The sequence below is a fragment of the Camellia sinensis genome, chromosome 13 (genome assembly GCF_055761805.1).
Source record: "Camellia sinensis isolate YWXY chromosome 13, ASM5576180v1, whole genome shotgun sequence".
In the NCBI taxonomy this organism is placed as follows: domain Eukaryota; kingdom Viridiplantae; phylum Streptophyta; class Magnoliopsida; order Ericales; family Theaceae; genus Camellia; species Camellia sinensis.
In genome coordinates, this window is record NC_138973.1 from 64703517 (window position 1) to 64847695 (window position 144179).

The following is a 144179-nucleotide window of genomic DNA, read 5'->3' on the forward strand; positions in this document are numbered from 1 at the left end:
GGAGGAGGAGGAGGCGACGGTGGCCTGGAGGAGGAGGAGGAGGCGGCGGTGGCCTGGAGGAGAAGGAGGAGGCGGCAGTGGAGGAGGCGACGAGAGGCAGAGCAACCGACTGCGTATGGAGAGAAGAAAGAGAGAGAGAGAGAGACAGATCAGAGAGTGAGGTGAGGGTGAGAGTGATGAGATTATCTGGGTGAGAGTGATGAGATTTGCTCTACTTTATATATATATAATGGACAAATTATCTGTCACAGATTGTACACGGGGGTTTTATATATATAAATGGATAGGGGTATTATGGCAATTTTACTTCGGAAAAAAACGGGGCCGGGGACGGGCCTGTGAAAGTGATCACCGACCCGAAACTGGTCGGGGATTTAATTTTAAATACCATCCCCGGCCCGTCGGGGGTATTTTTCAGGAAAAAACCGCTCTTATCGGAGACGGGGGGGCCGGGTTCAAATTGCCATCCTTAGTAGTCAAATTAAGCCTTAATTGAGAATTAATTAAATTCAATTGAAATTGAGTTAGGCTCGAGATTATGGAAATAAATGTGAAGATTAATTATTTGAGCCTTGATTTGCTTGAAAATGGAGTTGAAATTGCAAAATGTGCATATTTATGAGTTTCTGATTTAGTAATTTAAACATGACTGAATAATTGTAATTTAAAGTGTATGAGCCTAATTTAAGTTTAATTGTGTAATTAGTAAACCTAATAAGAGTTGATATGTGATTAGATTATTGATATTTAATTAGTTTGGTTAATACAAGACTAAACATGTTTTAATTAGAATTTAAAGGAAATTAATAATCTAATTAATTCTTAATTCTAGTCATCCATATTTAAAAACTTAAGTGAACTAAATATGTTTAAGATGATTGTGTATTGTGTTACGCATATTTGTGATTGTAGGTCACGAGTCAGGGACTACTTGACCAACCGCTCTGGAAGCCTACTGTGAGTAACATTTCTGTAAAGATATGTTAATATGAATTATGTTTTAACTGTTACCGTTAAGTGATAAGTTCTTAACTGCTATTTTGATCATGTGAACGAATGTCCTATTTGCAAATATATTATGGCATCCATAGATAGTCCCAAGTCATGGGGGACGACAGGTAAATGCGGGTCCATGACACATGATTGTTTTCGAGATCTCATTAGCCACTTCATCGTGGTGATATGTGTTTAATCGGTATCCGGAACCGATTACTCTATTCGGAAGACGATATGTGATATGTTCTGTGAGATGTACCATTACATTATGTTCTGATATGAGATTGATATGATTGATTGTGATATGATTTGTTTTACGGATATTGTTTTTGGAATTCGTTTACCAACCCCTTTACGTTAATGTTATTTACTGGGCTTTAGCTTACTGTTTTTATATATATGTATAGGTGAGCGTTCTGGAGGACAAGCCTAGAAGAGGTCTTTAGCTGAGCCACCGTTTTGAAACCTACCGAGTTGTCTTCTGTGCCTCTGAGTTGGGGCTAGGCCTGGAAGACCGTTGTCAGGCTTTTGATCGTGAAGTACACTTTTGTTATGTGCATATGTTATGTATAAGATGTTAAGTTATAAGTTATGTACTGAATGTGGGTAAATTAACGTTTTTGCATGTAAATACTTGTTCATATACATGCACAGCTCATTGGACTATTGGTGTTTTTGTATATTGCTTCCGCTAGCCCCGATTATTTTTGATTATACAGGTAGGCCTTTGGTAATCTTGAATTACTGGCCGGTTACGATGCCAAACTTATAGGGGCGGGTTTAGGTCGTGACAAGCTCAAATTGAGAATCATGGAGTAGTTGAAGAAGAAAAGCAAAGCAGTTGTTGTTGGGTTTGTTTTTCCAAAGTGAATGAACGGTCCCGAGCTCTTCTTATGCTTTCTAACAATCCCAAAAGGCAGTTTCTACTATAGGGAAACAAAGAAAATAGAAATATAAAACTATCCAAGGACAAATAGAAACACAGAGTATGTATGTGTATATAGTTAGTTAGAGAGAGAGAGAGAGAGAGAGAGAAGGTGGGTTTGCGTTCGTAAGAAAGATCACATAGTACACCCTAGAGCTTGAAGACTGTTTACAGAGTTTACAAAGATCTTCGCTATAAGACCAAGACCAGAAATAGAGAGAAATAGATTTTTTGGATTACCCTTGCTAGTCGACCGACAGAATTTCCGGCTAGTTGTCCTACTAGTCGATCGACATTTTGCTAATAGCTAAAAATACATCATTGGAGAGTTGGATATCAAATAGAGGAATTTTTCAAATTTTTACTCAGATTTGATAAAATATTTGATACACCGTTGGAAATGCCCTTTGGATGAAAAAATTAACTGTAGTACTTTAGTTTAAAATCACATGAGAACTTTCTAACTATATTTGAATAATAGAGGACTAAATAAGTGCTCTAACCCTAACCATAAGGGGGTGAAATAAATTTTACCCAATAAATAAATATGTACAAGTAGTAAAACCGTAAGCCTATGGCCCATCTTTCTCAAAATAATGGGTTTAATTAATTTATATAGCATTATCTATCTTATTTAATTTCTGGTATGTTATTGGTTAATAACATTATGTTGGATTTTTGTTTTCTGATTTTGGATTGCATGTTTAAAACATCCTATTTAAAATAGGCTTTTGCTTATTTGTAATTGATATTTTTTCATGTTTTCCTTCTTTATCTTGTAATTTTTATTTTTTAATAAAATATTATCCTTTTACTTATCCAAAAAAAATTTAAAATTATGTAAGATCGTGTCACTATTGTAATTAATATTTGTCTAAGAGTTTGTTTGGCATGTACTAAAATATCACATCATCTTATTTGGGTCAAAACAATTTTTTTTTTTTTTTTTATATCAACAAAAGAGAAACTTTGTTGATGACAAACACATATATTATATATGAGATTATATCAATAAAAGAAAGGAAGAGCACCATGTATCATAGCAAACTAACCCAATCCCAACTAGGTTGGCACCGGACAGAAAGCATAATCATCTACAAGTTCAACCACAAAGGGTTGCCGAGAAACCAATCTACCAAATACCCCCCCCCCCAAAGAATCAAACCCCAATCTGCCATCCTTTAGGATTAAACAATGACAAAACACACAACTGTCAACAATGAAACTCCACCCAGTAAAACCCTAGCAGGATAAAGCAAAATCATCATAAATCAGAAAAAACAGCAGCAATGTAGCAAAATTAGCAGCACCTCCACCAGACCACACGCAACTCATGAAGCCTTAAGACAACTCTTGACTTATTTAAAAAAACAACCAGTACACCCGCAGCCGCAGAACAATAGAACAGGGCAAAAACCCAGCTGAACAAGAGCAAATCAGAAAAAATCAGCATCAGAAGCTGCAAAAATCAACAGCAACCAACACAAGTAACAGCACCAAAAATCAGCAGCACCTTCACCATACCACATACAATTCATAAAGACCCAAGACAACTCCTGACTTGTGGAAAGTTGAAAAATGTTGGACAATCTTCACTGTATTTAATGAAATAAATTATGTTTGTGTACTAAACAACAAACGGAATACAAAAGAAATATAGGAAAGAAGAGAGTTTGTTTGATTACCAAAATCAAACCAGAAAATGAAATAAAACAAATAAAACAGATTTTTATTTTGTTACAAAAACAACATCGAAATCTGAAACAGAAAAATAATAAAATAGAAAAGTAAATTAATTACTCACCAAATTAATTTGTTGAACAAATTTTCTAATCAAGTCCAGTGTTTAACACTGTGTCCTTAAAACAAATTCGTCCTCTCCACGGTACTTTCAGAATGTGGACGTCTATCTCGCAGGATAAAATGACCAACAACAAACAATAGCAGCCCTACAAATTGTTTGCACAACGAACACACTTTGTGTTTACACTCTTTCTCGTAAAAGAACAATGCAGCAAAATGTAGAGAGAGCAGGCAAAGTTAGGGACGAAATTGGAGTGAAAGAATCAAATGAGAGACTTGTCTATTTATAAGTGTAAATACGACTTTTCAGTTTGAATTAAATAGGTAATAAACCTGTTTGAATAGCTAGCAGATTTGTTCGGTTTGAATGAACATATATGGCACTGTTTGGGTTTGAATTTGAACAAATAACTAAATCTGTTCGGTTTCTTTAAATGGATTAAGTGTAGGGAAAAACCGGACAGATTTTTTCTCAGAATTAATTTGAATTATGGACAGAAATTTTATTTTACCAAAAAATAAAATAAAGTTCAAATGTTTTTAGCCCAAAAATATAGGTATTGGGTCGAACAAGCCTAACCCAACCACGCACCATACACCCGTGCCCAAGCCAGGCCCAGCTTGCCCGACCGGACGGGCGACGGAGCGCGTGTATTTATTTTTGGGTCTATCCCACTTTACCCATAACCTCCCTCTCTACAAAACTTGGGTACCCTTTGAGGCCTACCCCAAGTTACAGACCCATGCCTTATAAATCCAAAACATTCTCCCCACCAAACCAATGTGGGACAAGCCTTTATTCAAACCTTTATGGATTTTTTACAAAAAACTCTATTTTCATAAAGCTCACTTTGGCTTCAATTTCCTATTCACCCGATAATGGTTTCGAGCAACCAAATATACCACGTGAATCACAACGTAACATAGAACGCGTTACCATTTAGACCCGCCAACTTTAGCGCATAGGTCCTACCTAAAAATTAGACCAAAGTTGAGGAAAAATTCTGTTTTTCCAAAACTTTCAAAACCCATTTCTAACAATCCCTCACATGAATGGAATTTGATGACAACAGAAATGCAACAATATGCAGAATTTGTCGAAAGAGTATAAATCGAAAATATCTTATATTAGGATAAGTAACTTTCGGCCCTGATCATTCCCTAATGATAACCTATTGCACTTACTAGTTAACCAATGAACGCGATGTCTTGAATTGTTCAGCCGTTTCTGTAAGTCAAGACAATAGATTTCACACAAAATATCTTCTGACACATCGTAGTTCTTACAGTTGTGTTCATTTTGGCCTTGAACGCTCTTGATTTTCGTAAGTGCTTTCTAGAGAATTTAGCCTCTTCATTCTCATAGAACTGGCCCTAATTCAACACTCATATGGGTGATTCTTATTGTGAGTATCTCTTATACTCGTCTTGATTTTATACCTAAATCAAGATATAAGAAATCATTAAAAGCAAAGCTTATTCTTAAACTCCTGCATACAACATATGTTGTAGATATCACTCTCACCATAAGAATGGGTGGGAAATTTTATTTCCTTGGTGATTTCTGGTAAGCCATACATAACTTAGTTGTCCATTTGAACTTAGTTCTTGGGATCTCCAATCATATAAGTAGGGTTACCATTATGATGACTCTTATGTAATAGGCTTTAATCTCATCTCCTTTGATGAACTATACACTTATTCTTTTGTCAAACCTTTTGTTAATGGATCTGCAATATTTTCTTTAAATTTTATATAATCTATTGAGATTATTCCATTTGAGAGCAATTTCCTTACGGTATTATGTCGACGACGAATATGTCGTGACTGACCATTATATATATGATTTTGTGCCCTACCTATTGCAGATTGATAACAAATAGCTGGCACAGGTTTTGGTCACATTGGAATGTCTTCTAAGAAGTGGCGAAGCCATTCTACTTCTTCACTTGCTTTGTCTAAAGTAATAAACTCAGATTCCATTGTGGATCGTGTGATGCATGTTTGTTTCATGGATTTCCAAGAAACGGTAGCGTCTCCCAGAGTAAAGATATATCCATTAGTGAATTTTGAATCTTTAGTATCCGATATCCAATTGGCATCACAATAACCTTCTAGTACTGCAGGATATCGAGTAAAGTTCAAACCAATAGTCTTTTCGGGATTACTAGTTTACCTACTCAATTTACTAACAGCATAAGCGATATTAGGACGAGTGCAATTCATTAGGTACATTAGGCTTCTAATGATTTTGGAGTATTTTAACTAAGACACCGCATCACTTTTATTTTTAGATAAATAAAGACTGATTGTCTATAGGTGTTCTAGCTACATTCATATCATCCTTGACAAATTTACCAAGAATTTTCTCAATATAATGTGATTGAAATAATGCATATCCGTAAGATGTTTTAGTAATTTTTATTTCTAATATTACATCTGCGACCCCTATATCTTTTATATCAAATCTTTTGTTCAACATTTGCTTAGTTGATTTGATCATGTTTTGACTGCTTTCAATGATAAGCATGTCATCTACATAAAGACAAACGATAACATAACCTTTGTTAGTGTTTTTAACATAGACGCACTTGTCATATTCGTTTCTCTTAAACCCATTAGTAAGCATAGCATGATCAAATTTTTCATGCCAATGCTTAGGTGCTTGTTTTAATCCATAAAGACATTTTACAAGCCGACAAACTTTCTTTTCTTGCCCTGGCACTACAACCCCTTCAGGTTGCTCCGTATAGATCTATTCATTTAAATCACCGTTTCAGAAATCTGTCTTAACATTCATTTGATGTATCTCTAAATTATACAACGCTGCTATGGCAATAAGCATGCGGATAGATGTTATTCTTGTTACAGGAGCATATGTGTCAAAATAGTCCAGACCTTCCTTTTGTCTGTAACATTTTACTACAAGTGTTGTTTTATACTTATCTATTGAACCATTTGTTTTCATTTTTCTCTTGAATATCCATTTATATCCAAGAGGTTTAGAGCCAGATGGAAGATCCACCAATTCCCAAGTATGATTTTACATAATGGATTCAATTTTCATTATTAATAACCTCTTTCCACAAAGGTGCTTCAGGACCTGTCATTACTTCCTTAAAGCTTTGAGGTTCATTTTCTAACAAGTATGTCAGAAAATCTGGACCAAAAGATTTTGATGTTCTTGCTCTCTTACTTCGTCTTGGTTCATCATTAGTTAAATCCTGTTAGTCGAGACCATCACTAATCTCTTGTGTTTGATTGTCATTAGTCTCTTGACTTTGTGTACAAATTTTCTGTGAACTTAATTCCTGTCATTTCTTGTAAGGAAAGATATGTTCAAAAAACACAGCATTCCTTGACTCTATAATAGCGTTCACATTTATATCAGGTATTTCTGATTTATAAGTCAGAAACCGATATGCACTACTGTTCTGAGCATAACCAATAAACACACAATCCACTATTTTTGGTCCAATCTTAGTCTTTTTAAGAACAGGAACTTCAACTTTTACCAAACACCTCCATGCTTTTAAATATTTGTAGGAAGGTGGTCAACATTTCCATAATTCATAAGGAGTGCTGTTGGTTTTCTTGTGGGGTATTCTGTTAAGAATATAATTAGCAGACAATATTGTTTCCCCCCACAAGTTCTACGATAAGCCTGAACTTAGTAACATGACATTCATCATTTCTTTAAGGGTTCTGTTCTTTCTTTCAGCAATTCCATTTTGTTGTGGAGAATATGGTGCTGTAGTTTGGTGAATAATGTCATGTTGTACACAAAATTCATTTAATGGTGCATCATATTCACCATTCCTATCACTTCTAACCATTTTAATGGTTTTACCAAGTTGATTCTTAACTTCAATTTTGTAGAGTTTAAACATTTCTAAGACTTCATCTTTACTTCTAAGTAAGTATACATAATAACATCTTGTGTAATCATCGATAAATGTTATGAAATGCTTTTTGTCTCCTCTAGTTTAAACAAATTTAAGATCACATACATCAGTATGAATTAATTCTAGAGGTTCGATTTTTCTTTCAAAGCCTTAGTTAGTTTCGTTTTTACACAAATCTCACATTTGTGATTAGGATTAATTTTAAACTTTGGTATATAATCCAAACCAATTAATCTACGCAAAGTATCAAAATTTACATGTCCTAATCTACCATGCCATAAATTCGACTCAAGAATATAAGCAAATAATGTGTTATTTTTATTAATAGCAAGTTTTGATACAACCGTCATTATATTCAACTTGAAAAGACCATCACTCATATATCCCTTACCAACATACATACCATTCTTTGTTAATACAAATTTATCAGTCTCAAATACAAGCCTAAAATCATTTTTACTTAACAAAGAAACAGAAACTAAATTTTTCTGGATGCTTGGTACATGCAGCACGTTGTTGAGGGTAAGTTCTTTCCCTGATGTCATCTTCAAGATCACTTTTTCTTAACCAACCACAGTAGAAGTAGAAGAATTTCCTATGAAAAGTTGTTCACCATTTACAGCCTCATTGTAGGTAGTGAACATCTTCTTGTCCACACAAATATGATGAGTTGCCCCAGTGTCAACCCACCTCTTTGGGATTTCTAACCAAATTAGCCTCAGACACCACAACAGAGAGGTTGATGTCATTTACCCCGTTAGAGATGTAATCTAATTCTGTCACATTGGCTTGATTAGTGGTCTTCTTGCTTGTACTTCCACGATCCTTCTTAGGGCGGCGACAGTCGGAAGCTCGATGTCCAGTCTTGCCACAGTTATAGCATTTTCCTTTGAACTTCTTGTTACCAATGTTGTCGCCTTGTTTAGGACTATCTCCAATAAACTTCCTCTTTTTGTTATGTGGTTTGTGCACTTGTTCAACCACATTAACCTTGAACTCAATGAGATTTTTATCATTCATCTTTTCATCCTTTCGGTTATTTTCCTCAATTCTTATTCTTACAATCAATTCATCTATGGTCATTTCCTTACGTTTATGTTTTAAATAATTTTTGAAATCTTTCCATGTCACGATCCCATTCCGCCCCTAGTAGAATGATGCCGTGATGGCCAGTAATCTGAGATTACCAAAGGCCAACTTACAAAGATTCACACACAATCAAAGTATACATATGGGGCCTACATGTGCAGAAGCAATAAAATTCAATCTAATTAGTCCATAAGAGTTGTGCATAGATTAAATGAAATGGCATACATCTTATCAGGGTCTTACAACTTAAATACAAATAAAATAAATACATAATACATTTTGATCAAAAGGCTTCTCAAGCCGACATAAACAAAAGAAGTAAACTACAAGCCAAGAAGCATGATCTTCAAGATGCTACAAAAATACGAATCCAAAACAAGTTGCAAATAATAATCTAGGTCGCCGTTTTCTAGCTCATCACCTACATATATATAAGGAGAGGATGAGCTTGGATACTCAATGAATGTTATAAGTAATAAAGGTTTGAATGAATGATATCTGAGATCTTTTCCAAAACAATACATATCGTAACTTTACAAATCAAAGGAATGAACCAAGTTCATCTATCAAATCTTTCAAACTTTCTTGGATGTTAATAACATCTACATAATACCAAAGGATGACATTCCGGACAAACAAACCCACGCGAAAAACCGTCAGTGGCAAAATAAGGGTGCAGTTACATTATAGTCCCTTGGCACTAAGGACTTTTCCAGGATGTCATCAAAACAAATATAATACTTGATACAAAAACTAAGGATAATCATTCATGCTTGATCAATTACCTTTTTCTAAAACAAAACAAAGCAAAGCTTTATCAAAACTTTATAACATAGCTTTATTAAAAATACCACTCACATAGCTCTTCGGACGTTGGGGTTAAAGCAAGGGTCCAAGTCCTACAAACACATGGCAATGTCTACTGAATGCACTTCAAAGAGACAAGAATGAATGCTCAAAGATGGATATGAAATGCACTCTTAAGACAAGCCTCACATGAATACAAATGATCCCGGCATTTCCTTCAAGACTAGGTCAAGTCAAAGCAAAACATGCTGAAAGTTAAAACACTATTTTTCATCTCGGAAAAAACTTGCTAGGTACCAACCAGGTCTTTGCCGAGGTCCCACACCTCTTGGCCGAGGTGTGGTTACCAAGGCTTCGGCGAACGGCTGTCTACCGAGGTGTTCATGCAAGATAGACTAATGGTGCAAGTGATCATGCAAGGTAGGCCAAGGTGAGATACGATGCTTGGCCTAAGTATGAGATCTAGGAAAGAGTGGTCTCGGTGACCACACCTAGGGAAAGGTGAAGTTTGGAAATCTGGGTTTCCTTCCTTGAAGAACATGAAGAACATAAAGAACATGAATGCTAAAATCATAACTTGTTACAAAATTTGAGATTTCATGCTATGAGTTCAAAAACATGGACCTTGGTACCCATACTTGAAGATCTTAAGCAAACAAACACAAAAACATGGATCTTCATATAAACTTTCGGATCAAAACATGATTTTTCTTCAAGAACACAAGAACACCATTTTCTCTTTCTAAAACAACTTTAAATCAATGCATGGCTCATAAATCATGCTAGATCATGCGATGCAATCGGATCAACATGAAGAATAACAAGAGTAAATCAAGATTCTAACCTCAAAACACGGATTAAACGGCTCAAACTCTAAAGATCAAGCTTGGGATCTAGCTCTCTCACTCCAATTTCATCTCCTCTTCCTAGAGCCTCTCTCTCTACAATGCGAAAGGTATGACACAAAATGACATATTTCTAACTCTGTCGGCTGACTTAACCCTCTGCTGGGACACGTGGCAACGGCTGATTGGATCTCCTTAAAAAGGTGATAGATTGATAAGACAAGAGCATGACAAAGTGTAAGCAACAAGTAAGGTAACATGGGCACTTCGGCGGGTAATGATCTCGACTAGGATCATTTGTCATCTCTTAAACTCTGTGCCATTAAATTTTTTCCGTTTTTCTCCATGATTTATCGGAACTTGAACATGGTTCTAGATAGGGACTGAAGTCGTTGTAACGATCGGATTTGGAGTATTACCTTCAGCAGCCGTAATATCTGATTACAAAAATCAGAAAAAAAACCAAAACACAAATTAATCTTCTAGTTACTAAAACTAGAAAATAACTTATAATACAAAATAATTTTATTTTCCTTGTTATTAAAACTAGAAAAATGAAATACCATAATAATTTTCTGTAACCCAAATTAATGTTCTGTAGTTGTTAATGACACCAGTATATTACTACTAGTTGTCAAAGAAAATAAACAGCATATTACTACTATTTGTCAAACAGTATATTACTACTATTTGTATTTTCCAACTAGAATATCACTTTGTGAAAGCACTAGAAAAAATAAATACAATGAAGACACTAAAAATAGTTTGTTTTAAGATTGTTGGATAATCTTAACTATATTTAATGAAATAAATTCTATTTGTGTACTAAACAACAAACGGAATACAAAAGAAATATAGGAAATAAGAGAGTTTGTTTGATTACAAAAATCAAATCAGAAAATGAAATAAGATAAATAAAACAGATTTTTATTTTGTTACAAAACAAAATCAAAATTTGAAACATAAAAATAATAAAACAGAAAAGTAAATTAATTACTTACCAAATTAATTTGTTGAACAAATTTTCTGATCAAGTCCACTGTTTAACACTGTGTCCTTAAGACAAATTCGTCCTATCCACGATGCTTTCAGAATGTGGACATCTATCTCCCAGTATAAAATGATCAACAGCAAACAATAGCAGCACTACAAATTGTTTACACAATGAACACACTTTGTGTTTATACTTTTTTCTCACAAAAAAACAATACAGCAAAATACAGAGAGAGCAAGTAGAGTTATGAACGAAATTGGAGTGAAAAAATCAAATGAGAAACTTGTCTTTTTATAGGTGTAAAGGTAACTTTTTAGTTTGAATTAAACATGTAATAAACCTGTTTGAATTAAATAGGAGCAGATCTGTTCGGTTTGAATGAACAGATATGGCACTGTTTGGGTTTGAATTTGAGCAGATAACCGAATCTGATCGGTTTATGGGTGTAGGGAAAAACCGAACAGATTTTTCCCTGAATTAATTTGAATTCTGGACAGAAATTTTATTTTACCAAAAAATAAAATTAAATTCAAATGTTTTTAGCCCAAAAAGATAAGCATTGGGCCGGACAAGCCCAACCCAACCTCACACCACGCACCCGTGTCCAAGCTCAGCCTAGCCCGAACGGACGGTTACGGCGCGTGCATGTTTTTATTTTTGGGTCCAATGGGTCTAGCCCAGTTTGCCCATAACCTCCCTCTCTACAAAGCTTGGGGGTGCCCCTTGGGGCCTACTCCAAGTTACAAACCCATGCCTTATAAACCCAAAAAATTATTCCCACCAAACCAATGTGGGACAAGCTTTTATTCAAACCTTTAAGGATTTTTTACAAAAACTCCATTTCCATGAAGCTCACTTTGACTTCAATTTTTCATTCACCTGATGAAGGTTTTAAGCAACCAAATATACCACATGAATCACAACGCGGCATAGAACACATTATCACTTATACCCGCCAACTTTGGCACATGAGTCCCACCTAAAAATTAGACCAAAGTTAAGGAAAAATTCTGTTTTTCCAAAACTTTCAAAACCCATTTCTAACAAAAACAACATTATTAATTGAGAATGAGGCGCCACTGCTATGAGATCTCAACCATGTTGCCACTCTCACCTTGATACACTCACATAGATCATGAAAATTGGGCTGCACAGCCTGAAAAGCACATTCACTCTACACAGACCACAATATTGCTGCAGGTAAAGCCCTCCAAACCTGATTAACTTCTTAAACTTCCAACCCAACCACCAACAAAGTAGACTTTTAATGGGCATGGGCATAGCCCACTGAAAGCCCCACCATAAAGCAATAGCAGACCATATTTGCCAAAAGGGCAATGAAGCAAAATATGGTCAACTGATTTAGATGCCTCTTGACAAAAAATACAACTCAGACCATCACCACCCACCAAAATTCCATACTTGTGTAGCAGTTCTTTTGTTTTCAGTCTTCCTTTCCAACCTAACCAAGAGAAAATTTTAGCTTTATTTAGGTCATATTACATTTCTACTATATCACTTTAACCCCAACCCACATTTTATATTTTTTCATAAAAAATTAAAAAATATACTAATCTAATACTTCCCAAACAATCTTTAAATGTTTTGTTTTTTTTAAGCAAAGGGAAATAGTTTTTTTTATTGATGAACCAATGTAGTACAAGATGAACAACAACGATAAAAATCAATATTTTATTAGTTAATAACATTATATAGAATAATGTCACTGTTATATTTAATATTTGTCTAAAGTTTTCTTTTTTAATAGCAAAGGGAAAATTTTATTGAGGAATCGATGTGGTACAAAAATAAAATAACCCTCATATTTGTATTTCGATCATAAATTTGATTAAATATTTAAAACAAAAAAAAATTAAAATTTAATTTATATTTCATTTATATTTCTCACACTTTTTTTTTTTTTTTTAAATCCATACACAAATTCATAATCGGACCTGTTTTTGATGTTATCATAAAGATAAGAGTTTGCTTACGCTAGTGCTGCATGTGGGTCTTCGAAAATTGATGCTGACCTCTCAATCTCTCTCGACAGTCCAATTTAATTTTGCCAGCTATATCTTCTTTTATTACACAAATTCTACCAATCTTCCCACAAAATACCTGTGCTGTAAACCTCGTCATCCTTAGGGTTGGTTTGGTATGTTTGAAAAAAATTAAAAAATTATTATCCTATTTAAGTCGCATTATCTTATTTAAGTCACATTATCTTTTTAATACATCACTTCAAACCCAACTCAAACCCAACTCATATTTCATAAAAAATAAAAAAATATATTTATATATATCATCTCAAACAACCCGTTAGTATAAAATACAACACACACAATAGAGATTAATGGTTTTCAAGCAGTTTGTTTTTCAGTTAGCTAAAAGTGTTCAGTTCATATAATCAATGCCTCCAACAGTTTATAAGTATCAAAATCCCACTATTGGATAGGCAGTCTAAGTTTTGCGGTTGACCAATCATAATATCAATTATTTTTTAAATCAATATTTTCTCTCATATTTTTTTTAATTATCAATCAATCATATCATTTATACATTATTTGTGTCTAAATTTTTTTTATATATTTTCTAATATTTTTTATAATATTTTTTTCATAACTTTTAATATTTCTTTTTTCAGTGTCAAATCCCTCCATCTAAGATTTTAATTCATATATGTATATTATATCCGTTGATATGTATTCAGATTTTTCCCATTGGATATAGTATTAATCACTCTCTTTCCTTTCTTTTCATTTTCACTCTTTGGGAAAATGATTTGAGTTGGATTGGAGATTGAGAAACACCAACATGAGGATGGCAACAACCAATCAAATGTTAGCAACCTTAGGATAAGAAACCTATAGCATATAATAATGAGAGGAAAGTTAAGTTGGAGAGGAAAATGAACAAAGAGAGGTTGAATTTGGAGAAAGGGACTCACAAACTAAATGGGTATTAAAAATTCTAGTAAAAATAAAATAAAATAATATACACAGCAACAGAGAGAGAAAGAGAGAGAACCCATCCACCGCCCACAACTACAGTCTCTTACCAAAACCAAACCCAATCCCAAACCCAAACCCAAACCCATCACCGATCTAGTTTCTCAATCTAACCCTAACCCAACTCTAACCCTTTAGAGGGGAAGAGAACCTACTCCTGTTATCCCTCACATCTTCATCACTCCCAAACCCTCAACAACAACATCAACGTCAACACAAACTCAATCAAAACCCTAGAAAAAGCTCTTCTTAAAGTCGATGACAATTACAGACAGACAAACGGTTCATTCATGCTGCCGATTTAGTGGATGACACCAAAAATCCACTCCTTTTCTTCTTTCTAGTTACGGCTAAAGCAAGAAAAAAGAGTCACATAGAGCGACGCACCAAAATCCAACAAAGTCTTCCTACTATACTTGGCTTTTGTTTTGTTTCCAATTCCACTATCTTTAGCTTCTTCTTTAATTATTACGTCCTTTACTTCCTTGTATTTCCGTTTCTTGGTTTCACTGTACACTGTGTTTTGTGTGTATATGTGATAAGTGAAGTGAGGGTTTTGAGAAAGAAAATCAAAGGAAAGTACACAACACAAAACAAGGACAAAGATTATGGATCCAGTGACAGCGACGGCTCAAGGACATTCTCTTCCACCTCCTTTCCACACAAGAGACTTCAATCTGCAACATCAATTTCACCACCATCACCAACAACAAAATTCAGAAGACGAACAGAGCGGCACGAATGGCCTAAACGTTGGTCAAAAAAGAGATCGAGAGGAAAACAACAGCGACAACATCGATGGTGGTGGCGGCGAAGGCAAGGAAGGCGATGGAGGAAGTGGAAGTGGAGGTGACATGACAAGAAGGCCCCGAGGTAGACCCGCTGGATCCAAAAATAAGCCCAAACCACCGATCATCATTACCCGAGACAGCGCCAACGCCCTCCGGTCCCACGTGATGGAGATCGCAGACGGCTGCGATATCTCCGACAGCATCACCACCTTTGCGCGGCGGCGCCAGAGAGGGGTTTGCATTTTGAGTGGGACCGGCACGGTGACCAATGTCACTCTCCGCCAACCGGCCTCGCCTGGTGCGGTGGTGACATTACATGGGAGGTTCGAGATCTTATCGCTAGCTGGGTCTTTTCTGCCGCCACCAGCCCCACCAACGGCTACGGGGCTCACCATATATCTAGCCGGTGGACAAGGCCAAGTGGTGGGCGGTAGCGTGGTGGGGCCGCTTCTGGCGTCTGGACCGGTTGTGATTATGGCGGCCTCATTTAGCAACGCAGCCTATGAGAGGCTTCCACTCGAGGAGGAAGAGACTCCTCTTCCGATGCAAAGTGGTGGTGGTGGCGGCGGTGTTGGATCTCCAGGGGCAGTTGGGCAGCCACAGCAACCAGCACAACTACTAGCTGATCCATCGGTTTTCCATGGTATGCCGCCGCATCTTCTCAACTCTATTCAAATGCCACCGGAGGCGTACTGGGCCACCGGTCGTCCTCCATTCTAACACAACAAGTCATTGGAGGGCATGAGAGACCTATAAATTCACTTTCCCTCACCATCAATCAACTTTAACTCACCAAGAAATGTTAGAAGAGTATTTAGGTAGAGCCTAGAGGAGAATTTGGGTTGTTGAGCATTTCAGTTCAGGTTTTTTTCCCTTCTTAAATTTCAGTCATTTTTTGTTTGGATTTTGATGACTAGATGATATGGATTTGAAGAACTTTGTAAATTCTTGGTTTCATGTTTAGTTCAATTTTTATGAGAATAATAGTATCAATTTATTCCACATGACAAATCAAGAAGAAAGATGATCATGAACAACAACAGCTGAGCAAGTGCTATGAAAAAGCACCAGACCTTTAGAGGTCAGCTAAGCTGAACTCAAGACTCAAGTTCGAGTCTCGAAATCCCTTTCCTCCGTCTCCTCCTAGCCACTCTTACCTCGATCCCAAAAAAAAAGAAAAAGAAATACTAATAATAATAAAACAGCTCCAAGATTGGACTTCCCCTCAATTGCAGAAATTATCCAATTTTTCTGAAACACCACGTAATTACGTGCTCAACCAAAGGGGTGTCGACATTTTCCCAAATTAGTTTTTTATTTTTTCAAGTTATATAAGTACACAGCCCCGTGTTATTAGACAGATACATCAAACCTAGTGTTCCGAAAAAACCGAACAATTACTAGTCATATCATATCATATCCACACAAGCGATGGAATGGTCAAAATTTGAACTCATTTGTTTCATCACATCTCACACTCATAAAACATCCTACTTTCATCAGTTTCAGTGGGAAAAAAAAAAAAAAAAAAAAAAGTCACGCTTTTAGAGCTGCAGATTGGTGAGGTGACAGAAAGAGGAAGACATTATTATGTGAAAATCATTTTGTTTTAGAGGTATAATTATTGCTGTTGCTGATATTGTTGCAAAGCTAAAGAGATCAAAGAGAAGTAAATTAAAGCCCATTTGACGGTTTCAAATTTCAATGGGTGGGTTAGCAAACTATTTGCGAGAAGAAAAAAGAGGTATGGGCTTTACAGTTTTCCATAATCTTTTTTCACTAAAGCTAGTTAATCAGAAAATTTGTCATGAAATTTGTCCCCAGAAAACTAATGTATGCCTAAGATTGAATCACTATATTGTAGAGTCCATGGCTTAGATAAATCAGAGCCACACAATTATATTTATGGATAATATTTCGGAATTGAAAACGCCTATGAACCTCACTTAAACTATCCCAAATTTATTCGAATGGAAATGTGTGGTTAAGATTGAATTTGTGTAATGTAAATCTATGTATAGAATAAATCTTAATTACAAAAGGATAATTATAGATAATTTCTACATAGTTAAGTCTGAATTTATTATATCACTATTCTGTTTTTTGTTTTCCTCTAAAATTTGCGATGAATTTTGGGGTTTTATACTATGCAGAGAAGACATGAATGAGTAGTATTTAGGTACTGGTTTACACGTGCACTGCTCTGAACAAGCTCCTTTTCGAGGCAAAGCAACAAACACTTCAATAAACACGACAACAACTAGGATAAAACGTTATAACTTAGAGTCTCTCTCTCTCTCTCTCTTCCGGATTCTAGGAAATGGGGGATTGGGGGAAGAGTTCAATGTTGAAAACCAAAAACCCAGCCCAGATACTTCGTACTTTGTAGTGGACTCACATACCCATTGCTGCTTTTTGGCAACATGTAAAGCCTAGTGATCTTTATCCCTTTCTTGGTGGGAGAAGAAAGATACCTTGACAGTCAACCTTTTCCTTTATCTCTTTCTCTTTGCACTGTCAACTCTTCTTCTTCTTCTTCTCCTTTCGTTGGTTGATTGACTGATTTTATAATGAGACATGTTTCTTAAAGCCTACTTTTTTTTTTTTGAAAGCATGGTTCTTTCTCTCACTCACAACACCACTTTTTGTTTGTTGGGTTCATCTTCATATTCTTGTTAGTCGAGAAGAGTTTGTTGTAATTCTTGTTGACATAGTTGTTTTGTATATAGAAGCTTGCTACTCCCATTTCCGTTGACCATGCCGGGTTTTGATGCGTAAATTGGGTTAGAGTTAATTACATTTTTTATCTTTAAAATATGCCTATTATTTTGATATCCAATATTTGAATTGTATTAAGGACAAATTTCACTTTATCTTCATAATTTGGCTTATGTACAAATAATTTCTTATCATTTGAAAATAATCACATAATCTCCTTATGAGCGCACTATTAACTTCCGTAATAGTTAATTAACCTAAATACCCATGTCTTCTTCCTCTAAACCTATATATACACATGTATATGAGCATATCTATATACACTGTAAATCCCTCAATCTTCTTCCCCTCTCTCTATGTTATACACCTCTACATTTACACACACAACTGTCTTGCTCACCAAAACACTTTCACAACTTCCATTGGAAGTCGATTGCTGCATTACTTTCTAATCTGAGTTGAATTTGGAACTCCGCTTTTCCAATGCTTTTGTTTCTTTTTGATGGATTCTTATGTTGTGCTGGCTTCATGCTAAAAAAAAAAAAAAAAGAAAAAAATTCAATTGGAACCAGCCAAGCTTCCACCAAAGGAAACAAACCTTGAATAACTAAGCGCCCCCAAAAACTTAGGTGTGATTGGTTTGAAATTGATGACTGGGACAATCCTCACATATAAGATTTTTTTTTTGTTCAAATCTGATTTGCACACAAGCCGAAGTTAAATATATACCATATATAACAAATCAATTTTTTTTTTATTTTTTATTTTTTACACAAACTCAAATTTTAATCATTTAGTAAATTTAAGAAAACCTTATAGCTTCCATTGACCCAACAAAACTTCATTGATATAATGGGTAGCTGTTAGTAAAATTTTTGTTAGGTTTAAATTGATAGAGTCTTAATCAAAATTTAACTAAACAACACAATAATCAAGCAATTGTATTAAGGTTCTATGTCTTGAAAGTTCAAGGACTTTCTTAGAGTAAAAATAATGGCAACACAAATAAAAAAAGAGAAAAAGAGAGGAAGATGATGATATAAATGATTAAATGAACAATCAAATACAAGTAAAATGCATTAAGACTATTCCAATCTAAGTTTAAACTACTCTTATATAGATTAGATCTATTCTTAATATAGAAAAGAAATAGAAATCAAGTTATGTATTGATTTGTTAGTCCTTTATAATAAAGCCATTAATTACAATTTATAAAAAAAATAAAAGAAAAAACTTCCATTACCCACAAATAACTACTTTTAACTTCCTAAATCTTACATTTTTTTTTTTTCTTACAATGCCATGTGTCTTCCATTCCTTGAATCTTCAAACCTTGTCTTAACTTCTCTTTAACCTCCAAGATTTTCTTGCATAATTTTTTTTTTTTTGATCAACAAAAAAAGAAGCTTTATTGATGTATAATTAGTACAAGGTACAAAAACAATACACCAATAAAGAAAAGAGGATTGCCAGAGTATCACAATGAGCTGAATGATCCCAACTAGGTTGGCACCAAAAAGTCCATCCTATCATTTGTTAGCACCTCCAAGTTGGTGAGGAACCAACGAGGAAGAAAGAAACCAAAAAACAAAGAGAAAAAGGAAAAACCAAAAAACCAGCAGCTAGACAACCTCTGGTATGCACCAGCTCCAACCATTCACAAAACAAGAACAAAAGCAAACCAGCAGAGCAGCCCACTAACAAGATGAAGTCTTCTTCCTTGCTTTCAACAGCAGTCCAGATGAGGATGTAGGCCAACCATCTCCACCATCAAAGATTTTCTTGCATAATAAGAATAATAATAAGATGAAGAAGAAGAAGAAGAGGTAATAGAAAATTTAAACCTAATCATAATCGACGGAAAATTTATTTATGGTGCAAACAATGCCTCAACTCTTTAAGAATAGGATTACTCGAATTCTTGAGGAGTTGTATGAACATAAATACATAATAGAAACTATGAAAAATATAATCGATTGACCGTATATATATCATTTTTTTTTTTTTTGAATAACCACATCAAAATACTCCTTTATTACTGTTATATTAAAGAGTCATTACTGTTATCAATGACTTCCTATTCAACTTTAAACACATCAGAACTTGTCTTTGTAGTAGGTTAGCTGTAGGCCCTGGTTAGGTGCTGGTTTTTTGCTCTTTAATTTCTTAGGCTTCTGCTTTTTTGGATGGCTCCTCACTATCGTTGTGGTGCGCTAGTAATTTGGTTAATCTCGTGGTACCAATTTAGTTCGGATCTCTGAATTAATTGTGATGCTTTTTATACCCTCTTTTTTTAATGATGCATATATCTTGTTCCATTTATGATTATCATCAATAAATTTTTTGCTGATTCAAAATATATATATATATATATAAATAGAAATAAAATTTGGAATTTATTTTTGTAAATCACTTCATCAAAATTAATTTTTGATGTGATCCACAAAGCCACTGTGGTTGCTAGATGATATAACGTCAATTGATTTTAGAAAATTAAATATGAATTTATATTCATACAAAATTAACAATATCAAAAAATTCAAATTCATTAAATATGAATTGTTCATAATTTTCATTCATATTTGGCTTAAAATATACCCCCTAATTGGATTTTCACTATCATTTTGTGATGGTTATTCATCAAATTTAACAATGTTTGGCTTAAAACCATGCTTTCTAATTAGATTTTCACTATCATTTTTTTATGATTGTTCATCAAATTTAGCCATGTTTGGCTTAAAATCATGCCTTCCAATTGAATTTTCACTATCATTTTGTGATGGTTGTTCAACATTCTTTGTCATATTTGACTTAAAACCATAAATTCCAATTGGATTGTTAACATTAAAATGCTCAATATCCTTTGGCAAAAGAAGTTGATCGTTTTTTTCAATTAACAGATTGGAAAATTACCTCCCAAGCGTGCCATTTTCAGAACTTAATTTTTCCTTGGCCATGGCTTTTGTGGATAGAAAGGTTTCATTGGAAATACCTCTTAGCAACTCATAAAATTTGTGTTTTTTAAAATTCTCTAATTTTTTACTCTAATGTTAAATTTCTCCATCAACTTGATAGACTTAACAACTAAGTTGATGAATTTTTCCATCAAAGTAATTTATATCTTTTTGCATCAAATAATATGGTGGTGATGAAATTATTTGAAATTTTTGCCAATAAAAAGAATTAATTTTTTTTGTAGGGCCAAAATTTCACTCTTGTACCAATAAATTTCAACCTCACAATACTGAATCATTCTTTCCATTTCATTTGTCATACCATTATGTTGGCAACAGACAGTAGAATCATTATACATGAAAGATGAGTATTCCAATAATGATTCATACCCATTGGAACATTGCCACTCTATTGGTGGTTTATGTCCATGGGTGCACAAGATGTAAACATGCCACTTGATGGAATAATTTCCTGATATTTTGTTTGTATCATTTTTTTTCCCTCCAAGTTAGGACGATGTTCCACTGGGCGTGTCAAAAATTTGTTAGTAAAATTTTTGTTAGGCTTAGATTGACAGAGCTTTAACCAAAATCTCATCAAACAACACAATGATCAAGCAATTGTGTTGAGGTTCTATGCCTTGAAAGTTCAAGGACTTCCTCTGCCATGCCCTGAATAATTAACGCAATATAGATTCATTAACTTCCAATTACACAATCTTGTTTCCATAACAATAACTTCCATTACTTAATGTATACGAAAATAAAGTCATAACATTTACATTGTCATCAAATCTCCAACATGTGTATTCATTAAGCTCTAGAGATTTACAAAAAATATTTCACATGCGATTATACATTCAACGTTTCTAGAATATGAATCTATAGTATGTAACACAATATATCAAGAACAATTCAATGCCCTCAAGGATGAAAATTTTCCAAGGTTTAAACTCAATTACACAAAAGTGGTTTTTGAACCCAAATAAATAAAGCCCTTGGCTTGCTGTAGCTGGTTTTTCACACTCCTTGGAGGGGTTTAATCTCCTCGAGTACGATAGCCCCACAGTTCGGACTCCCGTAGTTCTGAATCTGATTTCACAAGTGCAATGTGAAATAAAAAAATGAATGAGAGTCCATATTCGGCATGAAAAATCTAGAAATCCCCTAGATGTTGATTTGTGATTATGTATCAATTTTAAGCAGAATATAACAATCCCAATCAAACAATCAAGACAAAGAGACGCAATGATTTAACGTGGAAAAAACCACAATTGGACACCTCCAACTGTGATAAAAAAACCACGGGCAACAGCCACAAGAACAATCCACTAAGAAGATTTAAAGGAATTACACAGGTATACTCTCAATTACCTAGCGAATCTACAACGCCTAATTGAACCAACCTCTATGTGCCTCTTCCAACCCCATCTTCACCACGGAATTGTCTTTCTGATGAGCCACTCCGGATTCCACCAAAGCTTCAGGCTCGAATTCTTCAGAATCCACAACTGAAGAATAACTCTCTCTTTTGTGTATAACAAACAAACCTTTGATGTACTCTCTTTAAATCATGAGTTGAAGACTCAATAAAAACATCAAAGAAAACAAACAAAATATCCCCAGATATAAACTTTAAGAACCAAAAAGAAGATCTGGAGGACTTCAATCAATCCCCTAGTTTTGGGAGAAAACCAAGTATTTATAGAGAACTAAAAGTAATCCTAGATTTGGAAGAAAACAAACTTCTTGAGAAATCCGGATTCTGAGGTTCGCTCGAGCGAAGCTTTTCTGGCTCGAGCGAGCAGTGTATTTTTCATGATTTCTACTAGTGCCTTGGCTCGAGCGACGGATCCTTGGCTCGAGCGAGGAATACACTCTTTCAGATTTTTGTATGGACGCAATCCTTGGCTCGAGCGCGCATTCCTTGGCTCGAGCGAGCAAGCCCTGGCTCGAGCGAGAACTCCTTGGCTCGAGCGAGCAACGACGGACATGCAATTTTGAATGCAATTTTGCAATTTGCTTCGGCCGCGAGCTGACCGGGCAGCTCGACCCCCATAATAATCAACGAAGTGGCAATCTTGAAAGCATTAACATCACAAACTTCTCTGCATGGTTCGATTCGGGTTTGGATTCGTATCTAATAAACTCATAGCCTCACTGAAATAAAAGTGCGAAAAAAAATACATCTGAAAGGAGTTTTGTCAAACGGGGTTGCCAAGAATAAAAACCTAACACGGCAAATCATAGAAAATCCATCAATCATCAAAAATGTCAAAAATAGACTGCATTGCCAGATTTCAGAGTCGCCACCTAAATGTTTTTAAAATATAGGAAACCCGTGATTTGTGCCAAAGGCCACTTGTCCATTGTAACCAAAGTTATCTCGGTTCAAGAACTTAGGTATGAGAAGGGAAGGTCATGAATTGAGCACCTCCCTTACCTGATCAAAGGTCGACCTCTACTAATCATGATGTGAATTTTATCAATATTATATGCTCTTGTTCTTATTTTATTATGCTAACTTACTATGTGAGGTACACAAGTATAAATCACGTCATTTATTTTGAAATGCTTTGATTTCATGTATTTTTTTAAAGAGTTGTAAATATGTGTAACTCAAAGGAAAAGTGAGCTCATATATACAATAATTAAAGTCATTCCAACTTAAGCAAAATAGCCTTTATCCATAGGCATTCAAAGAGGTATTTCAAATAAGCATGTAGCCTCATGGTAGCATGTTTGACATGGTGACACAAACACACATGTAATATACTAAAAGAAAAATGCTCACCTAATACTCAATTGAGGCAAGCTAAAAAAAAGAATATAATTAGAAAAATGTATAATCCTATATGCAAAATGACTAATGCAACACATACAAGAAAGCAACTACTAGGTTCGGCTTATTAACATGACATATGGATTAACTCAAAGCATGAGGTAACGTACGTATTCAAGTAGGAAATGACAATGGTATTCAATAATGATGAACTGAACCTTAATACATGCAAAGCATGGTAATAATATGAAACAAAAAACATGATATTATATACAACCACAGTAAGCATATAATAAAAGGGAGAAAGAAATGGAAGTTGAAAGATATATAAATATTACAAATTTACCCTCACATAAGAGGGTTCGAATGTCCTAATTAACTAATTATTAAAAACACAAATGAACTAATTAATTATTATAAGTCCGAATGAACGCAACTAATTAATTACAAATGTGAATTAAGGCGGCTAATCTAAAGGAATTAAACAAAAAGTGGGGAATCGTATGCGCACAACAAAGAATATCATCCGGAAACCTCTCTGTTTGCTGTCAAAACCTGCCCTGTTTACAGCCAGAAAATAATTTTGTTTTGGTCTCAAGATCTGCTTTGTTCTGTTGTAAAATCACCACTGATGTACAACATGCGTGGCCGGCCTGATAAGATAGTCGGCCGTACAGAATAATGGCCAGCCAGCCATTGTTTTTAAGGAATACACTGTTGCAGCAGAACTGGAACAGAGCAAGATAGAGGGTTTCCAAAAGCTGTTCATCTTTTCTGCTCCCTGATATCATGGAGATTTTCAAGGAGGGAGTAAGTTTGCTTCCTAAATCATCAACCATAGCAAGGTTGTTGCATGATGATCATAAGAGCAATAGGAGAAGACTTAGCTAAACACCAAAAAAAAAAAAAATGTTACCTCCTTTCTATCATGAATTTATTCAAGGAAGAGGTTGACATGCTTCATAAACCATCAAGCATCACAAGCTAATATGTGATAATTATGGAGCAACTAAAAATGAAAAAAAAGTAACAACTCTAAAAATGTTGTCAACTCATCTCCCTACTCATGGAATAAGGATGAAACATCTATTTCCATGCTTCAAAGTGGAATTAGGAGAGAGTTTTCAACACCTTTTGATAAAGAGCTATCTAGGAGTAAGAAAGCAAGTAAGGGAACAAAACAAAAAACATGCTATCTATCAAAGCTTAAACACATAACTTGCCAAAGTTGTTGTCTTTTTCATGGAACAAAGATGAGACATCCATTTCCATGTTTCGAAAATGATCGATAAGAGAGTTTTTCAACACTTTGAACACGAAAGATGCTACCTAGCTTCAAGGTGGACAACAACTATATGAAAGCAAGAAATTTACACTAGTGAAGCAAACTTGTGGCAAGGTGGCTAAGCCTAAGCTCTAATCCTCCCATAACCACAAGGTTCCAAGTTACATAAGGAAAGCTAAAAACAACCAACTCAACGGATTGGTCGCTATATCCTAAACACGCCAAATCTGAGAGAACTTACAACAACACAAACATGATATTCAAAGCATGGGAAATGAGAGCACATGTAATGGGGTGAACTAGGATCCTTTTATAAGCCCATATTCAATTCAAATCAGATAAAAAAAAATAAAAAATAAATAAAAAATAAAAAAAAACCTAAAATAGTGTTAAAAGGAATTGAAATTGAACCAAAAGAAATGAAAAGAAGGTGAAAAAAAATGAAAGAAAGCAAAGAATATACAATCAGTGAGCTGGCCAATGGAAAGATGGTTAGCCCACTTTTAATAAGGTTTTAATCACATTTTAAGCTTAAAAATAACTCTAAAATCACTATGTAAATACAAGAAAAATAGAGAGAAAAGATGATGGCAGAGTTCAAAGTACACTTCTTGAAAGAGAGGATGATTTTCTTAGTTTATAAACCACAAGCTAAACACTCTCAAGGAGCTGAAATTGTGTTCAAGAACCTCAGTAAAGCCTTCAAGTTTAAGCTTGTATCGTGTATCTATTGTGTATCTATATTGCAAGAGAGTAGAGAAGTGTGTTCGATAAGCTATAAGCTCTTGGAAATTTTTTCTAACCCCAAACCATGAAGGGGATGTTGTACTTATAGATTTTCAGCTTCTCACGTCGGAAATATCTCTAAAAGTGACAGTTGGTCCAAAGCATGTGCATATGAGCAGGTGGCTACTACAAAATATCTGCTTTCATTAAACATGACCAGCCAGCTATGAGGATGTACGGCCGGCCCAATGAAAATGATGTGCTGGCCATTGGAGTGGTCAAGCTAGAAAAAATAAGGTTTCGGTCCAAAGGGGGTGCAAGGTTTAGGTTTTAAAGCTTGAAACCGAATCCTTTTGTTGAATATTCGAACGATTGCACAACGTAATATTTCATCATCGAGTGTTCGGATTGAGGCGCCTAAGCCTTAAGGGCGGTCAAAAATAGGGTGTCTACACTTTCCAAAATAATTACAACAAAATAAAAAAGCCTTGTGCTCTCAAAATATGTTCCACGCCTTTAACTCAGCAGGATCACCGCATTCTTTTCTGCACAAAATCCCATAAGGTGAACATAAAACCTAGTAGAAAAATTTTAACAAAGTATGTATATTTTATATAATCTTCTCAAATGAAATGCATATGTCATTCTATGTTCAAAAACATACATCTCTATCTTTTGAAACTTTTGTGCACAATGCAATTTGAGAATTTAGCAATTCAATATAGTTCATTGGGGCGGTAAATACGACTCAGGTAATCCTTCGGTTGGTGTCTGTAAGTAGGCATAACAAGCACTACCAATCCCCACTTTACCAGTTGTTAACTAGAAGGCACGTGGTACCTCATTCGTGTATGTTTTCGGTCTTTCACCATAGACACTCATACCAACTTAACCAATACCAAGCACACCCCCTATCCGAACCTACCAACTTATTTACCCCAAAACAAATCCAAAATGATCTTGTTTCACATACAATTTCATTTCTCAAAACAATACTTTTCCAATGCAAGATTCAAAATCAATTGCAATTATGATAAAATGGAATGGCAATGCAATAATGAAACAATGCATTTATAAGTCCCATTTTCAATTCCACCAGACAATCCTCCATTGTGATCAAAGTTCCACATCTCTTATTAATATAACATCATAACATTTCCAAGAGATAATATACCAATGTCAACATACATGTATTATCCACATGTTAAATATCATTTTCTAAACTTGGTTTGCAAGACAAATCAACAATAAGCTTCAAAGTCAAAATTCTCATTTTCTTCGTGAATTTCCTCATTTAATACAACTATAGAAATTTCTCCATCATTTCTTCACATAACAATTTATCAAGCATAAATTTTACAATATCTCAACATTTTTCCCAAATTCCCAAATTCTAGGGTTTCCACCAAAAGAGAGTTTTTTTTGTTAAGAAACTCGACAAAAAATTGGAAAATTGATTTTTTTTTTTTATAAAAGTTTTAAAAGAAAGAACAAAATTTCTAAATATCTCCACAAAAAAAAGGATTATCAAGGGCATTCAGTTTTAAAATAAATAAATAAAAAAAGAACTCTCATTGGAGTAAAAATAATACAACCGTGATTGGTAGCTCGAAACCCAGCCCCCCAAATCCCCCGAATTCAAAAAACGACGTCGTTTTTGAATTTTTTTTTTTTTCAGAAGAAGAAAATCAGAGGAAGGAGGAAGAAGGAGGAGACGAAGAAAAAGAAGAAGAACTGGAGGGGAGGGGGTCAACAAAATCGGGCTGGAGGCGGGGGTGGAGGCGGGGCCGGAGGCGACGGCGGTCGAAGGCGGGGCAGCGACGAGCTGCTGCTGTGACGATCGGAGCTGGGCTGTGACGATCGGAGCTGGGCTGCGACGACGACCGGGCTGGGCGACGATCGGCGATCCGCGATTGGCAAACCTCTCTTCTCTTTCTCTCTTCCCCTCTTCTTCTCTCTTTCTCTCACTCTTCCTCTCTGCGTTTTAGACTGGAAAATGGAAGGGGAAAAAAAAAGAGAAAAAAAAAATGCCCAAAACGACGTCGTTTTGGGCATTCGGGGGATTCGAGAAGAAAAGTTTCGAGCTACAAAACATTATTCAAAATAATAACAATACAAACAAGAAAAAGAGAAAGATAGAAGAAGAAGAAAATGATATAAATGATTGAATGAACAATCAAATTACCAGTGAAGTACATTAAGACTACTCCTATCTAAGTTTAAACTACTCCTATGTAGATTAGATCTACTCCTAAGATAGAAAAGAAATAGAAATCAAGTCATGTATTGATTTGTTGGTCCTTTATAATATAGACATTAATTGCAATTTATAGAAAAAATGAAGGAAAAAACTTCCATTAACCACCACCTAAATAACCACTTTTAACTTCCTAAATCTTCCATCTTCTTTCTTACAATGCCACGTGGTTTCCATTCCTTGAATTTTCAAAACTTGTCTTGATTTCTCTTTAACCTTCAAGATTTTCCTGTATTATAACAACAACAACAACAACAACAACAACAACAACAATAATAATAATAATAATAATAATAATAAGTAATAGAAAATTTAAGCCTAATCATAATCGATGGAAAAATTATTTAGAGTGCAAACAGTAGCCATTAGAGAAAAAATTTATAAAAAAAAAAAAAAAAAAAAAACATACATATCTTTGTATGGGAAGAGAAAATCATGGTAATAGCTAGGTGTGAGCCTATGGGGTTGTCATTATGGTTATGGATAGCTGGGTGTGAGATGAGAGATAGCCATGGTTTCGGGGGTGATAATCGAGAACTAGAAATAGAAACAGTATAGAGAGAAATAACAAAGAGAGAGAGGAGGAAGAATAAATGGCATTGTTTTGTAAATTTGAAAGGGTACGAGAGGTATATTTGTCTTAAAAAATATGATACTCTACATCTGGGTGCGTGGCTATCACAATTCCTTTATTTGGATGGAAAAACTAATTGTGCACTTTGATCCACAAACCATAAGGGGGTTTATGTGGTTATTTTCAAATGACAATGAGGTTATCTGCACATTGGGTAAACCATAAGGGGTAAAGTGAAGTTTGCTCTTTTATTAATTTAGTTTTTAATGTATAAAGTGCTTCAATTTAGTTTTCAATATTTAAATTATGTACATTAGGGACCAGATTGACGCAATTTAAACATTGAGAACTAAATGATACAAAACTCATATTTTGAAAACTAAAAATGTAATTAACCCATTGTGTTAACTGTATCTAATTTAGCGAAGATAACCACTCTTATGTTATTAATCTTGAGGGTGACTCAAATAATTGTACCCTTTTCGGATTTTCAGAATGAAAGATTTGAAATTCAAGTTTATAAACCACAATTTTAATTTATTAATCCACTAACATTTGTATCCCCCCCCCCCTCCCTCCCCTTAATAAAAATAAATAAATAAATAAATAAAAGCTCTTACACTCAAGTTAGATAACTAGTAACTTTTTTTTTTTTAACAGTGACGTGAAAATTTCATTAAAAACATGAAATTAAAGGTATAGAAAGACACAAGGCATCGACAGAGATTTGAAAAGTACAAATTACCCCTACCACTACTACTACTACTCGCATCCATACAACCAACCCCTTGACCTCACTTTTTTTTTTTTTAAGAAAATAAAACAAGAAATTAGGTCTTAACTTGTTTTTTTTTAAGAACAAAACAATCTAAAAAAGAATAAAAAGTTAAAAATGACTTAATTATCGAAACAAAAAATACTTGAATCGCCAAAAATCAACCCGTAACCCAAAGCTAGTAACTTGAGGTCTCTTTTTCATGATTAGGATAGATTAGGGTGTTCAATACTTGAAGCCTCAGTCAAGAAACTAACAATGGTTCTATTGCATACATGAAGACTTCTCAGGGGGTCAACCATCCTGGTATTACTCTCACCCAACAAGTATCTAAGATTTTAGGCCAATTAGTCTCATAAATTCCATATAAAAGATTCTATCAAAAGTCTTAGCTAGTAGATTAAAACAAGTGTTACCAAGTATCATTAGCTCAACACAATCTGCATTCCTGAGTGGGAGAAGTATATTGGATGGGATATTAGTAGCAAATGAAATGGTAGAATGGTGGAAAAGATGCAAAAAAAGTGGGCTAATTCTAAAACTTGATTTTGAAAAAGCTTATAATACAGTAAATTGGAGTTTTCTGTTTGATATGTTAGGCAAATTTGGGTTTGAGACAAAATGGATCGAATGGATGAGGTATTGTTTAGGTTCAGCTAGAGTATCATTCCTAGTTAATGGCTCTCCATCTGAGGAAGTGTGTCCCCAAAAAGGGTTGAGGCAAGAGGATCCAATCTCACCATTTTTGTTCATTATTATAGCTGAAGGGCTGAATATGTTGTTATCAAGAACTAGAGAACTATGACTGATAAAATGGGTCATTATTGGTGATGAAGGATTGAAGTTATCTCATCTACAATTTGTTGATGACATAGTCTTATTTTGTGAAGCAGATTGGGTGGAGGTTTCAAATGTGAAGAGAATTTTAAGATGTTTTGAAGTAGTTTATGGACTAAAGATTAATTATCATAAGAGTACTGTCAGTGGAGTGGGAATTGATGAGACTATAGCTGTTGATTTTGCTTCAAGATTAAATTGCACGAGTCAAAAACTTCTTTTTAAGTACTTGGGTATGCCTTTAGGGACTAATCCTAGAAAAAAGCAAATTTGAAAACCAGTGGTGGACAAGTTCAAGGCAAAATTAGCTGGATGGAAGAGAAGAGTGCTCTCATTTGCTGGTAGAGTGACTCTAATTAAGTCTGTGCTCTCCAACTTGCCAGTTTATTACATGTCCTTATTTAAGATGCCTTAAGGAATAGCAAAGGAGATTGTTAAGATGCAATCAGCATTCCTATGGGGTGGCACTGATCTGAAAAGGAAATTACACTTGGTGAAATGGAAGGAAGCCACAGTGAGTAAAAATCTTGGAGGACTAGGTATTAGGGACATTAAAGTAGTAAATGATAGTCTATTGGTCCAGTGATAGTGGAGGTTTGGGGCTACAAATGATACACTATGGAAGATTCTGATTTGCACAAGGTATGGAGCTGAAGGTGAGAGATAGTTTCCTTTTCATATGGTTGACTGTAATAGCTCAAGGATCTGGAGTGATATACTATCAGTAGCACATTCCAATCCTAGGCTCTTTAATTTTTTTTTTTTTTATATAGAAAATGTTGAAATCAGAGTTGGGAGTGGGAGTAGGATTAAGTTCCGGGACAATGCTTGGCTAGACAGGTTCTGTTTGAAGGATAAATATTGATGTGGGCCGAAAGGTACCACATTGAGGTCGCTTAAGTTACATTTATAGTCTTTCAATTTTTTTTATTTGGTGGAGATGATGTGTTTTGTGCACTTGTACAAATTTGGTAGGAAATACACAAATTCAATCAAAAAGGGCGCGAAAGTAGATTCTCCGAGCGAGAAGCAAAAAATTCGAGCCAGCCACCTCACTACACGTGCGGCCAAGCTTCACCGCACGTGCAGCCCTCTACCGCTCGAGCTGCCCACCTAGGGTTGCGTGTGTGAAGTTTTAAGGCTCTTCTGTTGGTAATAAAAGGAAAAAGAGGAGATTGAAAGAGGGTTCGAAAATTATTCTAAGGAAATGGAGGCTAGGGCTTTGAAGAGGTGATTTTTCCTCAAGTTTCAAAGAGAGCTTTCATGGGAGCTTCCACCTCTTCCATCTCTTCCATCTAAAATGGGCATGCACCAACAGACCCACCATACGTGCGGCCATCTCCGACGCACGTGCAACCCAAACACAAAAAAAAAAAAAAAAAAAAAAATCCATAATAATAATAATAATTTACCTTATTGTAGCCTATTTTTATCTAATGTAGTTGTTTAGTTTAATGGTTTAGTTTGTGGTCTTTGTTAGTTGAATTGGTTAATAGATTGTTTTTATTTTTGTTTTAATTGATTTTGTTTTATTTTTTTTTTGATTTAATTATTAGTTTAATTGTTTAGTGGTTTAGTTTTTATTTTATTTTTTTGAATTTTTATTTTATTTTATTTTATTCTCTTCTACTAACTTAAATTATTTTCTTATTTATTTATTCATTGTATTGCATGTGTGTTTGTAAATTTGTCTCATGCTAACTTAGTGTAAGTTAATTTTTGTAATATATAAAAAAAACTAAAAAAAATGGAAATTAAAGATATCCGGTAGTCTGATAGCAATGAGGATTTGCATGATTTGTGCATGTATACGATGTTTGATGCGCTCTAATATAATGGTTCCACGTTTTTGGTTGTGCTTGTTGTATTATTTTGTGTAGGAATGGCTACATCGTCCCACTGAGCACCTAAACGGCCTCACAATGCCAACATTGTTGCTAGGGATGTACCAACTGACACCCAGGCCAACAAACCAATTGCCTATGATACATCCTTTGATGTGGACTTCTTCCGGCATCATCAACCAACCGCGTGGAGTGTCCGACAACTTGAAGACTGGGGCCTCCTAGGCATCTGCACCATTATTGAACCGGCGTATCCTCGCATTGTGCGAGTCTTTTATCAAAATATGTACATCAATGATGATGGCCCCAAAGCGCTTCTGTCCATCGTCGACGGGGTAGAGTGTAGACACCCCATTTTTGACCGATCTTAAGACTCAGACCTCATCGATTGAGCGCTCGGTGATGGTGCATGTTATGCCCGTTTCGAGGTTTCGGAGTTTCGGCTGAGAGCCTTGCCTCCAGGCCTCAGAACTTTTTTGTGTTTTGCCTCGGTTTGCGAACCAGGTCTTGTTTTCCCTTCCCAAAGGGAGGGAGAGGTCTCGTAGACCATCTCTCAGTGGCCGTAGGCTACTTTTCGTGGTCGTAGGCCACTTTTCCCGTTTGGAGACCAGTTTTCGATTTTCGGAGCCGTCGGTCATGCGCCTCGGTTCGGGACCGCTTAATTTTCTCCGTTTGGCACAGTTTTTGGCACACACCTTGTTTCCTCTCTCTAGAGGGACACTGTGACCCGGGAGACCACCTTCGTGGTCGCATGCCACTTTTGATGCTTAACGGCCTGTTTTTGGGGCACCCGGCTGCGCGTTTTGACCCCCGAACCCTCGTTTTGCATCCGTCTGGGTTCATTTTTGGCATGGACCTTGTTTTCATTGTTTGGAAGGTGGTACAAGGGTGGGAGATCACCTTTTCTCCTTGGAGACCACTTTTCCCCCGCCAGTCGATTTTCTTGTTAGGTAACTGGTCTCCCTCATTTTTGGGCCACAATTGCTGGTCTCCCACCACACCACTAGCTTACATTCAATTGGGAGACCACCAAATGGGGTTGCCGACCACTTTTTCTTGAGTTGACCTTTTTGAACTGGCTGGCCGACCACCTGAACCTTTTGAACTGGTCGGCCGACCTGGAGAGTGGTCGGCCGACTACCTGAACTGGTCGGCCAACTTCCCCATTTTCTGTCTCACTGAGTTGATTCCAGTTGTGCCAGCTGGAGGGCACAGACTGGATCCTCCATACACGTGTATGGAGGATCTTCACTCTTGGCTTTAAGTTTCTAGAAGAAGCTTTGGACCCTTGGCTCTATAAAGGAAGGGCTCCTCTTCCTTTGCAAGGGTTCAAGAGTTGGCTAAGGCTCATACATACATATCCCTCTATATCTCTCTCTTTAGGCCTTGAAAGGTTGAAGTTCTTGACCCCTTTGCATACCATCTCCTAGCACAACACCTCCACTATCAACCTAAGCACCTTGGAGCTTGTTTTCATAGGCTAAAGAGTTGCTATTTTGGTCCAGAAGCTGCTGGAGTGCTTGAGCTTCAAGGGTAACACCCTATTCCCTCTTTTAGTCTTTATTTTGCTCCATCTTTTAGCCATACTTGAAAACATTTTTGAGCTTCGGTGTAAACTGAAAAAATTCTTATTTTGAGGTCCTTAACATGTTTGTTTAAGACCATTTTTCTGTTGGGGGTCATCTACCCCCTTTGCATGCTTCATTTCATCTTATTTTGAGCCATGCCTTAGGGCCTTTGCATTGACCTTTGTTTGGTCTTTTAGCCACTGGAATCCAATGGATTTTCAGTGGCTATCATGCTGTTTTGAGCACCAAAATCAGAGAGGAGTAACCCTCTCACCCCTTGTCTTGTTTACTAGCATATTTGGCCTAACAAAGGAGCCCTTATTTGCATGATTCCAAGCCATGTTTCAGGCCATCTTTGGTGGGTTTTAGGACCTGCATAGGCTCTGTCCAGAGCCCTTTTTTCCCATTTTGGGTGTCCATCTTGCATGTGTAGAACAACCCTCTTTATAGCCTATCAAAGGAGCATGTCATTCTTGCATGTGTTGATCATTTTTCAGTGGGTTTTTGGGCATTATTTGGCATGTCATACCTTTGAGTTTTGCTGGTTTAGTGATCTCTTGAATGTCTCATATGCTTGTAGTGCAAATCCTCTTTACTAGCTTACATTGCATGCTATTTTGGCCTTTGATTCTAGCACTTTTTGGCCATGCTTTAAAATAATTTTGTGTATGTTTTGGACTGCCTTAGCTCTGTTTTTATGCCTCATGGTCGAATGATGCTTGTTATGCATGGTTGTAGTTCAATACCCTTGCCTAGCTTTGAGTTTTGGAGCCTATTGCATGCTTATGTTGAGGTGTTTCTATGTTTTGGGACCATTGTGCATCATATTTCAGAGCTTACATGTATGCCATATTCCCATGTTTTCCACTCTTTAAATGCGTTTGAGAGTCGTGCTTGTATGCCTCGTTTTTGGACCATTGCATGAGCTTCATTTCCATGCCTTTCAAGCCACCATTTTAGTCCATTTTCCCACTGTCTTGGACCTGCCTAGGGTCTGTTTGGGGCTGGTTTGACCATTTGTGCATTGCTTTGTGTACCTCTAGTGTAATGCGCTTCACTAGTTTCAGTATTTGGGCCATCGAGCATGCATTGTGTGAGGTGTTTTCATGATTCAGGACCATCTTGCATGTCATTTCAGAGCTGGAAAATGTATGATTGTATGCCATATTTCATCCCTTGCCATGCTTTGGTAGTGTGGCATTTGATGCCTTAAGTTCAGTCCCTTGCATTGGGCATGTTTGCATGAGTGTTCCTGCCTTTAATTTCATCATGTTTGGCCACTGATATGGGTGTGGCTGAGGCCCATTCATTTTAGTTTAAGTCCATCTTGCATTGCATATGCCATTTAGTCCATGTTGTTGCATGTTTGACTATTGCATTGTGTATGCCTTGATCATTTCATTGTTAGTCTCCATGGGTGCATTGCGTATGCCATATAGTTTCCATGTGCATTGAGTATGCCATTGATTATTTCATAGCATTGTGTATGCTAGTAGCATGTTTGCATACCATCATTTGCATGTTTGCATACCATCATTTGCATGTTTGCATCATTTAGTGGCATTATGTTTAGGTTGTATGTTAGAGTTGCATTCATGCATGCCATGTGTATTGCATTGTGTTTGGAGTAGGGTTTAGTCCAAATACGGGAAACGAGGGACGTTTCGTACTCCAAGTGACGAAACGTGCCTCGATTCTCAGTCGCCGACACTCCGAATTATCCATGATGGAATTTAGGCCTTATTGTATTTATATGTGCATTTATTTTACATTGAGTCATGCAATCCGACTCCTCAGCCATCATGCATTGAGATGCGTGATTGGTGGCACGAGGATCGAGGACTACACTCCCTAGAGCTTATGCAATGACGAGGAAAGTGGTCGTGCACACATATGTTGAAATACTTTGCCATGCCCCTTTCTTGCTCTCTGTTGCAGCAAAGCGGAAGTCAGTAGCAAAAACTGGTCGGTAGTATCCCCACAGCACGATGGAGTTTCAGCCTTCTGGAGTTTTGTACAGTGTTCTGGGACCAGTTGCAAACAGAGGCAAATCGGGGCATCGCGATGGATTTTCCGGCAAGGCGACTCGAGCATGCATGCATTCCTTGTCATTCAAGACCGAGCTAAGGCAGTCCATTTCATATGTTTTTCATGCTAGCTTATTTATTTTAATTAGTTTGTTAAGTAATTAGGGTTGTGTAATAATTAGTTGTAATTCGTTATTCATTCGGTTGTGTATTATTTATTCGGACCCTCCGAGGAGGGCAATGTTGTAATAAGTGTACGTGTGCGTGATGTATGTCTTCCAACCCCACGTCTTTCTCCCTTTTATTTACCAGCTTATGATGGTTAGTTTTAAGGCACATTTAAATTAGCATCCTTATGCTCATATGTTTGTATCCATTCATCTGTTTTGCATGCACCAGGCTCGGCGCATCATGCTAACTGTATTGTATTTCAATTCCAAGTTGAATACATGTATCGATTGTTGCATCTCATATGCCATCTTAGAATAGCCGAGCCTATTGTAGTTACATTTTTGCATGTGTTGCATTAGACATCTCAGCATAGTTAGGATTCATGCATGATTTCTATTTAGTTTCTTTCTTTGGCTCGGAGTACTTGGTAAGTGTTTATGCTTTAGCATCCTTGCATGTGTGTAAGTGACTGTCATGATAGCATGCTTACCATGAAGCTATGTGTTTATGTGATATAACTACCTGAATGCCTGTGGGTGAGGTGAAGATTGGGTTGCTTAAGTTGGAATAATTTGTCGAAACCCGTATTTTAGCCTACTTGCGAGTACCAAACTTCAATCCATTTTCAAGACAAACGGATATGCGATACTTTGTTCCAACTTAGGCAATCTAGTCTATATTTGTATGTTGTGCGCATCACATAGTAATTCTAGGCTAATAAACTGGAATAAGAGCACATAATGTTTTCAAAACTCAATATCATGGTTAGTAGAGGCCGATCTTTGATCGGGCGAGCGGGGGTGCTTACGAAGTGACCTTCCCCAATCGTACCCAAGTTCTCGAGCCGAGGCAACTTTGGTGATGACGGACACGTGGCCTTAAGCACGAGTCAAGGTTTCCTAAATTCCCCCAAAATAAAATATTTAGGTGGCGACTCTGTATTTGGCAAAGCAGTCCATATTTGGCACTTCTTTCTAAAAAATCAGTTTTTCAAAACGATTTGCCGGATTTGAACTCTTTGATGATTCATCAGTCTTGTATTGCACTCTGCGAGATTAGATACAGGATCGTGACATTAATTCTGAACTGTAGTGAGCCCAATGGACAAAACAGGATTCCCTCCCGGGACGTTCGGAGATGTCTACATGGAGTTAGTAGTCACACCAACATCTATTGCCGAGGTTCTCCATTGTTCCATGGACACTATCGATGAAGAGCAGTTCTCGATGTTCACTCGGGAACTCACAATACCAGCATTGGTGACCGAATTTTATGAGGGGTGGCAGGATGATGACAACCGTACTAGCATCCATCGGGCTAACTTACCACACTGCCTCATCTTCCTTGATGTGGTTCTTAAAAAAATGTCATCTCGCTAAGCCACAAGGAAGAGCGGCAATGAGACTTTCTCCGTGCCTTGCACCGATTTGACTTCGGATTTTGGGTTAACATCCCCATTTTGATCTTTAACCAGATGAACTATATTTTTAATGAAGTCAAGTTGCGCAACACCCGAGGCAGTTCTACATGAGCCCTCCCTTTCGCCACCTCATCACTGCACTCATAAAAGGCTAAGGGACATACCCACTCGAAGCCAATGAAGTTCAACTTTTGCCGTCCACACTTTATGGTCAAACCCACTGGCGCTAAACTGTTGCTCGCCTGCCGCCTCTACTACTCCCCCTCCGATGCCCCGACCAACCCTAATGATGTTCCAGTAGAGCCCGCCGTCGCACCACTACCACCGCCATCGTTAGCGCCATTCCGTATGACGCGGGCATAATATCAGGCTCTTTTGGATAATCAAGCCCCTATTTAGCAATTTGTGGTTGATCTCCGAGCCGACTATCAGGTATATCGGGATCACTCGCAGATGGCCTTTGATGGGTATTAGCAGTCAGTTGTATCTCTGCAAACTGACTTCTATGCATACCAGGACTCGAGCGAGCAGCGGTTTGATCAGCTTGGCGCTAGGGTTCATGATGAGATGTTCGAGACTCGGACACTGATGCATGCCCTATTCGAGCAGCATTTCCCACCACCGTCGGATCCAAATTAGTGATATATGTATGTATGTATATATATATTTCTTTGTTTTATTTCTTTATTTATTTTCATTTTGTTTTATTTTATTTTTCTTTTCCTTTTATACTGTACAGTTCCAAAAAAATAATAATAAAAAAATAAAATAAATAAAGTGTGTGTGTGTTTGTGTGTTTGGGTGTCCTTGCCTCGCTGGATGTGCGCCTACGCCGTCTGGTAAGATCCTCTCTCTCTCTCTCTCATTTTACTATCTACTGTACAATTGTTTACATTGAGGACAATGTTGTATTTCAATTGGGAGGTGAGGGTATTTATACAAAAAAAAAATCATGTTTGTACTTGTTGCACTTGATTACAATATTTCACTTGATGTTCACTTTGTGCTAGTAAAGTAGTGATATAAGCATATGTTAATTGGGAAACATAGTGGACTTGTATAAAAAGGGTTTATTGGGTAAATATTCACATGTGATGTTTGCACTAGGATAGTTGTTTGTGGTTGTCGTATTAGTACACTTATCATAAATATGCCTTGATTCACACAAACACATTATCATAGCAGTGACCTATCTATTATAATCCCTGGTGTACATCATTGACAATGGCTAGGGTTGTAGAAAAAAATAAATAAGTAACCAAGATTCTTAAAAAAAAAAAAAAAAAAAAAAAAAAAAAAAAAAAAAAAAAAAACCGCTTGACTTATTTGGGTTCGTAGCCTTTTTAACTCGAGTTATTAAGCTCGTAGGGGTGTCTTTACACCTAGTGTCCTAAAACCGTCTGGTTTGGGAGTCATTAGCCCAATACTTGCTACATGAGTTAATTAGAAAGCTTAAGGGACCTAGACATTGCACAGTTAAGGAAAAATAAGGAGAATGACTTGTTCAGATTCATAGCCATTTTAACTTGAGTTATTAAACCCGTAAGGGTGTCTTCACACCTAGTGCCCTAAAATCGTCTGGTTTGGGAGTCATTGGCCCAATGCTTGTTACATGGGTTGATTAGAAAGCTTAATGAATCAAGGCATTGCACAGTCTTTCAAAAAAAGAAAAAAAAATTGAGAATCTTGGTTGCAATAGTTTAGTTTTTTTTATATATGTTGGGTGTTATTATGAGTTACACTGGGTTATTATAGTGGACAATTAACTAATATGGAGATTGCACTTTACACCAAGGGTACTGATGATGTATCTACTAATATTCACAAGTACGAGGGACTTTACTTTTGAATTAATTGAATTATGGTTTTGGCTCAATAGATTTTTTCATGCTTGTCCACTATGCTTTTAATTACTCATCATGTCTTAATATCACACTGTAGTGGCACATAAGTTGATTGTTAGGTGGAGTGGTATGATTAATTATTGTTGAGCAAATATGAATATGTTGATGTTTGTGGGTACCATTTCTAGAAACCCTCATGAGACTATACTCGTCCACTTGGGGTACCCTTGTGGTTTAAAGACTTGTTGCATATGCTAAATGCAATTGTGATTCCTCTGAAAGTGGCTTAAAGTTATTTTACTTTTCTTATTTCTTTTGTTTTGCTCGAGGACTAGCAAAATGTAAGTTGGGGGATGTGATGTGGGCCGAAAGGTACCACATTGAGGTCGCTTAAGCTACATTTATAGTATTTCAATTTTGTTTATTTGGCGGAGATGATGTGTTTTGTGCGCTTGTACAGATTTGGCAAGAAATACGCAAATTCAATCAAAAAGGGCGCGAAAGCAAATTCTCTGGGCGAGAAGCAAAAAATCCAAGCCAGCCATCTCATCGCACGTGCGGCCAAGCTTCACTGTACATGTGGCCCACCATCGCTTGAGCGGCCCACATAGGCACTCAAGCGGCCCACCTAGGGTTGCGTGCGTGAAATTTTAAGGCTTTTCTACTGGGAATAAAAGGAAAAAAAAGAAACTAAAAGAGAGTTCGAAAATTATTCTAAGGAAAGGGAGGCTAGGGTTTTGAAACGGTGTTTTTTCCTTAAGCTTCAAAAAGAACTTTCATGGGGGCTTCCACCTCTTCCATCTCTTCCACCTTTTTCCACTCCTCCATGAATGGCTAGGTTCTTCTTTCTAGGGTTTTGATGAAACCCTAGCTATGTAATAGGATTTTTCATTAGTTTTGATTGTGAATCGGTTTGAATCAATGTATGGATGATTTAGAAGTTTTTAATAACATTTCCTTTCATATCTTCAAGTATTTTACTATCTGTGATTGCCTAGTGCTTTCCATACATTAGTTTTCTTTGTGTTTGTGTTCAAAATATGAGACGAGTCATGCTACGAGAGACGGGTCGTGTTGCTACCATAGTTTAGAGAAAACGCCTCGTGCTACTCGAGATGATTCGTACCTGTATATTAAATGCAACAACCCTCTTGATCAATATTTCAAACTTGTAGTTGTGAAATATTTGGTATTTCAAACCGGATCGCAATTATTAGCTGATATTAAATCTCATTTATATGGTTAGTGGTGAATTCTTTGCCTTAGGATTTTTTTCAAAAATTTATATCTCAAACCCTAATTTTAATTGTCAATTTAATTATTTAATTTCATTTAATTCTTGTTTAGTCATAATATCCATCAATCTTTTTAATCAAAATTAATTTAGGAATCTAGTAATTAAATTAGTTTAATTTCTTATTCGTCCATGTGGATCGATACCTGAACTTGCCATTATTCTAAAAGAATTTAGTATAATTTAGTGTTTATATTTGGTGTGTGTAACGACCCATCAAATATCCAAGACTTTTTAGCATTTCTAATGATAAAGGGGTATCACTAAAAGAAATGGTGGACAGAAAAGGTAATTATGATGAATGGATTTTCAGTTTTAGAAGATTTTTTTTGCTATGGGAGGATGAGAATTTAAGAAATTTGAAAGAGGAATTAGGCTCAGGACCAAGACTGTGCCTGGAAAACTTGGATAACATTAGATGGAATGCTGATAGTACCAGTTGTTTCAGTGTAAAGTCAGTTTTCAACTGGTGTGAGCTGATTCATGGATCTAAGAAAAGGTTGTCTGGTTTAATCTGGAACAATGCAGCAGCTCCAAAAATACAATTCTTTGCTTGGTTGGTATGGAAAGGGAGAATAAAGACAGTGGATTTCCTATATAAGATTGGGGTTGTTGACACAATAGTGGGATTATTCTGTGCTCCTTGTAGAACAGAGGAGGAGTCATTAAATCATATAATGTTACATTGTCATTTTGTGTGGAATATATGGTTTAGCATAATCAAATGGTGGGGAATGCAATGTGCAACACTTGGTACAGTAGAAGGTCTACTTCAGTGGTAGAGTGGCTGGAAGTTTAAAAAAAGGGAATTATAGATATGGGAAACAATACTAGTAACAAATTTTTGGTCTGTTTGAAAGCACAGAAATGATGTTATTTTTAATGAGGTGCAGCCCAATAGTGAAGAGCTGTGTGAGCTCATAAGGTGGCCATGTGGTTGAAGTCAAATATGGTGGGAAGAGATTATTCAATTAATTAGTTTGTTTCAAACTTGCAACAAATCAGGAGACGTATCAAGTGAGGTGTGTTTGTAACGCCCCAACCCTTCACATGTCATCGATATTGTCTGCTTTGGGCTATGCCTGCACGGATTTGTTCTTCCCATCAAGTAATTATCCCAGAATTACTCCATCCTAAGCATGTTTAACTAGGAAATTCTACTAGGAATTTCACCATCAGGGAAAAGGCCTTGATGCTATATAAGGGTCCAGGTTTTTACTTTTATAACCTAGGAACTCCCCTTTTATTCCTGATGTGGGACACCGCGACCTTACAATCCATCCCCCTTAGGGCTGCACGCCCCTGTGCAGTAGCCTACCAGCTCGCAAGCCCGCTCACATGCACCGAGAAATAGTAGGGGCCCATACTCGGTACTCCGGAAAGTCAGCTCTGATACCATTTGTAACGCCTCAACCCTTCACATGTCATCAATATTGTCCACTTCGGGCCATGCCCGCGCGGATTTATTCTTTCCAGTGGGTCACCCATTCAAGAATTACTCTAGCCTGAGCACGCTTAACTGGGGAGTTCTGCTAGGGATTTCACCATCTGGAAAAAGGCCTCGATGCTATATAAGGATCCAGATTTTTACTTTTATAGCCCAGGAACTCCTCTTCCATTCCCGATGTGGAACACTGGGACCTTACAGTGATGGGGCTATTGATGGGTGTGTATAAAGCAGAGGAGATGTGCTGTTGCTGAGTAAAATTCTGGGGTGAAGCAAAGGAGGTGTTAATCGGAGAATGGCTACTAGTCAGACATTGCTTGGGGTGAAGGGTGAACTTTTGGTTTTTTACTGGTATTTCTACTCTGTTGCTGGTTTGTCTATTATGTAGCATTGTTGCTGCTGTGTGCTGGTAATGTTTTTTGACTCATTGGGTAGTTCCTGTGTGTTGTTGTTGCTATGTGATGGTTATTTTGCTTAGTTTTGTTGGAGTGTTCCTATATGGTATCTAGTTGGTGCCTTATCAACCTTGGTTTTGTGCTAGCATATGATAGAGCTCGTGTGTGAGTACTAACTTAGGTGGGATTGACACATAGAATATGATGCTTGAGCACTAACCTCTCTTTATTGATGTATCACTTTATATCAACCTGTTTTTACTTCGTGGTTATCAATAAAGTTTTTTTTGCTGGTAAAAAAAATAAAAAAATAAAAAAATTTGGTTCCATTGCATAAATTTAGGGATAACAACGGCTCCATTGCATAAATTTACACCCGAAGAAGGATTAAATTAAGTGATATTTTAAGCCAAAACATCATTTACCAATTAAAGAAATTTGATACAGTGGATAGTATCATACTAAATTTGACAAAATTATGCTAGAGACCTCAAATGAATTACTAAATATTTTACCAAATCTCTGACATGAGTGTGGAAACCACACACATGTGATTTGTGTGGGTCTCACACCCATGTGAGAGGTTTGGTAAAATATTTGATAATTTATTTAGAATTTATATAGCATTTTTAAATTTGACGCGATATTGAGTGTATGTTGTGTGCCCATCATATTAAATTTTAGCAATAACACAATTAAATAGCAACCGCTAGAGTCGCTCATTGGATGGAAAGAGAATTTAGAAAAGAGGATATGAGAACAGTGCAAACCTTAACTGAAGGGGGTGTCTATGGAGTTTCTTCCATATGTTACTCTTTCACTCAGTTCGTTTAGCAAATTAGTATACGGTGAAACTCATGCTATGCTAACACAAATTTTGGGATGTAATAACCGTTGTGAAGTCGTCGTTGCAGTGTATGAGTTTGAAGACATATATTGAGGTAAATTACACTTTCTTTTTTTGAAATTTAAAAAAAATACAAATAACCTTACAATTTAACATAATTACACTAATTTCTCTCTTAATAAAGCTAAGAAAAACTAAAACCAATGTCAATTATTGATTGAAAAGAACTATATGCAACTAAAAAATCACAATAGAAAGTTACTTCAGTATGAAATGGGTGTAGTACGAGTTTGCATCCGGATGTTTCCTCTCTAACATAGCAATGAATGCAAAAGAATCAATAAAAGAAACTTTAAGATCTTTAAGACAAAATTATGGGTTAGAAATGTTTTGCAAAATTTAGTAGGCGAATCACCACACCAAAATGCAGGAAGAATAAAAGCAGTTGAACTGTTATTCAAAGTGAACACCTGAACCAGAGTGTCAGCCAATCAGCGATAATGATCATGAACCATACTTAGGTTTCTCAAAGGTTTCTTCTACTCACTTAAATTTTTAAAATCTTCGGTAATTTTGCAAAGCATCGCAACACCTAAATATTTCATAAACTGATGAAAACAACTGTTCTGCAGTGTCAGTGCCTGTGACATGATTAAGGATCCGAGCTTATTTTACAAGATTGAATTTTTATTTCCCTTTCCCAATGTTATTTCATGTACAAATCAATTTATGCATTTAACAGAAACTAGACATGGAACAACCACTCAGAAATAAGATTACATTCATTCATGCTAAAGCAAAGACAAGAAACCAAGCCCACCCCACTATTGACAAAACTCCAACAAGCGGACCGATCGATCATTCTAGTGTGACTAACTTCTATTGCTAATGGCAACACAACATTACTTCAATTGTTCCACGTCTTCATCCACAATCTATCCTCAGCCGCTTTAATTCAGCCTGGAAAGTTGGGCTTGAAGTTAGAGTGCGATGAGCAAGAGTCCTTATGTCCTCTCGTGAACAGTCTTGTGAAATACGAACAAGCTCCCACAAGGCACCTCCACTAATCATGTCCTTTGCATTTACTTCTGAAATGTAGTAATTTAATACCAGTTCAGACACCATCCATGGGGAGATTCAGGTTTCAAGGTGAAAACAGGTAAAGCAAACTCACCGTGTTGTCCTAAATGGCAAAGTGCAAGCTCAATGTGCCGCCTGATTGGTGAGGCTTCATTGTTTGCATTTTGTACAATCCATTGGAGTGCACCATCCTCAATCAGAAGAGATATCCCAGTCTTAGTCCCTGCAGTAATGAGATCAACAGTAACACAATGCATTAGCATATTGCAAACTAAAAGGATAACACTCATCCAGGTGCATGCATTAATTCTAGTTCCATTCATTTTTTTAATATTTATTTATTAATTAAGTAATCTTATCCCTACTTCTCTACCTTGCTTATTCTTACTTTTCTCTCACGAATCCACTTTTCATGCTATTCTTTGTTAGTGGAGAAGTTATCTCGTGTTCTCAGAACACCAGTCCATGTGGCCACCCAACAATAGAGCGGCATGTCGGTATTTTTCAGAAAAAATATAAACAAATTAAACACTTAAATACATGTAACAAGATGACCTACTCCAGTGCATGTAAAAGTGGACTAATATATATATATATATATATATATTTAAAGTTCATTGAATTATGTGGTTTTGTTTTATGTATATTTAATTATTTACTTTTAATCCTATTCCATCTTTTCCCTCTATCCTACTTAATTCACACTTCTTATCCCACCAACCCACTTTCCATGCATTTTTGTGGTTTTGTTTTATATTTTATTCTTTAATTAGTAGTAATTACACATATTTATCCTATTAGTTATATTTAATTTTACATCTTTACCATCTTAGTTAATAGAAAGATGGGTGTAACACAGTATCACTAATTTTAGTATTGCCCCTGGTCTTTCCTCATTACAAGTATAGATTATAAAGACTTTTTATGCTTTTAGTACACCCCTGTTTCAAGTTTGATCAGATTCAAGTTGACAGACCTAAATATTGAATTATAATTCTACGCTTATTGTTAAAATTGGCAGAAATTGATCTAAACATTCAAATTTAGGAAGTTAAAGAACAGAACACTCAGTAAAAATCAAAACAGCTATGGGTTCCAGAAGGGCCTATTTCTCAGATTACCTTGAGTAGATGCCCGGGACTCGCATTTTGCAAAGTTTGCAATTCCACGGGCAACTTGAGCAAGAACATCTGGATGCCTGCATCTCACCATTCCTAGTAAAGCCTTAATCCCACCTTCACCTCTCAGCTTCGTCTGTAACTTATCTAAAAGTTGCAACATAATAGTTGTCAGTTCACAGCAGGGTTGCCAGTCAAAGACAAGTTGCAATCAACATTCTCATCAGTAACCAAGCTAACATGTTAAAACTACCAGTTCATATTCATATAGGACCAACATGCTTGTCTGAACACCAATAAACTACAATACTATAATCAATTGCCAATCAATGGTTTTCAGATTAAATGTAGCAGTAATACTAAAAAAAAGTTGCTTTATGGAGAATATTTACATAATTTCCAATAAAATGACGAGATGAAGCAGAAGATTCTGGTAAAGTTGGGAGATTGACAATTCTGCCAATGCAAGTCATTTCAAGTTGGTAAAGGGGACGGCACAATATCTCTATTATGCCCATTGTGCATGAGAAAGGTTACTTGAGGAATAGCAATATGATCAACCATTTCAAATTGGATTTGGAAGTGGAAAATATATATTTGTAATGTTCAATACAGTTTTACTTGCATGGGTTACGTTTTAATCTCTCTTCAGTGTGTGCATAAATTAACCATAAATCTCATATGCTGGCTAAAGCAAAACTTCTTACAACCTTCACAAGGGACCCAAGTTTGGTCGAATGAAGATCAACAAGAAGGAAGATTACCATTTCCACAAAGATTGGCTATGGCTCCAGCAACCATCCGAAGAGTTTGAGGATCCTCAGCATTGGCTGCGGTCATTGACAATAAACTAATGCCCCCTTGAGCAATTATAAGCTCCTGGTTGGTCTCTGTCAAGACAAATATAAATGTTACATGCAATGGACAGATACCAAACCAAGTACCTACGCCAAAATTAGCGATACATGGCTTTAAGATTGTAAGATGTTCTACGAAACAAAAGTAATGGAAATTTACCATTCATTGCAAGATTTGCAATTGCACCAGCTGCAACTCTGTGAATGGTCTCATCCTCAGCACTTCTGAGAAGCATTAATAAGGATGTAAGACCTCCAGCTTCCACAATCTTTTCTTGATTTGTTTCTGCGAAATAGACAAAAGTAAAATACCATTCCTATACAGAAATGTACTCAAACCAGCAAGTACTAATGGTTCATGAGCTGTGTATCAAGACTTCAAATAACAAGCCAGGTAATCATCATCCTCACCATCATTAGTCAAATTTTATATATGAAAAGGAAGTTCAAATACACACACCCACTGATATAAGGCTCAGGTGAAGGACCATGTATTGTGGGCATAGAATGTGTTTATGTGAAATAAAAAGCAACTTTCACCATTAGGAATCCTTTCAGGCTACACTCACTTGATAAGCCATCGACAAATGGAGATCCATGCGGAGAAAACACCAAAGAATTAAGTGAAAGCTATTAAGTGTGGCGATCACACCCATGGAATTGTGTCAAAAAATTATTGGATATTTTTTATTGATGTAAAATTGTATCAAAATCTGATTGAAATTTTGATTTTTTTAATATTATATAAAAAAATATATATTATTTAGTATTTACGTCCTGGGGAACTTTTGGTATTTATGCAATAAAAACAGCTTATGTCAGCAGATTTTGTTATATCACTTTAACAATGATTTAACGGAGGGGAGGGGGATTCTGAATATGTATATTATCAGAAAAAGTAATTTGCCAACATTCGAAAATATCTCAAATTGCAGAAGGACTTTCATGGGATGTCTGGGCATCCCCTTCGTCAGATACAATTCTCGTGTCGATTTTTTGTTTTTACTGCACTTGCTTCTCTTTTCCTTCTTTGTACGGATAGAACTATTGGATAAGACATTTCTATGGCTGGAAATGTAAATCCTCACTGTAAATATAAAGTATATGTATGTTTGTGTATTCTTCAACAAACACGTGTATATATAAGGCTATTTCCCCTTAAATTGATTTTTTTGGAAATTGGTATTCTTCGTGTCCTCCCACAATACAAAGAGTTCATGAGAATATAGGAATGAGTAAAGAACATAATAAAAAAGTACTGAGTTACCTTCAGCAGCAAGATTTGCCACAACTTTTACAGCATGAATTCGCACATCAGCATCTTCGGCTTCAAGCAATGACAAAATCTTCTGCAATCCCACTGTTAGAACACTGAAGTTTATGAGAACAAAAATGAAGACAATAGACAGATGAATTATAAAAAATGAGCACCAGAATAGTAAATATAAGTGGAAACATGTCCACCACCTTGCTCAAAGAGTTTTTCTATTGATGCCTTCTCCCCATCTCCTGAATCTCTCAGCTGCGGATGCACAACTTGAGAAATGAGAGAACCTAGGCCACTAGGAACTTTCCCAGCTACAGCTCCGTCAAGTCGTCTTCTTGTCTGCAAAAGCACATGTTTTCAGATTCAGAATTCAAATATGCTTGTCAGAGGTGCATGCATACTAGTCCATGCGTTTGGGTGCAAAAACTACAGTCTTTAGGTGGGTCCTGTTCATTTACCAAGACACCCAACACAACAGGACTGTGAACTCTCAAACATCCAAATTCAGAAGTTAATAGTACCAAGAACTGAAATCATTCTTCTTCATGCAATAAATTTAGGAATGCTTGCATACAGCCTATGTTACACGGACTCGGTATGAGTATCGGGTGCGGGTACATATCCAAGCATCAGATCTTCCTATTTTTCATGTACCAAAATGATTCACATTTCAAGTAACATAGTTGATACCATGTTAAATCACTAAAATTTTCAAAAGCTATCAAGCTATCCAACACTACAAATAATAGTTGTCCTTTTTTCATTCAAAATACTCGTAGGTGCCACATTATCTCCAACACAAACAAGGATCTCAAAGTAGCGAGCTCCCCTAGCCCCACATCATCTGCAAATCATCTACAACTTACAAGATTAGTTATTGGGGTTATGGGCCTAAGTTAATCAAGGGCCATAAATAGGATTGCAAATGAACCGAGCTGTTCATGAACAAGCTCGGCTCGGTTCGTTTAGTAAACGAGCCGAGCTTGAGCTTGAATATTAGGCTCGTTTAGTAAACGAGCCGAGCTCGAGCTCATATAAGCTCGGCTCATTTATCTTTATTTAAATTATATAATAAATATATTATTTATATATTAAACAATATATAAATAATAATATAAATACATTATTTATATATTAAATAATTTTTTTTATTTAAATAATATAAATAATATTAAAAAAAATTATTGAGCCGTGCCAAGCCGAGCCGAGCTCGAGTTCTATTAATTTTAACGAGCCGAGCTAGAGCTCAGTTTTTTATCGAGCCGAGCTCGAGCACGAGCACAGCAAAGCTCGGCTCGGCTCAGTTCGTTTGCAGCTCTAGCCATGAACCATCAAATGTGGCAGCTTGACTAGTTTCAATCCATGGTGCCAAGGAATGAGCACACGTCTTAGGTGTATCTCCACTAGGGAATTGCATAAACATTCCAAAAAGTGGCCTAGTGCACCGATTAGCTAGGCTGAGACTCTCTGCTCAACCAAACTGTCTCTACTTGGCAGCAACATGGCTTGGCATCTCTTTTTCTATTTTGCGTTTTATGTGCTGTGTCTTTTGGTTCTTAATTATTGTATGCTTTGCATCACCTTGATACTTTCTCAACTATGCAGCACGGACAGCTCCCCAAGGGCTACGTATCAGTGTCCAACACGTGTCGGACATGGACACGTGTCCAACACACGATGGACACGTGTCCAACACGTCGTAGAAGGTGCCCTTTTTTTTCTTTTCTTTTTTTGCAGCCGGACACGTTATGGACATGTTTCGGACACCATGGGATCAAAAATAGAATTTATGAAACTTCAAGTGGGGGTCAATTTGTAAAAAACAAAAATTGAAGAAATCAAACCAAGCCCTAACCTGATTTCAAATAGAAAAAGGATAAGAGGTTAAGAGAAGGCTGCTGGCTGCTCTTTGGTCTTGCGAAGGTATGTTCTTCTTTCGATCTTCTTCTTCTTTTCAATTTTTGTATCTCAATCGCTCTGTCTCTCTCTTTCTCAATCTGCTCTCTCTCTCTTTCATCTTCTTTCGATCTTCTTCTCCGTTCGACTTCTCTCAATCTCTCTCTCTCTCTCTCAATCTCTGTTTTGTTTTGTTTTTTCTTTTCTTTTTATATGCTGATTCACTCTCTCTTTTTCTCTCTTTGTGATATATTTTTTTTTATATTGTTTCTTTTTTTTTTTTAACTATTCTCTCTCTATCTCTACCTCTATCTCTATCTCTATTTCTATTATTTATTTATATTCTTTTTTTGGTTGATTAGTTTATTTATTCATTTATTTATTTTCTCTGCCTTTTAATTTTTTTTATAATTTTATAACATATAATAAATAAATTTAATTATATATATTGAACGTGTCCCCAGCGTGTCGTGTCCCCCATTTTTTGAAAATTTGCATATCCGCATATCTGTGTCCGTGTCCGCGTCTGTGCTTCATTGTTTCTCAATAAAGCTTGTTTTATTTATCCCCCAAAAAAAAAAACATGGCTTGGCATCTCTTTGGCTCTAGGCCAAGTAACTCCCTTCTAAGGCATAATCCTCGATGCCTCATTTCTCTTTCTCTAGCAGGTTATTTCTATCTCTACGTATTAGAGGTATCCCCATCACCACCATAATCACTTAGGGTGGGAGTAGGGACCAAGAATCCCCATTTGGGATCACTATAGGATTTGCAGTTTGGAACTAAAGTTGGGATTGTCAAGGTTGCCTAACTCACCCCCTCATGGTGGCTCCACCTTGACCAGTCTTAGAGAGAGGACAACTACAAGTAGACAAGGCCATCATTGACCAAACTATGACACTTCGAAAGTTGTAGACAAGGCCATCATTGACCAAACTATGACACTTCGAAAGTTGTATCATACCCTATGTTACACGGACTCTTTGGAATTTCAGGGGTACCTATGCCGACACGACACGACACGACACGGGTACGAGTGCAGGATATGGCCGGGATACGGCTCATTATAAATAGATATGGCTATATTTTGCCCCAAATATAGAAGCAACGAAATAACCCTAAATACAGAAGAAATGAAAGAGGAGAGAGCAAGAACTTGGTCGCCAACTTCTCTCTAGTCGTCGGCTTTGATCTCGCCCCAATCGATCCTTCACTGTTGATCTCGTCTCTCGATCGACCTCGTCTCTGTCTCGCGCCAATCGATTCTTCAATCTCGTCTCTCGATTGATCTTCTTTGTCGATCTCCTCTTCTCTCTCTCAATCGATCCATCTCTTCTTCTTCTTCTTCTTCTTCTCTCTCTCCCTGATCTATTTTCTCTCTCCCTATTGTTGATATGTTTTCTCTCTTCCTTTTGTCGATCTATTTCTTTCTTCTCTCTCCTCTTGTGTCTTGTTTACCATATAATAAATAAATCATATAATTTGTTATATAATAATATCTAATTAAATCATATATTGTTAGAATTTACCTTCACCTACACCACTACCACCTCACCTACTCCACTAAACCTAACCCACTACACCACTACCACCTCCACTTCACCTACACCACTACCACCTCCACTTCACCTACTACACCTATATCTCCTATATAAGGAGCCTCTCACATTTGTACAAAATACAAAATTAATCAATCAATAATACATGATTTTTAACATGGTATCAGAGCAGGTTTAAAACCTACTATTTTTCGCTTCACCGGCGGGCGGCAACCTCACCTTAGCCGTCCGCCGGACCTCCATCTATTCCGTTTATTTTCTATACATACCTTCACTAAGTTGTAATGGCTCTCGTAAATACACAATCAAGATTGGTCTTTGTTTTTGCTTTTGCTTTCGTTTTCAGAGACTAATTTGTTGTAATCTTCGAGCTCTGCGTAATACACATCCCACACGCATCGGACGCATCCGCTGCCGCAACAGTCCCCCGGCAACGGCTTCTCCGGCTGCGGCGGCAATTTGTCCGGCCGCTCCTCCGCCTCCTCTTTGTTCTTGTTGATGTTCAAAGCCGATAAATCGTCGCCTAATCGGCTGTTCTTGTCTGATTCATCAGCCATCGATCTCGCCGTTGTCCACGGCCACGACACCACACCAAACCGTGGTCTCTCTCTCTCTCTAGAGTCTCACAGAGATGGAGTTCGTGAGCCCCGAAGGGTTTCGCTTAGATGGTCGTCGTCCCATGGAGATGAGACAGATTCGAGCTGAAATCGGTGCCGTTGCCAATGCTGATGGTTCTGCTGTGTTTGAGATGGGTAACACCAAGGTCATTGCTGCTGTGTATGGTCCTAGAGAGGTCCAAAATAGGAGCCAACAAATTAATGATCAGGCACTGGTGCGCTGTGAGCCAACAAATTAATGATCAGGCACTCTCTCGAACCGCTGAGACTTCATCGCCAAGAAGGTCACACTTCTCACTCTCTTTCCATCTCTCTCTTCTCTTTGTCAACTTTCCCACCTTTTCCTTCCCCTTTATGCAAACCCAGCTGTAGCACCATTATAATATATTATCCTATGCCATACCACCCCATTGTGAATTGTTTGAGTATTCCACTAGTCAGAGGCTTTCTCTCTCTCACGTGGTGATTGCTCAGTGCTTTTTTGTTTTGGTCGGCTCTGTGCTTTTTTTTTTGGACTGATAATTGATTAGTTAAAAAAAAAAAAAAAAAAAAAAAAAAAAAAAAAAAACCGAAGACACTTGCACTGTACCAACCTCTTTTAATATTTTAACCTCCTATTTTAATATTTTAACCTCCACTGTACCAACCTCTTTTAATATTTTAACCTCCTATTTTAATATTTTAACCTCCACTATCCTAGCCCATCTGACCTCACAAGGAATGGCTCTAGTCAGGAGGATAATATTGTTGTCACACCATCCATGCTCACTAATGTGCACATTCTCATTCTCTTTCTTATTTTTATTATCACATGGGAGTGTTCCCCTCTTTCTACCAAAAATACTAAAATAACATCACATCAAAATAAAAAATAAAAAATAAAATAAAATAAAAAAAATAAAAAATAAAAAAAATAAAAAAACTTTACAAATTTGCACACCAAACTTCTTTTATTCATATCGGGGCTCACCCCATTCACCATTTTACATAAAAAAAAAAAAAAAAAAAAAAAAAAAAAAAAAAAACCACAAACACAACAACCACACCCACAGTGGGATTTTTCTTCTCTACTCTGCCGCCGGTCTTTTCTTCTTACCTCCGTCCTGGAAGGTCCTTGCCGGTGTTGCCTCCGTGTTTCCCACTCCACTGGGCATGATCACTCCCCCATACTCCTCCACTGCAGCATATGGCGGACCTCCAAATCGGAACATCACAGTGGCCTTCCGCTTCAGCTCCTTATTTTCTGCTTTCAGCACACTTATCTCTACTCGCGCATCCTTATACATGCGTTGGAGCAGAGCCAGTTGGGCATTTACATGCTGCACCTCATTTGTCCTACTCTGCAGCCGGTTCGACAAGTTTGTGACCGCAGTCATGGTTTCAACACAGGACTTCAATGTATACTGATTAGCTTCAATATCCGTTTGTACTGCCATTTTTTGCTCCACCGACCGCATCGGAAAGTTCAACGGAGCAAAACCAGAGGTGTTTGGTTGAGGTTCACAGGCCACCGCACCAGTTATCTCTCTTGTTGACTCGTTGAGGTCGGGAAAGAGAGTGAGCAGACCACGGGAAGAAGAGGCTATGTTCTGGGTAGCTGAACGGGAAGAAGAAGCCATGTTTTTTGGGTTGCTGAGTGTTTCAGAGCAGGGTTGGTTACAGAATGTTACAGAGAACGAAGAGGTTTCAACTGGTTTGTTATGCTTCCAAGCCTCAGACTTCGCTTTGGTTTATAAAGACAGAGACGACGAGGCCGACACGCGCTCTGTCAATCACGTGCATCGCCGCGTGTCAGGCGCCCCTTTTGATGGCTCGACGCTTTCTGTCGGGCACGTTTTTTGATGAAGTGGGCGCGCCTTTTAATGGCACGCCTTTTGATGGCACGCCTTTTGAAAAATTGGGCACACCTTTTGAGGGTGCGACTTTTACAAGGGTCCGACAAGACTCAGTAAACTGTCCCGACATTGATTCCGGTTAGCTCCTTTATGGGTCCGACAAGACTCTGTAAACTGTCCCGACATTGATTCCGGTTAGTTTCTACAAGGGTCCAGCAAGACTCCGTAAACTGTCACAACAACTGTCACAACATTGTCTGCTACAACGGTCCGACATGACCCCATAAACTGTCTTCTACAACGGTCCGACATGACCCCATAAACTGTCTTCTACATCGGTTTGACACCCCCATACAGTGTCCTCTACAACGTTATGACACCACCATACAGTGTCCTCTACAACGTTATGACACCACCATCCAGTGTCTTCACCAATGGTCTGACACGACCATACAGTGTCTCCTATCTTCTTTTATTTTTTATGTATTTTCTTGTTTTGTTCCTCTCTTCAAACTCAAGTTGGTTAGTTTCTATCCTCCTTGAGTTTGCGGGGGGCTGTTAGAATTTACCTTCACCTACACCACTACCACCTCACCTACTCCACTAAACCTAACCCACTACACCACTACCACCTCCACTTCACCTACACCACTACCACCTCCACTTCACCTACTACACCTATATCTCCTATATAAGGAGCCTCTCACATTTGTACAAAATACAAAATTAATCAATCAATAATACATGATTTTTAACATAATAAAAAAATAAAAATAAAAATCTAATAAAATCTATAAAATACATTATTTATTTTAACATAATTTGTTATTCGTTATTTATTATATATTTTTTATTTGTAATATATATAAATATATATATGTCAATTAAAAGTAAAAAAATAAATTAGATAGATAAATTAAAACTATTATCAATAAAAATAATACATAAGATAAAAAATAAAAAAGATATTTAAAAAATAACTATTTAACTCATCTTTATATAATAAATATATTTTAAAAATTTAACTATTTAACGTATCCCCGTACCCGTATCCAAATTTGGATCCGTATCCACGTATCCTCAATTTTTAATTTTGAAGTGTCCGACTCCGAGATACGCACCCGCACCCGATACCCATAGCTGAGTCCGCGTAATGTAGATCATACCTAACACTGCAACCTCCATGACTCCATGATAGTTCCCCAAGGCTCATCAATTATCATACCTACCCACTAGCATCCCATGACACAACTTTCAATGCCTGTCATATGCACATTGGATAGGTGAGAAACCTCTAAATTATCAAACCAAAGGGAACCGCCCCTTGTCCATGGCTATGTTGTCCCCCGTGGTTCGACTTCCCTATATAAGGGAGGTTACATGTATGTGTTGATCATCTCTTTCACCTTAAGAAAGAGCAAGATCCTACAATACTATCCTCCCTCTCTCCTAAAACTGTCTTCACTCTCTCCTCCACCTTTGGTGATCCTGTCCCATCTCAATGCCCGCCATCTTCCCAAAAGGCTGCCCCTCAACCATGTCATCACTGCAAACTCTCCACATTTATCAACTGACATGAACTTTTAACAGCTCAGGTATATTCTGATTTAAGCTAAAATATCATTTATAGATCCTTCTTTCAAAAAACAATATTAAAAACCACACAAACATATTTATCAACTGTATGGCAGCATACCTCATCAGCTTCAAAACTAATTTGCAATAGTTGACTTTGTAGCACAGCTATTTCTTCTTCAAGTTTTTGTTTCTGATGTGCCTCATTTTCCAGCAACTTGCGAAGCTTTGAGATCTCAGAATTCCCTGCTGCCTATTACACCAACAGTGTTACTTTGTATATTGGATATTATACTATGAAAGCAAAAGAAAACAGGTGATGCTGAAATAAGACATTCATCGAGGTATTAAAAAGCATACTTCTGTCCTTTTCCATTGAATAAGTTGATTCCTAAGATTATTGACTTCCTCTTCTGCAGACTTCCTTAAAAGAGTTTCATCTTGAAGCAACCTTTTAACCTCAGTAACTTCCTCAACACAGGACACTGCAGGAACCTGTGTATCACAAAGAAGATGATTGGCTATCATTGCCAAAGAGAATGCAGTACAATATAGCAGTTAGTTTGATCTATTGGAGGCTTGATGTCAACTCAGCCCGCCAGAAGTAAGCATGTAACCTTTGTCGGTCCTTATGAAAGTAGATCGAAAGACAGATTTTTCAAAAGCAATAAGAATATAACCATGTTACAAAGTGTTAAAATCCACCTACTCTCCACCTACTTCACCCACTTAAACCTACTCCACTAAACCTAACCCACTACACCGCTACCACCTCACCTACTCCACTAAACCTAACCCACTACACCACTACCACCTCCACTTCACCTACTCCTTACCTACTACACACTCACCCTCTTCTATATATAGGAATCATGAATCATTGTAATATACATCAATACATCAATCAATAATACAATTCTCTATTTCTCTTTATACATTAAATTTTCTACATGGTATCAGAGCCATAAGATTTAGGCCCGTATTTTGTTTTCTCACCGGCGGGCAGCCGGCCGGCAACCTTGCCTTCGCTGCCCGCTGGAATTTTGTACACATACCTTCACTTTCCTGCCTCTTCCAACTTTCTTACAACTGTTGTCCCATAGATGGGCTTCATATCTACCGGTCCATCTATGCCTTGTGACACCTCTATACTGTGAAGTCCTCTGTCCAAATGCATCAATGGACTTCCTATGGACAACCTGCTTCTGATCAAGCTTCTCAGACCCTCTTTTCTTCCCCTCCTTGAATGGTGTTTGGTACACCTCATGGCCTCTAAATGCATAGTAATCTGAGTATTGCTGGGCTAATAACGAAGGCCTCTCGAGCAACTGAGATGGGGCTTCATATTCCCTTGCCCATCCAGCATCCATAACCATCACTTTGTCACAGTCCATAACTGTGGGTATTCTGTGAGCTATGCTGATTATTGTAAACGACACAAAGTCCTCGCGAATGGTTTTCTGAATGACAGCATCGGTCTGGGAGTCGACAGAAGCCGTTGCTTCGTCCATAAACAGAATCTTGCTGTGTTTTAGCATGACTCTCCCCAAGCACAGAAGCTGTCTCTGTCCCACACTCCAATTGTCTCCGCCATCAACCACTGATGCATTGAGTTTTTCAGGCTTTGCAGCCACAACATCTTTTAGTGGTACTGTTTTTGTGCGAAGGGACAGAAATCATCACATTTCTCACCTTTTTTTCTTTTATTTTGTCCTCCACTTTACACCTCACATGCCTTCTCTCTGTCTAAACAATAATTTTCCACCATCTCCCTCTTTTTCTACACAATATTTTTGTACCACCGCCCACTCCATGATACCAATATCAAAAAAAAAAAAAAATTTCATTCCAGTTAATTTTTCTGCATTACCACACCTACCATTCGAGTTTGCCAAACACACTTGCTTTATTCATATCTGGACTCACCCCGATCACCATTTTACATCCAAAAAAAAACAACAAACAAACCAACAAAAAACAAAACACCCACACCCCCAGTGGGATTTTTCTTCTCTACTCTACTGCGGGTCTCTTCTTCTTGCTTTTCTCTTGATTGTCCCGTGACTGCCCAGCCTCAATGCTTCCTAGACCACCAAGCAAGTTGCCTCCTCCCTGCTCCTCCACTACAGCATATGGCGGCCCTCCAAATCGGAACATAACGGTGGCCTTCCGCTTCAGCTCCTTGTTTTCTGCCTTTAGCACACTTATCTCTGCTCGCGCATCCTTATACATGCGTTGGAGCAGAGCCAGCTGGGAGTTTAACTGTTGCACCTCATTTGTCCTGCTCTGCAGCCGGTGCGACAAGTTTGTGACCGCAGTCATGGTTTCCACACATGACTTCAGAGTATACTGATTGGCCTCAATATCAGTTTGCACCGCCATTTTTTGCTCCACCGACCACATCGGAAAGTTCAACGGAGCAAACACAGAGGTGTTTGGTTGAGGTTCACTGGCCACCGCACCAGTTCTCTCTCTTGTTGACTCATTGAGGTCGGGAAAGAGAGTGAGTAGACCACGGGATGAAGAGGCCATATTCTGGGTAGCTGAACGGGAAGAAGAGGCCATGTTTTTTGGGTTGCTGAGTGTTTCAGAGAAGGGTTGGTTACAGAATGTTACAGAGAACGAAGAGGTTTCAACTGGTTTGTTATGCTTCCAAGCCTCAGACTTCGCTTTGGTTTATAAAGACAGAGACGACGAGGCCGACACGTGCTCTGTCAATCACGTGCATCGCCGCGTGTCAGGCGCCCCTTTTGATGGCTCGACGCTTTCTGTCGGGCACGACTTTTGATGAAGTGGGCGCGCCTTTTGAGGGCTCAACTTTTGATGGCACGTCTTTTTATGGATTGGGCACGTCTTTTGATGGCACACCTTTTGAAAGATTGGGCACACCTTTTAAGGGTGCGACTTTTTAAGGGTCCGACAAGACTCTGTAAACTGTCCCGACATTGATTCCGGTTAGCTCCTTCATGGGTCCGACAAGACTCTGTAAACTGTCCCGACATTGATTCTGGTTAGCTCCTTTATGGGTCCGACAAGACTTTGTAAACTGTCCCGACATTGATTCCGGTTAGTTTCTACAAGGGTCCGACAAGACTCTGTAAACTGTCCCGACATTGATTCCGGTTAGTTTCTACAAGGGTCCGACAAGACTCTGTAAACTGTCCCGACATTGATTCCGGTTAGCTCCTTCATGGGTCCGACAAGACTTTGTAAACTGTCCCGACATTGATTCCGGTTAGTTTCTATAAGGGTCCAGCAAGACTCCGTAAACTGTCACAACAACTATCACAACATTGTCTGCTACAACGGTCCGACATGACCCCATAAACTGTCTTCTACAACGGTCCGACATGACCCCATAAACTGTCTTCTACAACGTTATGACACCCCCATACAGTGTCCTCTACAACGTTATGACACCACCATTCAGTGTCTTCACCAATGGTCTGACACGACCATACAGTGTCTCCTATCCTCTTTTATTTTTATGTATTTTCTTGTTTTGTTACTCTCTCCAAACTCAAGTTGGTTAGTTCCTATCCCCCTTGAGTTTGCGGGGGGCTGTTAAAATCCACCTACTCTCCACCTACTTCACCCACTTAAACCTACTCCACTAAACCTAACCCACTACACCGCTACCACCTCACCTACTCCACTAAACCTAACCCACTACACCACTACCACCTCCACTTCACCTACTCCTTACCTACTACACACTCACCCTCTTCTATATATAGGAATCATGAATCATTGTAATATACATCAATACATCAATCAATAATACAATTCTCTATTTCTCTTTATACATTAAATTTTCTACACAAAGTTGTACAAGTATCACAACCAGATGGAGCAAGTATAGAAATAAGTCTTCTGAATACACAAAACAAGTTTTTAGAAACTTGGTGTATCCCCCAAGAAGTTCTAACAAAATATAGTTGAAAAATCATAAGATGCCGAAAAGTTTTAGAGCTAGAAGAATCGGAAGCTTCAGGAGAGTTGAGCCGATAATTTCAAAGTGGTTGGGGCTATAGCAAAGGTGGAATGATACGCAGTTGGTATGTTATTCTTTGCAGATGGCAATCGGGTGCACTTTCTGGTTCAGGTGGTAGAGGTTATTAGATCAGAAACCGAGGCAGTCACAGCAGAGGGTAATAATCCTTGTATCTTTTTCATGATGCATGGGCAAAATGAGGTGTGTGGGTTTGATTTTTCTTTAAAGCAAAACGCTGTGGTAAGGATGGGGGTGGCAGAGAAGGAAGTCAGAATACAGCTATGAAGCACCGACACGGACACAGTAATTTCAAAAAATGGGGACACAGACACAGCAGGGGACACGGCAAATCTATATATATATTTGCTATGTAGATTAATATTATGTTACTAAACAATCAAAATTAATAAAAACAAACATTAATTCAATATTTATATATATATATATATATAAACCACTAATTTAAACAAATTAATAAATCATCCATATTTGGATACACGTGTCCCCACTGTGTCTCCTGCAAAAAATAAAAATAAAAATTAAATTAAAGGGATACGCCATTTGGCATGTCCCATGATGTGTCCAGATTTGGCGTGTCCCTGCCATGTCCCCTACAAAAAAAATAATAAAATTAAAGGGACATGCCATTTGGCGTGTCCCCGGCATATCCCCGTGTCCGACACCGCTATGGTGCCTATTTTGAAGTGTTTGTCCTTCATAGAAATACAGTGTATCAGGGGGTTAGAGAAAAGAAAACTCTAATGAACAATTTAGGACAAGGATGAAAGGTTTTGGCCATTTTATGATCTCTCTAGTGGTATGGACTATGGAGTACTCATGGCGGAGACTCGACACTTTGGGTAGGGACATGGGATGTGTCCGGTGTGTGTAGATGATCATTCACCTAGCAAATATATTTAATAATTCATATTAACCATAAACTTATGCATAAAACCCTCTATTATGTATGAAATGATTTAACACCTTGTGAACACCATCTTATCCTATAAAAGTAAAATAAACAAAAGTATATTAGGCAATATGATTATTTTGTGTGTCCCCAAATCTGTAGGACATGAGAATTAGATGAATTGGGCACTTAAACACATACCCACAACCCACAACTGTAGCCTATCTATGTTTATTCTTTTATATAGTTTCTGGGAGATTTGTACATGCCTGTAGATATATAGCACATAGGATCTTTGGGTTTCTTTCAGCACCACTTCTTGTTATTTTACTTATTGAATAAAACTATGAGGGGAAGAAAAGAACAATTCAGAGATGCAATTTTATTGGCCTAGGTTATATACTTGCAGAGACAAAGGTGTAGAAGCAAATCCATACATCAGATTATGTTTCTTTTAGAAGTACACCTACTTGCAGAATTTCTACTCTTTTTTTTTATGATCTTCAAGAATATGAAAGGTTAAATTCAAACAAAAGGATGATAAAGAATGGCACTATTAGAAGAGTCACCACCTACCTTGAAGACCATTTGGAATCAGTTGTAGTCTAAGAAGTACGGACACAGAAGCGGATGTGGACACGGGACACAGCAATTTCAAAAAAATGGGGACATGGACACAACGGGGACATGACAATAAAATATGTTTTCATATATTTTTATTTGCTATCTAGATTAATATTACATCCACAAATAATCAATATTAACAAAAAACTAACTCTAATTCTATATTAAAAAATAAATAAATTAACACTTACAATTTATATTTTTTTTTATGGATGATCTATTAAGTATTTAAATCTAAGGGAAAAAAAAATTCAACATCCAATATTCATCAAAAACACTAACGAAAATTGGAGAAAAGACAAGTTGACATGTCCCTAGTGTGTTTCTGAAGTGTTCCCGGCGTGTCCCCTAAAAATAAATTAATCAAATAAGGGAACACGCCATGTGGCATGTCCTCGCCGTGTCCTCTTGTCCGACATGGCTACGGCACTTGTTTTTAAGTGTCGATGCTTCATAGGTTGTAGTCTGAACCTTATATCACAGATATCAGGAATTCAAGTCCTTTTCACATACACTACGAAGAAGAGTCTATCAGAGACAAATAACTGTCATAAGGAAGATCTTAACACACTTACTACCTTGCCATTGCATGTAGAAAGACATAGCTATTAAGAACATAACCAGTTTAGTACCAATGCCACTAAACACAATATATGAGAAATGGTATAATGTCAGAACTGGATACCTCTTCCTTAAATGTCTTGACAAGGCCATCATTTTTGTGTTCAATTCTGGTTTTCCCACTGCCACGCATTTGTTGGTCTTTTGACCATTGCTCTTCAAGCTTCTTCAATGATTCCATATATTCTTTTTGATATTTTAGTTTCTCCTTCTACAGAAATGAACAACATAGAGTTTAGCAAGCATTCAAAAAGCAGTGAAACCAACTCACAGCACAAATCCAGACCATTATTCACCAAATCCTGCTCAAGCTTAGAGTCAAAAAAAGACAATTGAAGAAGATTCTTTTTTTTATCTTTTTCATTTAGGCCTCGTTTGGGAACAGGCTAATTTAGTAATTTTTTGGCTATTTGGCTAAAATATGAGCTAAAAAAAACTAATATGTTTGGGATGACTTTTTGACTTTTTACGAAAAAATGTGCACAAAGTAGAGAGAAAAGAGAATCTTTGACTTTTGGTATGGGCTGTTGGCTTTTTGGCTAATTTAGTAACTTTTTGACTTTTTGGCTAAAAATGAGGGTTCCCAAACGAGGCCTCAGTCAAAATAAAACCCAACTACAAACCAAAATGAGGAAAATGTTGAAATGTTAATTTATGAAGAAATACATTTATATACAGAAATGCATCTAAACATAAAGAATACAATTATATCTTATCCAAAATAAATAAATAATAATTCAATATATTGCATTATTAGCAGTAATATATTGACAGGTCTGATTCTTAAATACAGCAAAGCATATGATATTTATAAGATAAATGCTCACATTACAGACAAATGGAAATGCATGTGCTTACTTCCAAAGCATCTGCATAGTTTCTTTCAGCCTCGGAGATACGTTTCTGTGCTTCTATAGTTATTCTTTCAATCTCATCCTGGAATGCTTTTTGTTGCCTCTCATTCTCTGCTATAAGTTTGTCCAACTGTATGTCAAGCCTTCTGCACAAACTCTTGTAATCAAATTCTTCCTTGATTTTTAACATATTCTCCACCTTCATAGCCTATGAAAGGCAAACTTTTAGCATCCCCCCAATGATGAAAAGAATTAACTAAGGGTCATGCTAATGACAGCTCAATGGGCTATCAATTAGGGGAAAATGCCAAAATGTTAGGTTCTAACAGAATTTTTTACACATTTCAAAGCACTCTGATTTATTTCTACACACTTCCGACACATTTTAATACACTTTTGCAAGCCTACCGAGACTAATGACAGCCTTATGGGTGGTCATTAGCATTTTTCATCGAATAATGGATAGATCATCATACTTTTATTTCAGCAAAATACTTCAGGAAACTAATCACAAACATTGTAATCAGCATGGTCAACGAAAACTGAGACAATAATGGCAACAGCTAAATTAAGGGGACGGAATGACCATGGCAACTAGAGGAGCCCATCCATGAAACTTCACAACATTAAAGAGCAAATTAATAATTTCAAACATACCCTCTGCCCAAACATTATAGTACTTGCTGTCTCTCCTCGATGGCGTGGAGAGGGACCAATAGTAACAACTAGTGAAGTTCTTGCAGTGCCTGTAAGAATGTAACATAGTCAGGCAACACATATTGCTCTTGATTTAATAAATTCATTTCCAGCACTGGTTCATGAAAAACAAATATGAAGCAAAGCAATGATGCAATTAAAAAGACTGCCAATGTAAGGTATCTGCCACCTGAAACAGTATCAGAAAATTATAATGGTATCTTCTGAGCCAGCATCAGAGAGAAAGTGGTACAGTGATTGAATATCTACAGTGGTAACATTTGGCCAGGTTCCACAAATTTATAGACCTTATGGAATATGTTAAATAAGTAGAAACTCAGCATGTAATTGAATTTAGGACAAATAGGTAATTAACCACACCCCAGCATTTCTCAAATGATATTTTTGCTTCCAAATGAATGTAGAGTTAAAAGGATTTATCATACGATCATTAAACTTTTCTGTCACCCAAAACAGCACAGTTCAAAGTTGGGTCCCAGTTCACTTCCAAGCCATACAAAAAGCTTTAGAAAACCGAAGTAGTCACATACTTGAGAGACTTCACCCTCCATTATTAATGTGCACATATTTGAATGAAACAATCATGTCATACATACTCTGATCAAATTCAACAGAACCAAACTAAGTAACCATAAGTGTGAGCATTTCACCTCCAAATGAATCTCGAAGCAATCTTGTAAGCTTTGAATCACGTACTGGAACATGCGCGCTATTCTCTGCCAGTGCATTAATACATTTCCCTAGCGCACTCAATGACAGATTGATTGACTTAGCTTCCTCTAGAGTATGTCCCTCACTTCCTGCAGAATGGCAAACATATAAACAAACTTCAATAGGCAAGACAGAGCATAACCTAAGAAAGTAATATAGCCACACAAAATAATAAAATTTAGAAATTTGCAAAAAACAATTCACTTATGGTACACTTCTGTTCTAAATTGCGTATTGGTACGCACGTTCCGAAACATGATACACTTCTTTTCCAAAATAGTAAATTTAGTGACCCAAGGTGTTCCCAAAATTTTTTTCCAATATATTTCCTTAAATGTTACTTTAGGAAGAACAAAATCAAATATAATAAACTAAAATCTAAGACGAGTTAAGTTTTCACAAGACAAAAACATTATATAAAAAAAATATATATTTTATTAGATATCTTGTAAAAATATATTGATGTATATTATTGATTGATGTATTACAAGATTGATTGATTACAATTCCTATACAATCTATATATAGAAGAAAATGTGGTAGTAGGTGTAGTGGAGGTGATAGTGGGTTAGGTGAAGTGGAGTGTGTGGTGAAGTGGAGGTAGGTGAAGTGGAGTGTGTAGTGGAGTAGGTGAAGGTAAAGATGGGAAATTCTAACAGCCCCCCGCAAACTCAAGGAGGATAGAAACTAACCAACTTGAGTTTGAAGAGAGGAACAAAACAAGAAAATACATAAAAAAAAGGATAGGAGACACTGTATGGTCGTGTCAGACCGTTGGTGAAGACACTGTATGGTGGTGTCATAACGTTGTAGAGGACACTGTATGGGGGTGTCATAACGTTGTAGAGGACACTGTATGGTGGTGTCATAACGGTGTAGAGAACACTGGATGGCAGTGTCAGACCGATGTAGAAGACAGTTTATGGGGTCATGTCGGACCGTTGTAGCAGACAATGTTGTGACAGTTGTTGTGACAGTTTACGGAGTCTTGCTGGACCCTTGTAGAAACTAACCGGAATCAATGTCGGGACAGTTTACAGAGTCTTGTCGGACCCTTGTAGAAACTAACCGGAATCAATGTCGGGACAGTTTACAGAGTCTTGTCGGACCCTTGTAGAAACTAACCGGAATCTATGTCGGGACAGTTTACAGAGTCTTGTCGGACCCATAAAGGAGCTAACCGGAATCAATGTCGGGACAGTTTACAGAGTCTTGTCGGACCCCTTAAAAAATCGCATCCTCAAAAGGTGCGCCCAATTTTTCAAAAGGCGTGCCATCAAAAGGCGTGCCCACTTTATCAAAAGATGTGCCGGACATGATGGCGAGGCACGTGGGCGCCTTGGTTTGCGTGCCCGTTTGTCGGCTGGTGGCAAGAGGCGCGCGATGCGCGTGGCTGCCTCGGCTATAAGACGGAGGCTGAGGCTGAGGCATACCATTCTGAAACCTCTGAAACCAAACCTTCTCTGAAAAACTCTGCCTCTTCGGAGAGAGAAACTGTGGAACACTTTGTAGCCCAGAAAAATGGCTTCGTCTTCCCGCGGGCTGCTCACCCTCTTTCCCGACCTCAACGAGTCAACGAGAGAGAGAACTGGTGCGGTGGCACTGGAAACTCAACCAAGCGCCCCGGAGTATACTCCGTTGAACTTTCCGATGCGGTCTGTGGAGCAAAGAATGGCAGTGCTGTCGGATGTGGAGGCCAATCAGTATACTTTGAAGACATGTGTGGAAAGCATGACGGCGGTCACTAATTTGTCGAACCGGCTGCAGAGTAGGACAAATGAGGTGCAGCATGTAAATGCCCAGCTGGCTCTGCTCCAACGCATGTATAAGGATGCGCGAGCAGAGATCAGTGTGCTAAAGGCAGAAAACAAGGAGCTGAAGCGGAAGGCCACCGTGATGTTCCGATTTGGAGGTCCTCCATATGCTGCAGTGGAGGAGTATGGGGGAGTGAACTTGCTCGGCGGCGTGGAAAACACGGAGGCAGCACCGTCAAGGGCTGCTCAGGACGGAGGCAAGAAGAAGAGACCGGCGGCAGAGTAGAGAAGAAAATCCTGCCTGTGGATGTGGTTGTTGTTTTTTTTTTTTTTTTTTTTTTTTTTTTTTTTTTTTTTTTTTTTTTTTTTTTTGTAAAATGGTGATCGGGGTGAGCCCCTGATATGAATAAAATAGGAGTGTTGGGCAAATATGTAAATTTCGTGGGTTTGTTTTTTTTTTTTTTTTTATTTTATTTTATTTTATTTTATTTTATTTTATTTTTTATTTTTATTTTTTAATAAAAAAGAGATATATATATTTATATATAAAATAAAGAAAGTGGGAAAGTGGCGGTGGATGCAAAGTGGGTTGGAAAGTGAAAAGATGAGAGAGAGGAGGCATGTGGGTGGAGAATAAAGAAAAGAAAAGAAAAGAAAAGAAAGGGGATCATTGTGTGTTGATCATTACCGAGAGAGAGAGTTTGTGCATGTGGACCTCATTTGAACAGCATGTGTAATGGGTCTTCTTTTGTCAAAAGGCTGACACTGCAGGCCAAGTGGCCTAAGCTCCAATGGAAAAGAACCGGTTGGCTTGATTTTCCCCAAAGACCTTATAGAATGAACAAACAAGAAAATCGGGGCGTATAAGAGAGAGGCCAAAGCTATTCATGTCTTTTGGTCCCAAAGCACAAGCATCGAGCAAGACATGCCACCCATTTTCCTGTGCCATGCTCATCCATTGATAAGAGTAACTAGTTCCTGTAACTCTGGATTGAAGAGGGAACACAAACAGTCCCCTGTTTTTCTGCTTCTTCCTCTTCCTCACAACCATCGTTTTCAATTTTTTTTTTTTTTTTTTTTTTTTTCCGAGTGAATTCTCAGTCTAGGCCACGTGAATTCCGCTGACCTGACTCGAGCTCCTCTCTTCTCTGCAACAATAGTCATGGCTTCAACCGCTTCACTCTCGTAGTCATAAACGGTCAAAAGCTTCCGACTAGATTGGAATGGGTATGATTCTGCAAGAAGCTTAAAAGCCGATGACCTGTTTACGGTAAAAACCATGCAGTAATCGTTTTCAGAGATATTGAGAAAATCCATGATCTTTTTTTTTTTTTTTTTTTTTTTTTTTCATGGAGGATTCCAATTCAGATCCTTCCCCACCATGAAGTAGCTGCGACTTGAGATTCACAGACTTGTAGGACACACCGAAGAATGGAAAATCCGAAGATTGAGGCGGGGGAGAAGAAGAGGAGGATGCAAGACTACGGCGGCCACGAGATCGAAGCCTAAGCTGGAATCTGCGTCTTCGGACTCTTTGGCGGCTGCGTAAGCGTTCCAATCGGCGAGCAAAGACGACGACGATTTCTGCAGATCGTTGCTGCTACTGGGGCCTCCGGCGAACCATGCTTGGACAGTTTTCTGCATAAGCTGGAATCTGCTTCTTCGAGATCTCAGGTAATGAGGTTGAGGTTTGTGCACTGGTATGTGGGTGAGAGTATGGAGGAAGGAGAGAGAGAATTTGAAAATTTGGGTTTGTCCGGCGGACGGCCAAGGTGAGGCTGCCGCCCGCCGGTGAAGCGGAATCACTAATTTCTTAACTTTGCTCTGATACCATGTAAAAATATATTGATGTATATTATTGATTGATGTATTACAAGATTGATTGATTACAATTCCTATACAATCTATATATAGAAGAAAATGTGGTAGTAGGTGTAGTGGAGGTGATAGTGGGTTAGGTGAAGTGGAGTGTGTGGTGAAGTGGAGGTAGGTGAAGTGGAGTGTGTAGTGGAGTAGGTGAAGGTAAAGATGGGAAATTCTAACATATCTAATAGTTAAAAGAAAATTATTTTAAAAGTATCTTAAATTCGTAAGTGTAATATGTACTAGTCTACTCCTATCGTACCACATTTTAGAGAATGTGACGTGTCATGTTCTCATTCCTATTCTATGTACCGGAACGATCCACGTTCCAAGTAACATAGGTTTTACCTATCGTCGAAGGAGAAAAAGAAACATAAGTACTAAGAAATCAATATCCCAGAGATATCTTCCCTAGTAAGCAACCAACGTAAATCCCCCCTCAAAATCTATAATTTCTCTTTATCACAAATTTATAGTGGCACAAATATGCAGTCACATCATATGCAAGCAAAAGTCTCATATACAATAGGAATTCATCATCTATGTTACATAGACTGGTCTGAATGTGCTAAGTCCCTTTCGCAAACTCGAGTAGGGTATGGGATATGTGTCCAACATGTCTAGATGCATGCACCCAACAAGCATGTCAAGTAATTGAGGTTATAAAACAAATTGTGCATAACATGCCCTACGTTAGTATGTAAACTCCATTTTCCCCTATAAATATATATATATATATATATATTTTGAAATATGAATATCTAGCCATGTCTTGTGTCTTGGGCATGGGCACAAATCTAGTGCTTAGATATATATCTGTTAAAAACCACCTACTCTCCACCTACTTCACCCACTTAAACCTACTCCACTAAACCTAACCCACTACACCACTACCACCTCACCTACTCCACTAAACCTAACCCACTACACCACTACCACCTCCACTTCACCTACTCTCCACCTACTTCACCCACTTAAACCTACTCCACTAAACCTAACCCACTACACCACTACCACCCAGTGTTTTTAAAGGCTCAAGGCGCACTAAGGCGCCGAAGGTCTCTTGGAGCCTAGGCGCAAGGCGCAAGGCGAGGCGCGGGCTTTATTGAAGTAAGGCGCACAGTATTCGTAAAAAATAGAAAAATTAATATAGACTAATCATTCATAGTAGTAAGACAATTTTTTAAAAAATAAAAAGTAATCAAGATTCAAGACAAAATATAGAATAATTCTTAAAGCCATGAAAGTGCATATTACATAACATTCCAATTTTCAAAGATCAAATAATCCACATTCAATAAAATAAAAACATAAACACTAAACATCCAAAACATAAATATCCAACAAATATTAATATATGTCTTAACTTAACACTTAAAAACATCAATATCAAAAGAAAGGGTAGGTTAGGTCGGTGTCAGTCAATCATCATCCTCAACATCAATGGCAAGCAAACTATCATCTTCTTCTCCATCAGTTGATTTGTATCCCTCAACATCTTCCTCCTCTGTGTCATCTGAGCCCGCTTCCTCTTCATCTATTAATTGAAGTGGAGTCAATGTTGATGGTTTAGATATCCTCGGTTGTGCCTTTGAGCGTGAACTTGTTGCTCTACTTGCATGGCTACTTTCTTCTACTCCAGAAGCTCTAGCAACAGTAGCCCACGTCAAGCCATCATCATCATCAAACACAGGCTCATTATCTTCATCTGATTCTCCATCCATCCTCCCAAGCAACCACTCATTACTTTCATCAATATTTTGCAAAGATATGGGATCAAGAGTGTTGCGCATGTCATACCTAAATCTCAATGTTCTATTGTATTTGACATACACTAAATCATTGAGGCGTTGTTGTTCCAATCTATTTCTTTTCTTGCTATGAAGCTGCAAGTATTAAAAACATATTAAATTCTATATAATGAGAAAAAAAAAATTTGAATTCAACAAAAAATTAGTTAGAATGTTAAATACTCACATGTTCGAATACACTCCAATTTCGTTCACAACCCGATGAACTACATGTTAGGCTAAGGACTTTTATAGCAAAAGTTTGCAAGTTTGGAGTATAAGAACCATATGATGCCCACCAATCAGCTGCGATAATCCACTAGTTAGAAATAATTGTTACCAAGTATTAAGTTTTACTAAAAGTATAACTCAAAATAAACTCTATGAGTCTATAATATATTACCTGGTGCTCTTGTATTTCTTTGCCTAATCGCAACAGCCTTGCCAAAAAGACTCTCAGCCTTCATATAAATACTCATCTCATTAGTGATCAAATCTTGAACAGTGACATCCGGGACCAACCTTTGCATGCATTCATAAAACCCATTCATCACTTCATGATCTCTTTGCACCTCTAACGCTTTTGGATAAAAGAATTCTGGGTTAAGAAAATGCGCAGCTGCATGTAAAGGTCGATGCAATTGGACATCCCATCTTTTGTCAATGATTTCGAAGATTTCATTATACTTCTCTTCTTTATGATCAAATGAACTTGCAATGCATTCTTTTGCCCTATCCATTGCCTCATAAATGTATCCCATGGGAGGTTTCTTCTCAGTATCAACCAATCTAAGCACTTTGACAGGAGGACTCGAGACCTTAAGGGCAAACACAACAGTATTCCAAAATGAAGGCATCAACAAAGTTTGTGCCATTCTTTTACCTTGTGGCTCCTTTGCCCATTTGCTTGAGGTCCAGTCTTCGGAGGTGACCATCTTTCTCAAATTGTTTTTTTGTTGATGCATCCTAGACAAAGTCAAAAAAGCGGTTGCAAATCTAGTTTTTGCAGGCTTGATCAAATTCTTCAAATTTGTATAGCGCCTCATCATGTTTAGCAACGTAGGCCGATTGTAAATGTAGCCATGTACTGCAATACCCCTTTCAAATGTCTTTTTCAGTCTAGGTATCTTGAAAATGTCTTCTAACATCAAGTCCAAACAATGAGCAGCACATGGTGTCCAATACAACTGTTCATACTTAGCTTCCAAAAACCTCCCTATAATGTAACAATAATGAAGAATTATTATTTTCAAGTTTTTAAATTTTAAATACAAAACAAATTATGAGTAAACAATTTTGATATAAGGAATGAGGAAATATTCTTACCCGCCAACACATTAGCTGCAGCGCTATCAGTGATAACTTGCACGACATTCTCTTTTCCAACTTTCTCCACAAACTTGTCTAGTAATTCAAATAACTTTTGCCCATCCTTGGAATAGCTAGAAGCATCAACCGACTCAACAAACATAGTTCCTCTTGGACAATTAACTAAAAAATTAATCAATGTCCTTCCTCTCTTATCAGTCCAACCATCAGCCATTATGGAACACCCGTATTTTGCACAATCCTCTTTATGATACTTCATCAAATCTTCAGTATGTTTCACTTCTTTTTTGAGTTGGGTAACCCGCACTTCATGGTAAGTCGGTGGCTTCATACCAGGACCATATTGGCCAATGGCTTCAATCATTGGTCCAAAACTCTCATAATTTACTGCATTGAAAGGGATACCAGCATCATACATCCACCTTGCAAATCTTTGCAGTGCCCGAGCTCTCATTTCTTTTTTGTAAGGGTCATTTGCATCAATTTTTGTTTGTTTCCCTTTTGCTTGGTCTCTTCGATTTTTCACCACTGATTCAGGATTGGGTGTGAAGTAAACATCCATAGGCCCTTTTCTCTTTCGCATTTTTGATTTGGATTTGGATTTGGATGAACCTTGGCTACTACTTGTCAACTTGCGGTGTTGATTGACATTGATCTCAACAACATCATCATCTTCATCTTCATCTTCCATGTCCATGTCATCAAAATCAGGCAACATGTTCATTTCTTCTTTTTGTGTCTTTTTTTTGGACATGAACTCTCTAATCTCTTCTCTTACATGAGAAGGACACTTCGGGCAAGCAGTAACATTCCTATAACCTCCCGCAAGGTGTTGTTTCACCCGATAAACACCTCCATTTGATACTTTACCACAAAAATTACACTCAAACTTGTTTAAATTATTCTCCTCCACCAAATGGGCATATTGCCACGCCGGATCTTTTCTATTACTTTCCGATGTCATTTTCTACTTAGTAATAGTACTTACTACACAACACAAAAAATAAATAACAGAAAAACAATTTCAGTATAATGAATGTAATGTATGTTATGTGATGAATTAATTAATGTATGTAATGTATGAATCAATTTTCTATTTTTTTAATTAATGATGAATTAATTAATTAATGTACATTACATTCCATTACATTCATTCCTATGTTACATTATTTTTTCAAGAAAAACTTTGACCAATTTATTAATTCATCACATTAATAAATTGATTAACTTATGAATCAATTTATCAATTAATTAATCAACCAATTTTCTATTTTTTTAATCACAACACATTAATCACAACACAATAAATTGATTAATTGATAAATTGATTAATCTTTATTAATTAATTAAATTCTTATTAAATTCTTATTAATCACATTAATCACAACACATACAACACATTAAATTCTTATTAATCACAACACATTAATCTTTTCTAATTAATTAATCAATTTTTTATTTTTTTAATTAACTTATGAATCAATTTATGAATTAATTAATGTTATGATTCAATGTATGTACTGTAATGAATGTATGAATTAATTAACTCATGAATCAATTTTCTATTTTTTTAATTAATGATCAATTAATTAATTAATGAACATTACATTCCATTACATTAATTCCTATGTTACATTATTTTTTCAAGAAAAACTTTGACCAATTTATTAATTCATCACATTAATAAATTGATTAACTTATGAATCAATTTATCAATTAATTAATCAACCAATTTTGAATTTTCTATTTTTTTAATCACAACACATTAATCACAACACAATAAATTGATTAATCTTTATTAATCAATTAAATTCTTATTAATCACATTAATCACAACACATACAACACATTAAATTCTTATTAATCACGACACATTAATCTTTTCTAATTAATTAATCAATTTTCTATTTTTTTAATTAACTTATGAATCAATTTATGAATTAATTAATGTTATGATTCAATGTATGTACTGTAATGAATGTATGAATTAATTAACTCATGAATCAATTTTCTATTTTTTTAATTAATGATCAATTAATTAATTTCAGTATAATGATGAATCAATTTTAATATAATCATAATGAATGTAATGTAATGTATCTATTTTTTTATTTATGTATGTATGAATTAATTTATTTATTTATGTAATAATCATGGGTTGAACCAGTGTTGAAAAAATATAAACTCAAATAATTGAAAAAAAAAAGAAAAGGAAAAAAAAAAAAGAAGAAGAGAGGATCAGACACTGAACCTGCGAAGCCGAAGGAGAAAGAAGAAAAGGAAAAAAAAAAAAAAAAAAAAAAAATGAATTTCGAAGTCGAACGACGACCTGTCGAAGACGAAGAAGAAGGAGAAGGGGATCAGTGTCGAAGACGAAGAAGAAGGAGTCGAACCTGCTCAGCCGAAGTTGATCCAGTGTCGCAATCGAAGTCCAGCTCGTGTCGCAGCTCCTGTCGCAGCTCGTGTCGCAGTCGTAGCTCCAGCAGCTCGAAAGAGGAAGAGAGACGACTTCGATTAGGGTTAATCTGAGTCCTATTCGACTGATATGGTAATGAGTTCTGATCCTCTGTGATTTTCATCCATTCGAAAGCTTCATCTGAGTCGAATCTGAGTCGTTCGATCTGATCTACAGATTAAACGCTCAGTCGCGCCTAGGCGAGGGCCTTGCGCCTCTCTCGCCTGGCTCAAGGCGCGGCTAAGGCGCTCGCCTGGCTCAAGCCGCCTCGCCTGGTACCTGTACAGGCGCAGATGGTGCGCCTCGACTCGCCTTGCGCCTAGGCGTGCGCCTAGGCGCGACTTTGACAACACTGCTACCACCTCACCTACTCCACTAAACCTAACCCACTACACCACTACCACCTCCACTTCACCTACTCCTTACCTACTACACACTCACCCTCTTCTATATATAGGAATCATGAATCATTGTAATAGATATCAATATAAATCAATCAATAATACAATTCTCTATTTCTCTTTATACATTAAATTTCTACATGGTATCAGAGCAAGGTTAAGCACTTAGTATTTTTCGTTTCACCGGCGGGCGGCAACCTCGCCTTGGCCGCCCGCCGGACCTCAACCTATTCCGCTTATTTTCTACACATACCTTCCCATCACTGCCTAAATCCTCTCTCTTGAGGCCAATGTGAATTCCTCTTCTTCATAATCTGCACTAACTGTGGCATCTTTTCCTGGGGCAAACTCTGCAACCCAACACTCAATCTATGCTTCTCCTCCATGCTCATTTGCCTCTTGTTAGGATCCTTCGCCTTCGGCTTTGGTTTGGGCTTCGCCACAGCCTTGAGCTTCACTGCAGCTTTCAGCTTCACGGCAGCCTTCGGTTTCACAGCAGCTTTTGGCTTCGCAGCTGGCTTGGGCTTCACAGCGGCTTTAGCTTTTGGCGCAGCAGCTTTTGTCTTAGCCGGAGCCTTCTTTTCCTTTTTCGCTTTTACAGCCTTCGGCTTTGCTTCCCTCTGGTGGCTCCCCAGGTTCCACCTGAGCTGCATGATTCATTTCTAGCTGCAATTGATAAGGGAAGTATTAGAACAATGCCCAATAGAAGTATGCCAGCTGCTCCTTACCCGACTCCTGGAGCACTATTAATAGGTGATGCTTTCAACATGCGTCATCCTTTAACTGGTGGAGGAATGACTGGAGCCCTGTATAAGGTGTTTTGTGCATCTCCTGATCAAGCAAGGAAGGAAATGCGTGAAGCATGTTTTGATTATTTGAGCCTTGGAGGTGTGTGTTCAACAGGACCAGTTGCTTTACTCTCTAGTCTAAATCCTAGCCCATTGAGCTTGATACTCCATTTCTTTGCTAAAGCCATATATGGTGTTGGCCGTCTCTTGCTACCATTTCCTTCCCCTAAGCGCCTGTGGATAGCAGCTAGATTATTTTTGGGTGCATCGGCTATCATTTTTCCCCTCTTTCTCTCACATGGGCTTGTCCCCTCTCTCTCCTCCGTTTGATTTCAAAATCCATTATTTTTATTTATTTTCTCCAAACCACTTTCCTTATTTCCCCCATCTTTCATTTTGATTTCAAATATATTTTTATTATTTCTTTCTTTATTTTTCTTTCACATTATTTTTTAATCTTTTTCAAATTCCATTCATACCATATAGCTTTGCACACCAAACCATCTTTTATTCATCTCAGTGATCAACCCCGATCACAATTTTAACAAAAAAAAAAAAAAAAAAAAAAAAAAAAAAAAAAAAACAACCACAACACCACAAGATTTGTTTTCTTTTCTGCAGACGGCCACCCACCGACCTCACTTTTTCGCCTATTCCACCGGTCTTTTCTTCTTGCCTCCGTCCTGGGCGGCCCTTGACGGTGTTGCCTCCGTGTTTCCCACTCCACTGGGCACGATCACTCCACCCTGCTCCTCCACTACAGCATATGGCGGACCTCCAAATCGGAACATAACGGTGGCCTTCCGCTTCAACTCCTTATTTTCCGCCTTTAGCACACTTATCTCTGCTCGCGCATCCTTATACATGCGTTGGAGCAGAGCCAGTTGGGCGTTTAACTGCTGCACCTCATTTGTCCTACTCTGCAGCCGGTGCGACAAGTTTGTGACCGCAGTCATAGTTTCAACACAGGACTTCAATGTATACTGATTAGCTTCAATATCCGTTTGCACTGCCATTTTTTGCTCCACCGACCGCATCGGAAAGTTCAATGGAGCAAAACCAGAGGTGTTTGGTTGAGGTTCACAGGCCACCGCACCAGTTATCTCTCTTGTTGACTCGTTGAGGTCGGGAAAGAGAGTGAGCAGACCACGGGAAGAAGAGGCTATGTTCTGGGTAGCTGAACGGGAAGAAGAAGCCATGTTTTTGGGTTGCTAAGTGTTTCAGAGAAGGGTTGGTTACAGAATGTTACAGAGAACGAAGAGGTTTCAACTGGTTTGTTATACTTCCAAGCCTCAGACTTCGCTTTGGTTTATAAAGACAGAGACGACGAGGCCGACACGCGCTCTGTCAATCACGTGCATCGCCGCGTGTCAGGCGCCCCTTTTGATGGCTCGACGCTTTCTGTCGGGCACATCTTTTGATGAAGTGGGAGCGCCTTTTGAGGGCGCAACTTTTGATAGCACGCATTTTTATGGATTGGGCACGCATTTTGATGGCACGCCTTTTTATGGATTGGGCACGCCTTTTGATGGCACGCCTTTTGAAAGATTGGGCACACCTTTTGAGGGTGCGACTTTTTTTAGGGTCCGACAAGACTCTGTAAACTGTCCCGACATTGATTCCGGTTAGCTCCTTCAAGGGTCCGACAAGACTCTGTAAACTGTCCCGACATTGATTCCGGTTAGCTCCTTCAAGGGTCCGACAAGACTCAGTAAACTATCCCGACATTGATTCCGGCTCGCTCCTTCAAAGGGTCCGACAAGACTCTGTAAACTGTCCCGACATTGATTCCGGTTAGTTTCTACAAGGGTCCAGCAAGACTCCGTAAACTGTCACAACAACTGTCACAACAGTGTCTGTTACAACGGTCCGACATGACCCCGTAAACTGTCTTCTACATCGGTCCGACATGACCCCATAAACTGTCTTCTACATCGGTCTGACACGACCACACAGTGTCTGCTACAACGGTCCGACATGACCCCATAAACTGTCTTCTACATCGGTCTGACACCGCCATCCAGTGTCCTCTACACCGTTATGACACCACCATACAGTGTCCTCTATATGGTTATGACACCCCCATACAGTGTCCTCTACAACGTTATGACACCACCATCCAGTGTCTTCACCAATGGTCTGACACGACCATACAGTGTCTCTTATCCTCTTTTATTTTTATGTATTTTCTTGTTTTGTTACTCTCTCCAAACTCAAGTTGGTTAGTTCCTATCCCCCTTGAGTTTGCGGGGGGCTGTTAAAAACCACCTACTCTCCACCTACTTCACCCACTTAAACCTACTCCACTAAACCTAACCCACTACACCACTACCACCTCACCTACTCCACTAAACCTAACCCACTACACCACTACCACCTCACCTACTCCACTAAACCTAACCCACTACACCACTACCACCTCCACTTCACCTACTCTCCACCTACTTCACCCACTTAAACCTACTCCACTAAACCTAACCCACTACACCACTACCACCTCCACTTCACCTACTCCTTACCTACTACACACTCACCCTCTTCTATATATAGGAATCATGAATCATTGTAATAGATATCAATATAAATCAATCAATAATACAATTCTCTATTTCTCTTTATACATTAAATTTCTACAATATCCGCACTCAAAATCCATACCTCAGTAACTCAGTTCATCTAACATAATTTCTCAATAATCTACAGCAAAAGCAACTTGATGAAATTCATACAGAAGTCATCGGTTGGACAAACAAAATATAATCACTTGTAATATATGTGAATTATAGCTTTTAGCTTCACACAACTTCTAAATGCAGTTGAACATAAGTCTTTAATAATGGGAACATATGAAAGGTCTTGAACTTCAGCAAAGAATGTAGAACCAAAAAATATAAATGCAGTTGAACACAACTTGATATTTGTTTTTAACTAATTCACATCTAAATGAGTCTAATATGTTTGCTTGACTTCCATATTTCTCACAAATATGTAATGTTGTTTCTACTATATTTTGAAACCCAACATGTGCATTTTTAAGCTAATAAAAACTCAACCTAGATACCAAAGATCAAACTATAATTTATCATAATGATGCATATTTACACATCCATATGGCATTATTCTTAACTGCAAATGTTCTACACTTTTTGAAGGAAAAGCTTCAGTTCAAGAAAACATACACGCCCCTTCCCATATCAATGGAAAACAAGGTAACAACAGAAGCAATGCAGGAATAAGGAATAATCACAATCATTAGTAACAAATCAAAATAAATATTCATATCCATAGTTTGTCACACATGCCTGACTTGTCAATTCGTTCTGAACCTGCAAGGTCAACCACAACTAGCTTTCCTTTCCGAACAATGGGAGGCTTTAGAGTCTTTAGCATGTTGGACGTGTTACCATTTTCATTTGAAAGAGCATAATCTTTCCCTTTGACAGACCTCTTTATATGCACCTGCAGCAAGAAAACTTGTGATGTGAATAACATGCAACAGTTTCAAGACTGCCAACACACTTCCAGTTATTTCAAATGCATAACCATCAGAAGACAAGAAAAGCAGTTCACTCACCATTAGAATGGCATGACTACGAGAAGATTCTGTGTTCAACTTTGTATTAGCAGCAAAGCGGTGAGCTTCCCCTAATCGTAGAAGTTCCACAAAACTCAGCTGGTCCCTGATTTCCACTATGGTAGCCCCAGGGAGTGAAACATCTCCTGTTTTCGGATCTTCCATGATGGCTATGTTATCATTAGAAGGATCAAGGAGGTCCTGTATAGTCTCCATATAAAGCTGCATATATATGTAAAGATAACAAATAACAAATTATGAAATTAGAAAAAATATTTCAACAAAATGTCACAAATCTTTCACAAATTTAAACAAAATATGCTTTATTGAAAAGTGAAAATTCCCCTAATAGAGTAGTAAAATATGCCACAAGCAACAATCAGAATACTCAGACATGTTATCTCTGTAAATGCAACAACCTGCAAATAGGAGACACAGACAGAATCGATCTCTGGGGAAATTTCTGCTAAAATATCCTCCATTGCACGCACCATTATTCCACGATCAGCTGTGTCTTCTTCTCCAAGTCGCCCCAGTGTATATGTTTTTCCAGTGCCAGTCTGCCCATATGCCATGACTGTCCCATTATAACCATCCAGCACACTCTGTCAAAGCAAATGACAAGCAAGCAGATCTCATGAAGTTAAAATCTACATCAAGTGTAAAATAGTTCACTATCACAGCAACTGGAACACTATTATTGACATCCAAGACATGATCATATTTCTTTAAAATTAATTTAAATAGTAAAAATATATAAAGAAACAATTATCCATGCACAAGTCAAGTCCTTAAAAATGTCAAAACATGACACACAAATGGATAAAAAGCCTTATTAAATATATCACAAATTCATTCATACGCACTTCAACCACAGGCTTTGCCACAACTTCGTAAACACGCTTTTGTGAAGCAAATTCAGTTAGCACTTCATCAAACTCATAAGTATCTGAATCCCAATTGTTTCTTCGAAGCTTTAACCTTTTGAGCTGCAATGAAGTAAATGGATGATGAATTATAATAGAATGACAAAGCAACAATCATCTAAGAAGTAGTTGGTTGTAAAATTCCTGTGCCGAATCGAGTATGATGAAAATGACATTGGGAATACCTCAGGCTGTAATTCCACACAATCAGCAAAATCAGCATCAGCAGCCAACTCCTCTGCATTCCTGGGCCGTAATCTTACAGCAACTCGAACTCTCCCAGAAACTATGAGGAAACATAGCTATATGTGAGATGTATACCAGTAATTCCTCACTTCTTAACAAAAAAATATATGTAAAAAGTTCTCTGCCATTATAACATAGCCAGTCCCCTTCCTTAACAATAGACATTGCTATTAACTTTGTAAGCCGCAGCACAAAAAGATTGTAAGAGTGTTTACATTAAAGATTTAAGTAATAAGATGCATGAATCAACTTCCTACCAAAGAATAAAAAATCAAAGTTATCACCAGAAATTGAACCAGGCACTGTAGTCACATATCAGTATCCGTTTTACAAACACTTTGTTTGTTAAGTCAAACAAGAGCATTTCAATCTTTAAATTGTTCTACATTTTAAATTACATTATAATTGCATGTATTAACACAAACATATCATGATTCTAGGTCTCTGCAGAGCCAAAACAAATCGATCATTCTGCAATTGACAGTTACCATTAAAACTAATCAAACAATCTTACATGATGAATGGTTTGAATTTTTGATAGAAAACTTCAAGAAGCTCCCCCAGAAGCATCAATCAGAGTAATTACAGTATAAATAGTTCATGTAAAAGTGTGCAGGAATGTTCCATCTCAAAAAAAATATCAGCATGCGACATTAATGGATATGAGAATGTCCGAAAGACCATTTGTTGCAACTTCGGTAATGGAGTAGTAGTAGCAGCAGAAGCAGCATGGCAAAATTGGCTGATCTAGGAAGGTACAGCTCCCCTCTGAATTTGAAGGAAGTGAATCTTGAGGCCCCCTTCTCATAGTGGTAGGGACTACTTGACAGATCAGAGTACTCCTATGTCATGTAAGCACTGGAAAATGGGGCTACTATCTTGCAACTATATTTATGATTTTTCTTTTTCAAAGATTTAATTATCAAGGTCATTGGGTGTGGAAAGAAAAAACTAAATGGCCCGTATTCGTGTTTTTGTTCCAGCACTTCAAATCTCCTTCATAAGCCAACATGCAAGTATAGAAACAAGAGAATAGAAGAAGATTGGCCTACTCTCAGGATCGTCATCACCATTCATGACCTTTGTGATCCTAAATAGCATTAGACCATCCATGATATGACTATACCGATGCTGGACTCAAAAGTATTATACAGTTCTTGCTTTGCAAATCTTCTTGATGTTTCAATTACTGTACTTAACTTTCAATAGATAAATTAGAATCTTTTTCGGCATAGAATACTTATAAACATGACACAAATGGAGCCCTATACAATAAATAAAAAATAAAGTCCAAAAATTGAGCAGAAAAGAGCAGGGCTTGATCATGGCTACAAAAAATATGCTGCTACCCCAGCTTTGAAGGTCGCTAGACTGACAAAAAATAATAATAATAATAATAATAAATATATATATATATATATAACAAGAACAAGAACAAGGTCCCATTGGAAGCGACAAATAGATATTCCAATTGACATTAACTGGTTGGTTCCTACATTCAATCCGATTCGGTATCCTATGAAAATTGACAAAACCCATCAATAAAGTGGGTAGGATTATATAAGCTTGCACAAACCAAACAAAAAACAAAAACCCATCTCTAAAAATGCCCAGCAGATGATCCACGCACGCACATCAAAGTCATTACTTGTCAAAAGTTCATGCATTCACCAAAAAAATAGTAATGATAATCAAACATGAGAAATCTCTACACTACCAAATAAACCAACTTTGTGATGTAACTACAACTTAAAAGCCAATCCAATACATTCCATCACAATTATGAACCAATCAAAGTAGCTAGAGAGAGAGAGAGACCTGCAGCATCGGCCTTGACGGAGGCGGTGGTGCTGCGGCGGAGACCGGAGGCGGTGGGGGAGGGCTTGGATTTGAAGGAAGAGGAAGCAGACTTGGGGTTCAAATTCAAGGAGAGAGGCCTATCCAGTTTCAGGGGCCCCTTTTGAGTACCACCATTTCTATAAGCACCGGTACTAGCCATTACTACGTCTCAAACTCAGCTTCAAAAAATTTTCACCATCGAATTAAACAAACGAGTTCGAACACAACTCTCTCTCTCTCTCTCTCTCTATCTCTCTGACTCAATGGCTAGATAGATAAATGAGAGTCGAATTGACTAACTAGAGTGGGTTCAATCGTGAGGTGTCTGAGTCAAGAAATACGGGGCTTGTTTGGTTTGTGCGGTCTTGTTTTTTTTTATTTTAATCGGAAAAAATGATATTTTGAGGTAGCATCGTTAGGGATGCAACTTAGGCAGACTCAACTCGAACAACTTGAACTCAGTTTGAATTTTTTTTAGGAGTTTGACAAGATATTTTTAAATTTGGTACAGGCTTGGGCAAAATTTCAGAAGCCTGAATTAAATTTGGACGGGCTTGGGCAAATACATCAAACAACCCAAGCAATCTGAAACCCGAATTATAAATATATACTTATATAAAAATATTAAATATATATATACAAATTATTAGTCATTACATGAGATTAAAGTAATTTAGATTATTAAAGCATGTTGAATATATATTATATATATAAATAACATAAAATCTTACTTTTTTATTTTTATTTTTATTTTCACTCATAAATTATAAAGACTACTATAGCAACATCTCTCTTACATTATATAAATTATTTGTTTTGATAGTATTAATGTTTTTCTATATATATATATATATATATATAAATATATAAATAGAGTCAAATTTTAATAATTTAATAATGTAACTGTAAAAAAAAATTCGGACAACTCGGGCAATTCGAGTTTAACTATGTCAGGCTTGGGCAGGCAATCTCGGGTTACAATTTGGGCTTGGGAGGGCCTAGGCAGATTTCAGCATAACTTGGGCTGGGCTTTTGGCAACCTCCCAACCCGACTGAACCCGCCTGAGTTGCACCCCCAATCATCACAGCATCTGTGGGCCCAGGCCTCGAGATCTATCAGATGCCAGCTTGACTTAACCCAATTCATAGGAAATGACGTACCACTGAGGCACCAATGGAGCTTATCAACCGCCCCAGTCAAGGCCAAGTTTCGATCGGAATACAACGCTCAATATATTATTTTTAAAAATAATTCTAAAATTTTATTTAGGTTAAATTTTTTGATAAAAAATTTAAAATTATTTTTTCTCTTTTATATTTCAATTAATCACTTTTTTCTCTCTTCTCTCTCTTTTTCAATCATTTTTTTCTCTCATACGCATTTACTCAATAACAACAAAACATCAAATCATTTCAAACTCTAAAACTATTTTCAAAATATATAACCAAACAAATCAAAAAAAAAATATAAACTATCTTTCCAATTTTTTTTCAAAAAAAAAATTATCTCAAAACACAAACCAAACGCACCCATAATTTTTGAGAAAAAATTTTAAAATTTTATTTGGTTTAAATTTTTTGAAAGAAAATTTAAATTGCTTTATCTTTTTTACACATCAATCAATCATTTTTTCTTTTTCTTCACTTTTTCTCAATCACTTTTTATCTCACACACATCTACTTAATTACGACAAAATATCAAATCATCCCAAACTCCTAGGGCTTGTTTGGTTTGTTTTTGGGAGAGTTGTTTTAGAAATTTTTTTGATTTGTTTGGTTGTATATTTTGAAAGTAGTTTTGGAGTTTGGGATGATTTGATATTTTGTTGTAATTGAGTAGATGTGTGTGAGAGAAAAAATGATTAAGAATGAGAGAGGAGAGAGAAAAAGTGATTGGTTGATGTGTAAGAGAGAGAAAGTGATTTTGGAAATTTTTTGAGAAAAATCTCAAACCAAACAATTTTTTTAAAATTTTATTCTAAAACTCATCTCTAAAACTCAAACCAAACATATCCCTAATCTCTAAAACTATTTTCAAAGAATAATGTCATATGTATCAACTAGTATACTAACTAATGTACCAATGATGTGGCATAATTTAAAATATTTTTGGTATTTGTAACTTGCATAATGAGTGTGGTAAATAATAATGTCATAACTAGTGTTGGTACAGTAGTTAGTATACTAATTGGTACATATAACATCACCAATTTTTAAAAGAGTAATGTTAGGGATACTAAAATTTTTACTAAATATTTTATCAAATGTCTCACATCGGATGGGTCTTATATAAGTGTGGGGTTCATATCTATATGCAGTGGCGGAGTTAGAAAATTAAATTAGAGAGAGCACTTATTAATTACAATAATTTTTACAAAAATATTTCACGCAAGTTTTTACGATTGATTTCAAGAAACATCAAAAAAATAATAATAATTAGTGTGTTTGGTTTCAGTTTTCTGAATTTAGCTTTTTGAGAATTGAGTTTTTTTATTTTTCATATTTTTTTTAATGAAGATTTTTTGAATTTTAAGTAATTTTTTTACTTTTTTGAATGCACCTTACTTAGATATATCTAAATAGTAAAATATATGTGAAAAAATATTTTAAAAAATTAATAAATACACAAGCATACAAAAAATATATTGAATTTTTGTTTTTTTATTTGTTGTATTTTTTGGTATTTAATGTATTTTTTCAATATTTTTTTCACAAATATTATATTTTTTAAGTGTATTTATGCTAAGTGTGTCTAAAAATTTAAAAAGAAATTCTTAAAATATTAAAAAAATTCATTCAAAACATTAAAATACGAAAAATAAAAAAGTAGAATTTTCTAAAAACTAGAAACAAATAAATTAAATATTATTTGTAACTAGTGTATCATGGAATAAAAAAAATATGGATATAAGCCTTAAAATAAATTATATAATGATAAATTATTTTTTGATACAAAATTTGATTAAAAATTCAATATAATGGTAATACCACATCATCATTAATATGTGATATCACCCACAAATGGTAAATAAACACATAAAGAATGAACCTCACATGTCAAATGTAACTAACAATCTAATAAATTTTATATATTTATAGTGAGATTATTTATACTTGCATATCACTAATAATGACAACGCTGTTACATTAAAAAAAATTCATAACTAATATGATTTATTTATAGTAGTCTTTTCATTTTCAATTAAAATAATCATTATTATTCTCATAATTTTTAAAATGTTATTGATATTTCATTCTAATAATATTTTTGTAATTTTTTATTTAAAATATTTTCTCTATGTTTGCAAAAAAAAAAATCCCAAAATTCAGGGGCACGTGACCCCCTCGGTCACATGCTCCCTCCGCCATTGTCTATGTGACACTTTTAAGAAAATATTTAGTAAAAATTTTAGAATCTCTAACATTTTTTTTTCTCAAAATATGTAACTAAACAAATCAAAAAAAAATTCTAGGTTGCGTTTGGTAGAGCTTTGGCGCCTTTTGGGAAGTGGATTATAATTCACTTCCCAGATTATAACCCACTTCCCCTCTCACAAAAAAACTGCTTATAAGCAGCTTATAACTAAAAAGATAATTATAACCATCTTCCCAAAGTAGCCCTTTGTAATTATGATTTGAGAGTATGAGTTGTATTTTGAGTTTATGAGTTTTGGAATTATGATTTGAGTGTGAAAAAATTGTTTGGTGAAAGAATTTTGAATTGAGTGAGAAATTTTTGATGTGACATTTGATATTTGATACAAAAACTTACAACTCATAACCAAACATATAACTCAAAATTTTATTAAAACACATAAAAAATTTTAAAAATTTCAAAAAATATTTTTTTCAAATATATAAAAATTAACATATCAATTGCAAAAAAAAAATTATACTATTCTGATCAACCAACCGAACGATTGGTTAAGTCAAATTTTGAAAAAAAAAATTTAAAAAATCACGTCTGAAACAGAATTTTATCTTGGTTGTTGAAATACAATTTGAAAGGCGCTACCAAACGTGAAATTAGAATCTGTGATAGAAAATTATTTCCAAAATCGTTCCAAACAGAATCCGAAACTGTCTTTTCAAAATTTTAAAAAAAAATTATTTCGAAATACAAATCAAACACACACGTTCTAGAAAGAGAGAGAGAGGGCGCGATAGAGAGAGGACTAGGGGGGCTCACAAAACTTTTTCGTGAGGTAGACTCCGGTGACGGTATTGTGGGCCATGGTTTTTCGTGCACGTTAATTTTTACTACTACTTGTAACCATGAATTTACGTTATTGCCCTTCTTCCTGGTTATATCAAACATCGCCGCAAAACCGGCCCCGTGACGGTGATTAATTAGGCACACCGACCATGTGGCGTAAAACAGTGAGTAGTAACATCTAAAGTCTATTTTGAGAAGCGTCTCTAAATAAAAAAATAAATATATAAAATAATAATAATAATTAAAAATAATTTTTAATTACCTTTTCAAAATACTGCTAAAATGACTTAGGATTGTTTTTGAAAATATGTTAAAAGTTGATTTTTTTTTTTTTTTAATTTTTTTTAAAAAGATAGAGATTATATGATTCAAAAGAAATTCAATTACTTTTAACTTCTTTTTCAGAAGAGGCCTTAATTGCCCCTTTTTACGTTTACTGCTAATTTGTGCTTTACATGTATGTGGTTCATTCATTTGGGATTGGAGGGATGTTGTTTGAACTCATGACTGTATTACACAACTTAAGGTTGGTTTTAAAGCTTTGCTATTTTAGTTGACTTTTTTATTTTTTAATTATTTTAATTGATTTAAAAATTATGAGATAAAAAATGAAATAATTATAATTTGTATGTGACATTTTAAAGTGTTTTAGGAAGATAGAAATAAGCAATTTTCTTGGCTTATTTTGTTACTTTTTGGCTTTTTCATAAATACATTTGAGAAGTACTAAATAAGCAGTTTTTTTTCATTTTGAAAACTATTATATTATGGTATTATATCATTTGTAAAAATTATAAAATTTCCATATTACTCTCCTGTATATTTTTGAAATTATCATTTTACCGTCCATTAACATTTTTCCAAATTACCATGCAAAAAGAAGTGGGGACATATTTGTAATTTTACTAGTTGGCTTATTTCTATCTTCCCAAATGCAAATATGCTCAAAAAAATTGGCTTCTTACTTGTTTGAAAAAAGCAAGAAGCTAGCTTATTTCTAACTTTTCAAACTGTCTATTTTATTTTATTAACTATTTTAATTTATTTTATCTTTATTAATTATTTTAATCAAAAAAAAAAAAAAAACCACCAACCCAACTTCTCAAACACCTTATTTGGATAATTCATAGGGTTTTTGGATATATCATCCATAAAAAATTAATAATTAATAATTAATTCAATAATTATAATATTTTTAATTGATTATAATTATTATAAAAAATAAATTTTTTGTTTTCAAAAATATACTTGTCATTTATTTTATTTTTTAGACAAGCGAAATAATTTAAACAAATAACAATCATTGAATTGATCTAATTTTTTTATAAATAATATACAAAAAAAAAAGAGTCCTACAAAACGAAAATTTTGAATAATCGAAGTAGGATCTGTAGTGAACTACATGGCTACATAAGTCAAACAATACCCTCTGCACCAAATCTAGGACTAGAGAGAGGGTCATTCTATTTACACACTATTTTCCCTCTCAAGGCAAACCATTAATTAATTTATTTTTTATTACAATTTTAGCCTTAAGTGAAATGACTATAGAGGACAAGTTATGATACACCCTATTTGTATATTTATCATAAAGAACAAGAATCAATATAATATAAATCATCAATTTCAAACTTGTTCCTTAAGTATCTTCTCTGTCAAGAATCCAAAAATCCTAAAACCAAAATAAAAAACCCTTCAACAAATAATCAAAAATGTAGTATTATTGAAGATTTTGATTGGATTCAATGAAGGATGCATTTGACAATTCTCATTCGGAACAATGGAGCAATGAAAAGGTTATTTTTTTTGTTGTTTTCGTCTTCGTTTTTCGTTTATAAGTGGTAAATCGTTGTTAGGTTAACCAGAGGTGAATGATATATCATTGTTCGACAAACTACAATCGAACAAATTACATTTGTTCAACAGACTACAATCGAACAATTTACATCTGTTCAACAGACTACAATTGAACAAATTACATATGTTCGACAAACTACAATCGAACAACTTACATCTGTTCAACAGACTACAATTGAACAAATTACATATGTTCGACAAACTACAATCGAACAACTTGCATCTGTTCAACAGCAAAACCATCAACGACGTCTTGATGGGTGTTTTCAGCAATGGTGTTCATCGGTGTGAATAGAGAATGGAGGGGGAGATGAATATCGTGGGTGTGGAGTGTGGGATGTGTGGCTGTGTGGGGGCAAAGATAGAACTTTGTGTGTATATTGTTGTAGGTGGGTGTGTGAATAAAGGTAAATATATAAATTTGTGATGTGTGATGAGAAAAATATTTATTTTTACAAATTATTTTTGGTGTGTTTTTAGAAGTAATTTGCCTTGAGAGGGAAAATGGTGTGTAAATAGAGTCTCCCCTAGAGGGAAGCTTGACTCAAATTATCTAATGAGGTATTTACGAGCCAGTCCTATTTACCTATAAATCATGCTCATTTCTTCATCCATCAATATTCTTAAATTGTATTGGGATAAAATAAATATTTTAAGATTTATTGATGCATTAAGGGTTGGTTTGGCAAGGGTTCATTGGGCTTTTTTGGCTCAATGAGCCATAAAAGACAGAATAGGCTCATGAGTCACAACAGACAAAACATCACATCCAACCCCATAATCATTACACTCTTCTCTCACAAAAATATCAAAAAATCAAAAAAGCCGAAAAGCCAAAAGCCCTTCCCAAACTAAGCTTTTGAGCCTAGGCTCATATAGTTAAAAAAGTCAAAAAGCCAAAAAGCCAACCAACTTCCCAAACGGAGGCTAAAAAAGTGTAAAGGACTTATAAGTAATTGAGTCCAGCACACAGGATTAGTTCGTAGTTTACACTATTTTGTGTTTATGTGAGAGGCTCTAATTTAGAATAAATATTTTGGTCATAAGATTGGATTAGGCAAAAAAAAAAAATTATCATGTTTACTTTTTGAGTTGGGTTTGGAATAAAAAATGCTAAGCAGTCCAATCCAACCAATTATAAAAAATATTAATATTAATTTTTATATTATTTAGTTACTTAATAAACTAAAAAAAATAAAAAGAAAGGAAAATATATTTTAGGAGTTAAATTCAAAATAGTTGTATCGTTAAAAAGCATAAAATCATTTACAATTCGATTTTGTTTATGGTCCAAATTAAAATAATTTTTTAAACAAAAATTTTATTTAAGAAACCCGCAAAAAGATAAAACCTTATATAACGAGTTAAGTGAAACAACCTAAATGTAGATTGTTTCTAATTTTTTGTGTGATAGAGTTTGAGATAGTTTGATTAGATTCAGTGGAGTAAGACTTAAGAAGATACACATTATTATCATGAAATGCAAGATTGCCTTGATCCACGTCCACCCTGTTGGACAATCTTTTTCGTTTGGGAACATGCTAATTTAGTAACTTTTTGGCTATTTGATTAAAAAAGTAGGTAAAAAAAACATGTATGTTTGGGATGACTTTTTGGCTAATTACGAAAAGATGTGCAAAAAGTAGAGAGAAAAGAGAATCTTTGACTTTTTGGTATGGGTTGTTGGCTTTTTGGCTAATTTAGTAACTTTTTGGCTAGTTAGCTAAAATAGCCTCTTGCCAAACGAGGCCTAAATTATGTTTATATACTTAACAACAAATTGGAGAAATAAAGAAAATGAGAGAGATTGTTTAATTAGATAAATCAAACAAGTAAAGAAAATAAAATAAAACAATAGATTCCTATTTTGTTACAAAAATAAAATTAGAATTTGATAAAAATAAATAAATAAATCAGAAAGTAAATTAATTACTAACCTTATGTATTTATTGAACAAAATTCTAATCAAGTCCATTGTTTAACATTGTATCCTTAAGACAGATTCGTCCTCTCTAAGGTGCTTTCAAATTGTGGACGTCTATCTCTCAGGATAAAATGATCAACTGCGAATAATAGCAGCACTACAAATTATTCGCACAACGAACACACTTTGTATTTACACTCTTTCTTACAGAAAATTAAATCCATAATTTGGAACAAAAATTGAGTGAAAAAACCAAATGAGAGACTGCCTATTTATAGATGGAATGATGGCCTTTCAGTTTGAATTAAACAAGTAACAAACCTGTTTGAACAGGTACCAGACCTGTTTGGTTTAAATGAACAGATACAAACCTGTTCAATTTGAATTTTGAACAAATGTGAGTTTGAACTGAATCTGTTCGAACAAATAGAAACCTGTACAGAAATTCTGAAGAGGTGCAAACAGATTTGAATTCAAAAATTGAAATTAAACTAGACAGATTTTCAAAATTAATTTCAAATTCTAGATAGATTTTATTTTACCAAAAAATAAAAATTAAATTTAAATGTTTTTAGCCCTCGCACCCAGGCCCATCTAGCCCGATCGACCGAATGGTGGCGGCATGCGCGTATGTTTATTTTTGGGTACAATGGGTCTAGCCCATAACATCTCCCTTCTACAAACTTGGGGTGCCCCTTGGGGCCCTCCCCAAGTTACAAACTCAAACTTTATAAACTCATAACACCAAACCAATGTGGGACAAGCCTTTATTCAAACTTCAAAAAATGTCCACCAAACATTTCATTTCCATAGAGTTCACTTTGGTTTCAATTTCTCATTCACCTGATAATAGTTTTGAACAACCAAATATACTACATGAATCACAACGCAGCATAAAGCGCACTATCACTTAGGCCCGCCAAATTTGACGCATGGATCCCACGTGAAAAATTAACCAAAGTTAAAGAAAAATTCTGTTTTTTTTTCCCCCAAAACCATTTATAACACACCCTACTCTAGTTCTAGAATGGAAGATCTAACTTTTAACCTCTTATGGATAGGTTTTTTCACATTGAGAATGAGGAAAAATAAGAATAAAATAAAATAAATCAACATTGCATCACAAAATAATGAGACTCAAATTTAAACATTATGCTCGATACAGAAGAGTCTTATTCTTGAAAGTATAACGCAACAAGGCTACCAAATAATGAAAATCTGATTTTTATTTTTGTCCCACGGTGGTAATGGCATTCCAAACTTTACAAAATTACAATTAGATTTACATAATTTTAAGTATTTTTAATAAATAAATAAAGGTAGCATTTTGGCTTCTTCAAAATTTAAATAGTTTTACCATAACCTCTCCAAAATCTATATGATATTCCGTTGGCCTCTTTAACTTCACAAAAACCTCATTTGGTCCATGTTGTTTTAAGTATTTACAATAAAAATTAATATTTTTCTTTAAGAATTTATATAATTTTATTTTGACCTCTAAAAATTTAAGTAATTATACCTTAAGGCCTCCTTTTAGACAATTTGTGGGTCCGCCGCCAGGGAATGGATTGTATAATTCAACACCGGGAATGAACGGATTACTTTATTGTTTGATAAACTAAAAATTTATATTATTATATTAAGTAAATGCTGGATTTGATGTTCAAATCTTCGTTTGCTTTCAACTTGTACCACGTGTCTCTCATTTCTCTATTTAAAACAAAAAAGTTACATAGAAAAATACACAAAACTTGAAATTTTAACTTTGAATTTAGAGAAGAAAATCTTTATGACTTGAGCAACATACATATTTTGATATTAATTTCTTTATCATTTATTTTTATTTTTATTTACTTGAATTGCACTTGTATCGTGTGTGCCAACAACTAATTCAAAATTAAGTGCTGAATTTTATTTTGTAAAACCTTTTAATATATATTGATCAGTTATCTTTGATTAATCGTCTCCTTTTAGATTTCTATAAATTTATTCAATTTTCTCTTTCACTTATCAAACATTTTCTACTTTGCTAGTAGTTACTCAATATTCGTCACACGTCCAGTGTAAGTCCTCAGGTGTAGGCAGGTGAAGGATATAGTGAGTTCCCGTTAGAGTATAAGCAAACACATGGTACGTGAAAAATGATGAGTCAATAAAGAATTTAGATCCTCTTGAATTAAATTTATAGATTTTAGAATCATGAGTAATTTATTCAGAAGTAACTCTTCAGTCAGCTCTATAACTTCATTTTCTTTTATACCTGATCCAGTGAACTAAGAAGAACATAAATTCTAATATTTAAAAATAGATTTAGGATGGAATATACCAAAAGTACCAATTAAAGAAATTTATAAAACAAATTTTCTACAATCCTCTTTTAAAGTTAATCTACAAAAAAAAAAAACTGTTGAACAAGTTTATGCTTTTAACTAAAATATATTGTCACGACCCAAACCCACCCATGTAGGTTTAGCACCGTAACCGGCCAGTAATCCGTGGATTACCAAAGGCCTCTAAACAAACTAACAAATAATAAGGGGCTGCGGAAGCAATAATACAAAATAGACAAGGTCCAATGAGCTGTGATAACGTACATGGGACAGAAGATTTCAAAACTGATTTATATATATAAACATGCCAGTCCAAATACACAATATTTACAAGGTATACACAGATTGTACTTCCCAAGACCTGACTTTACAGAACATATACAAAGACTAGCATGTAAACAAAAACAACCATGGCATTAGGCTTCGTTCGGAACCTCCTCGGGAGGCGCAACAGTTGGCTGACAAAACAAAACAGGAGGCCGTCAACTCTAGCCCTGGTCATGTGCCGGCTCACCTACATACATAATATAAACTGTGAGCGGAAAGCCCAGTGAATAATAACAGAGTGAAGGGGTTATATGAATGATGTCCAGCATAAGTTAGAATCCATCATTTAAATCAGAGCATAATCAGACTTCAAAACAGAAACAGATTCATATACATTTTCATATTCAAATTTTGCATAAGATCATACGTGGTACATCCATTAGCTATCAGAACAGATTGGTCCAGAGACCCACATACATAGTTGGTACCAACGACCACGAAGGTTCATAACTTGCGCGCAAGTAGCCATTGTATTGTTACTCCCAGGCAAGGGCCACGTGCAGATTGGCCGCGGTGTTGTTACCCTCGGGCGAGGGCCACATGCAGATTGGCCACGGTATTGTTACCCCCAGGCGAGGGCCACATGAACTAAGGGTGCCACAATTACATTTTAGAAAATTGGACTTTTATTCATAATTAGCACGATAGCATTTCAGAAAACATATCATACAATACCAATCAGAAAATACTTAAGTTGAACACAACTTTACACAGTTATTACTCACAGTGGGCTTGGAGACAGACAGACAGAGCAGATCGATCAGACAGGACGTGGCACGTGACCTACACGACACATAACAGATACACGCTTGAAACACACGTTCTAATTGTACAAAACTTATTTCATTGGCTCTTAGTGTGTTTCTAATCTCTTACCCTCACTATAGAGTCTTAAACATGGCCTAGGAATGCCTAGGATGAAATGAGGATGCAAAGATGCATTTTAAGACATTTTTCAAAATTTTGCTGAAACAGGGGTCCCGCTCGAGCGTGGCCTTCTACGCTCGAGCGGACATGCAGACAAAAGGAATCCGCTCGAGCGTGGATTACTCCGCTCGAGCGGACTTCAAGCTACAGTAAAAGTACTGGGTGCATGAAATTCACGCTCGATGAGCGCTCGATACCCGCTCAAGCGTGAGACACAAGTCCTCGCTCGAGTGTGCATTACCCCGCTCGAACGGACTATAAACACAGGCAAAGTACTAGATACAAGAAATTCCCGCTCGAGCGTCACTTTACCCGCTCGAGCGTATTGCATGAACTCAGTATGTACGCTCGAGCGTGGAGTTTCCCGCCCGAGCGTAAGTCCAAAATCTGGAATTTCCAAATTTGAACCTCAAGCTCAAAACTCAACTACAATGCATCAAATTCGATCCTTTTGGGCTAATTTTCTGAAAAACTCTTGTAAACTCATAGTATGACATGTTTTGAAGATCAATTTTGAAAAATCAAAGCCCAAAGGTAGTCAATTGAACACAATTTCAAGGAAAACTTCAAGAACAAAACAAGAGCTTACATGCAAGTGTTCATTTTAAATCCAATGCTCTAAAACATGATCAAATGTAAGATTGAACTCCAAAATCATGATGAACTCATGGGCTATAACTAGAATATGGTCTTGCATGCAAGGATTTCCATGAAAACACTTCAAAATGCTAAGATATGAACAGACAAGCATGATACAAGCTCAATTTGCACAATTAACCTTCCATCCTTCTAGTTCCTAAGCCAATACTTTGTTGAACTCAATTTTCTCCTCTCTCACTCTCCTGCGTATTTTCTTGGTCCCAAAATGGCCGAGGAAATGAATCAAAAGCTCCTAATCAAGATTGAACAAAGTGGCCCACTAAGGGGCAAAAATGTAATTACGAGCATTCACTAAATCTATGTTTCATCTAGCATTATTTAATCTAATTTAATCGCTCCGAATCGAATTTTAATTAAACCTACCATAAAATTCTATAAATCCTCACTAGCACATAAATCAAGTCAGTTTTTGATTCGAACGCCAATAAGGCTTTCAATTCGCAGTTTAAAGTCAAAGACATGAACAGATCGTTTTATGGCAAACAGATAGAAACACGTAAATGATGCAATACACATGCAAATAAATCTCAAATCCTTCATAAATTACTTTTAAACATAATTAATCATGAATTAACATTAATCGGAGGTTGGGATCATTACATACATGAAACGTGTCATTTATTAACCAAAATATCTATAAGAAAACAAAAATCTGAAGGTCACAACTTTATTCATATAGGATTAATACAAGTTGTTGTCAAACCATCAACCATTCAAGACATAAATTCATCCATTCTTCTATGCTTAAAAGATGCTAGGTTTAGAAATTACCAAACCAATATGCTAGGTATGATGGAATCTGGTCTCCACAAAAGACCAATCCATTTTAATTGCTTTCCTGATTTTGCTTTAAGTCTTTCTGACCCTCACATAGTCAAAGCTTTAACATTAAATATTCAAACTTCTCGTAAATTTACAAATATGCTTGTTGGTTTCCAATCCATTGCTTTAATTTATCGAATTTATTATAAATGTATGAAAACTAATTTTAATGTCCATGCTTTAGTCAAAGTCCAAAAGATAAAACCTTACTTATTCAAAGAAGTACTTCTAAAGCTAATGTTGACGTCCTTAGACCCATAGTCTAGAGTGAAATAACTCTCCCAGAAAACAAGTTAATTGTAAATGTAAATTATACTCACAATATTCAACATGATATTAATGATTTAAATCATATTCAATAATATAGTGATGGTCCAGTCAAAATAAGTTTTAATCGTCTACGTTTACAACATGACTCTCATTAGTCTTCACGAAATATTCAATCTTCTTAACTCAATGACGAAGATAAAAATTTTAGTACATATTTATTTACTCAAAAAGATAAGACATCTTTTAGAATCACAAAGTAAATTAAAAGGAATAGATACGTCCTCAACCTCTCAGATTAGTAAACCTATTTATTCAAAACAAACCCAGATTCAAAAAGATGACGATGAGTCTCAAATATCTCCAACTCAAACAGACTTTAAAGTCAACCCCCCAGTTAATCCACAGCTATTAACTAGACACACCGACTTCACACCTAATCTAAATAAACTATATAAAGAATTTAAATCTAAAGAAAATAAGTCTAAATGAGATACATATAGATCTGCACATACTAAAACACAAAGGTCAATGATAATTAAATCATGGTATGCATTTATGTTAGAATATCAAACTGAAATCCAATTTTTTGATTATCTTCAAAATTATCAACAAAAACTAAATGAAAAACTTCTACTAGTACTTCTGTTTCTTCTAGTCATCCTCCTGTTGAAACGGTTTTAATTGAACAGAAAGAATCAACTATTAATACTTCGCTTTTTAAAATACCTGGTGATGAAAGTGAAATTAAGAAAGTTATTGAACCAAATAATTACACTAATCAGTGTTTAAAAACTATTGGTAAACAATTAGATAAAATTGAAACAACCTTTGAAGATTATTCAAATAATCACACTTTTACTAGTAAAACTGTCACGACCCAACCCCAGAGGCTTAGGATTTGAATCACAACTTACTAACTTATTCTATTTGTAGCAAATTAAACTGCGCAAGCGGAAATAAAAATAATTAAACAAGAAATTACTCCATTTTACTATTTTAATAAGAGAAAGTATATTTATAAGGCTTTTATTATTTTATCATTCAGTGACTGGCCCCGAGTAGAACAAAAGGGAGCAAAAATATAATAAAAAGAAAGAAAAGAAAAGAAAGACAAAATAGTGGTTCAACATCAATCCACGTGCGGGTTCCATTTAGTGAAGTTATGGATTTCCCCTACATCTCGTCACCTGAAAAGGTAACAGCTATAAGCACACAGCAGAGTGAAAAATATTATGCCAAGAGTATAAAGAACACAAAATAACCATGGATAGTTAGCTAAGCCAAAACATTTACCTAACTTAATTTGGTAAATAAATCATTTAAGTGGCAGAAATTGAAATACAGAAATTATGTAAATACATAACCATAACCACAGTATAGAACAGAACAGAACAAAGGTCACAGAAGTGACAATCAGAACAGAGGTCAATGGATCCATGACAAACAGATGACCACAAAGTGGTCAAACAGAAGCCAATAGTTATTTAAGTCCCCCAAGGCATGGGACTCTCGGGGTGGTACTTACAAAATATAATTATTTATAAGGTTATAGTCAAATATTCTTTAAAATTCAAACAAACATACCCATGAGTTTCATTTTAAACAGATAGAGTTTAGAAATGAATCCACATAACTGAAATATTTACAAAACATAACTTGTATTAATATAACTAATAAAATACAATTTGTATAAAATAAATTATGGTAAGTCAAAATATACGTAAAATATATTATGGTAACTCAAGGTATAATATAACCTACCTTAATATTGAGCCTTACTATTTCTTTCATATTTTTCCTATCTTTTCGAAACTGTTCTTCCTCCTTTCAACCTCTCTTTATTTCATTCTCTTATTTCCCTCATTCCTTTACCTCAATCGTGGTTCCCCCCCCCCCCAAAAAAAAAAAAAAAAAACTTCTTATATACATGCAAACTCATGATGCATCCATAGGGTGACTCATTCTTCCTAAAGCTAGGTGACACAAATGGCATCCAACCATCTCTCCTAAGAGATTATAATCTAAGATTATAATCTACTAATTAATGGCGAGTAATTGATTGGCCTTATCTCATCAGCAGGTTTATTATTATTATTTATTTACTCTAACTTTTACATTTATTTATTTACTATCTTTAATTTGGCCCAACTAGTATTATAATTCTATACTTGTGTTAATTTGGTCCCAAATAATAGTCCCTAATTAATCTCTTATTTGATAACCCAATGGCAAATTAGACTTATATATTTATTTCTTATTATTTATTTATTTAATAATATATCACCATATACAACCATAATTATATTTAACTATAAATATTTATGTGATATTTAATTAAAGGTTCAGGGTGTCACAAAAACTACAGAAAAGGCGATTATCAATTTGCCTAGTGACCGTCGCAAACTTAGTTTAGTCACACAAGATACTCATACAATTGACGCAATTGAAGAAATATTTGACAAAATTGCCACATCTTCTAAACGTTCCAAGGATAAAGGTATATTAGTTATCATTCAACAACCTATTCTCGATACTAATAATGAGTCATCCACCTCTGATGATGATGAAATAAGATTAATAGAAAAACAATTTTAGTCTACTAATCTTAATAGGATAGTACACCCTAAGGTTAACTCTACTACTCTTACAAAAAATTGGTATACTAAACTCACCCCACCTAATCTTCAATTTGAAGAAACTAATATTAATAATCAATTTTTCATTTCTGCTAAAAAATTATATAAATGAAATATTTATAGTCTTAGCGAAAATCAAATCCTCCAAAAGTTAGATCATATGTCTATGGTCGCTAAAAGTTATCTTAGTAATTATCCTAGTAATTATCCTGATTATACTCAACCTGAAATAGTCTCCCTTCTTACTTCTAGTTTTACTAGAATGCTTAAATCATAGTGGGACAAGTATCTCACTTCTGACTTACGTGATGCTATTCAAATTGATGATAATGAATTTCTCATCTTTGATGAAGAAATAAGGATGAGTAAACCTAATGGAATAAATACTTTAATATTTACCATAGTCAAACATTGTATAGGAATTCCTAGTAATATTCATTCTAGAATACATGATCAACTTAGTAATTTAACATGTCCAACATAAAGTGATTTTCGTTGGTATAAGGATGTCTTTACGTCTAGAGTCATTTTCCAAGATGATTGTACCAAATCATTTTGAAAAGAAAAATTCATTAATGACTTACATAATCTTTTTGCTTATAAAATTAGAGATGTGCTTAATCAACCTACAAGAATAATTGAATACGATAATTTAACATATGGTGATATAATTGGTATAACTCAAAAAGAAGGATTAAAAATGTGTATAGATATGAAATTTAGTCAAAAAACTGCTAAAGATAAATACAAAGCTAAGTATGAGTTAGGTAACTTCTGCGAACAGTACGGTCTACCTCCTGTAGGGCTACAAACGAACTGAGCCGAGCCGAGCTTTGCTGAGCTCAAGCTCGGCCTGTTTACTTATCGAGCTCATTTATTGAGCTCGAGCTCGGCTCGATAAGAAATTGGGCTCGAGCTCGGCTCGGCTCGGCTCGTTAACATTAATGAAACTCAAGCTCGGCTTGACTCGACTTGATAATTTTTTTTAATATTATTTATATTATTTAAATAAAAAATATTATTTATATTATTATTTATATATTAGTTATAATATAAATAATATATTTATTATATAATTTAAATAAAGATAAACGAGCCCAGCTTGACGAGCTGAGCTCGGCTCGTTTACTAAACGAGCCTAATAGTCGAGCTCAAGCACGGAGCCGAGCTTGTTCATGAACAGTTCGGTTCATTTGCAGCCCTAACCTCCTATAACACCATTGCGTCGTAAACATCATAAAAACAAGAAATCCAAATCTTCATATAAATATAATAATAAGAAATATTCACATACCAAATCACCTAATAAATATTATGATAAACCCAAAAAGAAGGATTATAAGAAAAATAAAAACTTTAATCAAAAGTCAAAATCAACTCAAAATATTACGTGCTATAATTATGGTAAAAATGGTCATTATTCTAATAAATGTAAAGTTAAAGAAAAACTTAATCAATTACGTGCTCGTTTGGCTAAGATTTTGGGACTAAAAAAACACAAAAAGACAAAATAAGCTATATAAGTTAATAAGACAAAATATCACTTTTTACCCATAATCATTAGCCTTTTTCTCTCACAAAAGTCAAAAAGTTCTCAAAACAAAAACCAAACAAGGCTAAAAAAAAACCAGGCTAAAAAAGTCCAAGGTTAAAAAAGTTGGCTATATTAGCCAATGCCAAACGACCTCGATTACTGAAGAAAATCAAAGTAAAATATTTGAAATATTCAAGTTAACTAATATTAGAGATCAATCCAGTAACCCATCTAGCAATAATAACCCATTTAGTGATACCTCTGACTATTATTCTCCTAGTAATGCTACTGATAATGACCAAATAGAATTAGGATGCAATGACTTTGTTGTAAACAAGTTAATGTCCTCAGTAAGTCACAAGAAGAAGATTCATTAATTGAATTAATTAGTAAGTTAGACAATCCTAAATTAAAAAGAAAATATACTAATAAATTAAAATCTTTATTAATTGACAAAAAAATTAAACCTTCTACAAATAAACCAATTATTAGTCTAACAGCTACTTTAGAAAGATTTAGAAAAGATAAATATAAAGAAGTAACTCTACACGATTTACAAAATGAAATTAATCAAATTAAATTAACTAAAGATAAATCTTTAGAAGACGAAATTGCTATATTAAAAATCAATAAAAATCTTAATGATTTTGAAAGTAAAACTGATACATCCTCTGATGAATCTTGTAATACTCCAAATAATGTAATTTTTGATAATCATTCTAATAAATCTAACAGTGAAGCAAATAATCAAGAAAATAACCGATTAAACATAATTAATAAAATAAGTATCCAAAAATGGCATTCAAAAATAAAACTAATAATAAATGATTATGAGATGGAAGTCATTGCCTTAATTGATACAGGCGCTGATCTTAATTGTATTCAAGAATGCTTAATTCCTACTAAATACTATCATAAAACAAGTAAATAATTAAGCTCGGCTAATGGCAGCCAAATGTGTATCAAATATAAATTACTAAAAGTTCATATTTGTCAATACAATGTTTGTTTTAAAACATCATTTGTTCTAGTACAAAATATGATAGATAAAGTCATGTCAGTTGTCCCATTTATTTAGTATACACATTCACTACTAATAATCATGGTATTACAACCCAGCACCCAGCGTTTGGTCAAAAAGTAATTTTCAAATTCTTAGCTCATCCAGAAATAAAAGAATTAAACCAGTTAAATGATTACTTACACTCTTAATCAATCAATACATTAAACCAAAAAACTAAACAATTACAATTTCTCAAAGAAGAAGTCAAATATAAAAGAATTGAATCTCAATTCACTAATTCCATTCTTATTGAAAAAATTGAAAATTTTAAAAATCATTTAAAGAAAACTATTTGTTCTGCTCTTCCTAGCACTTTTTGGCATAGGAAAAAACATGTAGTCACTCTTTCTTATCTCAAAGACTTTAATGAAAAACGCATTCATACGAAATCCAGACCAATTCAAATAAACGTTCAATTAATGGAAATGTGCAAAAAAGAAATTAATGATTTACTCAAAAATAAAATCATTAGTAAAAGTAAATCCCCCCGGTCATGTCCAGCTTTCTATGTTAATAAAAATGTTGAACTTGAACGTGGCGTTCACAATTAGTAATTAATTATAAACCATTAAACAAAGTTCTAGAATGGATTAGGTAACCAATCCCTAATAAAAAATATTTGATTTCAAAAGTGGATTCTGACAAATCCAACCTAACCTTAGTGATCATTATAAAACTGTTTTCACTACACCCTTTGGTCATTACGAATGAAATGTGACGCCCTTTCAATTAAAAAATGCACCTAGTGAATTTCAAAATATAATGAATGAAATATTTAATCCATTTAGTCATTTTTCCATGGTATACATCAATGATGTTCTCATTTTCTCTAAGTCAATTGAAGAACATTGGAAACATCTCCAACCATTCCTCCAAACTATTATAGTTTAGTCATCTTTGCTCCAAAAATCAAATTATACCAAACTAAAGTTAGATTTTTAGGATATCAAATTCATCAAAGTACAATCATTCCAATTAGTTGATCTATTGAATTTGCTGTTTGAATTTCCTAATGAAATTTTGGATAAAAACCAGTTACAAAGGTTTCTAAGATCTCTTAATTACATTGCTGAATTCTATAAAGACCTTAGGAAAACTTGTCAACCTCTATTTGATCGATTAAAAGACAATCCTTCTCATTGGTCTTCTATTCATGCTTCTATTGTTAAACAAATCAAACAATAAGTCAAGACTTTGCCTTTTCTTGGTATTCCTAAAGATTCATTCAAAATTATTCAAATTGATACCTCTGACATTGGTTATGGTGACATTCTTCTTTAGAAAATCCATCTCAAGTCATCTAAACAAATTGTTTGCTATCATTCTGGTGTTTGAAACAAAACATAGAAAAATTATAGTACTATTAAAAAAAAAATTATCTATTGTATTATGTATTAGTAAATTTCAAGATGATATTTTAAGCTAACACTTTTTAGTCCGTGTTGATTGTAAGAGTGCTAAATATGTTTTAAAAAAAGACATTCAAAATATTGTTAGTAAGCAAATTTTTGTCCGCTGGCAATTTATTCTTAGTATTTTTTATTTCACTATTGAATTTACTCAAGATAGTCAAAATTTTATCCCTAATTTTCTTACCTGTGAATTTTTACAGGATGGATAGTCAACTATGCATTTTGAACTATACATTTTTTAACTTTTAATAAAATGCCTACTCCCTATTGCTCTACTCACTGATTACAAATCAACCTTATCACTGCATGATTAACAACCTTAAGTTTGAAATTGCTTACCTAAAATCCATTGAATAAGATGCTGATATTAACAATCATAACATTCAAAGGAGATTTAATTTAATTGGTCACTACATATGTTTTCTTAACATCCATCTTGCCAAATTAGATACCCTCAATGGATGCTAATCTCCCTTTTCTTCCTTTTAGATGTCAATTCAGAAGCCCCCTACTAAACCACTTGTTATAATACCAACCAGTCAACCAATTGCAACACTAGCAGTTGACCTAGTAAATAGATACCAAATTTCTAAACCTAGTTACACTTCTGCTCTTGCAACTGACCAATTTGCTTTTCAGTCAAGGCAAATCATGCCTCCAAATTATCCATATAGATCAACACCAAAAACAAATTATGTTCTTAAACCTTGGTCATCCAACCTCTTCTACAAAGAACCAGTCCACAAAAATATCCATAACCCCATTGATTTAGTCAAATTATATTTCCCTTTGGATGGCATTTTATTCATTCCCTTCTAGACAAGTCAATTTCTTTTTACAAAGATATTCTCTACCATCACCAGTCCATTGTCATTAAACTCATTTACGATCGAGTCAATACCAGTAAAATCATTTACCATTCTTTGTATATTCAAAGTATTGTATCTTTTGATGAGTGGGGTCTTCCTTTTTTACTACGAGACCTCCACAATCATCCGATCCAATATAATTATTATGATTACATTGATGTATGGTTTAAAGTCCTCTTGCATCAAAATGAGTCGTTTAGTCATTCTTGGTTTTTCTCTTTTGATCATAAATTCAAGTTAGAATTCCCTTCTTGATTTCTGAGATGGTGATCCCAACATGGTGCCATCCCAAAACTCCTTCCTTCCATCCTCATGGATCAAGTCAACTATTTTTCTTCAATTTACCCAATCAGTCAACATAAGAGTCAATTTCCTATATTGCTTCTTTTTATGTTCAAATACAAAGTCCCTTGGATATTCAAATGGCAATATGGTATTTCTAAAGAAATAGTCATTTGATAACATTTTGTCAAATGGTGGGACACATTCAAACACCATCACATTATTGAACAAGTCAAACAGGAATTCTCAGTCAGCATTCCTATTCCTACAGTCCTAAAGATTAAGTCTTCACAGCAGAACCCAACTACTCCAGTCACTCACAGAAGCCTACTTTCCCATACAACAGTCAGACTTGGAAGCCTAACATTCAGCTCTGGACCTTCCAAACCTAAATCATCCAAGTCCAAGTCCAAGCCCATGTCAACCACCACTGATGAACTTATTCAAATGGCAAAGTTATTAATGACCCAAGCAAAATCACAAATTGAAGATGGAGCCTCGGATGAATCAGTCTTTTCTAAAGCCTCAACTAGTCATGATCCATATAGTTCACAATTTCAAAATGCTCAGAACCCATATGCCTAAATCGGTCATTGGATTGTATATATATATATAAAAGCTTTAATCAATACTCTTCTTTCGAGAAAAACTGCTTCTATATATATATATATAGATTCAGACAGCAGCCATGTGCCTTCACATGCTACCTTCCAGTCAGATTCAAACAGCACCCATGTGCCTTCACATGTTACTTTCCAGTCAGATTCTCTTATCAGATCACTATGTAGTCATGCCTCGCCAACTTTTTCATCGAAAGAAATAAATAGTGATGAATAGTGAAAAAAAGTCAATTTTACTGTTGATGAATAGTGAAAAAGTCAATTTACTGTTCATGAATAGTGAAAAAGTCAATTTTACTATTCACTATTCACAAAATAAAGTAACAGACAACACCCACGTGCATCAGTCACTCAGTCAATAACCAAAAGCAGTAGATAGCACCCATGTGACTTCACATGCTACTTTCTAGTCAGATTCTCTTATCAGATCACATGCAAAACAGTCATTGGCTCGGTCTATAGAAGACCTCCTCAATCACAAAGGAGACCCGGGGGGGGGGGGAGGGAGGAAATAAATAAAGGGAGACAACTCATCGAATTCTCAAATACCCTTTCAACTTGTAAAAAATATTTTATTTTGTAATATGTATTCTAAAGTCATTATTTCAAGCTTCCAGTAAATAATTGTAAGTCACTTTTATATTCTATAATTCCCATCTATTTTAGTTATCTAATCTACTTTGTTTGATAAAATATATTAAAGGGTGAATTTTTGGAGATTTTAGCCATTTTCTTGAAACTAATCTAGTTAATTGCAGTGACTGGTGAGGAGGGCATCTTATCTTTTGGCATTTTGTAACTAGGACTGTCTCATTGATAGCTTGCTGGAACAGAAAGCATATAAATGGACAAGGATGTCTCTGAGGTCCAGAGACAGGAGTGTGTATAGACAAAATGAATAGAGGAATTAATTAATAGCATTGTGGACATGTCACACTAACACAAAGGCATTATTGTTGGATACATTACATGCCCATTGTTTTTTATGTTTGAAACAAAGAGCTCATTGAACTAACAAAGAGCCACAAGAAGACAGACTATATTATTGACCACAACCTGTTAAGAAACTCTTCAAACTTTTAAGAAGACATGATGAAGAGACACAATGACTAATTTACATTAATATTATTTATATTTGATGGCCCAGTGAGCTTCTAAGTTAGGAACTTCTTCACAGTTGCACTTCTTTTGTCTTTTAAAGGAAATCTCAGGTTTTAAACCAAGCCATCCAAGTTCTCCGATTATACATTTGAGAACTAATTTGTGAAGAAAAAATAAAAAGATGGGCAAGGTGTATAAAATAGAAGTTAATTTTTTTTTTCTTCCCTTTTCTTTTCCTTCCTCAAATTCTCTTTTTTATAATAACCGGATGTTAGGGCCAACGTACGCACATCTCAACTAATCTCGGAATCCTAAAGTTAACAACCGAACAAGCCTGTTGGAATTTTAATAAAAATAAAATTAATTACTTCTATTTAATGTTGACCGTAATTAACATTAATATTGGTTTTAAACATTTCGGTTACAAAGATATTATTGTTATTGTAGTTATGTTTGGATTAATTGTTATGTGTTAATTCTTAGAAGATTTTCACTTACATAATCCTATGTTTCCTATAGATATGAAGTACACACAAGAAACATAAAAAGACTTATGTATATGGGATATTGAGTTTTAACATGAGAATACTTTATTTATTTTATGTATTTCTGGGCAACTATGGTTCGTGATTCGTTCATATCCTCCTGGTGGACGTGAACATCGGATGAGGAATGTTGTGAGCACTTGGATTGTATCTTGGAGCCGTTGCACTCTGGTTGTACAGCTTTAAGGCAGTGACTATACGTCTCTCAATCTCACAAGCCAACTCTTTCTTACTCTATATGAACTTACTTACATTCATATTTTATTTATCACAAATCTCTTAATCATTTTATTAATTAAATTATATTAGTAAATAACATTTTTCTAACAAAACCTCCAATGAATAATTAGCTTTCATGAGATTTGACACTGTGACCTGTTAAGCCTTTTAGTTGTTCCTTCCTCAAATTTATTCAAATACAACCTTAAGATTTTAGATATGAAACATGTTTTTCATACAGATTTTATATAGAATGACATTATTGGAATCCTGACTGTACTATATCATGTTGTTAGCAAAAATTTAGTTTGAGATAAATTGACAGAGAAAAGTCGACAAATAAAACCAATTTTCACAAACAACAAACAAATCAAGCAATGTGGTTGGTTTTCTTTGTCTTGACAGTTTTAAAGACTTCTTTAGAAGTTGTAATGTGAAACACACTGAAATTCATAATAAAATTGAAACTTGTCACTCAATTAACCAAACGACAAGCACAATCTCTGTTACACAATCGACAAGTATTAAAAGGGTTACAAGAACTAGAACTAACTGCCAAGGACTGAACTACTCCTATGGTAAGTTACTACTACTCTTAGATTTCACAAATGTCGTAAATTGGGTTGAAGGTCTCTTTTTCTTCGAATATTGAGAGGGTATTCGGGAAAACTGTCACAAATGAATAAACACAATTTTGATATGCTACTAATTACATTTACGTAGTCTCTCTACCAAAGTTCTAAAAAATGGTTGTTACGTAGCTTAACAGCCAGTTCGTAATAGAAAATGGAGACACTGTTTTGGATACCCACCGATATACCGTTGCGAATGAAATTTGCCAGAGAACCGGTCCATTCTCGTTACATAATGGGTTGTAACCGTTACACAAACCGCGATAGGCCAATACACACTGGTTCAGACCAGTATTGAAAAAAAAGTGTTGAAAAACTTATAAAAATGGTTAAGAAATTTTACAACTACGACACCCGATTCCCAATACGCATTAGCCGATACTGCCGATACTACCGCAATCGATACCATTACGTTACCCAATACCGTGATTTATAACCATGCTCTCTACCCTCGTTCAACACAATGTTTTTAATGTATAAACAGGGAGGTGAATGTTGATACAAATTATGTGGGTACATTTAACAACACTAGCATTCTGTATTTTTGACACCATTGATTTGAAAAATTAAGGGAAAAAAATAGAGAAAATTAATGAGTGTTTAGCAAGTGAAGAACAACATCTCATTTGTAATTGGGATTAATATTTACAAGTTCACGAGAAGTTATTTGAAATTTCAGTCCAAGTGAAACTTTCATTTTTAACTGCAAAAGCAAAAAAAATCTTTTATCGATTTTGATCAAAAGCTGTACTTCTTCAACTCCCTATTTTCCCCCAGTGCACAACCAATCTTCAAAGGCCCCAAAAAGAGCACTTACCTTTTTATGAAGACATGAAACTACCACATTTTCTTCAAATCACAAACCTCTAAATCCAATTGAATTAAAGCAAATTGAGGGGGCACACCAACCTCCCATTTTAGGCCATTCTTTCTTGATAAGTTTAATATATGGATTATATCTAATTTGAATCAAACATGCATGAAATGACTATTTTAGTTTCCTTCTACCATTAGGGCTCCAATAATTGAGAAGCTTTGTGAACATCATACGAAACAAAGATCCCATCAATGATTAATTTTCGTTTGTTGATTCATTCTTCCTAATAACAATCATAGTTGTGGTATGGTATATATGGTCATTATTGAGCCCTACACAACATTAATAAATGAGCGTGGGATAATCTGTCTTCAATTTTTTTTGTTCAATGTCTCAAAATATTCACATTCATTAGATTATATCTTCAAATTACCACACATTCAATTGAAATATTTAATGATTAACTAGCTGTAAACGTTGTAAGACGTCAAAAAGATGAGACAGAGAATCCTCTTCACCTCATAAATGGTATGGTGAAAGCTCATTATTGATGGCTCCATTACCAATAGAATGGAATTGATGTCATCCCTAATAGGGAGTTAATTGTACTGTTTTTGGGTCAGCATGAACATATATGTATTTGTACTGTTTGGTTTCAGTGAATGTAGAGGCAGTGAGGATGAAAAGTTTATTGTGTGCAAATATATGACTCACAAGGTTGAATGTAGAGGCAGTGGTAGATTCTTTACGACTTACAAGAATGGAGGTTGTGTCATTCTCAACCACCGAATTGAATATATATTAGTAATGAATTATAAGTATGATTTAAACGTGCGAACTAGCTCTACTATTGTAGTGGTTGGTATGTCCTTTGTGAGGGCTCCTTAGGGACCCTCTCAAGTCAAATTGAATAATTGTCTGATGCCCTAGTTATTTATTTATTTATGGCTAAAAACACACATCTTTCAATGAATCCAATACTCTAAAAATGCTAACAACGAATATTGTGAAATTGATTTCACAATTGTTGTTTTGCAGCGCAAGTGTGGACGTGGTGTTCAATAACAATGGTTCTTAGTTCTGCTCCTATTACCAATTGCTTCGAGTGAGTTAGCAATCTTATGTGAAGGTATGATGCGGGGGGAATGGGTTTGTTTTTCACCATTTGTTGGTGTATTTCGTCCAATCAAAACTCCTTGATCTTTGAAAATAAGCGTGGCGTGACACAACTTTACCAATTTTTAGCGTTGCCCCCCTAGTCTTTTCTTATTATAATTGATCCTCAATAGTCCACCTATCACATAATCTAACATATTTTACAGGTGTAATAAGTAACCCCATGAAACACAATCATTAGCCGTCAATTGGGATCGCAAGTATATACTATGCAAAATCAATTGGTTCCTACATTAACTTAGCTATCTAAGTGCTCTCTAACCCCTCAACAACTGACTAGAAGGCATTAACGATTTGCTTGAATTTCTTATTCATATGAAATAAAATTTTAAGGCTTCATTGGGGAAAAGAATTGGGTTAAAATAGGTTATTAAAAGATAAAATAAGTTAAAATAATTAATAAGACAAAATGTCGCATCCAATTTATAATTATTTTATTTTTTTTCTCACCAAAAAAAAAAAATCAACTCACTTTCAAAACACAACTTATTTAGAAGCTAATCAAAAAAAGATAACTTTTAATCAACTAACTTTTTTAGAAGTTTGGTCTCGTTTGGGAACAGACTATTTTAATAATTTTTTAACTTTTCACGAAAAGATGTACAGAACAGTAAAGAGAGTGATGTAATAACTTATAATAACTTTTTTACTAAAACACTTAATTCTCAAACGAGGCCTAAAATAATCAAAAAGTCAAATAATTAACTAAAATAGGCAACTTCTCAAAAAAAGGTCTAAATCAAACTAGTAGCTAATCAAACTGAATCACCGTAGATGATGTGGAACACCTCATAGATTGGATCCAAAAAAAGAGAAGTCGAGACATCCAAAATGCGCCTAAAAATCCATACAAGTGGTCACACAACGTGGGTCATGTTCAAAGCCATGGCCTTGGATGCATGTGTGTGTATTGAAATTTTCATGATTATTGCTTTGCATAATGAATTATTCTTTTTAGGTTGACAAAGTTTGAGAAAAGCATTAAAAAAGAAAGGTACAATAGAAGGGAAAAAGAAAAAAAGAAAAAAGTCAAGTTGGCTAATGGACATTTCCATCTTAGGCACTCAAATTTTTCTCATTACGATACACAAATTATGAGTCGAGAATTTCAAATCTTAAAAAAACTGAATAGTAAAAAATAATTCAGGTAGGCGATTATCACCGTAGGCCTTATGGATAAAGGTTGTGTTTGATGGAGCTCCAAAAATGTAATTCTAGTCTTTGGTTTGAACGTTGTGTTTGGTTTAAGCTCTGGAAACGTGACTCCACACCCACTTTTGAAAACTTTTTTTTAGACGGGAAAATTTGTCTAACCCGGACGTCCGACCTGTTGACTGAAACAGTGTTCGGTTTTTTTTTTTTTTTTTTGCACCTATTATTTTTATATTGTAAATAAAAAATATTTTTGAAATTTCTATATGAGTTTTGAATAGAATTTTGGGTTGTGTGTTTGGTTATGAGTTACAAGTTTTTTAATCAAATAACTTTGCTAATTTCAAAAACTCAAAACTCCTTTCAAAACTCAATTTAAAACTCATAACCAAACAAATTTTCTACACTCAAATCATAATTTCAAAACTCAAAATACAACTCTATTCTCAAATCATATTTAAAAAACTTTACCGAAGGCCACCTTTTTTTTTCTTTCTTTCAGCCCCATTACTTTTAAAGGTGAAAGTTGAGAACGCAGTGGCCCTAAGCTATAGAGGAAATTAAAGAAAAAGCATTTGTCACATAACTCTTTCCTGCAACTTCACATGAATTGTCACTGTGCAAGCAAGTGACCTCAATGCACAAAAGTTATAAACGGTGCTATAATAAACATCATGTGATTCCAGCTTTTCTTTTAAATTATTTTCGTTTCTTTGTTGTTGTTGTATGTCCTGCCCAGTCCAAACCCAACACTCATAAAAACCCCACTCATTGTCCGGTTTGAGCGGGTCAAAATTAAAATTATTATTATTATTATTATGATTACTATTATTATTTTAAAATTAGAAATTGATTTGACAAAAATAAACAAATTTTTTTTTTAATTTAAAAGTTATTTCCACCTTAAAAGAAAAAAATCATATGAAAATAGCTTCTTCTTTTTTCAATAAACTAGTTTTTAAAATACTTTTACAAATAAATTCTGAAAACTCAATTAAACATAAATATAAGATTAATTTATTTGTCTTGAACCAATTTTAAACAAGTTTCAATCGTGCATATCACAAGTCGGGTTTGAATAGTTTTGTTTTTATACAATTATTAACATATAAGCTTACCAGATGAGTCCGAGTAAATTTAAAAAAATTAATAAATTTTAAATTATGTTTTAAGTTTAGTATATAAATAATGAACTGGTCTCAAATGAAATTTTAATTAGTCGAACTCTGATCAATGCATTTATTAATTTTACTTTCATTTCGTTGGGCTTCAGAAGAAAAGTACATGGCCATGAGAAAAAAGTCGAGAGAATAAATCTGGGTAAACTTTGGCCTACAAGGCCCCCAGAAGGAACACATACAATGAATTCAGCCGAAATTCAATGTGTTTGGGACAATCTTTTGTTTTTTGAAAAAATTGAAAGACACAAACCAGTCCAAAGTAGTCCTTTGGTCCTAGCATTTTGACAAAAAAATAAAATAAAATCATGATGGTTGAAAATGATCGTAGCCAAATCACATTCAATGACATCAGTAAGTGGATTATCCTTTTTATAGACTATCATTGCAATTCTTTTTCTCCCTATCTTTTTAGTTTGAAGCCATGAATATGTGTATTCTAGAATTGATTTTACGAAAGGAGTAAAAGGAGAAAAAAAAAAAAGAATATAATTGATAAAGGCAAATACTAAAGTGTGGTTTGGGGCATTGGTTAATATTTAGACTAATTAAAAAGTGTTTTGAAATAAATAAAAATATTAAAATATGTATTGATTTTAGGGAGATGCACCAATAAATCCCAAATTAATAACTTATACACTGTTTAGTCCTAAAAGTTTTCTTATAGACTGAAAGGCCCCATTACAATGTTTCAAACATCAGATTAATGTTTCGAACATTAGATTTCGAACATCAGATTAATGTTTCAAACATTAGATTGATGTGCAAATGGGACTAAATGGAGTATAAGAAAACTTTTAGGACTAAATGGTTCAACTTTTCAAAAATTAGGACTTATGGGTAAATTTTCCTTGATTTTATTAAGAAGTATCTAGTATTCTTTAACTCTTTTTTTTTTTTTTTTCCCTAAGAATACTGGTTAACAAGACTTAATAATAAAAAGTTAACAAGACTTAACAATAAAAAGTTAAAAAGTGAAGACAATAAATAGAAAAGACAAATGTGGGCCGCAACAAGGGAGTCTTGTTGAAAGTGGCAAATAGTAGGCCTCCGACCTCAACCCAAACCCAACCCAACCCAACCCATAAAGACGAATGTGGTCCGCCTAATATGGATAGGATGGAATATTTTTTGTTTGTTTTTTTCAACCTACCTTTTCATGTTGTGCATAATTATTGTTCAAAGCTTCTTCAAAACATCATAACTATTTAGGATCCACAAAATGCTATAAAAAAATTTTAAAAAATTGAGAATCCAATGGATGAACTCGACATAAAGGTTGGGTTAGTAGGATTTTTTTCAATACTTTAGTTCAATTTACGATCTTAAAAACATGAAACTAATGAGATCGGTTTGATTTTTTATTTAGGTCAGTGTCTAAACTGAATGAATCTGAGATCCAAATTTATGTATTACATAAAATTATATTAATGTTGTGTTGTCTTCATATAATTGATGAAAAGTAAATAGTAAAGTGGATGTTATAGCACTTTATCATGTTATAGAAGAGAAAAATTATGACAAATTGGACTCATTCTTTTATTTCGACAACCACATTTGTTGGCAGTAATGCTACGCATGCAAAAGATCAAACACAGAATCAAATATAAAAACTGTTTCATTGGACAGTCGTCCGGACGATTTGATGACACCATGATAGCCGCGGTCGACGAGTTGTAGCTAAGATAACAACCGCAGTCGACACCATGACAGCTGCGATCAATAAGCTCTGATCGATCGTATGGGCGATTGTTTAGCCGGTTCTCCAGTCAGACGACTAGATGCACAGTTTTTGTGTTCGTATCTGTATTTGGTCATTTGTGTGCCCAGAATTTTTGCATTTGTTGGAGGCTACGGGTTGTATTTGTTAAAAAAAAAGAAGAAGAAGGTGAATTATAAATATATCTTTTGAGGTTAGCTTAAAATATGGATTATCATCTGTGTTTTGAAAATTACAAATAAAATTTTGACAAAATTAACATAAAAAATAAAATCTCTAACTATTCTTTTATACAAGAATAAAATTATTTGAATTGTTAATTGAAATGTATATTTTTTTGATATCAATAAAAATTGTTAATTAAATTGGTTTATTAATAAAATGGATAATTTGTTATGCAATTAAAAACTTAAAAGGGGCGTTTGAAGGGGTGGAATGTAAGTTCTAAAACTATATGGAGCAATCCATATTTTATATAAATCTCAATGAGTGTTTTTGTAATTTATCCAAAAATAAATAATGTGTTATTTTAGTAGTCCTGTTACATCCTCTAATTTTGTTTCTCCAATTCTACTCCAATGATGTGACTGAGATCCATGTGAACCAGCCTCACATTCCTTTTCTATCATCTTTAGCCCTCTCTAATTCCATATCATTAAGGTGAAATTGGGATAGTAAAATTAAGGCGATGAATCTTTTTTCTCTTTTTTTGATGAAACAAAAAAAAAATACCAATTATTAATTAATGTAATTTTTTATAAATATATTTTAAGGAGATTGACTAATAAGTTCTATATTTTGGACTTGCAATTCATATAGTCCCATTTTTTTTTTTTTTTCTTACAATCCATTTAGTCCTTTTGGATGTGTATTGACTCATTTGCCTGCCACATTAGAGTGTCACATTTGAAAAAAATACATTAAAGAGTTTTTAGTGTCACATCATTCCCGTTACGTTAAAGTATCATATTTGGAAAAAGTACACTAAAGAATTTTTAATTTTTTTAGAGTGTTACATTAAACCAACCACGTTAGAGTGTCACATGTCACGTTTGGAAAAAGTATACTAAGGAGTTTTTAATTTTTTTTAGAGTGTCACATTATACTCGTCACGTTGTCACGTTTGAAAAAAGTACACTAAAGAATTTTATTTTTTTTTTGAAGTCTCACATCATACCCGCTACGTTGTCACATTTTGAAAAAGTACACTAAGGAATTTTTATTTTTTTTAGAGTGTTACATCATACCCACCGTGTTGTCACGTTTGAGAAAAGTATACTAGAAAGTTTTAAATTTTTTTTTAGAGTGTCATATCATACCCGTCATACATTGTCACGTTTGAAAAAAGTACACTAAAAAGATATTTTTTTAAGTGTCACATTATAGCCGTCACGTTGTTACATTTGAAAAAAGTACATTAAGGAGTTTTTAATTTTTTTAGAGTGTCACATCATATCCGTCACGTTGTCATGTTTGAGAAAAGTATAGTAAATAATTTTTATTTTTTTGAAATATCATATCATATCTACTACATTGTCACATATGAAAAAAGTATAGTAATGAGTTTTTATTATTTTTTTTTTGAGTAAAAATTTTGAAATATCACGTCATATTCACCATGTTGTCACATTTAGTAAAATTATATTAATTTTTTTTAGACTGCCACATCGTTGGAGTATCACATTCATACTTGTCACATTGAAGTATCACATCATATTTATCACATTAATAAAAGGGTATATTTCTCTACCAAAACACCACCAAAATAAAAAATAAGACTATACAAAAACAAACTCTCTATTAATAGGACTTAACAGATCAATAAAAAAAACTTAAAACTAATTAGAATACTTGTTTATGAAATATGATTTATTTATAAATATCCCTATATTTTATATAAAATACTCATAAAAATAGACCGTTGAAATTATTAAAACAAGAATTGACATAAGCCTCAGACTCATAATAGTGCCGGGTGTGCTAGATCCAGCACAGGCAACTCAATTTCTTACTTCATATGCACGTCATACACCTTATCAACGAGGCCATATAAAAAGAGAAATTTTTGAGTGTGGATAGGATAGGTGACGTGTGATATATATATATTTTTTATTGATTGAGAGAGTGAAGATTATATTTATATATTAAGTGATGGGAAAACAACGTGAGAGAACGGTAAAAGTTCAAAAAAAAAATTATTATTTATTTTTTGGGTATATTATAGTTCCAGAAGAAAAAAAAAAATCTTGGATTATATTGTTCTATGATTCACATGCTATTTTGCCGCAATTAATTCACATATTAATTTTTTACTATTAAATTTATTACTAAAATATTCTCTTGTGTTTATGATTTAGTTTTGTTGAAATGGCAAATACAATTTTGTTAAATTTTAAGTTAAGTGGTTTGAAAATAGGTTATTTTAATTAATTTTAAAATTTTTATTAAAAAATTTACAAAAAATAGAGGTAATATAACCTTAAAAAAAATAAAAAGACAATGGAGTGTTTTGGCAACATGACTTTTAGTCATTTTTTTAGGTTAGTAGCAAAAGTTAAAAAGTTGACTTTTTATGTCTTTTTTTTTTCATTTGGAAAATTGGTTTTTAGCCAATGATAAAATTACAAATTTACCCCTCATAGGTTAAAATGTGTTACATGAGTGAAGTTTTAAATATTTTAAATAAATGAGAGTAGTTTGGTCATTTTATTATGATTTGACATCATAAACAAATATTAATAAAAAAAGTCAAAAGTAACTTTTTACCAACTTTCTAAATCATTTGTCTAAAAGAACTAAAAACTTGATTAAAAGTCAAAAAAATCACTTTTTACTATTTTTCCAAAATAAGGCAATGTGTATAATTAGGTTGCCAAAATGACAACATAAAATAAGATTTTTTTCACATAGTGTGTCAGAAAAAATATATTACAGAAAAATGATAAACTTTGTTTGGTTTGTTTTTGGGAGAGTTGTTTTTGAAAAAAAATTTGGAGAGAGTTTAGAAATTTTTTTAGTTTGTTTAGTTGTATATTTTGGGAGAGTTGTTTTTTTGGGAGTTTGGGATGATTTGATATTTTGGGAGAATTTGAGTAGATGTGTCTCAGAGAAAAAGTGATTGAGAAGGAGAGAGGAGAAAGAAAAAGTGATTGATTGATGTGTAAAAGAGAGAAAGTGATTTTGAAATTTTTTTGAGAAAAACTCAAACCAAACAATTTTTTAGAAATTTTTTTCTAAAACTCATCTCCCAAATGCAAATCAAACATATCCTATAAATTTTAATAATTAAAATATAAATTTTTCATTATTATGTAATAATTTTTCAAAACATCTCTTGAATAGTAATTTCTCTATTTTTAATTTTTTTTTTTTTTTTTTTTTTTTTTTGTTGAGATTCAAGATAATAAATCTAACCTAAGGAGTTGGCATGATGATAAGGCCTTAGGTTTTGGAGGGGTACTCCTCTATAAGGTTCGAGAATAGAAAATGCTAATGATAGAGATTGTTGGTAGTCCCGACATCTCCCATTGTCTTTTTGTTTTTTGTTTTTTTTAATTCATAATATATAATATAATATATAAAATATTCAGAATATATTATTTACAGTAATTTATATACAAATACTTAAAATATGTATAAATACATAAAATCATACAAAATTATAAAATAATATAAATAAATAAACTAATAAAGTTTATATTAGGAGATTGAATGGGAACATTTAGGCACTAATCAGCTAACAATTTATTGGAGTCATCAAATTTGGTGAAAACTCTTTAATTAACCATGGTGCACTTGCGGAAAACTCTCCAGAGAATTAGTCAGGTTTTGACTCAGACACTTCGGTGTCAATAAAAAAAATAATACTAATCTTTATCAAGTTTTGCTAACACATTCTTTTTTAATTAATAATATAGTTAATACATCTAATTTTTCTTATGACATCTTATATAGAATTTTATTAGTTTTAATTTTCAAAACTTCTTTTTGTAAAAGCAACAATTACTTATATTGTTAATTAATAATATTCTGTAAGTAATGCATGCATTTAGAAAATAATGCAAAAATTCATTTATGCACCTCTTCAATGATCCACCTCGGATCCATCTTAATAATTTGAGTCCTTCATTTTATTAGACTAGTCGAGTAAATTCCTCAAACAAAAAATTAGATCAATAACTACTTATTTGGATAATATTTGTTTTAATAAAAATGAACTGATAATGGACTATCTATATTTTTTTCAAAATAAATATATATCTGATTAAGTAATTATCGATATCTCTATCAACAATCTAAGGAGTTTGGCTAAACGAGAAGGCAACCGAATAGCGTACCACCCGAGAGATAGCCTATTCGAATCTCTTGAAGGTCAAATATTTCAAACTTTTGAATCGTTAAAAGTTTGTTCAGTCATTAATTTCAGGACCCCAAGATTAATCGAACTACATGTAAACTGGTCCGGACACCCTATATTCCCATTGACTTTAATTTTTTACAAGAATGATAACTATCTAAGGAACTCAACAAAATAAATTCACTCCGATCATTGGCAAACTGAAATGGACCCATTGTAAGACATACTACCCAAATCATGCATAATGTCTTACTTTATTTCGGACTAACCAGAATAATTATAGCTTATTTTGGAAAGCAAAAAAAAGTTAATTTATTGAAAATTTTTAATTTTTTTAAAAAAATTGCAAAAAAATAGAGTTGAAGAGTTGATGTGACACAAATAAATTAATAAATTAATTTTTTTTCTTACTTTCCAAAATCGCCTCCGGTGATCATCGCCTATATTATATTTTAAGGAGATTGACCAATAAATTCTATATTTTAGACTTGTAATCCATATAGTCCCATATTTTTTTTCTTATGATCCATTTAGTCCTTTTGGATGTGTATTGACTCATTTGCCCGCCACATTAGAGTGTCACATTTGGAAAAAATACATTGAAGAGTTTTTAGTGTCACATTTGGAAAAAATACATTAAAGAGTTTTTAGTGTCACATCATACCCGTTACGTTAAAGTATCATATTTGGAAAAAGTACCCTAAAGAATTTTTAATTTTTTTAGAGTGTTACATCAAACCAACCACGTTGGAGTGTCACATGTCACGTTTGGAAAAAGTATATTAAGGAGTTTTTAATTTGTTTTAGAGTGTCACATTGTACTTGTTACGTTGTCACGTTCGGAAAAAGTACACTAAGGAATTTTTTATTTTTTTTTGAAGTCTCACATCATACCCGCCACGTTGTCACATTTTGAAAAAGTATACTAAGGAGTTTTTAAGTTTTTATTTTTTTTCAGAGTGTTACATCATACCCGCCGTGTTGTCACGTTTGAGAAAAGTATACTAGAAAGTTTTTAATTTTTTTTAGAGTGCCATATCATACCCGTCACACGTTGTCACGTTTGAGAAAAGTAGACTAAGAAGATATTTTTTTAAGTGTCACATCATAGCCGTCACGTTGTCACATTTGAAAAAAGTACACTAAAGGATTTTTAATTTTTTTAGATTGTCACATCATATCCGTCACGTTGTCATGTTTGAGAAAAGTATAATAAAGAGTTTTTATTTTTTTGAAGTGTCATATCATACATACCACATTGTCACATTTAGAAAAAGTATACTAAGGAGTTATTATTATTTTTTTTTTGAGTAAAATTTTTTAAATATCACATCATATCCACCACGTTGTCACATTTAGGAAAATTATATTAATTTTTTTTAGACTGTCACATCGTTAGAGTGTCACATTTATACTTGTCATATTGAAGTATCACATCATACTTATCACATTAATAAAAATGGTATACTTCTCTACCAAAACACCACCAAAATAAAAAATAAGACTATACAGAAACAAACTCTCTACTAATAAGACTTAATAAATCAATAGAAAAAAATTAAACCTAATTAAAATACTTATTTATGAAATATGATTTATTTATAAATATCCCTATATTTTATATAATATACTCATAAAAATAGACTGTTGAAATTATTAAAATAAGAATTGACATAAGCCTCAGACTCATAATAGTGCCGGGTGTGCTTGATCCAGCACAGGCAACTCAATTTCTTACTTCATGTGCACGTCATACACCTTATTAACGAGGCCATATAAAAAGAGAAATTTTTGGGGTAGATAGGATAGGTGTCACGTGATTTTTTTTTTTATTGGTTCAGAGAGCGGAGATTATGTTTATATACTGGGTGATGGGAAAATAACATAGGAGAATTTTTCATATAAAATGGATTAATAGTTCTGATCTATTTAAGAGCACTTTAATGGTAAAAGTTCAAAAAAAAATTATTATTTATTTTTTGGATATATTATAGTTTCAGAAAAAAAAAATCTTGGGTTATAGGGGGTATTTGTTTCAGCTTTTCAGAGTCAACTTATGACTTTTAGTTTTGAAAAAGTTATTTTGGACTGTTTGGTTAAATTTGTTTCAAACAGCTTCTGATTCTAACAGCTTATTTTAACTCAAAAAAGCTGATTTTGAGAAGCTGCTCACCCCTTGCTTCTAATTATCAGCTTCTGATGTGGACATGTTAATTTATGGTTATACTCTTAAATTTTTTTATTTTTTATTTTTTTAAAAATAGAAAAAGACTCAAATGGACTATACATTATTATTATTTTTTTTATGAGAAATGTAGACAAACAAAAAATAAAAATTAATTGAAAAAGTTATTTCACAGCTTATTTAACAAACACTACTCAGCAACTTAAATCTATAATCCAACAGCTACACCAAACAGATTAACAACTTCTGATTAATGTCATAATCTATAATCTGTTAAGCTATCTATAAAGGCCCCGTTTGGTGTAGCTGTTAAAACAGCTTATAGATTATAACTTAACAGATTATAAATTATGACTTTAATCAGAAGTTGTTAATCTGTTTGATGTAGTTGTTGGATTATAGATTTAAGTTGCTGAATAGTATTTGTTAAATAAGCTGTGAAATAGCTTTTTCAATTAATTTTTATTTTTTGTTTGTCTACATTTCTCATAAAAAATAATAATAATAATCTATAGTCCATTTAAGTCTTTTTCTATTTTTAAAAAAATAAAAAATAAAAAAATTTAAGAGTATAACCATAAATTAACATGTCAATTGCAAAAGCTGATAATCAGAAGTAAGGGGTGAACAGCTTCTCAGAATCAGCTTTTTTGAGTTAAAATAAGCTGTTAGAATCAGAAGCTGTTTGAAATAAGTTTAACCAAACAGTCCAAAATAACTTTTTCAAAGCTAAAAGTCATAAGTTGGCTCTGAAAAGCTGAAACAAACACCCCCAAACTGTTTTAACAGTTACACCAAACGGGGCCATACTGTTCTATGATTCACGTGCTATTTTGACGCAATTAATTCACATATTAATTTTTTACTATTAAATTTATTACTAAAATATTCTCTTGTGCTTATGATTTAGTTTTGTTGAAATGGCAAATACAATTTTGTTAAATTTTAAGTTAAGTGGTTTGAAAATAAGTTATTTTAATTAATTTTAAAATTTTTATTAAAAAATTTACAAAAAATAGAGGTAATATAACCTTAAAAAAAATAAAAAGACAATGGGGTGTTTTGGCAACATGACTTTTAGCCACTTTTTTGGGTGAGTTACAAAAGTTAAAAGTTGGCGTTTTGTGTCCATTTTTTCAGTTGAAAAATTGGTTTTTAGCCAATGGTGAAATTACAATTTTACCCTTCATAGGTTAAAATCTGTTACAAGAGTGAAGTTGTAAATATTTTAAATAAATGGGGTTAGTTTGACCATTTTATTATTATTTGACATTATAAACAAATATTAATAAAAAAAGTCAAAAGTAACTTTTTACCAACTTTCTAAATCATTTGTCTAAAAGAACAAAAAACTTGGTTAAAAGTCAAAAATCACTTTTTACCATCTTTTCAAAATAAGCCAATGTATATAATTAGGTCGCCAAAATGACAACATAAAATAAGATTTTTTCACATAGTGTGTCAGAAAAAATATATTACAGAAAAATGATAAACTTTGTTTGGTTTGTTTTTTGGAGAGTTGTTTTTGAAAAAAATTTTAGGGAGAGAGTTTAGAAATTTTTTTGATTTGTTTGGTTGTATATTTTGGGAGAGTTGTTTTTTTAGGAGTTTGGGATGATTTGATATTTTGGGAGAATTTGAGTAGATGTGTGTGAGAGAAAAAGTGATTAAGAAGGAGAGAAGAGAGAGAAAAAGTGATTGATTGATGTGTAAGAGAGAGAAAGTGATTTTGAAAATTTTTTGAGAAAAACTCAAACCAAATAATTTTTAAATTTTTTTTTTCTAAAACTCATCTCCCAAATGCAAACTAAACATACCCTATAAATTTTAATAATTAAAATATATTTTTTTATTATTATGTAATAATTTTTCAAAACATCTCTTAAATAGTAATTTCTCTATTTTTAATTTTTTTTTTTTTTTTTTGAGATTCAAGATAATAAAATCTAACCAAAGGAGTTGGCATGATGGTAAGCCTTAGGTTTTGGAGGAGTACTCCTCTATAAGGTTCAAGAATAGAAAGGCTCCGTTTGGCAAGAGCTAAACGGGGTTTTTTTTTGGCTATTTTAGTCACAAAAGATAAAATAGGCTATTTTAGTCACAAAAAATAAAATATCACATCAAACCCATAATCATTACATTCTTCTCTCACAAAAAAAGTCAAAAAGCCCTTCCCAAACTAAACTTTTTAGCCCAAGCTAAAATAATCAAAAAAGCAAAAAAATCAAAAAACCAACCAACTTCCCAAACAGAGGCAAAATGCTAATGATAGAGATTGTTGGTAGTCCCGACATCTCCCATTGTCTTTTTGTTTTTTGTTTTTTTTAACTCATAATATATAATATAATATAATATATAAAATATTCAAAATATATTATTTACAGTAATTTATATACAAATACTTAAAATATGTATAAATACATAAAATTATACAAAATTATAAAATAATATAAATAAATAAACTAATAAAGTGTATATTAGGAGATTGAATGTGGAACATTTAGACACTAATCAGCTAACAATTTGTTGGAGTCATCAAATTTGGTGAAAACTCTTCAATTAACCATGGTGCACTTGTGGAAAACTCTCCAGAGAATTAGTCAGGTTTTGACTCGGACACTTCGGTGTCAATAAAAAAAAATAATACTAATCTTTATCAAGTTTTGCTAACACATTCTTTTTCAATTAATAATATAGTTAATACATCTAATTTTTCTTATGACATCTTATATAGAATTTTATTAGTTTTAATTTTCAAAACTTCTTTTTGTAAAAGCAATAATTACTTATATTGTTAATTAATAATATTCTGTAAGTAATGCATGCATTTAGAAAATAATGCAAAAATTCATTTATGCACCTCTTCGATGATCCACCTCGGATCCATCTTAATAATTTGAGTCCTTCATTTTATTAGACTAGTCGAGTAAATTCCTCAAACAAAAAATTAGATCAATAACTACTTATTTAGATAATATTTGTCTTAATAAAAATGAACTGATAATGGACTATCTATATTTTTTTCAAAATAAATATAATCTGATTAAGTAATTATCGATATCTCTATCAACAATCTAAGGAGTTTGGCTAAACGAGAAGGCAACCGAATAGCGTACCACCCAAGAGATAGCCTGTTCGAATCTCTTGAAGGTCAAATATTTCAAACTTTTGAATCGTTAAAAGTTTGTTCAGGCATTAATTTCAGGACCCCAAGATTAATCGAACTACACGTAAACTGGTCCGAACACCCTATATCCCATTGACTTTAATTTTTTACAAGAATGATAACTATCTAAGGAACTCGACAAAATAAATTCACTCCGATCATTGGCGAACTGGAATGGACCCATTGTAAGACGTACTACCCAAATCATGCATAATGCCTTGCTTTATTTCGGACTAACCAGGATGATTATAGCTTATTTTGGGAAGCAAAAAAAAGTTAATTTATTGAAATTTTTTAATTTTTTTAAAAAAACTTGCAAAAAAATAGAGTTGAAGAGTTGATGTGCCACAAATAAAGTAATAAATTAATTTTTTTTTCTTACTTTCCAAAATCGCCCTATATGTTAATAGCATCTCAGATTATTCACAACAACAATTAAACAACCATAAGAACAAAAACAAAACAAACCAAATTAGTTTTTGAAAAACCATACCAATGCTTACCAAACTTTGTTTCAAAAAAATATTTTCCAAATACGAATTTACTCATAATTCACAAAGTAAAATAAATATAGAAAATATGTATAAAAATATGAATAATGTTTCAGAGCTCGAATTCTTTTTCCCTGAATCCCCCTAATGCCCAAAACGACGTCGTTTTGGGCATTTTCTTTTCTTTTCTTTTCTTTTTTTTTTCTTTTTCCTTCGTCTTCTTCATGCAGCTCTGAGACAGGGAGAAGGAGAGGGAGAGAGAGAGGCAGGTCGCAGCTCGTCGCCGTCGCAGGGAAGAGCTCGTCGCCGGGATGTCGCAACTCGTCGTTGCAGCCCCGCCCCTGGCAGCCCCTGCCTCTGCCTCCGCCTCCGCCCCCCGCCTCCGCCTCCACCCCGACTTATTTGGCCCCCTCCAGTCCTTCGCCGCCGTCTGGCTCTGCTTCTTCTTCTTCCCTTCGTCTGCTTTTTCTTCTCTGATTGAACCAAAAAAAAAAATTCAAAAATACGAAACGACATCGTTTTTCGTGTCGAGGGATTACGGGGGACGTCCTTTCAAGCGACGTAGCACGGCCCTAAAAATATTAAGTTTACCAGAAAATTTACAATCTTACCAGCCTCATCTTTCTTGTTTTATCCCTTGCAATAGAGTCCAATTTTATGATAAGCAAAACGCTCCCACTAATTCATTCATAAAAGTTGAGGAATGAACCAGCTTCAAAAGTGCTCAAAAAAAAAAAAAAAAAAAAAAACCAGCCTCAAACTAATACTTTAACATGCCAATAGGGTGAAAAAAAATCAATAATGTTACAAATACAGGCTTAACTATCTAAAAATAATCTAAAATTGTCATATTATCGTTCAACTTTATTTTACGCATAATTTTTATATCATACAAATTTAATTTCAATCAGACAACTCTCATTCAGGAGAAATTCCAGGTCCGTGAAGTTCATAGCATTTTTTTTTTGGAAGAAAATAGGTCTGAGTTCAAAACTTTGATGATTAGGTGGTGTTTGGTTTTTTTTTTTTCCTGAGATAAATAAGTACAAAAAGACAAAAAGAAATCAAAAAATCACAAAAGGACAAAATAAACAAAAAGACAAAAAAAAAATACACCATTTTAAAGTCAAAAAGTCAAAAAAGAATACCAAACGACTAAAAAAATCCAAAACTAAAAAGTTAAAAAAAATAAAAAAAACTAACTAAAAAAATCATTGTTTAGTGTATAATCTCTACTAGTTTCTTTCTGTAAACAAGTTCGTCACTTTCGCCACTTTACTCTTTTTATTTATTTTTTAATATCCCTACTAATTGCATAGAAATAATAATAATATTAATAAAAAAATAAGATAAATTACAAATACATCCCTAAACTTTGTTTAATGTACCGATTATTTTTTGTAATTTAAAAAATTACAAATATCTCATTATTAGAATTTTATATTTAACAAAATTAATTAAAAAAATAAAATTCATAATTACTCTCTTAGAGCATCTCCAATGCACTAGGCATATATTACTTGTTAGTTAAAATGCCTAGTGTGATTCATTTTTTTCAATTCCAATGCACTAGGCATATAATTAGGCATTTTGGCTCAACTCATATTTACTAGCTACATGTAGCTAGCCTTCAACGCTAGGCAAAATGTATTCAATCATTAGGATCATTTCCCTCCATCTTCGTTGTTGACGTGGCATTCTATAAAATTAATAGTATTTGGATAAATAGCTAAAATAAAGAGCATGGTTGGAGTAAAAACATAAAACAGTTGATAGGCAAAATAAAATATATACTTTATAGTAATATTTAGATAGGTAAAATGCCTACTACCGTTGGAGATGCTCTTATACGTTAATAAAATTAATTAAATTATTAATTGAAACATATTTCTAATATTATTAAAAATTATTAATTGATTTGATAATTTATTAATGAAAAAAATGATTTGTTATTAAATTATAAACCTCAATAGTGGAATGTAATTTTTAAAATTATAAAAGATGATTTATATTTTAATCAGATCTTAAAAAGTAATCCTAAAAAATAAACATTGGTGCTACATACACTAACTAATATCCGTATCTATTTTAACTTAAAAGTTAAAAAATTAGGGTTGGTTTGACAAGGGCTCATTGGGCTTTTTTGGCTCAATGAGCCATAAAAGACAGAATAGACTCATGAGTCACAACAGATAAAACATCCCATCCAATCCCATAATTATTACACTCTTCTCTCACAAAAAAATCAAGAAAGCCAAAAAGCCAAAAGCCCTTCCCAAACTAAGAACTAAGCTTTTGAGTCCAAGCTCATATAGTCAAAAAAGTCAAAAAGCCAACCCACTTCCCAAACGGAGGCTAAGTGTCCGTTTGGGAAGAGCTTTTCCAATTTTTTTTGGTTACTTTAACCACAAAAGACAAAATAGACTATTTTAGCCACAAAAAATAAAATATCACATCTAACGCATAATCATTACACTCTTCTCTTATAAAAAAAATCAAAAAATCATTCTCAAACCAAACTCTCTTATAAAAAAATCAAAAAATCATTCTCAAACCAAACTTTTTAACCCAAGTTAAAATAGCTAAAAAAGTCAAAAAAACCAACCCACTTCCCAAACGAAAGCTAAAAAAAAATTAAAAAACCTATAACTTATGTCAAAAAATCAAAGATTTCATTTTATTTTTTATTTTTTTACACATCTTTTCGTAAAAAGTTAAAAAATCACTCTAAACATACTAATTTTTTTTACCTCATATTTTAACCAAAAAGCTAAAACGAGACCTTAATGTATTAACTAATATTAGGACATTATTTTTTACCCCACTTATTATACAAATTATAAATACTCAAATCTTTTAAAATTTTATCAGTTAATATATTAATTAATGTATATAACATTATTAAAAAATAAAAGAGAGAAAAGCCAAGAGCTTTAAAGGCCAACTGCAGCTAAATAATTGAATGTTCCACTTTTATTATGGAATCCGCCACCACTTTTTCTTGATACACCACCAACCCCCAACTCCCAGTAGAGCCATCAACCTCATCCAGCCTGTCTTCACACCAACAGTCTCCCCCCAGAAAATAAAATAAAAACATCATCAAAAAAATCAAACTGCTTTTCCCACTACCCATCTAACCAAACTAATAATACTTCCCCAAACAACCACCAAAAAAAAACCCACCAATTCATAATCAAAATCTAAACCCGGTTCGATTCGGTTCAGTTCAAAACCTATTGACCTTGTCAGCCTTAACCACCGGATTAGACTTGACAATGGCATCTCTACCCAACGCCTTGAAGTCCACCGAACATTCGTGCTTCTCCGGGTACCTGTGCGTCCCACAGAACGTGTCTCCGCACTTGCACTTGAACCCCAACACTCCCACTTTCTTCTTGCACGAAAAGCACCTGTTCACCGCCTTCGTCTCCGCCTGATTCACCGATTCCACTCCGGCCGCCCGTACAACCGCCGCCGACGATTCGACGGCGGTTTCAACCGCCGAAGACGACGACCCAGCACGGATCTCCACACGAAACCCATCAACCAGCTTGTCCATGGCGGCTTTGGCCGAGGCGGCATGCTCTTCTGTGATTCGGAAGTCTCTGTAGCACTTGGAGCACAAGTTCATCGTCGCCGCTGTGCCGAAGAAGCCACACCCGTTGGCGCAGAGCTTTGGCTCCGAGGGTTGGAAGCTCGTGCTGTCGCTCATCTTGTTCCCTTCAGAACCCATCTCTCTTTCTCTCTGCTCCTTCACAAAACCAAAAAAAAATTTAGGTTAGGATTTGTGAATCAAAATCTCTCTCTTCGTGTTCGATGCTTTGATCGCAATCAAAATCGATGATTAATATGAATTTATATAGGATAGTTTGATCGGTCCACGGCCTTATATTCACAATGGGAATACTTCCAATTTGACAAATACACCCTCCTATAGAAGACCTTTTTGGAAGTTAGTATGAAAAAGTTGGGGGTATTATGGTCAATATAGTCCAAGTTTATCCGTAGTTAGTTAGTAACAATTACAATTCGTGTACACGGTGGAAACCAAAAGACGATACTGCCCCCACCGTGTTCGGGTATTTTAGGAAACGGAAGTGAGGATAAAATAGTCTTTTAATACAGGCCTAGTTCGAGGCGAACTGGGAAATAATAATATAGTAGTAATATGCAATCCACGCTGGTTCTCAAAGAATCCACACGCTGTCACACCTCACACCTCACGTCTTCTGTAAAAACCCAAACACGTAATCAACCGATGATGATTCGTCGGAAATTTTATCTAAACCGCTTGATGCAAACAATCCGATGATCTTATGAATATCAGACGGCTACAACTTAATAAACTCTACATGAAAATTGAAGAAAACGAAGACTATAATTTGCATCGACGATTCGTCGAAAAACAAATAAATTTTGGACTTGATCTAAAGAAGAAAAAAAAAAAGGTGTATTTGAAATTTGATCTGCTATAATCTGCCCAAAAAGAGAAGGGACAAAACTGAAGAAGAAGAAGAAGAAGAAGAAGTGTTAGGGGCTTATTTATTTCGTACCTGTTTTTCTTCTCTTTGTCTAACGAAGCTTTCTCTCTCTCAGAGCCTCTGATGGCGCTTTGATCTATCGATGAAAACTGGCCGCTGAAATGAAATGAAATGAAAAAGCTCTCTCTCTCTCTCTCTCTCTCTCTCAAACCCCGTACCGCAATCAGAGAGAGCCCCCAGATTATGTTGTTCCTGTGGTTTATGGTGGAGTGAGGTACAGGATAAATAGCATGTGGCTGAAAATGGTAGCAGTTTGATTGGATTCTGATCGCATCCTACAGCATTGACTGTGTGATGGTATGATGATCGGACGGTTTGTTAGGTGTTTGGGGATTTAAAGAATTAAAGAATTTGGGGAGGAGAGGTCGCTTTCAGAAAAGCGAGCTGGGGAGCTTTACCATCCCTTCATTCACACGCTTCTTCCCGAGGCGGGCCCACTGCCTACGGCGAACCCGGTTCGTACTGGCGTTTAATAACTTACCTATTTTACTTTTCAAACCCGATTTTTTGAAGTGTTTAGGAATGAAAGATGCATATCTTATGTATTTACGGAAATTTTCATAAACACATAAAAGTTATTTTATAAAACTGTATAAGTTTATATAAATATATATATATATATATATATATAAGTTATGATTTTTTAATTTTTTTATAAATTAATTTATATATATTTATAAAAATTTATGTAATTTTATAAGATAAAATACATATATTTATGAGAATTTACGTCGTAAATATATGTAAGGGCGAATTACACTAACAGTCCTTGTAGCTTGAACTTGTGTCACTTTGATTTCTGACCTTTCAATTATGATACATTTGACCCTGAATTTTAAGTCGCGTTCCAAATATAGACAATTGCAGACATTGTTATTTTATTTCAAAGGCAAAATTGCCAATTTCATAAAATATAAACTAATTTGACAAAAATAAATATCAAAAAAATATTTTTAAATTTTAAAAATTATTTCTACTCAAAAAATATAAAATTATATAAAAATGATAATCTTTTACATTTTTATTTTTATTTTTATTTTTTTTACCAAGTTAATTTTTAATATGTGTTTGGATGATAATCATATAATGAGTAGTCGTTTTTGTTGATATTTTTTTATAATTATCATGCAATAGATGGTTGCATTTATTGTTAACAGATATGTTTTGAATGGTTATCATATAATTAATAGTTGTTAGATTTAATGTATAATCAATATGTTTAATATATGAAATGTTTTTAGTTTTGAATTTTTTCATTTAATGGATTGATTTAATAAAAGTGCTGCTAGTAGCACCTCATTAATTATTTTGGATCCCCCATTTATTAACAATTTTTTTTATTATAATAATAATTTCAAATAAAATTACTAAAAATGACATCAATAATTTTAGGATACCCCATCTCATAATTAAGCTTGCATATCTACTACATCATGAATTAGGGTTTATGAGAGTAATCACCTCTATCACCACTCATCCATCTTCCTCAAATCCCATATTTAAAATTTACCTACCCTTAAAATCTTGAAATTTCTTTAGCGGCAATATTCCGATGATATTGATGACAATCATTTGATTACCTATACTTCTTCGACAATGATAATGAGTGGAAGTATTTTGGACAACCACAACTCCATAAGACGAGAGGAGTACAACAATAAAAGTTCAGAGGAGTTTCATAACCTTGATGGTATTTTTAACTAAGAGGAAATTGGTCTTATATGGATAAGTTTTTTTTTTTTAAATGAAAAAAATAATAAAAAACTGTTCGTCATTTTTTCAACAGTAAACTCCTAAACATATGCTCGAAATTCGGGAACACAGGCCTGAACATTATTTATTTGTTTGGAAATAGATAACCGAACATTTCTTATTTGTTCGAGAACAGACAACCAACTCTGACAATGGTCAAACCGAAGAAAATGATGAGGCGGCTGAGATCACAATCTAAGCCAGTCTTGTTAGGGCAATTGACAGTAATCACACTTGACTTTTCTTCTTCTTTCTCAAGCACAAAAACCCTAATCCAATTTCTTGCTGAAATATTCTAAGGATTGAAGATTAAAAACCCTACATTTATTTTTCTCACTGTAAGGTCATGAACAAGTATGTGGAGATGAAATAGTAATTACCTTCGTGGGTTTTGTTAGGATTTTTAGGAGAGAGGTTTTTTAGGGTGTGGAGAGGTGTGCATTCAATTGAAGGGATAAAATATTTTTGCAAGGATAATTTTGGTATTATTTGGGGAGATAAGAGAAATTTTAAGAGTTTTAAAATTTATAAGTAGGGGTCCAAATAAATTGAGGGTCCAAAATAATTGATGAGATGCTAATAGTAGCACTCTTTAATACTAATTGAGAGGGAGATTTATGATCTAGTTTCGGCCAAACAAGATTGGGCCGAGGTATTTGGCTTCAAGATTGTGCCGTGGTTTTGCTCAGTAATGGCAAAGGGCCTGCGGAGTCGAGCTACTTGGGCTCTTTGGTATGAAGGCCGGTCAAGTGAGAGCTCGGCTGAGACGTCCGCGGCCTAGAAGGGCTTCACGGTTCGTGCGTTGCTCGGTCGGAAGGCGCGCACCCATAGCTCGGCATGAAGATTCGTGCCTGAAGCTCGGCAGGAAGGCCTTTGGTTGACCGGAATGACCAATCCCGTGCTCGGCGTCGCCGGAATGTGGTCGAGCACGGCTGAAACGAAGCTCGGTTATTGGAAGCACTTGGTCTTGAAGTGCAGTATGGCTGTTGGCAGCCGAGAAGCTGCAGCCCGGCTGCCGAGCTCCCAATAGAGTGGGCTGGCAGTTGGGTTAGGTGATGTTCAGTGTGATTTGTGCTGACAGATGGAATAGCAGCACCAGGTGTCGAGAGACTAATGAGAGTAGATTTGGGGCGTAGAAGGTATATAAGCGGGTCTGCGCCCCCCATACGCAGACAGATGAACATTTGGTAAGAGAAATACTTACACTCAACACTCTCCCTTCTCTCTATCTATCCCTTGTGTGTGTTCTAACTTGACCGTCGGAGGGGTTTTCCAGCCACACACCGCCGGGTAGCTCACCGCTGTTGTGCTCGCAGGTGATCGGACAGAAACGGAGCTTGGAAGAAAGAAATACGGGCTTGCCGGAATATTTGCTCCCCGTACACTAATGATATCAAAATTGTCGTCATGTTTGACTTTTGAAAAAATAAAAACTAATTTAATAAAAATAAATATGAAAAAAAATTATTTGAAACAATTATTTATATCCTCCCAAAAGATAAAATTATATAAAAATGATATGTTTTTAATTTTTTTCACCAATTTAATTTTTAGTTTCTTAGAAAAATTTTCTAAAAATAGATTCTGAAAATCAAATCAAACAGAATTTTATAATTAAAAAAGTTTCAACATTATTTATTAAAAAAAATGTCCTTATATTTCAAACAATATATAAATTAACTAACACAAAATAAGTTGTATGACGATTTTGCCTTTCAAATGGAGCAATAATATCTTCGATTGTCATTATTTGGAACGATATTTAAAATTTAAAGTCAAATGTATCATAATTAAAAGGTCAAAATCAAAGTAACACAAGTCCCAAACTATAAGGACCATTAATATAATTTGGCTTTAATTTAATAATCATTTATGATGTTTTTAAAAGGAACATAAGAAAACTATATTAAATTATACATAAAGTGCATTAAAATATATAAAATTAATTTGAGATATAAAAAAATACGTATTAAAATTATAATTATCAAACATTATAGGATTCTTAGGCTGTTGAAAAAACAAAACATTTATGTAAAAACACGAAAAAGCTTAAATTTTAATGTAAAAATTGAAAAGTGAGGTCAATCGCAAAAAACTTGTGGGCGGTTCGAAGCATGCACTACAACATTTTCTTAGTTTAGTGACATTTGAAAGTGCCACAAAACTATTCTTCTAATGACATTTTTTGGTTTTGTGGTATTTTGAACAAGTGCCACTTCTATCGGTGCCATAGTAGATACGAGTGCCACGGTAGATACTTGCAAGTGTCACTGCACCATCATGGCTGAAAACTTTCAATGACATTTTAATGTCATGGTAGATATTATTTGTGGCACTATCAAGCGCCATTAAAAAAAGAGTTAAAAAAAGAGTTAGTGACACTTGTAAGTATCATTACACCATCAAGACTAAAACCTTTCAGTGACACTTTAATGTCATGGTAGGCACTATTCGTGACGCTATCAAGTGCCATTCATGATGATAATTCGTTGTAGAACAATTTGATCCACTCTTGCGGAGACTCGAACCGCCAACCTTCCGCACCATAAACCTTATACACCACACTCTTCCCACTACACCTCTATACCACCACATGATTATATATGCAACATATATTATTTATATAGTACATACATCCATATTAATATAAAAGTATATGTATAAACATAATTATTTTATTGAACATAATTTATGTAAAATAAACTATTTACTACCAAAATAAAAAAAAGACCACTTTTGGCGACTAAAAATATTTTTTAATCGTCAATTCTATACTTTTGGCTACTAATTATTTTTTAGTTGCTAAAAAACTTAACTTTTGTCGACCAAAATCGAATTTGGTCGCCGAAGATGCACTTTCAGCTACTAAAATTTTGGTCACCAAAAAATTTTATTCTCGCCTTAGGATTTTAGTTCTCCCGCGCTAAAAATGACCACTTTTGGCGACTAAACTTATTTTTTAGTCACCAATTGTAGACTTTTGGCTACTAAAATTTTTTTTGGCACCAAAAAGCTTTACTTTTGGCTACTAAAATTTTTTTAGTTGGTAAAATCCATATAATCAGCGACCAAACTTATTTTTAGTCGCCAATTGTAGACTTTTGGCTACTAAATTTTTTTAGTCGCCAAAAAGCTTTACGTTGGGCTACTAAAAATTTTTTTCACTAAAACCCATATAATCAGCGACCAAACTTAGTTTTAGTCGCCAATTGTAGACTTTTGGCTACTAAAATTGTTTAGTCATCAAAAAGCTTTACTTTTGGTGACTAATGCTGTTTTGGTCGCTGAAAGCTATACTTTCAGCGATCAAGTTTTTTTGGTCAGGAAATTTAGTCGCCGAATATGCTTTTTCCTGTAGTGTATATTGAGTTTAATTCATTTATTTTTAATCATTTACTGCATTTTAAAAATTTAGAAAATATATTGGCATTTTTTGTTTTTTCAAAAATGTCATTATAAGCTTGGAAAGTTTTTGGCTTAGTGCCATTTCTCAAAATGCTATAAAATATTTGTTTATGACACTTTTCACCTAAGTGCCATAAAAAGTAATTTGCACCTACCTAGTGTCCTGACATTTTTTAAAAAATGTCATTGCAACTAAAGTTTAGTGACATCTGTTGGTAAATGTCACGAACATAATTTTTTGTGTCATTATTTTATAAAATGTCATAAAATTGATGTGACATTTCTTTATTGAAATGCCACTAGAGCCTTATATGTTTTGTGGTTCTATGGCATTTTTCTAAAACATTTAATGTCAATTTTTATTTTTGTGGCATTTTCTAAAAACATTCTACTAGTGTAGTGTCACTAAAGCGTAAATTTGTTGTAGTGACATTTTTGTTGTAGTGAAGTGACACTTTTTTTTAATTGAAATGCCACTAGAACCTTGTATGTTTGTGGCTCTATGACATTTTTCTAAAAAATGCCACCAGATATTCTTTTTGTGACATTTTTTAAGAACATGCCACTAGTATGGTGTCACTAAAATATGTTTTTGTTGTAGTGTTGTGACACTTGTTCATTAAAATGTCACTAGAGCCTTTTATGTTTGTAGTTTTGTGGCATTTTTCAAAAACGTGCCACTAAATATTATTTTTGTGGCATTTTCTAAAAATATGCCACTAGTGTAGTGCCATTAAAGTATGTTTTTGTTGTAGTTTTGTGACATTTGTTCATTGAAATGTTACTGGAGCCTTTTATGTTTGTCGTTTTGTGGCATTTTTCAAAAACGTGCCACTAAATATCATTTTTTGTGGCATTTTCTAAAAATATGCCACTAGTGTAGTGCCACTAAAGTATGTTTTTGTTGTAGTGATGCTTGCGGCCCAAGGTGAGTTCGGCCGATTAGATCTGCGTTCGAGATGTTGAGAACCTTGAGTTTGGGCTTAGACTATCATTTTTAAATCCAACTTGATTCGCCGACCCGACCTTCCAACGGCTCTATGCATCCAACCATCAAAATTTTAAAAATAAATAAAAAAAATTCAAACTGTCATTTGATTGTTTTACTTCCAATGATCCAATTTTTTTTTATTATTATTTTATATTGCAAATTAACCCCTCCTCTCAAACTCCTATAAATTTTTATCTCGCCCATTTTATTTTTCACAAATAATTCTCTCTCTCAAACTCTCAATATCTCTCAATTAATTTTGAAATCTAATCCCTAAGTAGTAATTGCAATTGTGCTAGAAGAAACTTTTATCAGAACAAACTAATTTTTGTATCACATTCATCAGTTGGTAACATTAATTAATTGAATTAGATTTATTAGTTACTCATTTTTTTACATTAATTATTTCTTAACATATATTAGTTGTTATTATTTACCCATTATTTAAATTAATTGTTAGTTCTTATATATTATTTTACTTACATTACAATGGATCATAATATTCCTAATGTTTATGTCGATATTGATGCATATATTACACAATATGAATCTGTTGATTCTCCTTTTAATGTACCTAATATTCCTCTTCTAAGAGCTGGATCATCATCTAGGGACACGACTAGTAGTGTTTGGGATCATTTCGAAAAAATATCTATAGATAATCTTGATGGTACAATTACATTTGGGATCATTTCAAAAAAATATAAGTATTGTGCACATTTACATGGTGTTACATCTGTAGGGGTGCTAGTTATCTAAAAAAGCATGCTAACAAACATTTATAAAGTCAACAACCTGATATTAGAAGTTAAATGTAATTAAGGGTTTCATCAACTGATCGTTTGCAAACATTTTCATATGATCCTATGCGTGCACAAAATTTTGTAGTTGATTATATTGTTAAAAAAGAATAACATTTTACTACTAGTGAATTTCCCGATTTTTTTTATTATAAATGATTCACGAAAGTTTTGCATCGCAAAATCAAAATTTTTCAAAAAATACTACTAGAAATAAGATTTTAAAGAAATGTGAGGATATTAAAAGTGAAATATTCGACATCTTTAAAAATTTAAATGGATGAGTTTGTTTAATATCTAATCTGTGGTCAAATAATAGTTTAGAATATTAATGTGTCACTGTATATTTTATTGATAATGATTGGAAATTAACTAAAAGAATTATTTCATTTAGATCAGTTGAACTTCATACATTGGTCATTCACTTGGTGTAGAAGAAATGTATTATATAAGTAGGTTTTGCAAAATAAAATATTTACCATTAATTTAGATATTACAATTAGACTGTAATCCATTTAAAATCAACTTTACAATTACTTGTTTGTGGTGATTTATTTCATATTCGTTGTTGTACCCATATTTTAAACTTGATTGTACTGATAATAAAAAATGCGGTTGTTACTATTATGTCTTCTGCTAATTGAATTTCGAAATACAGAAAAATTTGTCAACGAGAAGGTATGTCATTAAAAAAAATTAAATTTAAATATAGACAGCGGATGTAATTCAACGTATAATATGTTAAAAAGAACTTGTAAACAAAGAAAAATAATAGATTTATTTTTTGCAATAACATCAATAGGAAGAGTACTGACTCCCACAGAACTTAATACTTAATTGGCGCCAAGTAATCTTATATAAAGATTTTCTAAAAGTTTTTGATACTACAATAAAATTATTTTATTATATATATATATATTCTTACTTCACCATTTGTTTTACATATGTTAACAGAAATAATGAAAGTTTTCGTAAAATATATGAGTAATGAATATTATGTAACCATTATTACTGTAGTGAAAGAAAAATTTAATAAATATTTTGATCCATTGCCTCATCTTTTAGGTTTAGCCACAATAATTGATCTAAGAAATTGGTTTATAAGAATTTTTAGAACGTATTTTCATTTATTAAAAATAATTTGCCCATATTATAAAAATATGCAAAACGTTATTTGAAGAATACAAGACAACTGCATCTGTAAATATACCTATACACACTATTCTAGTAACCTTATCTCGAGACGGAAGATTAAGTGTTTTGTTCAGTAATAAAAAATAAAAGAATATCTCAACATACAAGCGTAAATAGTTTTGAATTTCAACATTATTTGGATAGCCCACCAGTGTGTGATACCGAAGATTTTGATATTTTATATTGGTAGAAACAAAATGAACCTATGTAGCCTGTGTTTTCAAAGATGGCCTGTCACGACCTAAACTCGCTCCTAAAAGTTTGGCATCGTAACCGGCCAGTAATCTGTGATTACCAAAGGCCTAACTGTATAAATCAAACAAATAGGGCTAGCGGAAGCTAAGATATAAGAAAGTAAAATGTCCAACAAGCTGTGAACTCACATGAGACAAAATGCATTACTATATATATATATACATATGTACAGTAAGGTAACGCAAGTTTATCAAAATACAACTAAAGGAGGGGAGACATTCCCATCAACCACGGATATAATATTAGTGGCAACTGACCATAACACGTGAGTGATTTCAAAAAGGTGCTCATTGGACCACCTACGTCCTTCAACAGATAGGAACCTCGCTGTGAGGCACAAAAGGTAGCTTGACCAAAACGGAGATGAGATCGCTGTCACTACGTCCCTTCCTGAACTGGATCACCTACATATATATATATATATATATATATATAAACGTGAGTTAAAGTCCAGTGAATAACAACTGTGTAAAGGGTTTTGAACGATGATCATGATGTAAAACAAATCACAAATTGAACAGATTCTTATCTTATATAGAAAGCATAAAAGTACACGTGGTACATCCCATAGCAAGCTAATACAAGCGGTCTAGAAGACCGAACAGGCGGTCATAAAAGACCAGTACGTAGATATGATGGCCATCAACATAATAAACAGGAGTTCCAGGAATTGGAACTGATAGAGATCTCTGTAATCATGTAAACAGGTGCTAAGGATGCCACAATATACTGTGTAAGAAAAATAGGATCATCATTCATATATATAAGAAAAAACATGTCAGAACAGAGTATAATATAAAGCAGGAAAGTGGCACACTTAATTTACTACACAATCGGTCTACAATTGCCCAAATAGAATCCATACCTCTATTGGAGCGAGGTAGTCCAACCACAAAATCCATTGTGATATGTTCTCATCTCCACTCCAGTATTGGTAATGGCTGAAGTAATCCTATGGGTTATTGATGTTCTACCTTAACTTACTGACATTGCAAACATTTGGACACAAATTCTGAGATTTCCCTTTTCATTCCTAGCCACCAGAAATTCTTCTTTAGGTCTTAATACATCTTTGTGTTTCCTGGATGGATAGAGAATTTAGAACTGTGGGCTTCTTGGAGGATTTGTTTCTTCAAATCACCGTCGTTTGGTACTGTAACACCCTGTATTTTGAGGTAGAAAAATGCTTGGGAGCACTAATTAGTGCTCCCACTAATTAGGTGGCAGTGGGTCCCGCCATTAATGATGTGATGTTTTGGTCTTGGAGTTGTGTTTTTTTTTTTTTTTTTTTTTTTTAACTTTTTTAATGCATTAGTGCTATTAGTGGTGGTGTTTTTAGTGGGATGAATCATTGTTGTTTTGAGGTATTAATATTTAGTGAGTGGTATTGGTGATTTATTATTTTAATTTAGTGGTGAGATTTTTAGATAAAAATTTAATTTTAAATTATTTATTTGTATTTATCTCATCTCCTTTGTATCTATCATATTGTTATTTAATAAATCAATTTACCATTCCCCCATCATGTGAGAAGAATGTGGAAAAAAAAAAAATACAAATAGAAAGAAGACAAAACCGTGGGCTTTACCCACAGTTTCCTCACTTCCCTGACTTGCCACCAAAACCCACCAATTCCATCATTTAACCTTTTCATTTTTTTTAAATTTTTTTAATCTTCTTTCATTCCTTCATTTTCTCTATAAATCAGCCGAGTGTGGGAGCTCCTCACAACCATTTCTTCATTCAGTTCTCCCCTTCTCATAAATTATATAGAGTAGAAATATTAAGTTTAGATACGGGAATGCTTAGAATGAAAATGAGTATTTTATAAAATAAATAAATAAATTGAGAGTTGTAGATTTTATTAAATCATACATACTTTATGTTTTAGAAGTTTGATCAAAGCTATTTTTGGAGATCCATGGAGCAATTTCATATTTATGGTGATGGAATTAATCATTTTGAGGTAAATTCGGGTTGTATACAATATGCTCTATTTAAATCTCTTTGCAAAGAGTTCTATATTTTTAATCATCCTCAATTTGTAATCCACTTGATTAGTGTGGTTATTAATAGATTTCGTAAAATCGTTCGTTGTTGAATCGTTGATATTCTGATCGTTTGGTAAAATTCTCTACAAATATTTCTGTGTTAAATGGTGATTTGTCTGGCTGAATGACATGGAAATACTCCGTACATGGATCGAGTGAATCTTATTAATTGTTTACACCAATATGCCCGGATAAGAGTGGAGCTTGGGTGAGGTGGGTGAATAAATGAATTCATTCACTGGTCATGTACTGAGTAGGACTGAGTGTTTGGTCTAGATAAATTATAGTTGATTTGTTGTGCAATTTGGTAAATTGCTTGATTATCGTATCGTTGATTTAGTGTCATAAATTGTTGGGTTTCTGTTAATTTATTCTGTATCCGAGCCTTGTATTCCTGTCGTATTGTATACTTTCCGAATTAATTTATTTTTCAGGTGCGAAGCAGATTTTAGCAGAGCTCGAAATTGAGATTAGAAAGATTTATTAATACAGAGATTTGGGATCTACCACTTTAATTATTAAATATGGAGATAGTTGTAATATTGTTTATTTTGGAGGTAATTAGAATATTTGGAGAATATTGTACCATTTGGAGACGATTTTGTAATTATTATTTGTGGGAGCAAAACTTGTATTTTTTTTAAGGCTATTTTAGTGTATTTAATGACCCGGGAGTGGGGTGTTTCAAAATGGTATCAGAGCGTAGGGATTAGGTCTTACATGGGATCTGTTGGGTGGTGAGTATTATGAAAAAAAAAGGGGTTGATATTTAAGGGAAAAAAAAATCATTTTTATATCAGAGTGTATAGCGGAACCGTGTTATTTGGAGTTTTAGTTGAGATTAAATTTTGGAGCATTACGGATTAGAATTTGGAGGACGAAATTATTTTTAAGGGGGATAGATTGTAACACCCTGTATTTTGAGGTATTAATATTTAGTGAGTGGTATTGGTGATTTATTATTTTAATTTAGTGGTGAGATTTTTAGATAAAAATTTAATTTTAAATTATTTATTTGTATTTATCTCATCTCCTTTGTATCTATCATATTGTTATTTAATAAATCAATTTACCATTCCCCCATCATGTGAGAAGAATGTGGAAAAAAAAAAAAATACAAATAGAAAGAAGACAAAACCGTGGGCCTTACCCACAGTTTCCTCACATCCCTGACTTGCCACCAAAACCCACCAATTCCATCATTTAACCTTTTCATTTCTTTTAAATTTTTTTAATCTTCTTTCATTCCTTCATTTCCTCTATAAATCAGCCGAGTGTAGGAGCTCCTCACAACCATTTCTTCATTCAATTCTCCCCTTCTCATAAATTATATAGAGTAGAAATATTAAGTTTAGATACGAGAGTGCTTAGAGTGAAAATGAGTATTTTATAAAATAAATAAATAAATTGAGAGTTGTAGATTTTATTAAATCATACATACTTTATGTTTTAGAAGTTTGATCAAAGCTATTTTTGGAGATCCATGGAGCAATTTCAGATTTATGATGATGGAATTAATCATTTTGAGGTAAATTCGGGTTGTATACAATATGCTCTATTTAAATCTCTTTGCAAAGAGTTCTATATTTTTAATCATCCTCAATTTGTAATCCACTTGATTAGTGTGGTTATTAATAGATTTCGTAAAATCGTTTGTTGTTGAATTGTTGATATTCTGATCGTTTGGTAAAATTCTCTACAAATATTTCTGTGTTAAATGGTGATTTGTCTGGCTGAATGACATGGAAATACTTCGTACATGGATCGAGTGAATCTTATTAATTGTTTACACCAATATGCCCGGATAAGCGTGGAGCTTGGGTGAGGTGGGTGAATAAATGAATTTATTCACTGGTCATGTACTGAGTAGGACTGAGTGTTTGGTCTAGATAAATTATAGTTGATTTGTTGTGCAATTTGATAAATTGCTTGATTATCGTGTCGTTGATTTAGTGTCATAAATTGTTGGGTTTCTGTTAATTTATTCTGTATCCGAGCCTTGTATTCCTGTCGTATTGTATACTTTCCGAATTAATTTATTTTTCAAGTGCGAAGCAGATTTTAGCAGAGCTCGAAATTGAGATTAGAAAGATTTATTAATACAGAGATTTGGGATCTACCACTTTAATTATTAAATATGGAGATAGTTGTAATATTGTTTATTTTGGAAGTAATTAGAATATTTGGAGGATATTGTACCATTTGGAGACGATTTTGTAATTATTATTTGTGAGAGCAAAACTTGTATTTTTTTAAGGCTATTTTAGTGTATTTAACGACCCGGGAGTGGGGAGTTACAGGTACACATAACCGTCCCTGAAACTTGAGTATGTCATTCTCAAAACTGAACCCTAGTCTAGGTTTGGAATCCAATTCATCCACTATTTTCTTTAGGAATTCATCCTGCAATTGTCTTTCTTTGATCTCTTCGAATATTACCGGTTCATGCAATATTGTTTTTTGCCTGGTAAGTAAACAAGCTAAGTTTCCCATTGATTTCCGACTAAGAGCATCGATCACCGTGTTAGCTCTTCCAGGATGGTACATAATTAGCAGATCATAATCTTTAATTAGCTCTAGCTATCTACGTTGTCTCATGTTTAGCTCTTTTTGGGTAAAGAAGTATTTAAGACTTTTGTGATCTATATACACCTCACACGTCGCCCCATACAGGTAGTGACGCCAAATTTTCAATGCAAAAATCACTGCAGCCAATTCCAGATTCTGAGTTGGGTAACTCTTCTCATGTGGTCTTAGCTGACGGGAAGCGTAGGCAAACCTTTCCATTTTGCATCAACATGCACCCCAAACCTTTATAAGAGGCAGCACTGTAAATAGTAAAACCATTCGTGCTGAAGGGTAAAGTGAGAATCTGTGCTATCACAAGTCTTGTCTTCAATTCGTGAAAAGCTGCCTCTCTTTGGTCAGTTTATTCAAATGGTACCCTATTTTGTGTCAATTGAGTAAATGGCAAGGCAATTTTTGAGAAGTCTTTCACAAATCTGCGATAGTATCCAGCCAGGCCTAAGAAACTGCGGACCTCTGTCACATTCGTTGGTCTCGGCCAATTTACAACAGCCTCTATCTTCTATGGATCAATAGAGATACCATCTTTCATTATCACATGTCCCAGAAACATCACGCTATCTAACTAGAATTCACATTTTAATAATTTAGCATACAATTCCTCTCCCTCAACGTTTGAAGGGTAAGTCTCAAGCGACATTCATGTTCCTGCTTACTTTTGGAGTAAATCAGGATGTCATCAATAAAAAACCATAATAAATTCATCAAGGAACGACTTAAAAACTTTGTTTATCAAATCCATAAAAGCAGCTAGTGCATTTGTAACTCCGAAAGGCATAACAAGGAACTCATAATGGTCGTATCTGGTTCGAAAAGAAGTTTTCTCCACATCTTCAACTTTAACTTTTAACTGATAATATCCGGACCACAGGTCAATCTTTCAAAATACCTATGCTCCTTATAGTTGGTCAAACAGATCGTCAATGCGTGGTAATGGGTACTTGTTCGTTATTGTCACCTTGTTTAACTCCCAATAATCAATGCACAACCTTAGGGTTTCGTCATTCTTTTTAACAAATGACACTGGAGCACCCCACGGAGACGTACTAGGCCTGATAAATTTCTTGTTCAGCAATTCTTATAACTGAGTTTTCAATTCTTTTAACTCTGTAGTCGACATCCGGTATGGGGTCTTAGAAATTGGTTGGGTACCTGGTATTATCTCAATAGTAAACTCGATCTCTCTATCAACTAACTGCCCTGACAAATCATCTGGAAACACATCTGGAAAATCTCTCACCACAGGAATGTTATCCACTTTAGGTTTAGCAGTAGTTGGCACCTTAGCACCGAATATAGAAATCCCTTGTAACCCTTGTTAATCAATCTATTCGCTGTCATGGAAGAAATCAAATATGGAGGAGATATGACACCATTCTCGTTAAATGTAAATTCAGGCACTTCAGGCAAACGAAACACAACTTGTTTAGTCACACAGTCAATAGTAGCACAATACCTCGATAACCAATCCATTCCCAGAATTAAATAAAAAATGCATGATATTTAAAGGCAATAGATCAACATATAAAGTCATATCCCCAACATTAACATCACATGCAGGATACATATATGCGTAAGTCATAGACTCCCTAGTTAGAGAAAATACAGCTAACAAATGAGGCATTAGTTCCAATTTTTGAGTTAATTTTGAAGCAAATGCATAAGACACGAATGAGTGTGTAGATCCTGAATCAATCAAAACATATGCATCCTGAGAATAGATAGGAAGAATACCTGACACAACTGTCTCTGTCGTCTGCACATCTCCCTATATCAATGCAAAAACCCGTCCTTGCTTTAAAGTTTCCTTCTCCGTAGCTACTTTCGAATTTACCCTTGGTGTTGACACTGATACAATTGAGCTAGCCCTGGGCTGGCTTGTGCCTTGGGACACTAAAGAGCAATCCTTAATCATGTGTCCTGTTTTTCCATACCGAAAACATGTGCCAAAAATTCTGCGACATACTCCCTTATGTCTTTTCCCACATTCTGGACAAATGGGTGTATCGTTCCCTTGGCTTGAGCTAGTAGATAATCTCGTATTCTGCCACTTGTTAGGTGGAGTGTTGAAGTTGTTCCGACCCTTCTTGAAATTGTTCGGTGGAGCGTTGAAGTTGTTCCGACCCTTCGGAAAGACCACCAGTTTGACGTAAAACTACACCCTGAATGTAGAGTCCTAACAACTTCAATTTTCGGGATTGTCATTCATCCCTTTCAGTACCAACCTCCGGCAAATCAAAATGGAAAAAATGAGGCTCATCACACGGGAGAAAATCGTCAATCCTCCAAATGGAATCACACAACGATTTAGACGTGAATCGTTTTTTTTTGTAAACACTATGTTTCCGTAGTTTAAAATAACTTCGTCCGGAAACACCAGATCTGCTAGATGTTGTCCATCGGCGACTAAAATTTAATTTAGTTCTGGCGGTATATGGACGCCGTTGTGAAAACCGAAAAGTAGTCGCCATAATCGATGGTCAAAAACCCACCATTAAATGCATCACATCAATTTTATTTTATAGACGTAATATGTTAACCGTGACATGGGTCAACGTCAACAGTTAATTTATTTAAATCAGGTTACTGTATAACGCATAGCACAAAATAATAACAGATCACAAACGATACAGAAAAACCAAATTGTGGGCCATACGTAGGTTAACTGTTTAAACCATCAGCCTGCGCTTGCTTTTAAATTCAAATTTCCCGCTTGCGCTTGCCTTTTTAGATTTTTAATCCTGGCCGCAGATTTGGGCGCGGAGCGGAAGCCCTAGCCGACAACACGCCACAAAATGCAAAAGGGAGCACCAATCGGGGGACGACACGTGGCGCGGGGGGGGAGCGTCCCAGGTAATATTAGTGGGACGCTCCGGGGCACCTCTATAACTCACTCCCTAACTCTCTTCCACCAGTATAATTTTTCAGAGAGTGACTTACGTCATCCGAGAGAGTAAGTGACGTCATCGGGAGTAAGTTATGGCATCAATGCGACGTCGTTTTAGAGTCCAAAACAAGAACATCTTCCTCACATATGCCCAATGCGACGTCGCTTTAAATTAATTATTTTCCCAACTTTATGAACTCCGATCTATAAGAACGTGTTTTAGGCTTCCATACGGCATAAGAGAATTGTGTGTCTGACAATTCAAGCAAACCGCTGCGCTAGCACAATGTCAGAAGAAATACAACAAGCAGATCTTACAGATAACCTCCACCAAAACGATGAAGGGGATTTGGAAACCGAAATAATAGACGCCACATCGAACCTGCCGGTTTCCAATATATCAATAGCAAATCCGAAGATAGGAGATGCAATGTGGCAGAAGTTTACATTCAAATCAATGATAATTGACAAATGCAAGCTAAGCTACAGGCCACAATGTCCATTTAATTCAACTGGCCGCGTCGAAGTCGAAGTACGGGACACACGATTACGAGCGTATGATCAATTACAGGCTCGATTTACTTTTCCAGTTTCATGCCCAGTAGACATCACATATTATGGAAACGCGTATGCTGCTGCAGAGAAGAACGGATGGCCATGGACAGCGTCATACAGATTGCTACAAACAAACATCAATGACGGTGTGAAATATTGCAAAATGAAAGCCACATTGGCTTTCCAAACATCAGCCTTTCTAGATAAAATTACTTATCGGCCGCCATTAATAACTGTTTTGTCCAAAGTATTCAATAATAGCCACGTGGATATTTGGCACGTGGACCGGAAACTGACGAAGGCAAGACTAACATGCTGTAATTCTGAATCACGTTTTCGATCCACAATGACATTGTCAGCACCAATGGGCCAATACGCTTCTTCGGCCCAAAGGATAATGGCGGCACGATTGTCATCAAGTTCTATTCGGGATGGGCCTGAATCATTCAGTCGGCGCGACATGATTATACCGACCCACGGTCCATCAATATTCAACACTGGGCCAATTAATTAGCCTAGCGGCCCAGTGGACATAGGCCCATCAGTAAGTGAGGCTGGATCCAATAACTCCGAATCATCACGACTGAATACAGATGAGGTGTCTAAATTAATTTCAGAGGCTGTAAAGGCTGCAGTGGAAGGATCCGCATCAGCCCAGAAAACAAATGTACAACGGAGACAATTATAAAATAATTTGTAATCAATTATTTTATTAATAACAATATTTCAATCTATAATTCAAATGCGCTCTTACAATCGATTTTGTGCGACATTCCCACACAAAATAACAAATAATTGCGTTTTTTACAATATTATTGTACGCGCCGCTAAATTGACCTAAACTATCGCGGAATTCTGATACAACATTTTTTCCGATGTTGATAAATGTTTTAACGCCTTGACGGCTAACAATTGGATATTTATTTGATTGCGGCGGCATAATAACGGGGACATGCCGTAATACAACAAAACGGTCTATTTCAGTGCCCCTAACCATACAACCAGTTCGTGGGTCACCACTGGACCACAGGAAAACATCTTCAAACTTGGGCGTATACACAGGATTAGGAAACCGGTCCAACACAACGACAAATTCACATTGGCCATTGTCAAGTATACCAGATGGATCAATGTCCGCGGTTTGTTCCACAGCCTGAGTAGGGACTTCACGCATGTCGCTTTCCAGTCCCGGCGTATCAGCAGCAAGTTCGGAAAGACCACCAGTTTGACGTAAAACTATACCCTGAATGTAGAGTCCTAACAGCTTCAATTTTCGGGATTATAGTTCATCCCTTTCAGTACCAACCTCCGGCAAATCAAAATGGAAAAAATGAGGCTCATCATAAGGGAGAAAATCGTCAATCCTCCAAATAGAATCACACAACGATTTAGACGTGAATCATTTTTTTTTGTAAACACTATTTTTCCGTAGTTTAAAATAACTTCATCCGGAAACACCAGATCTTCTGGATGTTGTCCATCGGCGACTAAAATTTAATTTAGTTCTGGCGGTATATGGACGCCGTTGTGAAAACCGAAAAGTAATCGCCATAATCGATGGTCAGAAACCCACCATTAAATGCATCACATCGATTTTATTTTATAGACGTAATATGTTGACCGTGACATGGGTCAACGTAAACAGTTAATTTATTCAAATCAGGTTACTGTATAACGCATGGCACAAAATAATAACAGATCACAAACGATACAGAAAAGCCAAGTTGTGGGCCATACGTAAGTTAACTGTTTAAACCATCAGCTCGCGCTTGCCTTTAAATTCAAATTTCCCGCTTGCGCTTGCCTTTTTAGATTTTTAATCCTGGCCGCCGGCACCAAGGACGAAGCACTAGCAGTGGTACGAAATGGCGATCCAAAATGTTTCTGGTTAAATTATGACAAGTTGTCATCAAATTATGACCGGATTTCATTTAATCCACCACTGCCGTATGTTCATCCATTTACAGACACAGTATGGATCGTTCCAACAGCCATACAGCAATGGGTTGCAGAAAATATTAAAGACGAAGCCCAAAGACCGCACAGGCCCAAGAGCATTATAATTGAAGGCCCATCTAGAATTGAGAAAATATATTGGGCCCGGTCTTTGGGACCACATAATTATTATTCTGGCCACATCGACCTGAGGGACCACAAGGACGACGCTTTCTATAACATAATCGATGATGTGGCCCCACAATTTTTGAAACATTGGCGCGAGTTTATTGGAGCGCAACGGGATTTTTTTTCAAATTGTAAATATGCCCACCTAAAGAAAATAATGGGCGGGATTCCAAGTATTATATTATGCAACCCCGGAGCCGACTCCAGTTATAAGGAGTTTTTAGAAAAACATGAACACGCCGGGCTCAAAGCGTGGACGATCCGAAACGCAGAATTCTATACAGTCGACGAGTCCCTGTTCGCTAGAACCAATCAAGAAGAGGCATTGTAATGCCAAGAAGAAGGCCCAACGCAGGAAGATATTCCACTTCCAGTGCGGCTGACAAATCATCTGGAAACACATCTGGAAAATCTCT

The 144179-nt window shown here is 34.8% G+C and overlaps 4 protein-coding genes and 1 long non-coding RNA gene across 7 annotated transcripts; 1 reads left to right on the top strand and 4 right to left on the bottom strand.

The window, feature by feature from the left end:
• Positions 1 to 14270: 14270 nt before the first annotated feature.
• Positions 14271 to 16168, top strand: LOC114276172 (AT-hook motif nuclear-localized protein 24-like). Its single transcript, XM_028217961.2, has one exon. The coding sequence runs from the start codon at positions 14984 to 14986 to the stop codon at positions 15884 to 15886; it is 903 nt and encodes a 300-aa protein (XP_028073762.2). The 5' UTR covers positions 14271 to 14983; the 3' UTR covers positions 15887 to 16168.
• Positions 16169 to 43600: 27432 nt separating this feature from the next.
• LOC114308492 (kinesin-like protein KIN-UB) lies at positions 43601 to 80496 on the bottom strand. Of its 2 annotated transcripts, none has more exons than XM_028254091.2 (19): positions 80111 to 80496; positions 78232 to 78332; positions 77987 to 78109; positions 77540 to 77725; positions 77121 to 77342; positions 76849 to 77005; positions 63106 to 63255; positions 62396 to 62484; positions 61743 to 61946; positions 60949 to 61095; positions 55096 to 55230; positions 54857 to 54988; positions 47454 to 47592; positions 47254 to 47346; positions 46147 to 46272; positions 45894 to 46019; positions 45133 to 45276; positions 44106 to 44234; positions 43601 to 44019 (listed from the first exon to the last, which is right to left on the bottom strand). In XM_028254091.2, exons 1-19 carry the CDS (start codon positions 80289 to 80291, stop codon positions 43856 to 43858), a joined length of 2748 nt encoding a protein of 915 aa, XP_028109892.2. In that variant the 5' UTR covers positions 80292 to 80496; the 3' UTR covers positions 43601 to 43855. The 2 variants fall into 2 exon arrangements, with proteins under 2 accessions (XP_028109892.2, XP_082758504.1); XM_082902378.1 differs by having other exon boundaries at positions 63106 to 63251; positions 76845 to 77005; positions 80111 to 80479.
• Positions 58036 to 58551, bottom strand: LOC145806185 (uncharacterized). Its single transcript, XR_014348928.1, has 2 exons — positions 58383 to 58551; positions 58036 to 58340 (listed from the first exon to the last, which is right to left on the bottom strand). It is a non-coding gene; the product is annotated as an uncharacterized LOC145806185 (long non-coding RNA).
• On the bottom strand, positions 68025 to 72706 carry LOC145806184 (uncharacterized). The gene is made up of 4 exons (XM_082902379.1): positions 69900 to 72706; positions 68977 to 69789; positions 68761 to 68879; positions 68025 to 68669 (listed from the first exon to the last, which is right to left on the bottom strand). Exons 1-4 carry the CDS (start codon positions 70864 to 70866, stop codon positions 68205 to 68207), a joined length of 2364 nt encoding a protein of 787 aa, XP_082758505.1. The 5' UTR covers positions 70867 to 72706; the 3' UTR covers positions 68025 to 68204.
• A 43078-nt stretch (positions 80497 to 123574) lies between the features above and the next one.
• LOC114308491 (zinc finger A20 and AN1 domain-containing stress-associated protein 1) lies at positions 123575 to 125530 on the bottom strand. Of its 2 annotated transcripts, none has more exons than XM_028254088.2 (2): positions 125176 to 125530; positions 123575 to 124373 (listed from the first exon to the last, which is right to left on the bottom strand). In XM_028254088.2, exon 2 carries the CDS (start codon positions 124353 to 124355, stop codon positions 123849 to 123851), a length of 507 nt encoding a protein of 168 aa, XP_028109889.1. In that variant the 5' UTR covers positions 124356 to 124373; positions 125176 to 125530; the 3' UTR covers positions 123575 to 123848. The 2 variants fall into 2 exon arrangements, with proteins under 2 accessions (XP_028109889.1, XP_028109891.1); XM_028254090.2 differs by having other exon boundaries at positions 123575 to 124367; positions 125176 to 125475.
• Between the last annotated feature and the right edge of the window lie 18649 nt (positions 125531 to 144179).

Bases quoted from the DNA above. Each gene is read 5' to 3' on its own strand.
- LOC114276172 (XM_028217961.2), top strand. From the start codon at position 14,984: ATGGATCCAGTGACAGCGACGGCTCAAGGACATTCTCTTCCACCTCCT.
- LOC145806184 (XM_082902379.1), bottom strand. From the start codon at position 70,866: ATGACATCGGAAAGTAATAGAAAAGATCCGGCGTGGCAATATGCCCAT. The intron at 68,880-68,976 runs GTAATATATTAT...GGATTATCGCAG, and splicing joins AAGAAATACAAGAGCACCAG to CTGATTGGTGGGCATCATAT. The intron at 68,670-68,760 runs GTGAGTATTTAA...TAATACTTGCAG, and splicing joins ATTGGAGTGTATTCGAACAT to CTTCATAGCAAGAAAAGAAA.
- LOC114308492 (XM_028254091.2), bottom strand. From the start codon at position 80,291: ATGGCTAGTACCGGTGCTTATAGAAATGGTGGTACTCAAAAGGGGCCC. The intron at 78,110-78,231 runs GTATTCCCAATG...ACTTCATTGCAG, and splicing joins GTGTGGAATTACAGCCTGAG to CTCAAAAGGTTAAAGCTTCG. The intron at 47,593-54,856 runs GTATGCTGCCAT...GTGCTTTTGCAG, and splicing joins TTAGTTTTGAAGCTGATGAG to ACAAGAAGACGACTTGACGG.
- LOC114308491 (XM_028254088.2), bottom strand. From the start codon at position 124,355: ATGGGTTCTGAAGGGAACAAGATGAGCGACAGCACGAGCTTCCAACCC.